General features: G+C 37.7%; 1 protein-coding gene and 1 long non-coding RNA gene across 2 annotated transcripts; both read left to right on the forward strand.

The window, feature by feature from the left end:
* The first annotated feature begins 238 nt into the window (after window positions 1-238).
* Window positions 239-100,170, forward strand: fat2 (FAT atypical cadherin 2). Its single transcript, XM_032555505.1, has 29 exons — window positions 239-457; window positions 11,883-15,146; window positions 17,229-17,540; window positions 28,695-28,753; window positions 29,623-29,934; window positions 31,226-31,436; window positions 41,499-41,638; window positions 42,137-42,199; window positions 43,193-43,405; window positions 43,841-44,051; window positions 44,601-48,268; window positions 48,736-49,132; window positions 51,293-51,492; window positions 52,284-52,437; window positions 52,936-53,169; window positions 56,754-57,143; window positions 66,737-66,948; window positions 68,971-69,108; window positions 69,199-69,342; window positions 72,917-73,114; window positions 75,447-76,047; window positions 76,838-77,038; window positions 80,726-80,883; window positions 86,340-86,793; window positions 93,006-93,159; window positions 95,128-95,227; window positions 95,332-95,480; window positions 96,048-96,325; window positions 97,698-100,170. Exons 2-29 carry the CDS (start codon window positions 11,912-11,914, stop codon window positions 98,192-98,194), a joined length of 13,083 nt encoding a protein of 4,360 aa, XP_032411396.1. The 5' UTR covers window positions 239-457; window positions 11,883-11,911; the 3' UTR covers window positions 98,195-100,170.
* Window positions 86,800-91,556, forward strand: LOC116714767 (uncharacterized). Its single transcript, XR_004338125.1, has 2 exons — window positions 86,800-87,043; window positions 89,825-91,556. It is a non-coding gene; the product is annotated as an uncharacterized LOC116714767 (long non-coding RNA).
* Window positions 100,171-124,658: the final 24,488 nt, after the last annotated feature.

Below are 124,658 nucleotides of genomic sequence, written 5' to 3' on the forward strand. Positions count from 1 at the left end.
AGGTGAGAAATGCTAAAAGACACATAAACACACACATGCACAGGCGCTAGTATGTACACATCCACAGAAGCTTTGGCTTTGGCCCAAAGGCCTGAGCCCACAGGCAAGAAAAGCGGGAGGCCCACAATCTGGGCACATGGAGGGAGCGCGGGTGTGCGTGTGTGTGTGTATGTGAGGGTGTGAGAGGAGGGACAGTCAAAAGTGGGTGGAGTGGATGGAGATCCTGAGGGAGGTTTTGAGATGTCTTAGTGTCTTAGTAGCTCTGCGGCAACTTTGAAGGAGCTAACACCAACTTGAACAACTTCACATGAGTGTATTTCTTTTTCTCAATGGACTGCACAGAATAGCTCTGTGGGAGTATGTTGGTTATCACAATGCCCTCAGAGTTTTCTTTAAGTTCCTGAAGCGTTTGCAAGGGAGAAAGTATTCCTGGAAGAGTCGCCTAACTGGACCTCAGGTAAGTTTACTGCTACACTCCATTTCACACTGTTTATTATGAAGAAAGCCACTGCTATTTAGTTGTAATGTAATACTAAACACCATTCTGGAGGAGGTATAAACAGTGAAGGTGCTTTACAACTGAAGCAAAACTTTTTAAATGTTACTCAACCGAACATGTTGGTTTCTCTTGAAGATGCTTTTTTAAGATCACAGTGAATTATTTGGCATGTTTAGGTGACTCCATGAACAATATGGACTTTAAACCCGACATTTGCATGAGAACAGTAAAGAGCTCTGACATATTTTACGCAAGTCAGCGCACGCAGTTCCACTCATCTAAAACGTCTTCCTCCTTGCTTTTCATTTTTCAACTTTTACTTGGTTCACTTTGTGAGAAACTGAATTGCTCAATCAGATTGGAGCATGTGCACAAATCTTTTGCAGCGACAAGAGAAGATTAACCTTTTTTTCAATTCAGAAGTTGGTTTGGTCTAGAGGTGAAAGTGTATTCTCTGGCTTCTGTCACTTTCCTGCAAGGTCTGCTTGCATTATATACACACATTAACAGAGGTGTGTGTGTGATGAGTGGACAATCAGATGACCTTCGAAATATGGTCATCTCAGTACTTTAATAACGACAAATGATGTACCTGATACCAATTGCTCTTTTTGTTAAAACATCTTTTGTAAGAAATTCCAGATGTTGCTTTGTTTAGCCTTTTGAAGAATAAATCACAGTTTTTATTTAGTTTAGATAAGTTGCTCATGGTTATAGTCTCACTTATGGAATTTTACTTTTTTTTTTTTTTTACAATTGTTGAAATATTACAACTAACTTGCTCAGATCACAGCATGATCTGGGCAAGAGTTTTCTACTAGCCTCACAGGTGATTTTAAGGGAAAACTAAAACTGGTTGATGGCTGATAATGTGGTTGTTAGGATTTTTTGAGAAAAAGTCCAGATGTGGATGAAGAATGAGCAAAGCTGCCAGCAGTAAAAAGAACGATACACCATCAGATGAACCTGCTGGACTTTTGACCTGTGTTTCTGTCTAAACTGGGGATATTTAATCAGCCACGTGAAAACCTCAGTAGTTTAAAACTAGACCTGTCTACCCTCTCCACACCAGCTCAACTCCTGTCGTCAAAATTATCTGAATGAATGACAGGGAAGCTAACTGGGAATCCTGCAGAGGCATTTCTTGACCCTTTCTGTAATTATGGCCTTCGTTGTAAGACTGGGCGTGGGTGCTTATTTGTGTGTGGGGTCCGTTTAACTCAAAGGAACATCCTCGACCTTTCCACTCAACCCCTCACCGTTCACTTGACATGACCTAGCACTGTAGCCAGCAGTCCGTTTCACACAGAGATAAAATTGTATTGTCGTAAAGGATACCCCCTATTTATGCTACTCTAGTCTGGGCATGATAGAAACGTCACAAACCTGCAGCCCAGCCGTTTTGGTGTCCACTCTGACAATCTGAAGCTAATCCATTTCTGACACCACTTTGGGATCAATGTAATTGGTTAAGGACCAGATTCAAATCTTAAGTTGTTTTTGACATGTGGACCAACAACTCTTCACTGTGTGTAGGACAACACAGTGTTAAGAAAACATAATGCAATCATTAGATAGACTTCTACTGACTCATGATTCCATCACTATTTTTATTATTTTCCATCATCATAATGTTCTAACTTATCTAGTGCCCAAAACCAAACAAGGGGGCCCCCAAGAGTCCTCTATTTTTATAAACTTAATTGCCATAATGTTATATAAATTGTGTGATTTATTAATGTTCCACTGCTTGTATGCATTTCAGGGACAATGTAACTGTTTGTTAACTTATTGCTAAAAGAGAGTCATTGCATATCATAATTCTGAGAAATCAGAGTCATCAAAATCGTATGCCTTGGATTTCATAAAACTGTGTGTACCCAAGAGCTTAATATAGCTATTCTAGTCCTCAAAACATTTGATCTTTGGAGTTTGTATTGATAGGATATGCTTAAGGCTTCATATGAAAGAGCCGAGTTAATGCTAAACCCTGTCATATTTGTTTCTGCACAGGTTGTTTGACTCAGATTTGATGTATGACCTGCAAAACTTTATTGAGCCATCCTGATAGCATGATGAAGCACCTGACAGGCTTTTCCTACCTGGACTATTTTCCTGAAATTTTCAATTTCACAGTTCATAAGATATTGTGTCGACAGTAACATTCTGCGGCTCCTTTATGCAGAGTTTATCAGAGCAGAAGAAAATCAAAGGCAATGAAGTCCAAAATAAGAGTCATTCAAACCTAAAAAAAAAAACATTTATATGAAAACCAAATACATTAAATTGAGTTGTAAAGATGCTCAGGAGTTGGTTGGAAGCCTTAAGCTCCTGCTGTTTGTTAACTGCTTTTGGACCAGAAAAGCAGAGACTTATTACAGTACAACCTCAAAGCTTAAGCTAAAGCCTTACTTACTGTGGGTGTGAGAGAGGTAAAGCGAATGACACGCCCCTCTCTAATTCCAGACAGGGGTTAGCATCATAACCTCGCCCTAACTTAATCCAAGAAGTCTGATCTCAGTGAACTTCAACAATGGCATTGACTGTGAAAGTAAAACAAAAAAAAAAAAGTAAAAAATGTGGTACTTTGAGGTTATGCGATATGGTTAAGTTTTTATGGTTTTGGAGACAAAAACATATTTTACTTCTTTAAAACATGACCCAAATTTTTAATTGAAGGAAAACAGAGATGGAAAATTGACCATTAAGATTTTACCTTCAAAGTGGTTGCAATGTCATCTTTTTGATAAAGTCAACAGGAAAATAAGTCTTACTGCCAACTGGAGTAATTTGCTCAGAAGTCAGAGGTCAGAGCCATGAACTAAAAAGAATCATGCAGGAAAAAGTAATTAAGTGAGAACAGAGTGCTTGAAGGCATTTCTCTCAAAAAAACAAGACAGATAAACTTGTCCAGCCCTAACCCCCAAATATCACACAGTCTCATTTGTTGTTTAAAAGAAGGGAGACCTCTTTATGTGCTTATATAATCAGGCATTATTGTATGTTTGTTTTTACAGAATCATCAGTACCTTCAATTATCTTATGCCTGATGGGCAAATTATTGTACAACTAGGAGTAACCACAGTCGTTAGGAACACAAAAATTACAATAATTATAGCAGAGAACAACACACTCAGTTGAACCAATTGAGTCACACTATGATGGCTGTGAACAGTGTTTAATGTGCACTCATTAGCAGTAAGCCAAACAATTGAAAAAGCCAAAATGATTTGCTGAAACATTAACTTCCTGAAGTAAAACATGAATGCTGGACAAAATCTGGATAATCCCAATATTTACTTGAATCAACCAGTTTAGGATCATCATTACTGTTGAATTACTTTTAGCTCATTTACAATAATTTTTAGAAGATTTTTTTATTATCACACCTTGCCAGTTTGAGTAAAAAAACACTATTTTCAATTGAAAATTTCACTTCTTGGCCTTGTGTCAGAAAGTAATTGCCCCCTAAACTTAATAACTGGTTGTGCAACTCTTGGCGCCAACAACTGCTTTCAACTGTTGGCAATAACTAGCCATCAGTCTTTAAATTGTTTGTGGAGGAACTCTGGTCCAGTCTTCTTTGTGAGAATCTTTCTGATTTAGCAATATTGCAAGGTTTTTAACTATGATTGGCTTTTTTAAGGTCATAGACAATGAAGCTCCACATCACTCTCATTTTACAAACCCAAATGTATTCAAAACTGAGGTTGTGATCTGCTGACTGTAACTAATCATTTGTAGTGTAGAGTTCATGGTTCCATCAATGAATCTTCTTGGCCCTGAAGCAGAAAAGAGTCTTCAAACTATCACAGAACTACCATAATTGTGACTGTTGGCAAATGTGAGAAACAAAGGAAGGTGTTAGCAGTGATTTTGTCCCTGATATTATCACATTTTATGTTGTTTCTTGCTTATTGTTTAATCCTGAACAGTGATTTTATGAGAGAAAATTGAAGCCTATGATGCTTTAGATGTTATTCTGCATTCCGGTTGATGCAAGACATTTGGGTGTAATAATCAAAAATTCCAAATCCATATAAGCTTTATTACTAAATCTGCCTTTTGTTAGATAAAAAAAAAGCTAAAAGGTATTTATAAGCATGAATAAAGAATAAATCATGCATTTGTCACAAGTGGGCTAAATTATTGTTATGGCCTCTTCACCTGCGTTTTAAATTCAGCATTACAGTTATTAAACCTTAAACCTTTCAGACACTGAAATTAAGCATAATACATAAAATTTTTGACTTGCAACTTGTAGAAACCAGAATCAATAGCCAAGCAAATTCTGTTCATCTGAGTTCTGGATTGTACAGGTTTACCAGTAGTAAGCCCTGGGCCTGGCTAATGAAGTTGAACATAGCTGTCAAAAGAAAAATGGGGCCATTCAGCCGATTCATGATTTACCAAGGGGAGCGATTATATTTCCAGAGGGTCAGACTTTTTTAGATAGCTCTTTTAGAAACTCATTATTTGGAAGGTTCTTCATAGATTTACTATGGTTATCTTTGTCCAATGTTTAAATTTTTTGGCAACCATTTAAGCAAAAAGGAAAATTTAATTTATAACAGGAAAAATACTTTTTCATGGCACAGTATGTTGCATAATATGGGTATCTGTAGTTAGATTTAAATCTGGCTCTCCCACACAGCTGAGAATGACCCAAGCTACTCCAAAGAAAGCAGTGAGTTTAACCAGCCCCTGATAATTTGCATCTAAACCTACATGTAGGAATTCAGAGAAATTATAACAGGTTCTTTACAGCGGAAGAAAAGTTTCTTTTTTTTACAACACTGGAACATTTTTAGATTTTTGATCCAAATCAGCAACATATTTAATGAACAACAGTTTTAACATTTGGTTAGAAATTCTTCCTTGTATCATTAATGTTTGCTGTAGCTTAACCACTCTTCCCTTGTGTCACATTTGTAGACACAAGGGAACTTGAACATGGCCTGTAATGTTGATGATCTGCATGATTTTTTTTTTTTTTTAACAATTTCTAATTTGATTGGAACCATCTGCCATTAATCCTCACTGTAACACCTAATTGTCTAGAATGACAGTTTGGGGTAATTTTTCTCTGTGATTCCCACCAGAGATGAAAAGCGTTGCCCATCTTTTGTATTCAAAAGAAAATGTTGCTTTATTCTTTCATCTTGATAAAAAAGTGAACAGTTAATAGACTGACACCAAGTGAATGCTCCTCATCCCTCATGGCCTAATATTCCATCACAAACTCATTACTGTCAGGGATTGTACCAGTGTAAAGCCTAAAGGTGTTGTTTTTATAATAGATACATCGGAAATTGAACTTGACAATCATGCAAATACAGAAGAGGACGCATTAATGACTACACTAAAAACAATGAGGGATAACATATAAAAACAAATCTGTCATTTTCTAAAGAGGAAAACAGAAAGTAATTCCTGGCACGTAAAAAAATCCAGTCCAAGCAGTTCATCTTTTTACAAATAAAAATATGAAAATGTGTCATATGCTCACATTGAGCTACTACTAAGTTTGATAGTAGGGATGGAGCGTTCCGGATGATTTTGTAGGCATTCATCTGACCAAAGCACCGTCTTCTTTATGTTTGCTCTGTCCCCTACATGATCTTCAACCAGTAGTGAAAATGTAACTCATCCTGGTTTGATAACTGCCATGCAAATTTGGAAGACACCTGGCATGCAAATCAGGAAAAAGAAACTGCTATGATAAAATCTTATTCAGTCAACCTTGTATCTTAGTGTGTGCATGTATCCTGCACTTTCCTACAAAAGTTTAGCACGAAATCAATAGAGTTTCTAATACCACATTTCTATACAAACTATAGTGTTGTATATATAAAAAAACAAAAAATAGAGTTACTGTACGTATATATTATATTTTTAGTTGAGAAATAATAGTTGAGTTTTACTGAAATAAGATATACAGATGAATCTCAATTTGACTTTATAGAAATATGCACCAGACTTGTTTTATCTTCGCTTTTTTATTTTTTTAAAACACCCTGATCCAAAGCAGCTTTTTGATGTGATTACTGATATATTGTGTTAGAGCCAAGTCGTCGTCTCTTCTTTCTTCTAAATGACAGGGGTGTAATCACTTTGTTCCATTTTTTTTAACAAAAAAAACCAGGAACAAGCTTCATGTGATAAACACCATTGCACAACACAGGCAGCAGCAAAAATCATAATGCTTTATAGTTTTTCAGGGACAAAAGGAAGACCATGACGTTTTTTATTCATCAACTATTTCAACACATATTATAGTTTTCTTTAGAACACAGACAGAGATAATGATAGCTGTAAGGTACAAACTCCTTTACCCCCATCTTATAGTTTTGTCATAAAGTTCTGGGTTTTCAGTGGCAGACTTGCAGGCATGCAGCAGATGCTTGATTCATCTCATTAAAGTGGTTGTGATCGCACAGGAAATGGACAGCTTTTCAATGAATGCACTATAGCTCTGTGATGGAGAGAACAAGCTTGCATTGATAACCTGTTTTCTGAATATATTCTACTCTAAAATGCCATACAAGTTTTTTTATTTAGTACTGAAAATAAATTAAAATTGTTGTCTGAACCATTAAGTCTTAGACCACAGTGCAAAACAAATTGTCCTTTGGAGTTGAAAAAGATCAAGCTTCTCATATGTCTACTATCCAAGAACGATTCATCTTTAGCATAATAAAATGCTTAAATGCTTCAGAACAGTAATCATAGTCACAATAAAAGTAAACCACACAAAAGACAAAAATTCAGTTCAGGTGTATTTCGTTGACATTCAAATGTCAGAAGTTATTTCTACAAAAAATAAGTTTTTACACTGAGGCAGGTGTCTTTTTTGTAACTCATCTAAACATCTGGCAAATGTCATAAGTCTTGATATTCTCAAAAAAGGAAACCAATAAACATACTTTAGCCAAGCACTAAACGTGTATAACAAATGTACAATGTTTACACATTTAATGAAAATGAAATAGAAGTATTCACTTCAGACTGAACAAATATTCTTCTGTAATAGATTACTAGTAGAGTGGCATCAATTATTTATTCTACCAGTCCTCCTCCATGAATTTTTTCTCCACTAGTTATAGCAAGAGTAATGTAGACAGATCAGGGCTTTATCTGCAGCAATGAGTCTATAACTGATGTGTCATCATGGTAAAGAACAAGCTCTATAGCTGGTTCATCTACATCTCAACAATCACTGAAAGAGGTGAGATTTGGATCATGACCAAAGAATTAGACTCCAGTTACAGGTAATGAGCTTTCTCTGTAGGGTGGCAAAACTGTGAATTAGAGATAATGTTAGGAGCTCAGAGAAGAATTGCTGCACTTTCTCATCAATCATCAGTCAGATTTGGTGCTTAATATAGCTCATCAGGTTGTCTTTTGCACTCCTGCATGTCTCACTTTGGAGGATTTCGTTCCAAGCCCCAACTGAAGAACAAGGGGAGACTCAAACTTGCTGGAGGAACTAGATGTTCTTGGAATGTGCTTTTGAGGATAGTTCTTTCCTTAAAAGCACGTATTCATGTCAGTGAAATGGTTAATATCATCAACATGAAAAGTCTGTGTGTTTATGTACTAAATAGTCAAATGGCTTTTAGTTTTAGAGGGAATGACAATTCAGCATTCATAAGTATAGTTCATTTTGACTGACATGACAGGAGCAAACTATAATCTGAATGGCTAACATCTGACTGGCCATACAGTGATGGAATGTTCCAGTGCTCTCTAACAAGGACCTGATAAGATTAAGTCTGCACTTTTATGAACTCTATGCAGGTGATGAGGCTCAGCCATTAAGCATTTCATATGCATCAAGATAAATTTGAATTCTAATATTCACTCAAGGCAAACAAAAGCAAAAATTTGAAATGAAAAAGTGCATTGATTAATTTGACTAAGTAACAGAATTTTCCTCACTTATGCAGATCAAAAAATTGCCCAAGTTAAGACATGGCCTAGCCGAAAACAAATCAATGAATGCTTAAAGCAATGTAATATAGCCCGCGATAATTGTATACCATGTGTCCTGAAGCCTCTGCCCTTCAAATTATTTCATTATTTTCATTATTTTTGTTCATCTAACAAGGACAAATAAATTCAAAATTACCACTTAATAAAGTGAATGCAATGTATACAGGTTTTTAGCAATAGTTCATTTGCAATCTCTGTCCCTGGCTAAACTTCCAGGATTAAGACTTAAAAGTATATAGAAGTTCAAATATTACAACCAGTAAAATAATACATCAAAACTTAAAGAAACAACAAAAGTCAACTAAAGAATAGAAAATAAAAATGTATACCAATGTAGGGCCATTTGCTTCAGTATGCATCTTCTGCGTACTTGTATTATATAAATATCCTTCTTTCCCTCCCAAAACACACACATGAATAACAGATAAAATGGTAACCCCACGATTAATGTCTTAATGTCTAGTTCACATGACTACCTCAGAATTTAGAAGCAGAATATTAATCTGCCTCCAGCATTTTAAGTCATAATACATGCTTCAGTAACTGTTTGAGTGGTTTTATTTCACATCATAGACAAATATCATCTGGAAAGCTGTTGATGCTTCTTATAACATCCAGTACGTTATGAAAGCTGCACTTGCAGTGAATTCATGTTTTCCCTAAAAATTGAGAATTACGTAATATACCTTATTTTCAAAAACTGCACAGAAATAGAGGTCGATTGCAAGATCTACCAGCATACGTGTATCTATAATGAGTATTTTTCTATACATGATATGAAAGATAAAATTAAAAATATTGAACCTACTGGTAGTCATCCACTATGTCAAAAGTTTTTGGCAGAACAAGTGCTTTTAAACTTCAGAGAACTCACCTGCATTGTGTTTAACAGTGTGTGAGTTTGTTGTAGGTTTCAACACAGCAGAAAGTACAAGCTAATCATGCTCTCACTGACAGACAGAGATCGTTGATGGGGTGAAGAAAAGCTGCAAAAACAGTTCCCCATCTATGCTGGAAGGCATGTGGGGTGATGTCGAAATGTGACCCAGCAAGCTGGAGCCAAACATGTGGCTGCAGGTCGCCTGCTGGAGCACACAGAAGGAGGGAGGTGTTAGTTTGTTTGTGAGTTGAACCAACAGTAACATCCTGAAGCCTCTACCCTGCAGGGCTGTATATTTTGATGAAAGGTTTTAGGAATAAACATGAAAAGATGTGAAAGTCGCTGACAAGCTCAAAACTAGGAGAACAGAAAGTCAATAGTTTTGTTTTTGTCAAGCAATGTGGTTTGAAAGATTCTGAACAGTCTAGGCGGCTTCCACACACCTAACCCCTTTGCAGTTTATCAGAGCAAACATCTATTAGCCAGGGATGACAAAGCAAACAGGGCTGATTTGTTGGATTCATTACATGTTTGATATTAGGTACATTATACTTGAACAGAACGGTGTTTGTAGTCAGACAGTAATCCATCTTCATCTCCTTCTTAAATCACCCTCCTCTGGTTGCTCATTAAAGGATTTACCCTTAGCTGAACAAATATTTGTATTTCTGTTGTGTGATATTGTGTTGCTAAAGAGCATTCAATGGCCTGCATTGTCATCAGGCAAGTTAAATTACAAGAAGTATAGAACCATTGATCATTATTTGTACATCAAAAATACAGTTTAAATCTAAAGTTGATTTACAGATATATGAATATATCATCTATCATCACTGTTCTGTGAAGGTCTATCAATACACATTAAATAATGCAAATTTCAAGATGAATATTAAAACTACCTTTAGTGTTTTATAATGTATTCTGCTTTTACAAGACTTGTTTTGAATCAGGTTTAGTTTACTGTCAAATATGGTGCTGTTTATTACCAAATACAGTAATTCTTTCCTTAATTAATATGCTTTGCATCACTATATACATCAAAATATGTTACCTTTAGTACTTTAGTCTCAATACTGTATAATTAATGACATAGAATATTTATGCCGTTAATCCTTATCATTGAAATGGAGCACAATGTCAAGCAAACATTATAAATTACGAGTAAGACACTTAGTGATGGTAACGCAAAGACAAAATATCTGGAAAAAAGTTCTCTGCTCTAGATCTGAAATGTCCTATTTTCCCTAAGCTTTCAAGATTCTCTAGATAGAAGCTAAAACCCAAGTGGCACCCTGACGGTTATAATCTGAATACCTGTCACCAAACGATTCGAGATAAAATCCCACATACCTGGAATCCATTACTGAAACCACCAGCGCCAGTCAAACACCTGCATGCTCAGCATATTGTGTACCAGAGCAGTGTTTTCAGATCCCACATGGATTGTGGGTTTAAAATAAGACACAGGTTTTTGTAAACATTCTTTGCTTGCTTCCGTCACATTTATTCATATAACTGGATGCTCCAGTGATATTAGACTGGTGTCGGGTAGCTTTTTCTTTAACCATGAATACAATGCATGGAGTTGTGTTTCATTCCTCTGATGTCAGCAAATCTTTGATCTTCTCTAAGTATTGTTCTGCATTTTAACTGATTGTGTGCAAATAATAGAAGAAAACCTTGTAAATTCACAAAATTAATGTTTTGACAGCTTAACTTTTTCCTGCTCATGTGGTGTTCTGCTGTTTTGTTATTTTTTGTATTTTTTTGTGAAACTACTAAGTTAGTTTTTCAGTACCTCTCTGGTCCTTCATGCATATCCTTTCTTTTAATTTGTTGACAAAAAAAAGTTATCTTGCCGTGATAATACCTAATCAAAAAAGTAGATTCTGTAACAACCTTAAGATGTCACAGTAGTTAATGGCAATGCAATTTTAAAAATCTAAAAAATCTTTGTCTAACATTTCAGAGTCTTGCGTCGAATATGATATGAATGCAGCAGTTTGGTGACTCATGTCAGCTGTTACTGGTACAGTCATTTAAATTAAGATCCATGCTTAACCCTCTGCTGTCATCTGCAAGGCACCAAGTCATCGAGCAATAAGTCCCTCTGCCAAAGTAGAAGCTTAGAGAGAATCACGTAATTATTTTTTCTAGTTCTCATTCTCCAAAGGAATAATTATGAGGAAGGGATCTAGAAGCCACCTGTCTGAAACAGATTGAAGGCCCTGAAACACTGCTCTGTTTTACTTGTTTTACAGTTTTTCTGTATGGGCAAGTTAGGACGAGTCAAACACGCCACAGGCCTCCTCTCTGCTGTTGTGTGGCTGTGTACCATGTATACATAATAATGTGGGTATTAGTTATGACTACAAGTGTATTATGTGCAGATGAACAAGTCGATACAAACATGAGCAAAGGACTCCATTGTTTTAGCTTCAAAGCCTCTTTTGTTCCTCATTTAAAGTTTAATACATCCTTTAATACTCCTGTTTTTCCTTCTCACAGGTCTGAGGTCAGACAACGAGGTACTGAAGATGGCAATATCAAGAACAAAACTCTTCACTTTAGTGACAATTCTCCTTGTAGCAAAGTGTCATGGAGTAATGGGAAAAGGAAAAGACACCTCTCTGTTAAGTTTCACACACCATCTTTACAATGCCACTATCAATGAAAACTCTGCCCCACGGATATATGTTGACATCCCTGTGAAGATGGGTATTCCGCTGACGGACCTATTATGGGACATCAAATATAATATCGTTGCAGGTAACGATGAAGACTTTTTCCAACCAGAGGCTCTATCAGTGGGGGATTTCTGCTTCCTTAGGATCAAAACTCGCAGCAGTGACTCAGCGCTGTTGAACAGGGAGGTCAGAGACAGCTACACTCTCACAGTGGAAGCAACAGAAAGCACTTTTGAATTACAGGCTAAGACAAAGGTGTTTATTCATGTGCTCGACACCAACGACTTAAAGCCACTTTTCTATCCCGCATCGTACAATGTGAATATAAGGGAAGACACTCCACTCAAGACGAGTGTGGTCAAAGTCAGTGCAACAGATGCTGACATTGGAACCAATGCTGAATTTTTTTACTCCTTCACAAGCAGAACTCATCCATTTTCTGTCGATCCATTCACAGGCGTGGTCACCCTTGTCAAGAAGCTCAATCACACTCAGATGCAGAGATATGACCTCACAGTATTAGCAGAGGACAGAACAAAAAAGATATCAGGCATTAAAAAATTTGGAAACACTGCTCGTGTCACAGTCAACATACAAAAGATGCCAAAGGAGTTTCCAGTCATCACACCTCCCCCAAAACCCAAAGTGTCTGCAGATGGAGATGTAGATATCAGTGTCCGTGTTGAAGCAGGAGTCAAGCCTGTGGAATCTCTTCATATCATAAATGGGGATCCTCACCAATGTTTTGAGATAATCCCTTCAGGTGTGCAAAGCATGGACTTCCAAGTGATTTCAACAAAGAGGATTGTTTGGTCTCAAAGTCCGTTTGGGTTGAATTTGTCCCTTCAAGCTAAAGATAGGAGCTCTCCAAGCTTTCTGTCTCCAATTACAAAAATTCACATTCCAGCAGGTCCTTATTGGCCTTTAACATTTCTAGAGGACACCTATATTGTCACCTTAAGTGAGTTTTCCCCTCCTAAAACTCATGTGATTAAAGTTTCTGTCACTTCATTTTATCAAAATGTTACATTCAGCATCAAAAACAATCCAGACAGCTTGAATTTTAAAATCCATCCCAAAACTGGGATTATCATAACTGCAGAGAAATTGGACTATGAGAGGAAAAATCGCTATGAATTTGATGTGGTGGCCAATCATGGTGAAGCAGAGACTCATATTGTGGTCAAGATTGCTGATGAGAATGATAACAATCCTCAGTTCAGACAAACATCATATCAGGCTACAGTGGATGAAAACATGCCTGTTGGCAGCAGTGTTCTAAAAGTTGCTGCTTCAGATATTGATGAAGGTAAAAATGGCTTTGTTACCTACTCTATTGCAAGTTCTGGACCTTTACCTTTCACTATAGATTCATTTACAGGCATTATCTCAACCTCTGAACACCTAGACTATGAACTTATGAAACGACGGTATCACCTAAGAGTCTGGGCTTCGGACAGTGGCAGCCCCTTCAGTCAGGTCAGCGAATGCCCTGTGACAATAACCCTGAACAACTTGAATGATAACATCCCTCTGTTTGAAAGAGTTGGCTGCAACATCACAATACCGCTTGATTTAACAGTGGGACACATACTTGCTGAGATTTCGGCCATTGATTTAGATGAGTTGCAGCAGCTCCAGTACATAATAGAATCAGGGAACGAGGCCCAAATCTTTGGCATTGATTCCATTTCTGGTTCAATCTTTCTTAAAAAGCAAATTCCCCCACAGGAGGGCTCATTTACCCTGAGAGTTCTTGCTACAGATGGAAAGCATCACTCTGAAGTTTCAGTTGTAAGAGTAACTGTCACAAACAAAGGTGAGAATGCAACAGTGAGCTGCTTGGAAACAGGCATTTTTAAACAGATGACTGATAAACTAATAGAGTCAATAAAGCCAGTTTTAATCAACCAAGAAGAAGAGTCTTTCTCAGATATCCATATCACTAACAGACATTCTCCCAAAATTGCTAAGAGCATTCCCAGTTCTATTGATGTTCCTGAGAACTATACACTTAATTCAACCATTCTCCAGTTCAAGGCCACAGACATGGACTCTGGCTATAACAGTATGCTTGTGTATGCAATATCAACAGGGAATGAAGATGGGTGTTTTGCTATTGACACGTTTTCTGGAGAACTTCGTTTAGCTTGCCCCCTGGATAGAGAGACCAAAGAGTTCTACATTCTGAACATTACAGTTTATGACTTGGGAACACCACAAACATCTGCCTGGAAATTCCTCGCTGTAAACGTAGTAGATGTCAATGACAACCCTCCTGTTTTTGATCAGCCCAGATATGTGATTCGAGTACCTGAAAATGCTGAGAAAGACTCTGTTATCTTCAGAGCCAGAGCAGTGGACGTTGACACAGATTTGAATGGAAATGTCCTATACTCCTTCCTGACTCCGACTGACACGTTCAGAGTTGATGAACTGACCGGAGAGGTGATTGTGATGGGTCCATTGGATCGAGAGAACTCTCCCAGACATGACCTCTGGATCAGAGCCACAGATCAAGCCAGACTTGGTCCTCAGTTGTTCTCTACCACTAACCTGGTGATGATTTTGGAGGATATAAATGACAACACACCTAAATTTGTGCCAAAGGTCTATCATATAAAAGTTGCAGAAGATGTTCCTGTGGGAACTCTGCTTGTCTGGGTGGAGACTGTAGACCTAGACCTAGGTAGTGGAGGTCTTGTGACATACAGACTAATGAGCACAGAGGGTGGGATCTTTCATCTTGACTCCTCTACTGGAACTTTGACCCTGGAACGTGAGCTGGACTTTGAGAGGCGACCAGCTTACAATCTCACAGTTCAAGCCGTGGACCACGGCCTCCCTCGCTCATTGTCATCATCCTGTTTTGTGGAAATTGAAGTTCTGGATGTCAATGAAAACCTCCACAAACCAGAGTTCACAGAGTTTGTGTATGAAGCGGCAGTGATGGAGGATGCAGCAGTGGGGACATCCATGGTAATGGTCTCGGCTTCAGACAAAGATGTGGGTCGAGATGCAGTGGTCAGATACCATATCAGTGATGGCTCTGGGCTTGGAGTTTTCTCTATTGATGAAGAAACAGGTAAATAAATTGAGCTTTCTTCCGCTGTTTTAATAAAATGTTTCAATTTTAAATACATTTTGAGTTTGGGGTTAAATTGTATTATAGAGTAACAAGAAACACTCTACTTTTGTCAAGTTGGTTTTTAAAATGCAATGTCCTGAAGCATTTATACTATGAATGCCTTACAAAGATCACATTGATAAGAAAATCCAATATATTTATGAATAGTTACTTCAACCAGATGTTATCCACATTGTTACCTTCCTAAAACAATGGCCTAAGTCATTTTTTCCCAAAAGGCATTTTTAAATTTTTTTTTAATATTTTTTGCCAAAATCATATGAGACAAAAAATGACTTAGGTCATTATTTTAGGAAGGTGATGATATTTAAAGTTAGTGGGACATTAATAACACTAAATTAGAGAAACGTCCTGCAGTTTGATGCCACATAATGCTACAGTATAATCCATGTCTGTAAGACAGGATAAAAGAAAAAACTACTTAAAAGCAGTGAGAAAATGCAACATAAACATCACAACTGGCATATGCACATAAATTAAAAATAGTTAGAGATTAGCTAGTCAATTAAATTAACCCTTTAGGTCACTGTATGATTAGAATCAAACCCAACTACACAGTCATCCAATGTTTTCATCTTCAATAATTATGTTGCTTTTTTTCTTCAACTATGAGAAGTCTAGCCAGCGTCTATTGTTTTCTTTGGCAGTTGTTCACTTAGCAGCTGTGTTTATGATGTACACAATACAACTGTGTCACCTTAATACAGTGTGATGGAAGAGTATTTTTTAAAGTGCTTTGTTGACCTATCAATTTTTTCCGGTAATTTTATATTAATTTTGTCAGGATTTCTTCTTTGTAGTGAAGGTCAGTGTAATGGTTAAAAACAACCTCTTCATTGTAGACCAAGAAGGGACATCAGAAAATGCTAAATATTGTGTTTATTATTTTGACTTTAAAAAGATGATGAAAACTAATCCTCTCAATCAAGTAAAATCCATGCAGTCAGATCCCTACCAGTTGTATGGTTTCCATACCACTATACAACTTGCGGCAGTTTTTATTGATTCTGTGGCATAAAACTAACTAATACTTACAGATATTTATATTCAAATATTTTGTACTTTATGTGGCAGCTACTGAAGTAATGTTAAAGAGACTCATTTCAATGAAATTTAAAAATTGGTTGAAAATTCTCAGGAATTGCCACACTCAGTGATTCACATTTTGTTAACATCACTTGTCCATTCGTTATCATGTGATATGTAATTTTTACAAATTCAAAAATCAACAGACACAAATCATGTAAAGGTGTGAAATTATAAGACAGTCCACTTGCAAGCTGAGCTCCAGGTTGCTGCTTGTTCTGACAAAGTTCAAGTGATATGATTGAAATCTCTAAAGAGCATCTTAATAGAGCTTGCAGAGAGAATGTTTTAGTGACAGTTGATGTAGCAGAGAAACATAAACACATTTATCAGCATTTGCTACCAGCTAAGTTGAAGGTCAAAGTCAGGTATAATCACAAACACCAAATCCCATTTGCATATTATTGCCAGTGCAATCTAGCAAGTTTATAAACACAGTGGATCTTTACATCAATCCATTTCCTGATGTTGTTTCTGAGTTTTTGATAAACTTGTCGTACAGGGCAGTGCTTCCTCAGGTATTTTTCCATCATTGTGTTCACATGTGGAAGATACCTGGTGAGCCCGCAGCATATCGGCCCTGCATTCCATTAGCCTGCTGCTGCACTTAGGGTTCAGATGAAATCAGGGTAAATGGAGTTCTCTGTCATGATGGAACAGTGCTGAAAAATTACCTGTTTTCTTTCTTTGTTTTTTTTTTTTTTCATTTTTTGTTCTCACCCTGTGTGGAGTCAGTTTAAACCGATGGTTCTTCATATGGCCTTTGATGGACTGATGTTTAAATTAAGTAATTTTATGTAAACAGTTTTGTACAAATTAGTTACCTCAGAATGGTAAATGTTCTCTTCCCCTCCTATTCCCAAAAGAACAACAAATAAAGAATATTTGTTGTAAAACGGATTATAATGTTTTCAATCTTTTTGTGCTCTTCAGGTGTGATTCGTACAGCAGAAGCACTGGACCGAGAGACGGTACAGCATTACTGGCTCTCTGTCTACGCCACAGATCTGGGAACTGAGCCTCTGATCTCCTGGACTCATGTCTATCTAGAGGTTCTGGACGTTAACGACAATGCTCCAGAGCTTTCCCGGCCAGTGTATTTTGCATCTGTCCAGGAAAACTTGGATAAAGTGACCTCAGTTATCCAGGTGTTGGCCACAGATTTGGACACGTCCTCTGAGGGGAAGCTTTCCTATCAGATGCAGGAATCTCACAAGACATATTTTGACGTGGATCCAAAAACAGGTAAAAACAATTCAAAGAAAATATATGCAGCTTCTTGTAGAATCATTGTTTTCTTAGGGGTTGTTTTCTTATTGTCTTATTAGATAGCAGGTCTTTTCCACAGGTATGTTAAGGTCTTGACCAGGCCAATACAACTTTTTTTTTCTTTTTCAAGCAGAAAAACAAGCATTCTTTGCCTGCTGTGTTTGGGTTCATCGCCCAAGTTTGACAATTAAGCCAAGTTTTAATTGTCGGATAGATAGTTTTATGTTTAACTCCACAATTAAGTTTACCTCCACTGTGGTATGAAGGGTGTAAATGCATCATATTTCAATTTGCTATCTATGTATTGCACATGCAGTTTAAGCAAAAATATAGGCCTCCTGTTCTATGAATAATTTGCACCTTTACTAAAATTTGCTTTGTGCTCAAAAGACATCTCTCACAGTTTCAGCACATCCCCAAGGCAAGTTTCACATTTTGATTCAGGGGTTAGTCTTTACAGGGAGCTGTAAAGACTGGCAGGAGTTTTATTATTCACTATAAGGTCTGTTGAAAAGTTTCTGTTTGTACAAGTCTGAGCAGTGCAGGTAGGAGTGTCACAGAGAGCAAAGTTGAAATTAAAACTTGGAAGCAAATAAAGTAGCAGTCTCTTCTAAACTTACTGCTTCATGATTTTGATGGAGAAGTAAATCTTTTAAAAAAAGTAGCAGTAAACCCTTAGTATCTGTACAAACTCTTGACAGTTACAACCCAATTACCTGGTGAGGACTTTGATGTTCAGGCGAAGGAGAGCACCATGAGCTCTGACATTACAAGTTACAACAAGTCCTGTCCTCCTCCTATTATCTGCTGTGCTGTTTGTCCACACCCTAAGGCTAATATACTGAGGGATTACAGAAAGAGAAGGCCAGTTGTGTTGAGAAGGAGACAGGCCGAGCTGTAGGTGTCGAAACAGCCCCGCTGTGTCATACCAGGAAAGGCCTTTTTTTGTCTGAGTGCAGCTGTATTTGATATTCACTTACTTGTAGATACGAGAACAGAATAGAGTGTTTTTGGTTGAAAGCGTTCATTGTGTTTCTGTGTATTTCTGTATCCTGAGGATTTCCTAACGTCATGTCTGGTCTGAGATCATTTAATTGGATCTGACCCAAAATCTCTGCGGAAAAGCTACTAAACTAAAACTTTCACTCTAACTTCTGAGTAGAAGTCTTATAAAATGCTGTCTAAAGTGTAAACACCTTTGTTAAAATGCAAGGTTTTTGTAGAGTAAAAACAAACCTAAGGCATTAATAATACTTTTAATTTTACCTTTGTCAATGTCACAACTAATTTATCTGCAAAATAAAAACTTTATTTTATTAATTTTTTTTCAAATCTAAAACTTATGATATGCATTTCTGTTTCGCTCGTCTTATACTGATCACACTAGCAGTACCTGCCTTCCGATGTCACCTAATTAGCAGACAGTCAACTGTGTGAAATTTAAATTAAGTGGAAATGCAGCTGTTTTGTAAAGGACAGAAAGAAATTTGGTGGAAAACATTGGTGATTAGAGGACATAATGGACACCAAGGAACACAGCAGAGAGGTCATTTCAGAAAGTTAAGAAGACATTTAAAGAACTGTTGGGTTATAGGACAATAAAATGAGCATTAAACATGTCACAGGGAGGGCTCTGTTCAATCTGTTATCTTTAAATTGGAGAGAGTATGACACAACTCCAATCCTACAAATACTGACCATCCCTATGGTAAAACATGCTGGTGGCAGCATCATTTTGTAAAATTACTCCAAACGTTGTCAGGAGAGTGGCTAAATCAAGTGGACCACCTGCTGAAACTTACTTTAAAAGCAACAGATATGATGAAAGCAAAATGTTCCCAGATTGACACTATCGTGTTTGGTTTGGCATCAAAATTTAAAGCTTAGCAATTCACCAACTCATATAGAAACAGGGTCAATGGAAAATTAGGGTAAAAAAACTACTATGTGTCCCTTATGTCATTAAATCATATCCCGAAAATCAAATTAATTTGTTGAAACTCTACATTGAACAGGATATAAATTTTTTCAGTAGAAAAGAAGTTTAGATTTGTTGGTTTCAGAAAAACATAATCAAATTTAATTGTGTGACTACTCTCATCTGCTCAGTTGCCGTGAAAACTGTTTTCTGACATAGAAAAATAACTAAAAATGAAAGTAATTAACACCGTATTACTTCCGCAAATGTGAATAAACCACATAAATTTAGGCAGGTACAGTTATTATGAGTGAAATAAATGTCCTGTTGAAACAGGATCTTTGGAACATGATCCACCTTGTCTTATTTTCACAGATAAACCACCTATTACTAATGCGTGGGGTGAGTTGTGCAGAAACCTCTCATGTTCTGACAGGATAAAAATGACTCACATCTAATGCTTTTGACTAAGAAGCATATTTTATGCAGCAGCATTGTCTGTTGGTTTCAGCCAAGAATTACTTTTAGTGTCAGGCAGGAATGAGTTGTGCTTTAAAAAAAATTAAACAATTATCACACATTAAGTTTTAATAATCAAAGCTTCATAAGAAAACCGCTTTGGTATAGGTATAGGTTTCATTATTTGATAAAGCAGTTGTGCACTGGCAAGGCCAGACAAGTATGGAATGTACCCATTTCATTAACATTTTGAAACGGCATATGACTTTTAAAGAAAGTTTATGATTCATTCACTGATAAGGTGTGAATTCTGATGCGTTTTTGTATCTGACATTTGATACATAAGCCCACATAGAGGTGAATCTCTCATCCTGTGCTTTCTTGTTGTCAGTAACTCCATGAAAAGACCCATAGCACACTACCAACTGTAGCTTCATGGTCCAAAAACCGTTTAGGTGAATTTGCAGGCAACACATTGGTGTACTTTAAATATAGACTGCAACTTAGTGGTATTTCAGCTCATATTCTTATTTCTGTTGCCACATAACTTTGTCAACAGATGTGTAATAAGCTACTGAATACTAAAATAATAAATGTCCTTTTCTGGTGGAGTTTTCTAAGAACAACAATTATTACTTTCTTGGGATGGCTACATAGTCCTTTAGGGTATATAATCAAAACTTCTACTATGCACCTCTGGCTTATTTTTCACCACAAAACAAATATAAATTAACAAGCAAATAAAATAGGTACATATTGAGAATTTTGTTGAGTTTTGACAAACAAAAATATATCTTATAATCCATTACATTTTCATAGGGGCATAATTGGGGAAAGCATACATTGCTTGCTCAAGTTGAGATGAGATTATTTTTAAATATCTTTTGTTAATAACTTTTGCTATTAAATAAAATGTTTAAGTTTTGAGAAACGTAAGTCGCTTTTTAAATGTCTGCTCATTTTAACTACAAAAATGAAAATCAGCTTATATTTTAATTTAATAGTTTGTATTTTAAATGAAACAATTAAATCGCTCCTTTTTTGGTTTTCATCATTGATTTCTGGTGAGATAATGTTATTGCTACAACATCCATGAACTCCAAAGTCAAAATGTGAGAAACTCAAGTCTTCCCTCAAAATGAGTGTTAACAACAAGACATATTAACCAATAACGTGAAACACCATAAACATCTCAGTATAACCTGTGGTCCATGTTTACACCCATTTTTCAAAGGAAAGGCAATCAAAATGCTCATTATTTATTAATACTTGAAAAATTGAATACGTTCAAGCAGATATGCTTCCTGTCCTGGCCACTGTATCATGGTGATTCTGCTACAGCTGGATATGGATGCTTTTTTATAAAAGATTTCCTCATATGGGAGGTTTCTGTGAATTTGTCACTTTCAGGTTTAAGCGGAATGGAAAATGCCAGCAGCATTTTATCAAATTTATCAGTTACAGGAAATTACACAGACAAATGTTGTTTTTTCCATCCCTAAAGAACTACACACCACTCTTTAAGCAAGGCTTAGTGGGTGCAATGTGTAGTGTTGTAGTACTCCACACCGGTCTTGGTCTCGAGACCACTTTGATGGTTTCGGTCTTGTCTCGGTCTCGGGTGTTTTTTTTATTTTTAAACCACAACTGTGGAAATATCACTAAATTGCCAGCATATTGACCACTTTATTTGTTAACATCTTTGTTTTCGCTGGATGCAAAACATAATCCAAGCAATAACGTGACTAATTACGTGTTTCTATTGTCACCAATCGGCCCCCTTTCACTCGCACGCTGCGCGCCGAGACATGCGCAGTGGTTTTCTCTGAGTGGCAAATGTCTGTCTAAGCTTTAGTAATAGTGTCTCGCTGCATTAATTATAAGAAATCTGATTCGCTTTCACAGACGGTGGTCACTACGTCTAGCTTTATCGTCACTTAAAAGAAGCTCAAAGAAAGGTAGGCTCTGTGGACGTGATGTTAGCTAAGCTAGCTGTACAGTGACAAATTGCATTTAATAAGAAAAACCGCTGTCACTCATTGCGCTGAATTATTGTGCGGAGGATGTTGCAGAATATGGGGCAACGCTGTGACCAAAGTCTGCTATACAGTGGCATTCGCGAACGATCCGATTCTTCTGAACGGCTCTTTACTTAAGATATAGCTGGAACCTCACTGAGAGCCGTTCTTTATTCTTGTAATGCTCTGCGTACACTGCAGTAGCTATTATAATTCTATTTAATTAAATATATATTGATATTTATTTAATCAGCTTATAAATAAAACATAAGAACAGAAGAGCACACTTGTTGCTCTTTGATTGTTTTGTCACCTGTCATGGTGGCAGATGTTACAGCGGGAGAGATGGTGAGAACAGTCAGGGTGTGTGCCTTGTGCTTGTTTACTTCTTGCTTCCTTGGTCAGTGTTCAGTTGGTCAGTTGAGTGTTTACTGTTGGTGCAGACAGTGGTGGTTTCTGACATTGGCAATATGGGCAATTGACTAGGGCGTTATCTTTTTAGGGATGGCTGCGGATTGTGGCACTGCAAGCAAAGCAGAACAAAGAGTTTGAATTGATAATGATATTGGTTACATTTATTTCAGCTTTAAGTATTTAATAACTAGGTGTTTTTATGGGAATGTGAATCTTTCAGCTCAATGTAAGAAGCAATTTTGAACGTATTTCACATTTTATTGTGTCATGTAGCGCGATGCGCTGGTCTTGGTCTGACTCGGTCTACACCTCTCTCAGTCTTGATCTCAACTTGGTCTCGGACCTTAAAGTCTTGGTCTTGTCTCTGTCGCGATACATTCTGGTCTTGGTCTTGACTTGGTCTCGGGTTAGGTAGTCTTAACTACAATACTAGCAATGTGGAGTAAACATGCAATTGAAATCCAGAATTTCTTTGAAAACATGGTTTTTGACAGCTTTATAATAACAAAAGTCGGTATAGTGAATTGATAGTCACACTATCAACTAACTGATAGAATGATACAGAAAAAATGGGTAAACAAGAAAAAAAAATCACTCAGATATTTAATACTTAAAAACAGTAAATAATAAAGAAAGAGCCTGTTAAAAAAACATTTTAAATATTAAACTTGAAAGTAAATTGAAAATTGAATTTGAAAAGTTTTAATTTATATATTGAAAGAATAAAGCAGCTTAGATGTGGCTTAATTTTGATTACTGATATTTCTGAATTAGATTTTCTTATTGGAATTAAATTATTACTTCTACTATTATTATTTATTATTATTAATACATTTCACATGCCATCTTGTCAAAAAATTATACCGTTGTCTGCTTAAGATGGCAATAATAACATTTCTAATAAATCCAACATTAAAGTTTATGATAAAATGTACAAAAACTTGTGGGATGAACTCAGCATGTTTTAATGGCCTCTTTACTGTCATGGAGATGAAATAAGTCCCAGGCTTTTCAGTAATAAAAAATATCTGCTCAATTAGTTAGTGTAAAATCAAAAGTCCTTTTGAAATCTGGGAAGACTGTTAAAGTTGTCCTGTATCCTCAGCTTAAGAATATTACAGTAATTCATCTTGTCTGGTGTAGACATGAAATGACACCTGTGTCACGACCAAACCAGCCTGGGTTGATTAGTTCTCGCAGAACAAATGTGCTCCGCCAGTTGCCACGAGCCTTATTCTTGAACCTTTTGAAACTCTCACAGGATATCATGTTTAATGGGGAGCCCACTCTGCCTTTAACATGCACCAAAAGACGTCCTCAAGACTCTCCATAGACCAATAACATTTTGCCATATGTCTAATGTTATGGTGGAGGCCTCAATCCAGTGTGAGGAGTGTCTTTAAAAAAACGTCTTAACATTATTTTCTTAGATATTTTTTATGTGCAGCAATGTCTTGTGAAAATTCTCAGGTAAAATGAAATGGAGAAACAATGTAGTGTCTTTCTGTTCTGGATGACATCTGTAGAGATGTGGCTGAAGAGACAGGCAGCTCAGATGAAGGCCAAGATACAAACAAAGACTCTTATTACAAGTTAGAAACCAGTGTGTCCTTGCTTTTGAAACTCCCACGAATACTTCACAGAACGGCAGTGTGCTTCTCAGATTATGCTATGAGAACATTCTGAACTTTTGTAAGTTGTTATTTGATCTACTAAAGTTGAACTTTTTTACTGTTCTGAGTCTGTCTGAATTAGATCTTACATTCAGGTTGTCCGGATAGTTTTGTACCTTATGGGGAACAGCTCCTCAGTGCTTCTACTGAACTGAAGATTTTATTCACAACTGCTTATGCAACAGCATAAGCAGTTGGTGTCAGATGCTTCTGATCACCTTGTTTGGCAATATTTCCTCATGGTCACTGTTAGGTCTAAATTACCTAAACACAAACACAAAGAAGAGACAAGAGTCAGAATTTAGTTTTACCTGCAGGGAGAGCACAGTTGAAACCCTGTTACAGATTTCTGCCTATGTTCTGAAGCTTCAACTGAGTCTTACCCTGCTTTTATTAGAATTAGGAACACCCTAGTTACATGACGGTGTGCAGCCCTGAAGGGAGGGGGAGCAGAAAACAGCTCCACACTCACATGAACACAACTCATTCATACAATTTTCAAAAGCATATATTTCATAAGATAAGACTATAGGTTTGCAGTTCCTCTGGTCAATCAATGCCGGAATGTCTCGTTCATGGTATCCTCCTTTTTCACTCCTCAGCAGGCCGCTTCCAGAGTTTCTGCAAACACTTCAAAACACTCAAAGCACTTCAAGACACTCAAAGCACATTATTAAAATGTAAATGCAAAGGTAAATTAAATGAATGATATTATAAAATAAAGGTAAAGCAAATAAATGATAATTAACTATAAAATCCTTCCAACAGTCACCAATTGGGCATTTTATCACTGGCCATGTTTGAAAATTGAGAACATTTTTCCAGGTGGTATATTGCATGTATAGTTTAGAGAGTATAGAGATTTAAACATGGCAAAAGCTACGTAAACACATTGTGTTTGTGAATTAACCTTGAAACAGTCTCTGTGTTGAAAATTACTGCAGTGAATGTACAAATTCTGCATTAAATCATGAAAAATAGGGTGTTCTGCTTTAGATCAGATAGCAGTCAAGCTGTGAATGTTTTATTGCTCAGGAATAGCAGCTCAGCATTGTTCTTTTTAAATCGCTCTTTCCTGCAGGCAGCAATGATTTTTGCCTCATCTCTTTTCAGGCACTTGTTTACCCGCATGACTGGATTTGCATACATTTGTTATTGAGGGATTTCTGCATTCTCAGCTTAACATAGAGTTTCCCTTTTCAAACCAAAAGCAGTGGATTTAGACACCTGCTCTGCAGTCTTAAATCACCGAAACGATACAGGTATTAAAAAGAAGAGAAGCGGCAGTTTTGGAGCTGCAGATCAGTTGTGAACTGACAAAGAAAGATGAGGAAACAAACAAACTGGGCGCTGACATGTCAGGCAGCGCTGTTTATCTTCACGTGGTTCTGACAGGCCTTCAGTGCCGCTGAGTGAAAACGGGCAATGTGGGAGAGATGAAGCTTTACCCCCAATTCCCATGTCTTTCCTACCGAGAGAAACACGCTTTCTCATGTGGCCCACCTGTCTTGTTGTTGTCCTCTCAGCTGGGCTTGTTTCACTGTCGTAAAAGGGCCGAACGACTCTCTACAGGGCCTTTCACTCCACTTTTGACCCCTTAAACATTCCTTCACATAGCAACGCCTGCACCTCATTTGGTGCTGTCTGACCAAACACTTTGGGGGACTCTCTAAGGGCAGCTGTTGATCCTGACATTTTGTCTGTTTGCATTTGCAATTCAAACAGCCGAGTGCTGCAAAGATGTCAAGGTTGTTTTCCCTGTGTATACAGTTTGAATACTTCTCTAACATTTTAACAATGTATGTCATTCCAATCATCACATTTTTTTTAGAATTCTTCTGCTCTTAATAGGCAGGTGAGATTTGTTGGAGAATATTAGTGAACAAACAGCAAAATAAAGACCAAGGAACACCTCTGCCAGGTCTTGGAGATGTTTTAGAGAGATGCTCACAGCAAGGTTACAATATATATCAATATTTCAAGGTTTGAATAGCTTTAAAATGAAATTAACACCCAAATAAAAATTTTGTTGGTGATGAACTGTCTAAATAGGTTATTTAGAATTTTATCTTTATGCTTTTGTACAAATTTTGACATTTTTGTGCAATTAGTTTAGTGCAGTGTACAAGAATGTAGGAAAAGAGATTAAATTCCTGGTATGTAAATTATTGTGATGAGAAATAAAGGTAATAAAGAAAACAAAATAAACAGATAACGTATAAAACTAAAATCTGAGATTAAACAGCTTTAATTATCCATAACTTATTGTGCATGTCATACTTGTTTAGAGAGAGAACAGGAGTGGTAAACATTCCAACAGTGATCGCTTTTGTTCTCCTAAAAATTGTTCTGAGAGTGGGAGCAAAGTTCAAACCCTGCCTCTGTCTCCTGTTGGATTATCAGTCAGGGAGTAAGTAGCAGAAATTGTGAGACTGACTCTTCTAACCTCAGAAAATGTAATGGGGGAGACAATTTCTGAAGCAGTTCAGATAAATTTTGTTGATGGATTAAAGTTCCCACTGTGTTTCCTGCCAAAGCCATCTGGGCAGCATCCTTGCAACGATTTCACATTTTCTGTCTGCCTCCCATCTCTTATCAGTTGATTTACTGAACACCTCATATGCAGAGAAATGGTGAAAATGAAACCACTTGTTGGTTCATGTCCTTCTTTAAGAAAGATACTATTTTACTAACATATTCAAGAAATTACATTTTCCAAAGATACTTTTTTGTCAGGCACACTGCAGTCTTGAATCAAAAAATGTTTCATCATAAAGACAACATTTTACATAACTGTGTTTGTTTTAAATGTCTACATATTTTAAAGGCTTGAGAGTTATTAACTTCTTAACTACAAAGCTAAGACCACCTCTTTTTAATGCACTCAAAATTGTAACACTTGACACAATGATGGGTATTGTATTTTCATGTTTCATGTAGATGCAGTTGATGGAGATTCAGTGATTATAGAAATTATACTAGTTTGAGCTAAAATCACTTAATCTAGATGCCGAGCTTACTTGAAATGTTCTATAGTGGTCTGTAGAGATCTGCAGAGTCTACAGACTACCATACACATAGAAACGTAAACTAAGGTGCCAGCAGTTCATTAAGACTACAATATTTAAGATGCACAGTTTGGGAAAAACATCTAACTGATGCCCCATGTAAAAAATGTAGTTACATAACTCTAGCATATCACAAGTCAAGCTCAACAATGCATATGAAGTTGAGAGAGAAACAAGTATTTTATTTCAAAAATGTATATTTTCATCTTAACTTTTCTTTTTAATTGTTTAGATCTTCAAGCTGAAGCTTGTGGTTTTTATGATTTCCACATTTAAAATTGAGAAATATGGAAAAAGAAATGATCAAACCCAAAACACAAGCGCATCAGTGCATTAGCTTGGAGACGTAACAAACTGGCACTCTATAAACTTTGAACCGCTCCGTGAGCCTCGTTGGTCTGTATTTCTCCACAGTGGCAATTTTACAGAAACACAGGGCTGTCTACAATTAGTATTCTCACAACAAGATGTTTGAACAAAGTCACTTTCAGCTAATACACACATGGAGTGAAGGTTGCTTAGAGAGTAGCTACTGATTTATTAACATCTTTGGACATCAGACATTTGACACACAGTAAGAAAAACAATTTAGTAAAAGAATACATTTTCTTTATGCCCTTATGCTCACAATATCTGCTGCTGAATCCTTGCCCAAGTTATTTGTACTGGCTGGCCGTGGTTTGTCTTTTTGCTTCATATTGGGGAAATAAAGTTTCTGATTGTTTCACAATCCCAGTGCACAAGAAGTTTGTTACAGGAGAAACTGGTTTTGGTTGGCAAAAAGAAATACCCGTCTTTCTGTTGTTTGTGCTTAGTTCATCCACATTTCCTGCTTTGAAAGTGCTCTGTCAATTTTTTTTGTCTCCAATAGGGGGCAACAAATAAAGTTCCCCTATTGAAGGGGGACCTTATTTGACATATTAAAATTAAAAAGGCTTTTCTTGTCAAGGAAACCTTCCTTTTGTTGTTTATAATATTCATATAATAGCCACTTGGAACATCTATTGAATTGAATTTGTACCTATAAACTAATACAAAATGCTTTTGGACTCAATCTAAAATGGAAATGTACTGACATGTTTTAGGTCTCTGCATTTTATACAAGGATTATTTGGAAACTGTAAATACATAAATAAAATAAAAAACGCTTTTTGTTTTGCAATATTAAATAGTGAGAAGTTTCCAGACATTGTGGGTACAAATGCTATTTAATCATCTATGTGTGGAAGTGCATGTCTGGTTTTATTAGTGTTACTCAAATGTTTCCTTTTGTGTCCTAAAATGGTGCTTAGCTTTATTTTTCTCTTCTCTAAAATACAAACATGACCTTTAAACCTAAACATATTTTTATTTCACACATAAACTTTAAAGCAAACAAACATGAATGTTTTGCATAAGAAAACACAGTAACCATAAAATAAACTGTGTTTACTCAGGTGTGATCTGCTCTGTTTTTCTTCCCCAGGCGAGACACAAATGTGCACATATAACTTTCACCTGTCTTTGTTTGTTTAGGTGTAATTTCCACTCTCACTCTTCTGGACTTACACTAACCACACCGATTGTGTCTGTATTTGCAGGTGTTATCAGCACACACTCTGCTCTGGACCGCGAAGAAAAACCCGAGCACAGCATCGAGGTCAGACTCCCATGAACATTTTCAGTATCTTCAAACCTACACTAAAATCCTGCTACTCTGTAATGCAGTGAGGTACTACAGTATCAATAAATCCATGACACGCTATGTTCTGCAGACTGTTAAAGGCAAACTGCTGCTTTTCTGTAAAAAAGCAGCAGGTTTGTGTGCAGAAAACATGGCATTAAGTTGGAATGTTTTAATCAGCTGTAGGGAGGTGTGATAGCAGCAGCAGATCATTGTTTGAATTCATCGAGGTGTCCTTTTAAACTCACTTAATATTCAGCAACACACTCTGAAATCTATCAGGGTAGACCATTTCTACTCACAGGAACAGCAGATGTTCAAGCTGACTTTTCTCGTTTGGAAATATCTTTACTTTTAATATTGATCTTGAGCTTCTGAGTTGGAAAACAGCTAAGTGACTGATTAATCCTCTATATCAATGTTTTGGCTCTGAAATAAGACATCCTACTTTTTTGTAACTTGATTACGTTTATGCAGCAGATTAATGAGTTAACCAAAGAATATTCATTGAGGCTTAATGCTACACAAATAAGGAGATGCTTAAATTAATCTATATTGGTACCAGTAATTACCAGGTAACAATTTAATATCCAAATGTGTGGTAAATGTTCTCATCTTCTTGTTTAATTGATGATTTGTACAATCCTTAGGTTTTTTTTTCATCAAATTACACATTAGCATAATTATACTGCACATTGCAAATATGAAAACAAATAAAACAGAGCACATAAAAAATTAAATAACCAAAGAACCAAAAATATGAAAAGCTCTGTCTAATTTAACAATTTAGGTTTAAAATTTGAGCAAATATCAAAACATTAAACCTAGCTTTTCTCCTCTTTCAGGTAATTGTATCAGACAACGGATCTCCACCTTTGCAGTCTACTGCCACGGTTGTCATCCAGGTCCTGGACACCAATGACAACCGGCCGAAGTTCACAGACAAACTTTTCCAAGTCAAAGTGCTGGAACAGCGCAAACGTGATGGCAAACAGGAAGTCTGCAGGATGGTCGCACGAGATGAGGACGAGGGCTCTAATGCTGCCATGACCTACAAGCTTCAGGATGGCGCCGATGAGCGGTTTCACATCAACCCGCTGAGTGGAGTGGTGACATCACAGGGAGATTTCTGGCCAGGGAACTACAGCATCCTCACAGTAGGTGTCCCATGTTGTTTGCATTGTTAGGAATTTCACAGCCTTTAGCTGTATGAGTGTGACTTTCAGAGTACAATGCCTTAAAAAGGAAACTTTTTCAAATTTTGCTATGTTACAACTAAAACATGGATGTATTCTACTGTGACTTTATGTAGCAGGCCAACAGAAAGTAGTGCTTATTTGGGAAGTGGACACACAATGATACATGGCTGTCAAATGCTTTGTAAATAAAAATGTGAAGGTCTCCAACCTGACATTGGAAAGCAATTTAACCCCTTTCACTTTGAAACCACTAAATGCCTTTTATTGCAGAAGTCACATAATTTATAAATCTGATTTTATGCATTTTGGTTAAGCATTATTTCCTTCCACTTCAATATGAGATCCAGGTTGGAAAACCAGGGTCATTTTCAAACTGTTATCTGTTAACACTATCAACAAAGGTCTATGTATTTCTTAACTTTTTATGCATTCAAACACTGTAGCAACTATTTATCCAACAAAGGTCAAAGTCTGTGAGCAAGAGATGTTATGAGATGCAAACTGTCACAAGTAGAAGTAGTTTTTTAACACTGTAGTCAGAAGTTTTAGGAAATTGAGTAAGAAAAGGCATAATTACACGGGCATAAAAGCCTTAAAAGCTTCTTGTCATCAAGTCAGCATCAGTGTTTACATAGATGCTGAGCATAAAACATCAGAAAGTTGTTGTCTTTTCACTTTACATAACTAACAAAAAATCTTCTGACTTTCACATTTTCAGAGTTTTAAGTGTTTTATGTGAAACAGCGGGAAATCTACTGTTATCTTGTAATTCGTCCAATAGATGTTCAGTAGCAGTGAGAATTTTTTTAAAGTTGCTGTAATTTAACATTACAATGACCACATTTTCTTTAACAACATAATTTGTTTATTAACATAAAAAAATATAGGAATATCAGATATCAGCATATGCTGACGACAGGTGTTTAATGGTGGTGAGTGATTTAGGTCAGATTCCAAGCAGAAACATTCTAATGTCATTATCCACCTGCTTTAAACCAACTTTAAAACAGCTACATCATGATGCTACATTTATCATGAAATAGCTATATTGGCATTAAATTAATTATCTCCAGATGTCTCCACAAGGACATGATTGTTTCACAGAACTCCTCAGAGTTCTCAGTTTCAGTTAATTAAAATCCAATCCTATTCATCATCCAAATATTCTTTTTTTAAATCTTTTTCTGGCCCACACAGAATGAGATTAAGTCCATTTTTAGAGTGAAAAACTTTTTCTGTACCTTTCTAGATCAAAGCCACCGATCAGGGCATCCCCCCTCGCTCATCCACAACTCGACTCGATATTGAGTGGGTCCGCCGTCCACCACCATCCAGCAAACCAATCACATTCGAAGAGCCTCACTTCAACTTCGCTGTCATAGAAACAGAACCGGTCACTCACATGGTGGGCATCATCGCAGTAGACCTACATCTCGACGTCCTGTGGTACAACATTGTAGGTGAGTGGACAGACTTAGATTCTCAGCAGAGTATTGATCAAAGCAGCAAGACTGATGAGAAAAGCAGAATGAACTTCGAGTTCTGATGAAGAGTAAGCATCTCAGATACAAGGCTAATGATCGCTAAAAGAAAACAAGGCTTTATAATACTATTAGTATTTATTTCTACAGGCTGCTAAATTTGACAAGAAAGAATAGAAAACAAACTGCATGAAGCTCCAGAAACGAGCATGCACTGATCACCTAGTAATGGCTCCTCATAGATCACGTCGAGTCTCTCCGACTCTGGCTCTGTGTGACATTAAACTCCTGCGACTGGAGGGAATTTATATTTGACATTCAGTGTATTGCAACTTCCACCAGAGTGCTGACTGTTGGATCTGTGGTTTGGGCTGCAGAAAACAAACAGCTCACAATCATCATCCATCTTTATGAACAGCCTTATAATGTGATGTAGGATATTTTCTAAAGGTCAGCAAAGGGCTGCAATGCTAAGTAATGTTGGAACCTAAGATTGAAAGGAAGAAAATCAACTTTTACTTCACTGCTTCCAGGAGTTATTGTGGTACTTGTATTTATTTTTTGTATTTAATTTGAAGTTTAAAACTTGTGGGATTTCTAGAGCTGTGGACAGAAAATATTCTTCATAAGGAGAATATACTATGGAACCATTGCAAAAAAACCCCCAAAACATATATATATATATATATATATATATATATATATATATATATATATGTATCGATGGAAGAAGATAAGAGATTAAAGACCTCTCTCTCTTATTACTTTCCAGCCATGAATGATATTGTTGGAGAAAACTAGGTGCTTTGTGAATGGGAAAGTAGGTTGTAGAAAGTATTAACAGCAGTGGTGGTAATAATTAGCTTTTTCCCACCGAATAAATGTGCTCAAAGTAAGATTGAGGTTTTTATTCTTTGGTGCAAGATTATGCTAGTGCAATAACAGTATTTTTGCATGTCTTTAATAGGTATACAAACTAAAGCTTTTTAAAACTTTTTAATATTTCTGTGATATTAATATAGATTACTATAATGCATGTGTTTTGAGATTATACTAACTAGAATTATGCATTTTATATGTAAAGACAGCCAAGGTCTTTAAACTGCAAGTACACATTTGTAATTTATGTCTTCTCTCCTCTTCCGGCTGTTCTATGCCTCAAAGGAAGTTAATCTTCTGGCTTACTAGCTTTTATAACTTTTCTTCTTGCAAGGTTTAGGCTTGAATAATTTTAGTCCAGTGAAAAGACTCTGATGGCCATCATTAGCCAACAACCAGCCCAGCTCTTCATAATAGTGTCAGTGCATGAGTTTGTTTTTAAAAGCCATATTCCGGTTTACAGTATTGGCCTGCAGGTACATCTATTATCGTAATAGCATTCTTTTGTTTTTTTTTTAATTGTGGTTTTTGCTTGTTGGCTTAACATCCTGCTGCCTCTGTGTGCTGTCTGACAGAATCAGGTCAGAGTGAGTTTAGCTATTTCTCTGCTGTTAAAAACATGGCCCTTTCACTGTAAACAGTATTTAAAAAGCAGATTTATAAAACTTCAGTTGTTTTTTTTCAGCAGTTAAATCACTTCATCCAAACAATGTGTCTAATTGCACTCTGTTGCTGGTATGTTCTGCCTCCAAGCTGAGAACATTCTTTGAAAAGACATTTAGGAACAAACACTGGACCATAAATAGGTGAAAATTACAGAATATTGCCTTTAAAAGGCTTTGACGGGGTTGCCATTTTGTTTATTTTTTTCACAGGAAGGTTCATTCATTGAGCACTTTAATTGAATTTCCTTGAAAATTGGCTCATGATGGTGGAACAGAGCAATGTATAGGTAAAGAGGAGAAACAACGGGTCCTTGTGTCCAGCTGTATCACCAGGTAGTTTATCTCTGTGAGATAAAATCAGCAGTAATCCTTGTCTCATCAACTGCCAAGTCACTATAGGGGAAAGATTTGTGATCTGCCCTCCTTCTTCTCGCCTTCCTTTGCCTCTTACTCCACTCTGCCCTGAACATTACCGTCATACACATCCTCCCAGAAAATGAAAGGTGTGAAAACCTTCCCAGCTAAAGTGGAAATGAGCCCTCCGGATGTCTCCGTGAGAGCCGCTCTCTTTGAGCCTCACAGGAAGACGTTTTCATTTTTCCTGCCAAGCAGGGCAGCGTGTGACTAGAAAAGGCCGAAAGCTCCTCCTGTTTGGTTTTCTGTGCAAAGCTCGATCGGTGCCAGAACTCAGCAGATCACAACAAAGACTCAGTGCATCCCACAGAGGACACTCTGCTGCCTCCGAGCTGCTGACATTTGCAGCTGACATTTATTATGTCACAAAGAGAAGGCATCCTAATCATCCTGAGTGATACTGATAGTCAGTATCACTCAGCAATATTAACATAAGTAAAGCAATTTTAACAAACATAAAAAAATATATATAATTTGGCACATGCTGCTATTAGCATATATACTTAAGTACTTTGGCAGTTTTGTGGAGTTAAGAATTGATCTAAATTTTACTGCTGAATTAACCATAAAATTGCAACAAAAATCCAAGCTTTCTGAATTCCCCTCAATAGATGGAGATTAACTCTCTTTTTCTGCTCTTAATGTCTACATACATTGAAATAAAAATACTCCAAATGGAAGGTGGAATTTATTTGTGTGTGTTAATTTGTTCATTTTATAACATGAGGGTAGTAATGAGATGCTAAAAGATAAAAACTTTTTTGTATTTCACTGGTCAGAGTCTGCAACTGTTTTGACTGTTTGGTTTTAAAAGTCAGAGCTGAAGTGTTTGTTGTGTTGCAGGATATTTGTTCTGTATCTCATTACCTCTGGAATTATCATTTTTGGCCTGTCACCCATCACTTCAATCAGGCCACCTTCTCCGTCCCCCCCCCCTCTTTAATTTACTTTGTGCCACTATCACAACATGATAGGACAGGCTGACATGTTTCTGTTTTATTTCACTGCGTTCTGATTGCTCTGTAGTCATGTATCTCTGACCTTCATCTCTGCGTTGGCATACGAGGGCTGTTGTGTCACAGGATTCCTCTCCCAGGCTGATATGATCCTGGATGTATTGCCCTATTTTGCCTTCCTCCTTTCCAACAGCAGAACACTGATTCCTATCGCTGTTTTTTGGCAGCATGATAACTCATAGGGACAAATGAAGGCTTCCTTAGCTGTCAAAATAAGTCAGACACTACCTGTGAATGTGTAAAAACAATAGGTATGCGACACAAATTGGGATTGCAAGCATGGATGGTGACATGACTGTTTGTGGACGGATGTGGGCCTCTGTCAGGTTCACTGGACTGGGGTACCTGCTGGGTCTGCTGTGGTCAATATGAGGGTCACGACCTGCAAAGACAGAAGGATTAATTTAATGTTGACAGACGCTCTAGGGGTGGAGGTCACAACCATAAAGTAAAAATCATTTTGTTTTTAAGTGTTTTTCGGCCACATTCCTGTGCAGTTATTGGAGAAACATCCAGAGAAATAAATTGGAGATGAAGTCTGGGATCAGGTGTTTAAAGCCAGACTCAAGCTAAAAATAATTTATCATGTTTTCACTCCTGACCCTGACATCTTCTGCAGATGTTGGTTTTATTGGGGTTGTTAGATGTTTAAAATGATAGAAAGGAAAAAAGATATTTCTCTTTAATTTGTTTCTAATTGTGCTGCACACGTCGTTTCACCTTTTGTGGGCTTTAAAGAGAATGAAAAATGAACAAGGACAGGAGGGAAAAAAGTCACTCTTCTTGAAGTGCTCACGGAATAAAGACCAACAACCTTGAAGACTATGTGTGAGATGGGTTTTGATCAGTTTAAAGAGCAGTAAGTCAGAAACTCTGAACAAAAACCTGTTTTTAAATTCAATGTGAATCAGAGCTACAACTGTCACCTGCATATTCTTTTTCTTACTAAACCTAATTTATTAAAATTCGCCTAAGAACTGTGTCTGCTATAAATTTACTTAATCTGTACATCTAGCTATGTTCTGTCAGAAACAGAAAAGAGACGTTGATGACCTCACCTTTGAAGCAGCTTTAGTCCTTTATGACTTTTAGAAGACTTTTAATAAAAAAAAATAAAATAAAAAAACGGATTGATCTTCGCTTCTGACACTCACCAGGACTCCAGGCTTATTCTCTCATCCAATGAGAGAAAAGAATGTTTTATCAGCAGGAGGGCCGATGTGATTACCTGCGTTCGGATCGAGGGGTAACATGAGGATGTTTCCCCTCCTCTTTTGTGCCGAATGGTTCAGGCAGGTCAGAAAACCTAGAGCAGACCCTGAAGCATATGGATGACAGGTCTAGAAATTAAAGTTCCCGACATTCTGTCACGGAGGAATTACTGGAGGAAGATGCAGTTGAAAAGGTTGTTTGTCTTCTGGTTATTTTGGCTCACCCTCCTCAACTTACCCTCCAGGGAACATCTAATGCAAACTCAGCTGTTCTGTGGAGCTGTTTTGACTCCTTTTGGAAGTGCTTAACTAAAGAGCATCTTGTAGCTAATTCATAATCTACAATATTTTTTTTAAAAGTCTATAATAACTAATAGATGGAATTTTAACATTGAGCCTACTCAAGCACAAATCAAGAACTAAACTTTCATAAAAGGATTTAATCATCTTAATGTCAGTTAACTTTAAGGGCATTTTGTACACTATGAGCATAAATTAAACAGTGGATGAAAACAAGCTCAGCACTTTGTTCAGTGATGAGGTTATTCTGCTTCAAAAGTTTTACTGCCAGGTTCCAGAGATCAGCAGAAACAACAGACAATGTTTACGATATATTGGATCTGGATATTTTTATGGAATCGTATATGGGCAAACAGCTTTTCTGCTGTCCTCACTGTCCTATGAATTATTGCATGTAAACCTTTTGCAGTGACTTGGAATGACTTAGCTGGTAGGTTATAGGCTAATACAAATGCGCTCTACACTTCAGATTTTCTTTAAGAATATTTTTTGAAATTATGTATCTTTTTCCATTCCATTTCACACTTATATGTAACTTTGAGTTGCATTAAAACCCAAGAAAGTACAATAAAGTTTTCATGGCTGTGACATTTCAAAATATGAAAGATGTTTGGATGTATAAATCATTTGAAGGGAAGAGTTTGATATAAAAAAAATATTTAAAATCTGATGGGTTTTTAAAATTATTTTCAAGGATTCATCCTCACACAGAAAGTAAGATAGGGTTCTCTAATCCACTTTTTCTGTTAAGAGACATTTTAATAACATCAAAAGAAAGAGCTTTTATCTTCTGGTTAGAGAGCAAGAAACATTTAGAACACACATTTTGTTTTCTATTAATATGTAAATTAACGTTTTGTCCTGGTATAAGACAGGTGTGGTCTTCATTATCTTCTATCTTTATTCCAATCTGCTGGGGTAAAGCCAAGAGTTGTCTAGAAAATGACTGATGGGCTTGAAACTGCTCAGCTTGCCTTGTTGCTCCGGGGGCTTTGACCCAGATAAACATTTAGAGGATGTATGGAAGGGTAGATGGATAAAACCCTGCTCTGCACATTTTCCCTCCCAGTGGATCATCCTTGAAGCCCACAGAATAACAGGAATGAAAGATGCTTTTTGCCTGGCTGATTCCAGGAGCAAAGGATCCCCCAACCGTGGCAGTGACATCATTTTTGGCTAGAGATGATCAGCAAAGTGAAAAATTGTCCCTACAGAACATTTCCTTCTCTGTCTGCTGAGACTACAGGTCATGATGTGCGAAAGTCTGTCCAATCTTGAATGGCTTCCAAATTTAAACCACTACCACATAAATAACAGTCAGTCTGGTTTCTGGTTCTAGACATTTCAGTTTGATCATTTAGTTGTAACTGAGAAATACTCCTCGTTGTGGTCCAATTATTTTTGCGTCTGTTTCAAACACTACTTTGACCAAGTGTGCATAATAAAAGTTGGGAGAATAAAGATAAAAAGAAATCTGAAATAATTGTTGTCTTTATACCCGCTCGATATAAATGACAAAGGTTGATAATAAACACCATCTGGCTGAGCAGCCGTTAGGTTTACCTCTCTCATGTATGTGCCACAACATGCTGAGAGAGAGAAAGACGTGAAGCAAGACAAATCAAGGGGGGTGCAGGATAAAAAGAGATATGGAGCATTAAAAACAAGAGTGGTAGAGAAGTGATGGAGAAAAGTAAGAGAATAAGAGATGAAAGCAGATGGTGGGAGTGAGTCAGAAAAACTGGAGATTAAAATCACAGTGTGTTAGATTATTAAGAGATTTGTGACAAAGAAAACAAGCCCCCTCGCAGATAAATCAGGATACATCCGGGATTAAAAGTAAACTGTGAATACTGTGGTGCAAATTACAAAAATAACACATTTACATACATGATGGGGATTAAAGTGGCGAAAACAAGAGAGAATCAAACTTTTCTAAGCCAGGCGATAAACAAAGAGAAGATTTTTGATTTATACCGCATTGCATAATTTTTGTCAACAACAAAATTTTGAATTAGGTTTCCAAAGCATTGTTTTACCTTGGTCAGTTCAACCAAAACTACCAGACAAGAATTTATTTCATTTCCACAGGGTGCTACAATTTGATCAGCACTTTAATGCTTTAAAAGCACAAATTGACCTATAGAGACTTAATTTTGCCATTGATTTCAAAAGGGACTGTTAGCTGTACACTACCACTAGACTGTGGGTGCTCAGTTAGATGGTAGCAAGTTTAAGAGTATTAATATTTTGAGAAGGCCTCTCTGGATACTCTGGCTTCCTCCCATAGTCCAAAGTCATGACTGTTAGGATAATTGGTCTCTCTAAATTGTCTTTAGTTGTGAGTATGTGCATTATTGTTGGTTCTGTGTCTCTGTGTTGCCCTGTTATATACATATACAACTCGTTCCTCCTTCCTGGTTCCTCCTGTCTAATCCTGTTGCTTCCCTGTGGTTCCCGCTTCCTGTGCTGCTCTGGCCTATTGTGCTTCTTGTGATTTTTCAAAGTTTTTTCCTGTAATTTTTTCATTAAACATTTTTTAATACAATATTGGTACAACCTCAAACTTATATCACGACAGTCCCTGCAACAACACACCTGAATCAAATGAATGGTTCATGACTAGAACTTTGTAAAACTTGCTGAATAAACCTTGAAGGTTGCTTTTTTAACTTTTATCAAATTAATATTTCTTAACCTCAAAATAATACATTATGCAGCAACATTGTTAAGCTGAGACTAAAAACAGCAGCATTCAAATCCCTTTTCACCGAAGTAGAACTGCTTGTTATATGTCTGAACACGTATTTAAGTGTTTATTATGTGATTAGGTTTTCATGGCTTGCAGAAACTGCAAAGACAAGACAAACTGTTTCCGTGTTCAAACAAATCACTCATTTAGCATGCTTTTACTCACACATGCTTCAGCAAAGATAAGATAAAGCATATCAACCGTTTGAGACTGGTTAGGAATCTGATAAGCTTTAATCTGTTCATAAACTAGACTATCTGGATTATTTCTCATGTCTGAGCCAGTTCAGCTATTGCTCTGATTTAATGCAGAGATGTTTCACTATCAATTCCTCTGAACTCTTGATAACATCTGTCCTCAGTTTCAGCCGAAAGTTGAGTAAATCCCGTTTTAGAACTCAGAGAAGATGTCTAAATCATATTAACTTGTGTGATATTAAAACTTTACTAAATTACATAATCTGAAATAACAGCAGAGCATCTTTAACTATCTGACTTTTCTGAATATCGTTCACTGGAATTTCTGAAACTCAATTTTTAAAAGTGAGCAGTAGACCAGTAATAAGTCATGTGAGGTATACTGTATGTTTCATTTTTCAGTTGTTTTTTCACCTCAAGATGCAAGGAATAAGGTAGAAAAGTGTTAATCAGCTCTATGTGTTCAAACATAAGTATTTAAGATAAACCATCTGCTAAGACTTTCTCATTAAGTAGGTTTCTTTTGGGGGGTAGCGGGAGCTGAACCTGGATAAGACTGTCAGTAAAATATGGGCTATAATTATTAACTATCACCGACTGACATGAGTCAGTGTTGCAAGATGAATTAAACCCAGTAGCATCATCCCTAAATGTTTGTACTCACTCAGACTCAGGTTGGAGGAGTTAGAGCGGTTTAAAAATTAAGGACAGAGATATTAATTACGGCTCTTGCAGAGGAGCCTGCAATTTGTCAAATCCCGAAGGACGATAAGATATACTTTATTCCTGCAGTCTGTCAGATATTATGTCTTGAAGTTGCCTTTAATCATGTCTGCTCTTGATTTGGCATCTACACCGTGTTCCAAATTATTGTGCAAGTGATATTTTCTCAGATTTTCTTAAATGGTCAATGAAAATGATGGTCAGTATAATTTTCAAGTCATGAACTATTACAGTATAAATCAAATTTTACTGAACAAAGCTCCCCATGAGAACAGTATTTTGTTCAAAAATAAAAAACTCAAAATGCACTGTTCCAAATTATTATGCACAGCAGATTTTCTAAACATTTTATGGATTATAAAGAACTACAAACCATCATTCTTTGAATGTGCAGCATTAAGTGGTCACATGTACTAAAATCAAAAGCTATTTCAATCAAAAACATCTTAACAGACCGAGTTACATATTAACATCGGACCCTTCTTTGATATCACCTGCTTAATTCTTGCATCCATTGAACTTGTGAGTTTGTGGAAAGTTTCTGCTTGAATTTATTTGTAGGATGTCAGAATACCTTCCCAGAGCTGCTGTTTAGAGATGAACTGCATTCCACCCTCAGATCTTCTGCTTGAGGAAACTCCAAAGGTTCTCAATAGGGTTGAGGTCAGAGGTCAGAGGAGGATGGTGACCACATCATGAGATTCTCCCCTTTTATGCCCATAGCAGCCAATGACACAGTGGTATTCCTTGCAGCATGAGATGGTGCATTGTCATGCATGAAGATGATTTTGCTACTGAAGGTTCGGCTCTTCTTTTTAAACCATGAAAGAAAGTGTTCAGTCAGAAAGCCCATATACTTTGCTGAGGTCATTTTCACTCCTTCGGGGACTCTGAAGGGGCCGACCAATGATTCTCTCCCATGATTTCAGCCCAAAGCATGACTCCACCACCTCCTTGTTGACGTCACAGCCGTGTTGGGATGTGGTGGCCACTACTGCATCCATCTGGACCATCCAGGGTTGCACAGCAGTCATCAGTGAACAAGTCTGTTTGAAAGTGAATCTTCATGATCGGCTGGGCCCACTGCGACCGTTTCTGCTTGTGAGCTCTGGCTAGGGGCCCAATAGTAGGTTCATGCGCCGCAAGCCTCTGGAGGATCCTCCACCTTGAGGTTCCAGAGGCACCAGCAGCTTCAAATAACTGTTTGTTGCTTTGTAAGGGCATTTTAACAGCTGCTCTCTTAATCCGATGAATTTGTCTAACAGAAACCTTCCTCATTATGCCTTTATCTGCACAAACCCATCTTTATTCTGAGTCAGCCACAAATCTCTTCACAGTACGATAATAACGCTTCAGTTTTTGTTAATTATCTAATGTTTTCATACCTTGTCATACGGCACTACACTATCTGATGATTTTCGCCAACAGAGAGATCCTTTCTCTTTCCCGTATTGCTTGAAACCTGTGGCCTGCTCAATAATGTGGCACATCCTTCTTAAGTAGATTTCCTTTAATTGAGCTCACCAGACAAACTAATCAACCCAGCTCTCTGAAATAAATGATAGTGATTCAAAGAGCCCTGACATACAATACCATCTATAAATTTAATAGCACAACAAAAAATGTTATCTTTATGACACTTAAATCCAATTTGCATAATAATTTGGAACATGGTGTAAATCTGCCAAACATCTCATATCTCTTCCAGTGTCATTTTTATGTCTGTTGTTGTGCTTGACAATGTCTAAACCATGGCTGAGACCAAATTAACACCTGCATCAGAACAGCAGTGTTTCACTACGAAAACACGGCCATTCTTATACCAACGGATGGACGGATGGATGGCTCTGCCTTTAAGTTTTGTTGCTTTTCCTTGTTTCTTAGGTGGTGATGAAGACAAAGACTTTGACATCCAAAGGAACATAGGAACAATCTCAATCGCCAGAAAACTCAATGCCGCTCGTCGCTCCAACTACAACCTGACGGTAGAAGTCACAGATGGCCACCGTAGCGCCACCACGCAGGTTAGAAAATATTTTAAAAATTTAACTTAAAAGCAAACCACAAGAAGCACATTTCCAAAACATAAATTAAAAACTCCGAAGGTTCTTATTATTTTCACCCGCAGCCATAAAAAATTTTTAACTTTTACTTTGATGTGCCCGGATCAAAGACATCTGAAGCATGGTATTATATGAAAACTGAAATTTTCTATATTGTCTGCTCTGCCTGTTTTAAGCCATAGCAAACACTTTTCCTTTCTCCTCTTACATCTGTAAACAAAAAAGACAGTTGCACTGATATTTCTGTTTGATCAAATGAGACATTTTTACATGATTTTTACATTATAAGGTTGTTTTACCTCTATTTTTAAGTTATGGAGGTGCAAACTAACAAACAAAGGTTGAATATGTCTTGATACCTTAATTTCATAAATATTTAGCAGCTGATCAAGTGATGCAGGTGATGGGTCTTTCATGTTTTTTCTTCTTTCATTTTTCAAACCTGTGTCCAATCTGCAGGCCAACATCCGTGTGTTGGACATGAATGAACACCGACCCGTCTTCCTGAAACCGCTGTATGAGGTGAGAGTTGATATTTAATCATACAGAAAATGATCCTCCAAAGGTCATGCATGAGTGCTAATAATGGGGATGTTGAGATGCAAGCAGATGTAAAGCACCAGTAGAGACGTGTCAGCAGAAATTGAATAAAATACAAGTTTAGACAACCATTGATGTTGAAATGTCTTCTAAGGGATATAAGTAAAAGCAAACGTCAAAGAAAACCAAAATTGATGATGTGTTATTCTTTCAAAAGCTTGATGTAAATAGTATTATTTTAAGCTGAAATTCCTGTCTACATTTCATCCAGAAAGGCTATGACCTGCTTTGGTGGATTTCATTACAGAAAATCTGAAATGTGTTAGATTCTCAGTTGTGCCCTTAAGCACAGGATCTTTGTGGATAGATCCAGAAAGAGATGAAAAACTGAAAGAGATCACTGTTTAAGACAGGCTTTACTCCAGGTTAAAAAATACTATTTAATACAGAAAATAAAAAAGAGGCAGATTCACTACAGCAGCTTTTCACCGAATATCTGTATAAAAACTGAAGAAGTTTCTGTTAGACTTCCATAAAAAGATGTTTTGTGGATATTTCGTGATTTGCTAAATGTGTATAATTTGCTTCTTTTTGTCATGCAGTATGGTTGATATTTCATCATGTGAAAAAGAAGAAAAGTTCTCTTTTTGTGCTCTTTCCTCAATTGCTTAAGAAAATTTGGAAAACTGAGGCCTTATAAAGCATTTAGTTCTTGAATTTAAGATGAAGAAATATGAATAACCTGGGTATGTCTTTGAGACGGCAAGTAAAGGTTTTAAAAAGCTATTTTCTATGTTTTCTGACAACTTTACAACACTGTTATTTCTCTATCTTCAGATGAGCTGACTCTTTTAGCTTGATATTTCTTTTCAGCTCTACTCCCTTTTTACCTTACTTCTTTATAAGAACCATCAAGAATCAAAACACAGTAAGTTTTTTCACACTGCTCTGTGATTATCTGCTCTTGTCCTTAAGGTGAGGGTTCCTGAAGACACGTCCCTGTGGAAGGACATCCTGCAGATCAGCGCTAAGGACGATGACACCAACAGCAACCTGGTGTTCTCCATCCACAGCAGCCTTCATCCGGACAGCACCAAGTTCTTTCACCTGGATCCAAAGAATGGCATTCTGGTGATGACAGAGAAGCTGGACTTCGAGGAGATCTCTATTCATACACTCATTATTATGGTAACCATTTATTCTGTAATGACAAAAAGCTTTAAAAATTAGACTTTTTGAATTTTGCACTGATGATACACTGGTGGGATTTAGTTGGCAAAATGTATGATTATGTTAATATTTTGTTTTTATAATTTAATTTTCTGTATTTGTTGCAAAACAACAACAGCTATTCATTGTTAAAATAACTTATGTTTGATAAAATATATCAGGTATTAAAAAAACAAAAATATTTAAACACTAAAGATTTTGCTTAAGAAAATGTGGAGCTTAATAAAAATATTTTAAAAAATAGCAAAACAAAGAATTTGTTTCTGCTATAATGAATGACAACCTCTTAATTTTATTTTATTTTTTTCTATAAAACCTTGCTACAGTGTTTGGTTTGGAAACGTAGGGGCCTTTTACCTCTTCACACGATGCAATATTAACTCTCTTCTTCAGGTGCGTGACCAGGAGATTCCAATGAAGAAAAATTTTGCAAAGGTGGTGATTCATGTGGAGGACTGTAATGACCACTCTCCAGCTTTCCTCAGCCCCCGTTATGAAGCTAGCATCTCTAATCTGGCCCCTGCGGGCTCTGAGGTTGTCCGAGTCAAGGCCCTAGACAAGGACATGGGGAGCAATGCAGACATCAGCTACTCGCTGCACTCTGGTGAGTTGCCCAGGCTTATTTTTATATTTTATCTGTGCTTGCTTCTTTTCACCTGAACGCTGCTTCACATTCATTTAGCTATACAAACTCACTCCTGGGAGCTGTCTCTGTTGCATCTGCAGTCTTTAAATCTTTCACACTGGGTTGTTTGGGATTATGGCGGATCACGAGTAATCAAAGATCCTGGGAATGTGTGAGACAGAGAATGATGCTTCAATGCCAGCTGATGCAATCGAACACATTGTTGTTTTAGTGTTTTATACAGCAAACAACATCCATCTTTGTAATTGTCTTATCTCAAATTCTCACATGTGAAGTTAAAAATGACCACTGGTGTGAGATAAATGTCACTGCTCCCAGAAAAGTTTTTAAGGTTTAAAAGACAACAGAAGAATCAATGAGATAATATTGTTATCACTGAACACCTTGAAAAATAAAGTAAATAGTTTTGTTTCTGTACCTATTTTTATATAAAAATGACTTAATCATCAAAATCTAAAATTAGGAAGTATTTTTATGTGTAAAATAATATGTCTTACCTCCCTGCAGGTAATATTGATAACATCTTCTCCATTGATCCTGAGCTGGGCTCCATCAGCGTTTCCAAACCCCTGGACCTTCAGCCTCAGGACCAATTCCACCTAACAGTAAAAGCCAATGATCAGGGTTTCCCTCAACGTTCTGACCTCTGCTCTGTCCACATCCACATCCGCATTTCTGATCAAACACCACCCATCTTCCCTGCGGATGAATATTTAACAGAGGTCAGTGAACTAAGAGCTCCCAGCACTCCAGTGGTCACCATCTCGGCCTCCTGCCCATCTGCAGTGCATTATGGTATAGAAAGTGGAAACTTAAATGACACATTTTATATCAACCCCTACACTGGCTTGATTTCCACCAAAAGATATCTTGATTTTGAAACCTGGGAGTCCTACAAGCTCAAAGTTACAGCTTCCACAACAGCTGGAGCCATCTCCAAAACTCTAGTCCATATCTATGTGATGGATGAGAATGATAACGCTCCTGTATTTCAGCAGAAGGAGTACTTGGGTCAAATCAGTGAATCAGCTCCTATAAACAGCATAGTGATGGGGAAAAGAAGTGCACCGCTGGTCGTTCAGGCATTTGATGCAGATCGAGATTCAAATTCTCTGCTGACATATCTGATCCTTGAACCTGAAGTGCTGAAAGTTTTCAAGATTGACCCAAGTATGGGTACCATCTCTTTAATTTCACCACTTGACTTTGAAGCCAAAGCTGAATATCACTTCACAGTACAGGTGAAGGACTCCGGGGAACCATCACTGTACGCAGCAGAGCCTGCCAAGGTCACTGTACGTGTCCTGGACCTTAATGACTGCGCGCCACAATTCACCGCCTCTGTTTATGAGTCATCTATCATTGTCCCAGCCGTCAGAGATACTGAGGTTGCACGTGTCATGGCCCATGATGGAGATTCAGCAGTCTCATACAGCATCTCTGAGGGAAATCTTCACAATGCCTTCTCAATTGATCCCAATACAGGAGTCATTACTGTGAGCAATGTGTCCGAGTTCAGGTCATTTTACCAGCTGACTGTCAGAGCTTCAGATGGCCTCTTTAAAGATTCAGCCACTGTCAACATAAATGTAACTGAGCTGATGCCAAGCGATCTAGAATTTCAGCATAAAATTTACTCAGCAAGCATTGCAGAAAACCTAAATACAGTGAAAACTTTGGCAGCACTAAAAGTCTCAGGATGCTACCTGAATGAGCCTCTTTTATACTCTGTCATCAACCCCATGGGAAGGTTTACTATTTCCCAAATGTCAGGGGTTCTTGAAACCACCGGCATTCCTTTTGACAGAGAGGAACAAGACATTTATGACATAGTGGTAAAAGTTGAAGACACCAGAACCCCACCCAGAACAGCAACAGCTCAAGTCAAAATTTTTATAGATGATGTTAATGACAATTCTCCACAGTTTCTAAATTTGCCTTTTTCAATGATGATTTCTGAAGACTCTGAGCCAGGAGATGTTTTGTACCAAGCAACTGCCATTGATAAAGATCTGGGTGAAAATGGATCGATCATGTACTCTCTGGAGGAGGATTTTGACCTTTTCAGGATAGATCCAGATGTGGGTGATGTATCCCTTCAAAGACCTCTTGATTTTGAGGCCCTGAATAAGTACATGTTGACTGTTGTGGCTTCAGATGATGGCCTGCCAAGTCATAGCACCACTGCTCAGCTCACTATTCAAGTAAGGAACAGAACCAATCCAGTTTTTCAGACTCTTCTTTATCCACTGAGAGTTCCTGAAAATGTTCCCCCATTCACCACCATTCTGCATGTTCAGGCCAGAAACCCTGAGGGATATCGGCTCATCTACAATCTTGAGGAGGAAAATGCTTCAAAGCATTTTCACATTGATTTTAAGACTGGAGTTCTGACCATAACCAATCCTCTGGACTATGAGAGCCAGACAATGCATTTCTTGACAGTTCGAGCTACTGACTCTGTTACCGGAGCGTTCTCAGAGGCGTCTATTGAAATTGTAGTGGAGGATGTGAATGATAATCCACCACTTTTCCCACAGCTAACTTACAGTGTGAACATTGCCGAAGGGCTTCCAGTCAGCACCTCTGTGATTCAACTCAATGCGACAGACAAAGACTCTGGCAGAAATAAAGATTTGACCTACCGGATTGTCAAAACTGAGGGAAATGAAACTGATTTTTTTGAGATCAATCCTAAAACTGGATTGATTATCACAAAGCAGGTTCTGGATCATGAAGACATTGAACAGTTTAATTTGAAAATCAAAGCCATTGACAATGGGACTGTTCCTCTCAGTAGCGAGGTGATGGTTTTTGTAAATGTCACTGATGTCAATGACAATCCTCCTGATTTTGTCAGTTCTCAGTATGAAGCTACTTTAGATGAAATGGCCAAATGTGGCCACATTGTCATTAAAATTCAAGCTTCAGATCCTGACTCTGAAGACCTCAATAATCTCAAGTACAAAATAATTTCAGGTAACAAAGATCGATACTTCAACATCAATGAATCCTCAGGGATCATCTCCTTTTCCAATGTTTGCAAGAGGAATCTAGATCCTTACTACAACTTGACTGTGGCTGTATCTGATGGAGTGTTTCAGAAAACTGCCCCAGTTAGTATTGACATGATTAACAGCAACAGGCACAGTCCTTACTTCAAAAAGAGCATCTATGAGGCAGAGCTGGCTGAAAATGCAGAAGCGGGAACTCGTGTTATCCGACTGGCAGCTATTGATCCCGATGACGGGCCATACGGAAGTGTGGACTACACCATCATCAACAAACTTGCTGATGAGAAATTTGCCATCCTCGAAGACGGTCAGATTGTTACAACTCAACCGCTTGACAGAGAAAACCCCACCCAGAAAGTGATAGCAATAAAAGTGATGGCAAAGGATGGTGGTGGAAAAGTGGCCTTTTGCACAGTCAAAATTATTCTCACAGATGAGAATGACAATGTGCCTCAATTCAAAGCATCAGAATACCAAGTTTCAATTCAATCGACTGTAAATAAAGGCTCTCCTGTCATTCAGATTATGGCTTATGATGCTGATGATGGTAAAAATGCAGATGTGACCTACACTGTGGATGAAGCTGAGGAAGTTGTAGAAGACATCATCGAAATCAACCCTTTCACAGGAGTTGTCAGTGTTAAAGAGAGTCTGGTTGGAATGGAGAACAAGATCTTTAACTTTAAAGTGAAAGCTCGTGACGGCAGCCTCCCTTTTTATAACTCCACTGTCCCTGTTCAGCTAAAGGTGGTTCCTCCAGAGGTTCCGCTGCCAAAATTCTCAGAACCACTCTACACCTTCTCTGCTGCAGAGGATTTTCCCATCGGGTCGGAGATTGGATCAGTGAGGGCCGACTCTGACATGCCACTCATTTACAGTCTGGTCAATGGGAATACTGTGGAAAGCAATAAAGACAAAGTTTTCAGCTTGGACCAGGAAAGTGGCACTCTGCTACTACAGAAGACCATAGACCATGAAAAGACAAAGTGGTACCAGATAGATGTGATTGCTCAGGGGAACCATAACGGGACAGACGTTGCATCGCTGGTCTCTGTCAGCATCCAGGTTCAGGATGTGAACGATAACCAGCCCATGTTTGATGCAAGCCCATATAGAGCCTTCCTGGCAGAAAATATGCCTGCTGGAACCACTGTTATTCAGGTGAGACAAATTAGGCTTTCTTTTATAGGTTTACTTCTTCCAATGTATTGAATGCTTTTAATAGACCAGGGAAATGCCAAAGTTCTTGCTGAACAGAGAAGCGTAAAATGGTGTCTAGACTCTGTGACATTTGCATGTCTACTGCTTATACGTAAACTGAACATAGATATACCTTTTCTTTATAATATATCTGCACATACTATAAGGAATCTTGAGAAAACTGTGTGAATAAAGGTCTAGGAAACAACTTTATCCTTGAAAAAACTTTTAAAAATACATTCAAATAAATGTTTAGATATCCAGTCAATGTAGCTATCTTTGAAAGTTATTGTTTTTTTCTTTGTTTATTGTGCCAGCATCTGGCACCTAGAGGTCTTAGCATTTACTTTAACCTCCACAGAAGTTTTTACCATCCATGCCACAATAGATTTCTGCACAAAATATGCTAATCGGTCTGTGACCTCTAGGTGACAGCCAATGATCCAGACACAGACACCAATGGCATGGTTACCTACAGCTTGGAGGCGCTGCCTGATGACACCGAGATTGACATCAATGAGGTGTTTGCCATTGAAGGAGAAAGCGGCTGGATCACCACTCTACGGGAAACAGACTGTGAGACTCTCAGAGTCTACAAGTTCAATGTGGTTGCCACAGATCATGGAGGAGATGTCAAACTATCGTCCAGCGTCCTCGTGGAGGTGATGGTGACAGACGAGAATGACAACGCCCCGAAATTCACGGAATATGTATACCACGGTTCAGTGGTGGAGAATGCCACCCCATTTGAGCCAATTGTTTCAATGACGACCACAGATGCTGACGTGTCCCTAGAGAACCGCTTGGTGACATGTTATATCACAGGTTTGTATATCTGACTCACAGTTTGCTTGGCCAATAGGTTTTTGCATGCCACTGCACTGTGGAATGTGGTTATCTGTTCAAGCAAGCATAAATGTTTTCATCAGTGAAATCACTTTTTTGCTTTGAAGATCTGCTGCACTGTGGGATTTATAAAGACATTAATAAGGCAAAATGAAAATCTGTGTTAATCACCCTCAACTGAGTCACATTATTCCACCTCCAATTAATCCCAAAGTGGAGCAGTGTGGCAAAACAGGAATACCAACTGGATGCCCTGCAGCTAACAACACAAACAGAGCCTTGAATTAATGCAAATCCAAGACAGTTAAACTTCTCTGAAGGAGCTCTGGCACAGAGATGAGTGTTTGTGCTGGAATTATTTACAATCGAAGGGTTTGGCTCAGGCAAACTCTCAGTTGTCACAAAAAAAAATTAATAAATAAAACCGCCCACACACTGTGTTAATTTACTTAAGGTTTGTCTTATTCTAAATCAATAAGAATTTATTATTTTCACTGTTGATTTCCAGTTCGCAAGGCAAATGTTTTTTCTTTGTTTTGTCTTAAGACAATAGTACTAATAGTACTAAAATGAGTTTTTTTTCTTTGTTAATGTTTTATCAATAATACTTAATGTCTTACCTCATAACAAAAACAGTGAATTGTATACTCATATTCTCATTCTTTTAACAGATAAGTTAGATTTATGTTTCTTTGCTTCCATCCTTCATGTTACACCTTAGGGTTATCACTTTGTGCCTTTAAAGTTGCCATTTGATATCCCTATTTTATTTTTAGTTTATTTTGTCCAGTATTTTGATGAGTAATGGAGATATTTTACTAAAACAAATCTTTTTTTCCTTCAATGATTTTATGTAACTTGACTTTTTATGTTGTAATCATCGTACATTTCGATCTCGGTTCTACTCCCCAGTTGGGTCAGCTGAAATATAAGACATTATGACCCCTATCCTAAATTAGGCCAACTGACCTCGTGCTGGTGCAAAGTCACATACTAGCAGATTATAAAAATAACTTTAAAGACCTTAAAATATGTGTGAGAGTTATACAACTCCCTTTATCTCTCAGTTCATGTTCATATTGGAAGAACAAACCAACCCATGTGAAATGTCGTAGGAACAATTAGGTTATTTAAATTTAAAGAAAAATCTACCCAGCATCTGTTTATTTTCACAATTCATGAATATTTTTTGTTTTCTTTACATTTGGAAGCAGTTCCTGTCAAAATTATTAATTTCCCAGCCACAAACAACAACGGAATATAAGAAAAATCAAAACAAAAAAAAATGTTTGCAAAATGCTTCTTTACTTCTACTCATTCTTCATTTCAGTAAGTAATATGTAACCTGGCTTGTTTTATGTTGGCAAACATTTTACTTTTGAAGGTGATGATTTGAAAAATCAAGGGGGAAGCTCAGAATATATCACTGCTTATAAATTTACACAAAAAACATGCAAAAGCCACAAAGATGTAAAACTGGATATCTGCTAGTGAGTGTATATACATATTTTCTAAATTCAAGCTTTGATTTGACTTTTTATTATTGTTAAGGCTTCAACGGCAAATACACTTTCTACATTTTGTTGTAAAAACACAACTTTTACCTAAAAATGTAACAAAAAAAAAGAAAATTCCCATAAAAACTGAGAGAATGTCAACTTAATTTGTGGTATTTCCATTCTAATGTCAACATTATAAATTAAAATCAGCATAAATTATAGCTCGGGGGTAATTAATATTGGTGTTTGGGGAACAGAATCCACTTATCGTCTTGTCTCTGCCAAAGAAAACTTGTGGTACAGCTAAACAATTTAATTGCAATACCTGAATGGCATCTCGAGACAGTTTCTTTCTTGAGGTTATACCTTTTGTTTTTGTAAGAAACCCTTAATTCAGCCCTTGCCAGCACACATCAATGTCCGACAAGGTGTGTGTGTCATTATGAGGAAACAGACAAAATCAGTTACAGAATCTAAGATTGCAAGTGTAATGTAGAAAAAAAATCAATCTCAAACAACATTAGCAGGACAGTAGCAGATATGAAACAATTGGAGAATCTCAAAATATTTTCGGCTGCATTGACAATCGATTCATCAGATTCAAAACCATGACGCAGCTTCTTTTTTTTTTCTCTTGCAGACGGAGACCCATTGGGCCAGTTTGCCATCGTCCAGTTGGATGAAGGTCAGTGGGGTCTGATTGTAAAGGAGAACCTGGACCGAGAGACCAAAGGCCGATACACATTGCGGGTGACTGCCACTGATGGGAAGTTTGAGGCTCCGGTTACTGTTGATGTTCATGTTTTGGACAGCAACGACAACAGTCCAGTTTGTGAACAGGTGAGTCATTTCACAGCATCACTGACAGAAAGCTGTTGCTTCTCAGATACTTTGTTGATCCTCTCAGTAAATTTGCTTCACTTCTAGGATCTACTGAACGGTTAGGCAGTCCCAGATTTATTGTTAGGATCTTCTTTCACTGGGATTACAAAGGAGGAGTGCTGTTTCTACAGCAGTACTTGCACTATTGCACTAAATGTTCATAAAAGATGCCAAGGACAATTTAAAAGTTGAATTTTAAACTTTAATCTTTAAAATAGTGTTTTAAAAGTCTTATTTTACATTGAATGTCATCTCATACAAGGGGAGGTACATTTTTCCCTTCTTATACAGGAAAGTAAGAGAAAAAATATTTATATAGCTGCCACAGAGTGCTTTAAAAAGTACTGGAGACCCATATAAGTTTTATTCCAAGCTATTGGTCAAACCCAAACATCAATACAAATTTAGTAAAGTTAATTATTAAAATTAATAATTCATTTTAATTAATTATGATAGATAAGTGGTGATGGAGGCCTTTGAGGCCTCCATCACCACTTGTGTTAAGAACAATATTGTTCTTGAACATATTGTTCTTGTGTTAAGAACAATAAAAGCATGTTCAATACCTGCTTAAAGGTTGTCAGTTTTTAAAGGATACTTTTAATCTGACAAATGAGTCTAATTTATTGAAAATAAACATTTTCAGCTGCCTGCTAATAACTTCTGAAATGATTGAAGCTCGTAAACACTGTGGCAGCATGTCATCATCTCAGCGCCACCTGATTATTTTTCTCATCCTCTGTCTCTAGCTGGTGTACACAGAGGGGGTGATGGAGAACGCGCCACCTAGGATGTTTGTTCTCAAAGTTTCAGCTTCGGATCCAGATGTGGGAGCAAATGGCGCAATTTCGTACACACTGCACGGTCCAGACGCAGATAAGTTCCATCTGGATCCGAGAACAGGTATGATGGCGTCTGTTTGGGGTGAAAATAGGCACTCTCACTGTGCCTGGGATGGTGATAACATCAACAATCTGCAGCTGTAATGAGCTAATAGGAGCCAAAGCAATTGTGTCCAGCAGATCACTGACATCAATTCCTTTCATTCTGCCATAACATTTATCTTCACCTAAAATTTGTACTCCTGATTTTACAGATGAACCAAACGGTTTTCATTTTGTTAAGTCCTTCTGAGAACAATCATCCCTTTCACTGTAAAATAATAAGAAAATGTATTGGAGGTCACAAATTTACATTTTACGATGTGTTCCCAAACTTTTTCCACTGCACTATTACCTAAATTGTGAGAAACTCTTGGAAAGATACTGTAAATGCCAATTGCACTGTAGTACTGTAGATAAACATATTTCAATTTCCATAAGAATAAAATATTTTTTTATACACATATAAAATTGTGATCTTGTTTGGTGATTAACTATTTCTGAATTCACCTGCCCTCAGGTGAGCTGTTCACTCTGGCCGTTTTGGACCGTGAGACGTATTCGGAGTTCAACCTGGTGACGAAGGCGACTGATGGCGGTGGTCGATCCTGTCAGGCCGACATCCTGCTGATGATCCAGGACATGAACGACAACCCGCCCCTCTTCTCCTCCAGCCACTACGAGGTCACTGTGTTCGACAACACTACGGTTCGCACGCCGATCGCTGTCATATACGCCAAGGACCCGGACACAGGTGAGCAACTGCTGACTTTTAGAAATGGGAGGTTTTCAGCTATGTGAGAACAATGTATTGTGTGCCTCAGGTCCCAACATGCTGAGGTAAAACATTTGGCCTGGTATCACAAGCCTGGCTTTGTAAGTCTAGAACATGTATGTGTATAAGCATGTTTTTGCTGATCCCAAACATAATGACATGCTAATCCATTTGCAACAGAGTTAATTCTTCCAAAACTCCCCCTTGATACATTATGTCATTCCAGCTGTCCGCACAGAGATTTAACTCTCTTAACGCTTAACCTCATGAGCTGAAAATCTGAAAATTGTAAGTTTGTTTCAAACGTCCCTCTGCCACATGTCGACGTGCCCCAGGGAGGGCACTTAACCCCAAGTTGCCTGTTGATTTGTGTACCGGTGCATGAATGTGTGCCTATTATTGAGTTTAAATGGATAACTGGAGCTTTAGTATAAAGTGCTTTGAGTTGTATAAATTTAGTTCATTTATCACTTAATCAAATTTTTTACACCCTTGTTTGTTTTTAACAGTGTTCTTCTTTCCTGCTGTCAGCTGGCACTTCATTGTGTTTTCAGTACCAACTCTCAGTCTGTGGAAAATCATAACTTGCTGAGCGTAGCCAACTCTTTAATCCCGGTGTAACAACCAAACATATTGATGCATAACACTGTTTTATGGGTTGTTTGCAGATAAACCCAATGGGGTGTGTGTGCGTGTGTGTGTGTTCTTTTTTTTTTTTGAGGGGTGGAGGAGGTATGTGGATAGTTTATTTTAAGTCAATCACTTAATCTTGTTCCGAGTGCTAAATTCAACATACGAACAAGTTTAAATCATCACTTGAGATTTGCAACTTGAACAGGAAGCTTGAGCTCTTCAGTCAACCAAAAACCAGTGTTTAGTTGCACTTGCAGGTGCTTTCAAGGTAATTGGCATCTGCTACTGCACCGAATGTCACTGTTGATATATCTTCAGTTAGCTGTAGAAAAACCTCTGACTGTTATTTCACTTTGAGCCACATTCAAATGGAAAGCTCCCCACTACTTTATATTTTATAGTAAACAGTAAAAATAGTTATTGTAAAAAAACAGACGATTTGACTATAAAGTGAAATACTCTACACTAAACTCTAAATACTAAATATGGTCATGTAAAGAAAAACTGTCTTCTGAAGAATAAATATCTAGGGTTCGGTCCCTTCACATCAGTGTAAACTGATTGTGTTTGTTACAAAGTGGAAAGTAGGGACATAATCATGCATCTATATGTTGCATCTACAGATTTTTACTGTCTTGTACAATCAGTTAAAACTGCAATCACCACTCTTATCCAGAAGATGATATTCACAGGATATTTTGCTTCTGTAAGGTGCCTTGACAGACAATGAGTAGATAAGGAGATTATCTAAGGTTCATGGAAATAGCTGCTGATGATCACACAAAGGACCTCGAATACCTACTAGCTTGTTTTTAATCAACAGTGAAAGAAAGTTTCAGTTTTTTTATTTCAGTTGAAAGAGTAGTTGAAAAGCCAAGAGTCAAATTTTTCTCTTTTTGAAACACCAAAACATTCTTATATCCTGAAGTTTAATGATTACAACACACATTTTGTCTCACACATTTTAAATTGTAATTTTTATTTTGGGAAAAAAAATATTTTGTTTTCTTTTGCTTTATTTTGAAATTAAGAGACCTCTTTCCATTTTTAGATTTAGTTTCCATATCCAGTTTCAAATGGTCAATATGCAAAAAAAATCCTCTCAGTAGTATGTGGCCAAGAGGCATGTACCAGTCGGTTATTTGTACCAAGGTAAAAAAGTTGATGGCAGCATACAGATGTGGTAAGACCACCCTCAGTGGAAAGTAACTCACAGCGTGTGGGTGAAGTAGCAAATGGTGTTTATTCTAGATTTTTTCCTCTCTCTCTGTCTCTCTCTCTCCAAGATCAAATTACAAGAGAACCTCTCACCCTCAGTGTGTGTTCTCAAGTTTTCTTAAACTGCAATATTGTGGGGGCCACTCAATGTTGTTTTTCCTGTTAATAAAGATGACGATTCATGCATAGTTTATGTTGTTACTAAGAAAATAATTGACACCATTTTGGTACATACAGAGTTAATACCGCAGGGGAACCTAAAGAAAAAGTTTTCTTCTTTAAAAACTTGTAGCAGAGCCCAGTCTGCACAGATGCGTTTGTCTGTTTGCAGTTTGAGTGTTGAAAGGTTTATGGTCAAACTTTGACGCACTGGCAAATGTAAAGAAAGTGATCAAAAAGTCTGCCCATAACCAGCTGGGACAGACTTTTTTTTTGCAAGGCATACTTTGGCAGCTCAGCCACGCCTTTAGATGTGCAGCAGCTTGTCTTCACCTGTTCTCACAACTTTCTCACAGATGAGACATAAAGACCAGCATGTTTGAGGCTTTACTTTGTCTACTTGTGCACCAGTTTGCTTCTTCAGTGATTTGATTTATTTTCTTAATGAGCGAGCATCAGCAAACTTTTCAAATCCAGCTGCTGGCTTTTAAAGATTGAGACGGTTTCGAGAATAAATCTTAGTTTTTGAATGGAATACACTGAAGTGTGTTTTCTGTCATGGCAACAGAAAGACAAACTGCTTAACCATCATCTTTCAAACTTTAGTCCAGTTAATCTTCTGCAGAACACCTAAACTTCCTTGTGTGACTTAAGTTTGCATGCTTAAATGTTTATGTGAAATGCCTTGATGAAAATAAGGACTTGAAAATGAAGTTATTTCACAAGAATGATGCTGTTGTCAGAGTTTTTTCAGAGGCCTTATGAATAGTTGCTGAACAGGTTTTCTATTGCTTTTTTCATGACCTGAAAAGGGGATTTGGTGCCCCCATCTGTTGAGTTATGATCTATTATATGGTTTGCTGCAGATAAGAGAGTGACATGAATGTATGAAATAGAAATGCATTTTATCTTGCATTCTGAATTGGTTGAGGGGTAGGAAATTTGCAACTGACTGATGGTGATATCTGTGAAAACATAAATGGAAAATATGCTCCATTTATAAAGGCTGCAAAATTTTAATCCATTTCAAATCCCAGTTAGAGGCATTTACTGCTTGTTTTACTCTTTCTCTCTCTGCCCCTTTTTCTTTTAAGCAACTCCCGAATAAAGATGAAAGTTGTCTTTAAAATGTGATTCAATAATAATAGTAAACAATTGAGGATTAACAATTGTTCAGAGATATTTTACTCCTTAAAATACAACTTTCAACAGTTTCTGTGCTTATTTTCAATAATACTTTAAATTGTAGTTAATTTCTTTAAGTTTGTCTCCTCCACCATGTTTTTACACAATTTTTAAATTCTCAGACAACAATTTACGTCATTTAGCACTCTCATCAGATCAACCAGAAAATTATTGATATTTTGTTTTATTTCCATTTAAAATACATTTTAAAATATAAACTCCTTATTAAACTTTTAGAAGTTTTTTTTAAAAATATTTAAATAAAAACTTTTTAAACTAATATTTCGGCACACAAAGGTTAAATTTGGTTGAGTTTCTCTTGTATGTTTATTCTTCAGGTTTGAGCTTAAGTAATTTCTGTTTTTCAGGCATCAATTCTGAGGTGAAGTACTCCATGCTGGCAGGAGACCGTGGTTTCTTCTCTTTGGATGAGTTCTCTGGAGTCCTGCGGCTGGAGCGACCTCTTACCTCTGACACCCCACCAGCATTTGAGTTAAAGGTTAAGGCCACCGACCGTGGCCTGCCTCGCCACCTGTACTCTGTTGCCACGGTTACAGTGGATGTGGTTTCCCTCGATGACTATCAACCGGTGTTCCTGAGCTCGGAGTACACCGCCCAGCTTTCAGAGTCGTTGGTGGTCGGGTCTGAGGTGTTGAGCGTGTCAGCGCTCACCAGAGACGGGGGTGGTCCGGATCCCATCGTGTACCGCATCATCTCAGGAAACGAGGATGGCCGCTTCCACCTAGACTCACAAACAGGTCAGAACTGTTTTTTGTCCACAGATTTAAAAACTGAATTTTCTGAGGTGAATTTACAAAATATTTATCTTCACTGGGTTGTGAGGACTATTCTGTTTATGTATTCAACATTTTCATAAACTTTCAAATTAAATATGATTTAAAAAAGGCTAAACTGTAGAAGATATGATAAAGAACAAAAGAAATATGTAGATTTGACATTTCACAAAATAAACTAATTCATTTTAAAATACATTTTAGCTTTTCACATATAAATATCTCTAAAAAGAACAATAGAAAAAAGCTTAAAATATGTGTAATTAAACACAAAAGAATCAGAAAGTTTCCGGTCTGCAAAACTCAGAGAATATTTCATGAGTGGAACAATAGCATATTTGCTACTGTGAGAACTTTCTTCCATGGTGTATAAATATCTGAAATATGCTCTGGTTATGATGAATGGAGTGCCAGCAGTTCATTGTGTGGATAATTCATCTGCATTGTATTAGTACAACAAAGACAAACCAGGGAGCTGAAACTTTTGATCCGGAGAAAAAATATTTTGATTTTATTTCCTTCCAGGTGGCTGGAGGCCCCATCTTTTTTTTTTACTATCCTGTCAACGGTATATAGCAATTAGGATTTTTCTCAAATAAATTACTAAGTATTCCACCTGTATTAATATGCAAAAGCCAACATTCCCCTGTGATGTCAACAGAGTGAAATGCTTTGGGGGAAGTTATGAATAACGTATATAATGTAAAAGTATGATGTATAATTAAAAGTCAGAAACATTCAAAGTTTTACTCAAACACGTCTGTTTTTTTTTTAAAGGCTGTCTGAAAGACATCCTGCATTCAGCCTTCTCATGTTTTAAATAGGAAGGGCAAGCAAACCTGACAGAAAAAAATTAATTTGTTGAGACTCCTGAGAATGTACAACTACCTCTGTGATACCTAAGTTGAAATATAGTTTAAGATTTCAGACTTTGTATATTGAATTTAAAGCATCATGAATAAATTTTGTTCACAGTAAACATTGCAGCAAATGTTTACCCTTTGATGTGATGCTTTATGTAATTATTGGAGTTTGAAACACAGAAAGAGTGAAGCCGTCATCTCTTGGCTTCACTAATTAATCTCTTTCAAAACAATTGACAGAAAAAGAAAACTGATTTTTGCCGAGCCGAATTTAACAACCTAAGGTATATTCAGTATATTATATCTAGCATTTTAATTTAGAAGAACAACAAAAGTTAATATTTTGCAAAAAGTACATTATTGTTTTTGTTGAATAATTATGAATAATATGAATAATTTAAATACCTGCAAATCCCTAATTTTTGCTCTCTTTATCCCATACTCACAATATTCCAAACATAGTGCAATTTCTACAGTCGTGACCATATGTGCTATTATTAAAAAAAGGACATAAATCAAAATTTTAACAAAATTTTTGCCCACCAAGTCACTAGAATGTATCCAATTACAGAGCACACAGATGTTCAAACCCTTTTTTTCTGCAGACATTGTGAAATTGTTTATAGGCCATATTGGCCACCACTGTGGTTTACTCCTTTGTTGCAAAAATTCATTCTAATTAATTCATTAATGATTCATTCAAATTAAAATGTTATATTGTTAAAATGTTATGTTATATACACAATAAACACTAAAATATTTTTCAACGGGACTCATTTGCCAGCTTGCTGTTAATAAAACTGAGAATCCCACGGGGCATTTTTCTCCTGCAACCTCTGCGCTCCTCCCAGATATTATTCCGTGTTACTTCCAGCTGTGAGTGTGAATCTCCTGCTGTGAAAGGCATGCAGGAACAGCAGCAGAAGCTCAGACAGCCTGCATTTCCCCTGAATCTCCCAGGTGTTTTTAGATGTGAAAACAGTTAAAGACCCTCAAAACAACTGTAATATCTGCTGCTGAGCTGATAAAACATCATTCAAAAGCATCATCCACCCACTGTTGGTGAAGAATACACTAGATAATTTATATGGTTTTTGAATGAACTATGGATCCTTTGCATGATAAGCAAGCATCTCCAAGTTGTCTATAAAGGACATAGCTGTGGTCAGTAAATCTCACACTGGCTGTGGATCAGAAGTTGTTTTTCCAATATTAGACAGCAAGCAGTTTGTCTTGTCTGATATAGGAGCCAGATGGATTGGATCTAGCCCTCATGGCAGCTTAATATTTCACTGAATCATCAGGAAAGATAAACTAATCATGTGACAAATAGGTGAGTTTATCTTCAAAGGCAGAGTAGGAGAAAAATAACTCAACAAAGTTCTGTGTGTCTACAGTTTTCAAGAGGTAAATAGTTCATTGTTTCAATTCAGCATGAAGAGCAAATATTTTATGTCTGAAATAGGTTTAAAACAAATTGAAGGACTGTATGACTAAAAAGAGGACAATGTACCACATATTCTTTGCTGTACTGAGAATTAAAAATCTGAATTAATACAAGGAAATATTATGCTCGCTGAATGAACCTAAATTTGTACTTTTCAATGTCTCCACTGTGCAGTTTTTACACCATCTTGCAAAAAGCGTCTTGCCCTTTGAAGTTTTTACATTTTTTAATGCAACTGCCAATATCTTCCATGTGTTATTCTATTGGATGATTTAGTAATAGACCAACACTGAGAACTGTGAAGAACAGTGAAGTGAAAGGAAAATAAAGGCATACATCTACAGGTAAAAATCACGGTGTGTGGTACGCATTAGCATTCAAGCCCTTTCCTCTGGTACTACTGCACATAATTGAGTGCAGCCATTTGCTTTCAGAAGTGAACTAATTAGTAATTTAATCTCAGTATAGACGCAGCTGTTCTGTGAAGACTTCGGAGGTTTGTTAGAGAATATTATAGAACAAAAAGCATCATGAAGACCAAAGAACACACCACAAAGGTTACAGAGGAAATTGTGAATCAGTTTAAAGGCTTAGATTATAAAACAATGTCCCAAGTTTTGAACAAAGCACTGTTCATTCCATCAATAAGTAATGAAAGCATAGCGTAAATCTATTGAGAGGACAGATCCTGCATATCTGGCCTGTATGGAAGAGGGTCAGTGTTGAAACAAAGATAAGAGAATTTTAATTTGCAGTTTGTGAGAACCCAGGAAGGGGAGGTGGCCTAGAAGAAGAGGGGACAAGAAAAAAAAACTTTTGGGCCTACATGCAGCATCCTGTGTGTGGCAGAAAATTAACCCTGTAAATCACCACCTAACACACTATCCTCACAATAAAACACGACAGTGGCAGCATCATGCTCTGAGAATGCTTGTGAGACTTGGGTGGAGCAAAATACGGTGCAATACTGGAAGAAAAGCTGTTAAGTGTTACAAACAGACTTGGGACTGAGGCAAACTTTCTGGCAAAGCAGTTTCAGTCTGTGCATAAAGATCTGGAAATAAAGGAACACACTTGAGCAAAGCACTATATGCAGCTTTAGATCAAATGTTATTTTAAATGAAAAAATATCACTAATCTTTTTCCTTGCGACACCTACACACCATCACCACAGAAATAGGTAACAACTTGACAATCCTCAACAACTAAATCCTCAACTGTTTATGGCAGCACAAGATTTTATTTGCAAATTTAAAAAATGTAAGACAGATTTGTACTAATCTTTTTTTTTAGCTCTGTGTTCTAGTGAAAGCAAAGTAAGCTGACTTGGTTTTTATTGTTTGTAGCTAATAACAAATTAATACCCTGCAGCTTCTTACGGGTTTTAACAGCCTTTGCTGTAGCTTCTCAAAGCGCTACTGTTTGTGTTCACAATAAATGTGTGAGAAGTAAAAGCATAGAAGCTTTCAATGACAAGCAATCCTCACTCAGCTACTCTGTGGGAAGTCACTTCATGCTGTGTGGAATGAGCTTAGACTGCTCGGAGCAAAACTGTGAAACAAGTCCACACTGATAGAAAGCTGGCAGGAGAAAGAAAAAGCTGCTGCTGTATGTTTATATCAAAGGCTTACTACAGTGCAGGGTTATAACAGGCAATCAAAAACATTAGCATAATTACTGTACGTGCACAAACACCTCTGCTGCAGTGAGAGGGATCCATGAAAACTCCAGAGACATGCTGTGAAACTGTGGCTTCCAGTCTGATCCCTAAAGCTCACTTTAGAAAATGTTTAACATAGATGTGTTATCTGGTGGTTTAGCCCAGATATGTAAAAACCTCATCCTTTCACTGAATCATTTATGCTCTCTCTCCACAGGGTACCAGTAAGCTGCCATTTCAAACAATAAACAAAAGTACAAACCTCGTTCTTTTACTTTGTGGGAAGTTTTTAAAATAAAGACTTATTTTAAATTACGTCGTAGTAGGGCAATTACTCCAGCTTCTGGTTGATAGATCACAGCTCAGCATTTAATAAATAAAAAAGTTCAAGGAACTGGAGATTAGTGCCACCTAATGGCCGCTAGACCCTCAGCAGAAGGAAAATATTAAAACTGCATATAAAGTTTTACAATTACCAACATATTTTACAATTACATGTTGGTAATTGTAAAATATGTTGGTTTTACAATTACTAGCATGGGAGCCTCCCAAGGACGTGCTTTAAGTCAACTTCTATTCTTGATACTCTTTTGATTCCAATTCAACCCTAACACCACTGTGGAATTTCCTGATATCAATCAACATCAAAACTCTGGTGTAAAGAAAACATTTAATCTCAATATAAAACCAGACAGTGGACTTCAGAAGAAAGAAGCAGGATAAACTACTTACCACCTGATTTAAATACGATACTGATGGAGAGAGTGGCAAGTTCTCCCTGCCTGGGACTCTATATCTTTTAGGATCTAACCTGGAGTATACAAACCTTCAGCCCAGTAAAGAAGGGTACACAGGAATAGTGTGTCTAGAAGGTATAATATCTCCACAGTTGTACTGTAAACCTTCTTCATTTCTGCTACTCAGTAGTTTCTAACAATATCACCATCTGGTACAGGAATTGTAACTCATAAGACAGAAAAGCTCTAGGTAGGCTGACTTTTGAGACATCTTGATTCAACGATGTGGATCTAGGGCACATAATGAACAACATTTACCATCCTAACTATAAAATTTTTAAGTGGCCATCATCCAGCAGGTGCTTGGATTCCATGCCAACTACAACTGAGCAGTGGCGGGCCGTGCATTTCACACCTAGGCCTTCAGTAGTGCTCCGTCTGAATCAATCCAACCCTCAATAACTATTTTATGGCTATAAAACTTCTACAGCTGCGACACACATAAAAAAAGCATCAAAAATAACCTGATAAAATTACAATATTATTTAGGAATATAGCAACATTTTACTCACCAAAAATCCTGATTATTTGTACACAAAATCCATCCTCCTTTCTTTCCTCAAGAAGATTTCAATTACTCTGTTGTGCAGATTATCCGTGCGTTTCAGTTCCATGAAGAAGTCCTTTTCTATCGCCGTCGAAGCTAATGCTGAAAGTCGAGCCTGCCCTGTCGTATTTCTGGCATAAGTTTTAGTTAGTAGACTGAAAGTGGCGGACAAATCCTTTTCCCGGTTGTGACAGGCTTGCTAGCTTCGGAGTTGCCCGACCTTGCTTAACAACGTCCAGCTTTTCTTGAAAAGTCCGCCTTGAAAATGTCTTTGACAGTAAATCTCCAACCAAATCCATTTCTTCTCCTCCTTCACCCATTGTGGGTTGACAAAACACCTATTAAATCAACACAACAATATCTTTGCTTGTGCAGCTCGCTACAGATGCAGTTTGCTAGTACGCTCTTTGACTAGCCAATCAGAGCGTGTGAATACGCTGACGTTACGTCTGCTACAGGGCCTTGGTGTCGCCAACTCAAAATCTGATTGGTTGAAGCAACAGTTTGATTGACGTTTATTTTATGCTACAGGGCCCGCAGAACTGATTGTGAAGGCCTCCAGGCAGATTTCTTTGACCCTGGCAACAAATAGTGGCTGAAATGTGATTGGCTAAATGCTTAAATATGAAAATACACTTCTGGAAGCAGCGCAACCAGGGGGCTAGCAATGAAAGGAAGCGGACAGACCATTTGGAATTATTTAATACGTATTCATGGACAAAATATAATTAACATCAGTCTGTGATTCAGATATTTTTAGGCCAGCAGAGAAGGCCTTGCAGGCCCTGACGGCCCACCACTGCAACTGAGAGTATGGGAAAAGGCTTCTTACCAGAAGCAGTGCCATTGGTCTGAGGACAGAGATAAAATACTATGCACTCAATTTCTTTACAACAAATCTGATGATTTTACCTAGAGCAATTTTTATTTAATTTATTTTATGTTTTTTTTTTTTTTTTACAGTTTAGCACCAAGTTGTTTTGTTTTTGTAATTTCACTGCTGTTGGTCTCTTACTCAAGATGGTTCTTATTTTAGGCACAATCTTGTGAGTGATATGTGAAAAAGAAAGTCAGTCACAAGTTAATATATTCTCTACTATAAAGTAGAACAGTGTGAAGGAAGAGTATTGATTTATTGTTTAGTTGAGCACTTGGTGTTTGCTCTCTATACAGGATTTGTTCTACAGAAGGTCTTTTGTGCCATGTGTAAATGTTAAGGGACCAGGTTTGATTTTTCTATCTTGGTTTTGAAAGTTGAGATTTGTGTAGTCTTCTATTTGTAATTAAGTCATTTTTGTTTTAATTTAAAGTGATTTAGTTTGTTATTTGTCCAGTATTTCAGCAGGTTTTTCATCTAGTAACCTCTTTCTCATCATTATAGCTTGGAGCTGCACAATGTATTCAGTCGCGATCATCACTGAAATTACAATATGTACACAATTGCTAAGGGCTGTTTGGATGAAGTATTTGGAAGGTTATTGTATTTCGGGTGGCATGCATTCAAACTGCTTGCCAGTAATATATTTGGCTCGATGGACGCACTTTTACCGTCTCACTGAGTAAAGTGATTTCAAACTATGTAGTAGGCGTTAGTTCTATCAAATCAGCTTATATATATTTGATGTCACTGCTGTTGTTCTCTTACACATATGAAAACTGATTTACAGTTCTTCCAATAACATTTAGTTTAAGAATAAGAAGTGGAGCAACCCTGGGATCGTACAAATTATAAACAAGCAGAGACTTGTCAGTGGGAATTCAGCAAAAAAAGAAAGAATGTGTTTTATTGATACAAAAGGGAAAACAGGATCCCAACCTGCATTTCCACAGTTGGATTGTAAATCCAAACAACAACGAATGAATAAATAACACGCCTTGGATAATTTTGACTAAAGCTAGCTGCAGAAAACTCCCTTATCTCAGAAAAATCAATAAATTGAGACCTACATTCTTTGTACGGGGCACAAATAATTTACTCTCTGAAACATGGAGGTGTTCGATTTTAGCAGAGTGGTGGCTGGTTGTTTCGTGTTGTTGGAGCCTATTTTTGTTCTCTCTTAATAAGGTGTCTTTTGGCAGACTGGCTGGCAGCCCAAAACTGGGAGTATGTTTCACCCACACTCTGCTAGATATGACGAGCTGCAGCAGGTAGGTACGCTCCGACTCTGTGTGGGATAATATGCCCACAATGAGACGTTCTGTTGCTTCACACTTGCTCAGTGTAACAAAAACAGAAAAAGGTAAAAACCTCCACAGTTGTGTCCCATCTCCAAACACTGAAACCACTGTGAGTTTGTTTGAGCTCACTAAAAGTTAACTAGAGTTGCGTGTTTTTGTTTACATCTGTGCTTTGGACTGTATTTAATGAGTGGATCAGGATGTTCTGGAGTTAGAGCTGCAGGCTGTAATTCTATTTTTTTCTGTATGGTTTTGGATTAAGGGTCTTTATTGCTACAGCTCCAAGAAAGGCAAACATGTTTTGGTTATTTTCTGATGACGAGAGGTGGATATATTTGCCAAGGATGTTTCATATTCTCTGTCATAGCCATTAACAACATGTTGGTTGAAAGGGAAAAGATGTTTTAATAGGAGATGATGTTATTCGTTGACTCAAAGAAATACTTTTTCTGATAAATTTGAAAACTAATAAGGAGTTTGTTTTGTGCCAATAATGTATTAATAACAATGATCATTAAATCAGTTCAGAAATGTAAAATATTGTTTCAGGTTTGGTCTCTGAAAATACAATTTTATTACTAATTTAGCTGCCAATTTTTAACATTTTTATTGTCTTTTATGTCAAAGTTATTGTATAAAGTATTTTAAATGATGTCTTTTAAAAGTATAATGACCATAGAAACATTTTAATTGAACTTTGCTGTGTCAATTAAGTAGATTTGATCGAAGATGTTGCCATAAAACTATCTATCCTTTCTGTGAGCTATCAATAGTGACCAATGAACCATTAGTTGCTATTAGAAACTAAAAAACTAAGACAGCAGTCAGCACATACAGTAGACATAGATTGCTCATTGACAATGTAAGGATTGTTTGGTTTGTACTTGTTATTTTAGCAACAAAAAACATATTTTCTCCTTTTGTCTCAGACAAATCATTTATATTGAGCAAATATTCAGCAGGTCAGATGCAGAAAGACTTGAAACTGTCTGACTCTTAAACCAAACGCAGTAGTCACATCTTAACTCCTTTAGCTGTTTCCATAAACTGATGTTGGGCTTCACATGAGGATGACAGCATGCACACAGACAGTAGGCATTTGTGGAGAGATTTATTTCTCCTTAAAGGTTAAACTAACAGCTTTACTGAGCTCAGTTATACCACATGATACCACAGGATGTGTTTGACTTATGGAAAATATCATCGTCCAAACCACATTCCGCTCACAACGAGAACACCCATTTAAAGATCATAAAATGCTTGTCACTCCATATAATATTGACTCTGCATTTCCGTCTCATGTGTAGTCAGGCAGAGCATAATTTATATAGGAGGTTGTGATGACAATTCAGATGTGCAACACAAAAGAAATGCTGGGAAACAGATAAAAGGAAGGTCGTTGAGATATGTAAAGATGTAAAATAAATTGATATCTTCATAATTTTATGCAGCAGTTCACACATGACTATTTTGCAATGTATAGCAAGTAAACCTCAAGTTCAATTAGTGTTTATATTGCAATAAAATTAATGATTTATATCCTGATCCTGAATTTATTCCCATCAATTGTAGGAAAGTCATCACAGAGATCTTTAGCTGTTTAAAGTTTTAATATATAAATAGGAGAACTCACTTAACACTCTAAAAAAATACACAAAATAAATGAAAACATTTTTTTGAAAATACAATAGCACCAGAATACACTTTCTTGTACTATTGTGGTAACAATACCATCACAAAACCATCAGAACAAAAGATCCTGAAATTGTCTAAAATAGAGGAAGACTAAAGATTGAAAGTTTTCTACTCATTACTTTTTCTTCCCAGTTGTTCACTTTTTGAACCTGCACTTTAAAAGTTTCATTGAATCACATTAAAGGGAAAGCAGAGCAGATGTGGAAACCCTTAAGCACTTCTTTGTTCTTATGATAGCAGTCAAGTGTGAACTGCGGTCATCAAGGATGCAAGACAGCTCTCTGTCAGTCAATCAAGCAGACATCAGATTTTTGTTCTGCTGTTCAAAGTGACTGCTATCAAACTTAGCCTTTATGTCGTCATCTTACAGGCCTTCTCACCCTCATGGCCGCGCTGGACTTCGAGGTGTCCAGGGAGTACTACCTGTCCGTGGAGGGAAGTCGTGGAAAGTCTTCCCTCAGTGACATCACAACAGTTATCATCAATGTGACGGACATGAACGATAACGCACCAGTGTTCAGACAGGGCGATTACAGCGCTGAGATACTGGAGGATCTGACACCCGGAAGTCTGGTTATGAAAGTAAGGAATAAATCCAATATATTGCAATGTAATGAAACTGGAGAAACATAATTTGTCTTTATACATAAAGACAAATGCAAACATGTAAATACTAAATATTAATATTCTACAAATACTGCAATTCTGCAGTCATTAAATTACAATGCAGCTCTAAGTGAATGTATCATAGTTTAAAGTGCCTTTTTATATAACGGACTCCTTTGATAATGATAAGTTTATTTCAGAAACTCAGTTCACCCTTGGGAATGCTGTATATAGATAGGTACACACTGACTGATGTTTCAGTAAAGTATGATTTTCATTTAAGATTAAAATATTACATTAAACCAAAAGAAAACATAATGCAAAAATGTGGGCTTTAAAGTATATATGATATGTGCTTTAGCACTAATTTTAACAAGCTTTCTTCATACTGTCTTAAATTGAAGGCATTTTAAAACCATTATTATTTAAATTTCTAATGTCTTTTTTATCATTTATAGACAAAATCTTGGACTTACATGAAATATCCTAATGCTTTCTTGAGGTACACAGTGAACTTCATGAAGATTTTTATAAGCACTGGAATCATTGTTTTCAGTCAAAGCTTATTAGATGTACATTTTTATAATTTAGTGATAGATAATGTAATTTAAAAAAATATATTGTAATTCCTTTAACACACAAGAAAACCTTCTTAAAATTAAAAAAGAAGTGGAAGGTGAAAAACAAAATAAATTCATGTACAAAGACCTCATATGAGAAATCTGGAAGAATTTTTGAGTGTAGAAAACCAGGTTGCACAATGAAAAGTTAATGAAGCAAAGATTTGATAATTTATGACATGTACAGACACAAAACAGATAATTGTGAACCAAATAAAACATTTAATCAGGTAATATTTAATTGCAGTGCAAGCAGATGTGATACACACAAATACACAACATGACAGGAGGTGACGAATGAGGCGAGTAGAGAGTACTGACAACAGTTCGAACTTATATATTGATCAGGCATTCAAGTGAGAAAGAAGCAGAAACCAGATTAAGCCACATGACGTCTCATCAGGACAGCAGCAGATATACGGCAATAACACAGCTCAGCGACTCACTGGTTACAACGCTTTCATCTAACAGGTCCACATTTTTCTCTGATGGCCAGCTGTTTCAGTTGTTTAATTAACTACAGAAAGTTGGATTAAATTTTTTAAGTGAGCTAAATTCAGAGAGAAACTGAAAGATGAAACTAAGTCTTCATCTTTTGGGTCTGCTTTATGACCAAACCTTTTTTCAAGATATTTTTTGGGGGATGAATAGGATCTAGAACAGAAATTACATTAAAGGAAAACTTGCATCTAATTTATTCAAAATAAACTCCAACAAAAGCAACTTCCATTAAAGTATGGGTCATTAAAGAACATATAAAGCACTGAAACAAGCCACGTTGGTCAAAAAGTTGGTAGATAATGCTTTGTATTAATGTCTAAGCTTGAAAACAAATCCTAACCAAAACATGTTTAAGTCTTGCATTAAATAGCAAAATATCAAGAATTAAAGTCAGTTGCAATTTAATGGTTTGCAACAAAGCAATCAGAATGTATCAGCTTATAGGATTAAAACTGTATACAAAATCCATCATGTGCATCCTATACTGATTGTTCCTGTAAATGTTGTTAGTTGTGAGAGAAAAAATCTGATTTTCAAAATCTTAAATGTTATGCTTTGGGTGTGACCTGCTGTAGAAAATATGACACAAGTGATGGATTTTAGTGCTCTGGCTTTTATTTCTCTAAGACATCAAGAAAAGCTTGTGCCTGTTATGATAAGAAAATACATTCATACAAATGCTAACAGAGTTATGTCCTTTCTTTGGTCTCAATCTGTTTAGATCACCTTTGGCTCAGAAATATTACACATTAATCATTTATTGGATGACGCTTTTTAAACTCAGTTGTTTTTCTATATTTTTATAATGATATATAAAAAAAGAAAAAATATATATTTGCTTTGACTGTGGTGTTATCTATTCTTTCATTCCTATCAGGTAACAGCTTCAGACCTGGATGGTCCAATCAATAATCTGCTTCGGTACTCAATCGTTAGTGGAGATCTGCAGCAGCAGTTCTCCATCCACCCTCGCAGCGGTGAAATTTCTGTCCGCACAGCACTGGACAGAGAAGAGGTCAGCGTGTGTGAAATACAAAAAAAAGAAAAACATTGAATGACAATAAAACAAAAAGTGTTTTGTTAAACCCTGATTTCTCCTTTGCAGATCCCTCATTACTCTCTGACGGTGCAGGCAGCAGATGAGGGCAGGCCCCCTCTTTCATCGGCGGTCCTCGTCACCATCACTATCATGGACGTCAACGACAACCCACCTGTCTTCTCTCAGGTCAACCACAATCTAGTGCTGCAGGTACGACAACCTGAAAGTTTTGGTTCGCTTATTCACAGAAAGCATGCAGACATTTTTGGTGGAACATGGCTTATTTGATGTTTATCCAGCTAATTGCTGAATCCTGAAAGATATGGCTGTGCAGATATTCCATCATCCATGTCATAGTAATTCTCATGCTTTCAAAAACAGTAAGCAATTTTTTTTGTGTTATTTTCGGCGTGGGCCACCACATGTTGGCTGCCGTACATTTTGTCCAGATGATGCATCCACTTTGCTGCAGGCATGAAAGAACAAGTTCAGCCTACACTTTGCATTCAGCGCTCTCCTACAAAAGGATGTTTTTGAAAAGTACTCAAGTGCTTGAGAGAAGTATAAGGGCTTGAAATAAAAAAGACACAAAAATATTATGCACATTAAGTTGATGCAAATCATCTTAACTCATTAAGTCACCAATGACCTTGATTTCTGTCGTCCTCTTTTAGTGTTTTAGATGTAGCTTTTGCAGGCCTGAAAAGGAAAGAGAAAGAAGTCATTTTTTTAAACAGCTTGTCTTTTATGTACTTTTTATTGATTTGACCCTGGCAGGAACCATATGCACGTTTGAACAGGTTTTCCCACTGTGTTTTGATTTGTTGCAGCCACTGTTTTGTGCCTAGAGATCTTTCATGTCTGTCGCTTAAAAAAACAAAAAATGGCTGCACACCCTGCTGCACACACAAAGCACAGCTTCGACAAACTGTCATGAACCGATACGTCAGGAGACAAAGAATTCCAGCAAGAACACACAGGAATAAGCCGCCGCCTCCTACAAAAAATATATATATACTCCAGTGTCCTGAAGAGCAACAGTTGCATTCATGTGTGATATTTTACGACTCTGTGTAAAAATAGGTGCAATGGGAATATGAGGATGAGCAAAGAATGCATTGCCTCTCGCAAGTGCCTCATTCTGTGTTCACTTTGTTCACATGGAGAAAAAGGGGCAGACGGTATCCCCAACATTCCCTGACATTCTTACATAGAGATACCATAGCCAGTGATAAAGAGAAATTAGAAATGACTTATTTTGTTTATCTCTTTCATTTACTTGATTCAAAACAAGAGTACACAGATTTGTTTCTGAACTTTGAATTCAAACATCAGAGGGATCAGCTATCGTGATTGTCACTGTGTTCAATCTTTTTGCTTTAAACCTTTTATTACACAGCCACGTCTGCTGAGGTGGAAAAAAACTTTTAACGGGCAATTTACCTGCACTTTAGCTCCTGGGAACGCATGTATTTCACAATGTTTCAGTTTTCCACGTGGCTGTGTATGTTTGTTTATAAATCTGCTCCTGGCTAGCTGTGGTTGTTACTCATTGATGGCGTTTTATCTGCCAGCTCTTCATCACTTTGACTGCTGCACGTTTGCCAGCTCTCTTCACACCATCCAGCCACGGGAAAGCTTGGTCGTGAGACCAAACTTTGCCAAATGTCGTCTGTGGATGAATCCAAAGTCTTTGAAATGCTCCCATGTGCTAACGCCAGCTCTGCCTGATGAAGGCGCTCTGATTGCAGTGAGCAGATGGATGCGGCTGCAGACGGTCTGAGGAGTTGTTAATTTTTACAGACAGGTGCTGCAGGTCGACAGCGGCCTGGATTTTCTTTTTGGCAGTTAATTACAGTCTTTGTTTGACTATTTGTCACCTTCAGACGTCTGCTTTTACGAGAGGCACATCTGTTGTGGGGAAGTGAAGCTGCCACTATAGGCTGGAGTTGAGTTTGAAATCTTCACTAAAACCAGCAGTTTGACAAGTGATTCATTTTGGTTCCCAGAACCACCACAGAGGAAGCCACAGGAGATATAAATCAAGATAAATTCTTCATCGCTGAGGAAGATTGTCTCCACTGAGCAGTGAAAACAATCTGAAGACATTTAAATGTACCAGGATTAAATTGTTCTGCTCAGAGCCTATTTGCAGATTCAGCTGAGTTGGGTAAATTCTGGACTAAAAACCCAATGGAATTTTATGTCTTTTTGCATGAACCACTTTCTCTGTATCAGTGTGCATTCCTCATTCTGAATAATTTCCTAGAAAGTAACTCTTGCAGACAAACATTGTGTTCAATTACAGTCTATCTTTAACTTCAGTGAAGCCCCGGGGTTTGGGATGAATATTTATTTTTTTTATTTCAGGTCCTTAATGGAATGTCCTGAAGTGAAAGTAATTAAATGTAGACCAAAATAAAAGCTGTTTGACTTTTTCTCAGTTTGAGTGAAAAAAGAGAGGGGAAGAAGAGCAATTTTAAATACCTCATAAATACCTTAAAGTTTTTTGTTCTTTCATGTTTTACTTCATTACTATTGATTGTGAACTATTATTTTATAGCAGCTTGTACCAGAATGGTAAGCACATGCCTTTTTGTAAAAAAATGTAGATGTGTTATGAAGACTTCAGTCTGATTCACCTCTAACTTTTTCAAACTATTTTAAAATTTGCATCTTCCTATTTGTCAGATCAATAAAGTGTATCTTCACATTTACCTTTAAAATTCTCTTTATTTCAAGATTCACTTTGTCAAATGATAATGGAGTTGTCTGCCAGTTGTAGAGCAGGGGCCCTGGTACTCATCTCTAGGGGAGCCTAGTATTAAGCTACAGAATGGACCAGGTGACATTTTTAATCTGCTCCACCTACAAAGACGTTTAGGATCAAGTACATTAGAGAAGCGATGATGTTTGGATGTCTGTTCCTGGGAATTCAAGATTTGTATGGATGTAGACATGATATAAAAGGCTTAACTGTGGTCTTTGAATGAAATTCACCTGTCTGTGTTTCTCTAATCCTAAATAGGAACACAAAAGCCTTCTGCATTTTATGTGGCTCTGTTTGGTCTATAAGCAAATTGTAGCAGGTGTGGTCATATAGGTAATAAAATGTGTTACTCCGCCGCTTCATAAAACCACAAATATGCAGACAGAGGTTAGGCTCACTGAATCCCAACTGCTCAACACTTTGTTTTATCTTAAGTTAATTAGGCTTTTGTGTCAATATGGCAACTCTTGTGTTCAGCTAAGCCAGAGGTACAAGACCAGCTTTCAACATTTACAACACATTCGACCGTTTTCGTCACAGTCTGCTGCAGCTTTCTTTTAACAGGCCTGACTCATAATGTGATGCATGCTTTAATTTAAATTGCTAACACTGCACATGGGTTGGTGTATGTATTAGCCCAATAATTTCACATTTTGTGTACCTTTCCTGCCATCCATCTTCGGCAGAGTGCTGTTCTGAGACTGATGGCTTTGTTTTGTAAGGGATCACTGGTTTCTAATAGTATTAGGACGCAATGAAAAGAAGCTTCAACTGAATATGTAATTCATCACAGCGAACATGTTTTGATCTCTTTTAGTAAAGCTTGACATCTTTTGTGAAGTACAGAATATTAAATTCAATTGAAAGGCAAACGTGTTATTAAAATGAAACCCATAAACTTTTTTGTTTTGGTCAAGTTTTTCATAAATTCCTATAAATGCGCTGTTGATTTTTAATACATACTATTTAAAGATGAATAAAAATCTGAAATAAAAATAAATACATTTCTTATAGGAGGGAGAGTCCATCGGCAGTAGCATCCTTCAGCTTGTTGTGACGGATAAAGACACTCCAAAGAACGGTCCGCCTTTCTCCTTCCACATCCTCAGTGGCAACAGTGACCGCCGTTTCCATGTCGACCAGGGTGGTCTGTTGTCTCTTTCTGCACCTCTCAGGAAGAAGAACAAACCCTACCATCAGCTGAAGATCCAGGTAAGAGGGGCCACTACACATCTGTTTTTACTCTTCCACTTCTGTCTGTTGTCTCTCTTTCCTCTAAGCTGCTTTCTCCCTCTTCACCTAGTGGACTAGAGACAAATACACTGCAATTTCTGTCAAAGTCTTCATGTCACTTCTGACATTGAAAATTCGGTTCTCACATTGTCAGTAAAACTACAAAAAAAGAAGAAATTGTGATCCTGCTGTTTAAATCTGCTGAGTTTACCTTGTAGCCACAGCTGCTGTCAGGAAATTTAAAGTTTGCTCAGGGAAACCTTAAAGCTATAACATAACTTATCTGAAAAATCTGTTTTTGACTTATGTGTTGAAACTGTCACTTTGCCATGACAGTATTTTTGAGACAGATAATCTGTGAAAAAACTATACTGATCTGCAAAAATGCATCACTCCCGGTAAAATCCAACCAATCAGAGCCAGGAAGACAATCTTAGCGCTGTTAATCAACTTACTGTCATTTTGCTAATGGTGGAGAAGCAACTCATTGTTACAGAAAATCTCTTCCGCCTGTAATCGGTGGTCATGCTAACATGCTCTGTTGTCGGGAACAAGCTGTAGCACAGCAGAGAACAAGGAGGAAAGTGTGAGCGGCGCATACACAAGAATGATTGAGAATGCTAAGTCCCTCCTCCTGTTTCTGATTGGTTGTGTCTGACCAAGCAGTGCATTTCTGAGGAGGTACCCAGTATCCAGTATTGGAAGTACTGGGTAAAGAATTTTTTCATAAATTATCTGTCTTATACAGTCACGACAAAGTGACAGTTTTAACAAATATTTCAAAAACTGACTTTTCCTAAAAGTTACATACCGTTGCTGGAAAACCAGACATCTTCCATCTGTATTCAGTGACCTAATTTGTGTTCGCTAAATCAAATAAACTGACTTGATTAGAAAGATGAAAATGCGGCAAATTTTAAATGTTTGTTTCTGTTAATTCTGGCAATCTTATCTTGCAGTGAATGAAAGGTTTCTATCAACACTTATGCTTCTTTTGCATAAATTACAGCACCAATACAGTGTGTTATTAAGGTGATCATCCTTTAGTTCTGCTGAAGAAGTCCAGGTTGCTTGAACAGCAGTCTGCAGCTTCTCTGCGTTGGGGAGCCACCAATGCGGTGTTGTGTTTGATCAAGAAACAGATGAGAGCCTCGAGTGTCTTTTAGAAACACTCCACAGTTTCTCTGTAGGGTTAAGATAAGACAATTTGGCTAGCATTTCAACTCCAGTATTATCATGGTCTTTAAACAAGGTGGTGGTAATGTTGTGAGTGTGGGCAGGTACCAAATCCTCCTGGAAAATGAAATCAGCATTTCCACCAACGATGTCAGGAAAAGGAGGAATGAAGCGTTCTAGGAAGCTGGGGTGACTTTGGACTGAATATGAAGGCCAATACCAGGAAATGACTTGATTCCCCAAATCATCACTGACTGAAAATTCACACTGAACCCTTAAGCATCTTTGATTCTGTGTCTCTCAGCTCTTCATCCTGACTCTGGGGCCTTGATTTCCAGTTACTCATTTCATCTTAAAAAAGGACTTTGGACCACTAAGCAACAGTCCTGTCCATTTTCCCCTAAGCCTAAAGTAAATGCTTTTAATTCAGGAGCGACATAACAAGGAATGCAACAGATGTAGCCCCTGTCCTGGATATATTTATGTGTGGTGACTCATGTAGCACAGACTCCAGCTGCTGCTCATGCCTTGTGAATTTTCTCGAAACTCTTGAAAGAGCTTTGCTTTACAATCCTCTTAAGGCTGTGGTTATCCCCTTTGCTGTTTCTTCATCTCTTTTCTGACACTTTCACCCCCCCTTCCACATGCAGAAATTTTATTTGCTTAGATAAAACAGCTTGAGAACAGTCAGCTTCTTTAGACATAATCTTTTGTGACTTTCTAGTTTGTGAAAGGTATCAGTGAATGTCTGCTGGACAGCTGTCAAGTCAGGAGATTTCCCTATGATTGAGTAGGCCTTGTTTACGTAGTACTCATATTTGCTAAGAAATTAAATTTTGAACATGTGAAACATATGTGTTTTTAATTGAGCTTAACTCCCTATTTGAATTAATCAAATGAAATTAGTTCCTGTAATATAATTTACTGATTATTTTTAAAACTTTGAGTCACTTTAGACTTAAGTCATTTTCATGCAAGAGTTTAGTTTTTAGTGATTTATTAGTTTGAGGAAAGAAAAATTAATAAACAAAATCAGTTTAGCAGGAAAGGAATATCTGTTAAAAGTGCCATACTTTAAAAAAAATCTGCAATTGTGTGAAGGAAAGGGTGAAACCATTGCATTTTTTTTATTCAGGTAACAGACAGTGGTCACCCTCCGCTGTCTTCTATCTGTGTGATCAACATCAACGTCACTGAGCAGAGCAAGTATCCTCCCACCGTTGTCCCCCTCGAGGTCTTCATTACTACCACCGGAGGACTATTTGCAAATCGGGTCATCGGCAAACTCCACGCATCGGATCAGGACTTCCAGGACATCTTGACCTACGGGATGGTTTCACAAAAGCCAGAGGGCCAAAGGTTCTCCGTGGACCTGACTGATGGTAAAATCTGGGCGGATGAAAACCTGGAGGTGGGCTCGTATGCGCTGAACATCAGCGTGAGCGACGGGAAGTTTACTGTCTGGACAGAGGTCAAGGTTCACATGTGGGCAGCCAGTCAGAGCGTGCTGGACTCTGGCCTGACGCTGCAGCTGGTCGGGATGTCACCCGAGGAGTTCCTGGGAGATCACTGGAGAGGCCTCCAGCGCAAAATGGCACAGTCTCTTAGCCTTCCCAAACAAGAGCTCTATCTGGCCAGCCTGCAGCAGCTGCCTGACACCAAGGCCCTGGAGGTGCTGCTGGTCCGCAGGCCTGAGGGAGGACTCATTCAGTCGCTGTCAGGGAGCAAACTCGAAGGTGAGCTGTCAGCAGAATTACTTCTTTATAAGGCTATGTTCACACAGCAAGTCTTAATTCATGCTACTAATTAAACCCGACTGCAAAGAGCCTTGTGCATGGTTTACATTCTTAAAGTGACCTGCATGCACAGAATGAGCAGAACTTTGACATCACTGTTTACAGAAATAATAATGGATGGTACCGTTTATGGATCAATTTTAAGGTTTATTCATCAACAGGAGTTGATAGTATTGTCACGAGATTGCAACAAGAAAACGTCAGCTAATAAAATGAAAGCACAACTAACAGCAGTGGCTTTGTGTAGTATTGGCTGCAATTTCTGTAGTCTGTCTGGATGTGTAGTCAGAGTCAGGAGTGGTGGGATTATGACACAGACTTCTTTCATAATTTTTTAATCATAAACTTCTGGATGGATGTGTAGTCAGAGTCAGGAGTGGTGGGATTGTGACACAGACTTCTTTCATAATTTTTTAATCATAAACTTCAGCCATTGTTTACATCCTAACTCGGGTGCAGAATTATGATGCATCTCTCACATTGATGACATAAAAGCCAAATAAACTGCAGCGTGACCATTCAGACTGCTGACATTTTGTAAACAATTGGATACACATCTGAATTAGTAACACATATGGAAGTTTTTAGGGTAAAAAGATTGGAATTGGCCCATTAGACTGCTGCGAAAGGGTAAAATAAAGGCAGATTTGGGTTGCATTTCCCTGCTGAGTGAACATAGCCATGTGATCATGGCAGTCCGTACAGTCTGAATGTGAACACTTTGATTTAGGTATTTTAGCAGAGATGGAAGACTCCCTGGGTCTCAGAATTCCCAAGGTGAGCCATGACGGATGTGTGGAAGCCAGCTGTCTGGCGAGAGGCTGCAGGAACGCCGTGCTGCTGTCAGGAGCGAAGCTGAGCCATTTCACCACAGCCAGAGCTGGTTACATCACACCGCAGCACACCTGGGAGAGCGTCTGCTCCTGTAACGGTACGTCACTCTGTCTCAGTGTCAGTGTGTGTCTGAGCTTCAGAGAGACAGCCATCAGAGATGGTGCTGATGTGAGATCGTGTGAACCGCAGAGAAAGTTGTGGTTCTGGAATGGAAACGCTGAAGTTTGCTAACACAAAGCTTGGCGTCTGTCGCTCTGAATATCTGGGTGTGCAGCCCCAAAGTTCACATAAACTTTTATAGTTGCTCCAGTACAAAACAGTGGCAACACACATAACATAATGAGCGCTGCATGAGCTTGAGCAATCTTATAAAGCACAGAGTTTTTAGCTTTGGACTCATCCAAAAGTGATGGAGAAAATGGAACAGAGAAAAAAAAATACATTCATTATTTTGCTTTCATTAAGCAACGTGTTTAAAGGATAAAAAAGCAAGTAATTATATGATCAGTAACTGGAACTGCAGGAAAATAAAACTGAGTTCCTCAGTCTCTGTTATGAAAAAATCTGAGATTTTATCTGCAAGCCGTATCACTCAGTGCTATGTTAACATTAGATTAAAAAATGATGAAAAAAACATAACATTAATAGCCTGTTGATTTTAGGCTTAGTAAACCGAAAAGCACACAGACATTTTGCAGGACTTCTCATCTCCCTGAACATAATTTACAGACAGTTTGATCCATCTCCATCCCTCCAAAAGATGTTTAATTTAAGTGGTCCCTTGTTTGACCTGATTAGGTCTGTATTGGGATTATACTCACTGTACTGCTGTGTCAGATAGATTCCCCGCCAGCCTCTGTAGTGGTGGCTGTCACACAGAGCTGTAACAAGTTTAAAGGTTTGACAGCATCATTTGCTGATAACAGGAGGACAAATGTATTTTATTTGGTGATAAAACAATGGGAAACAAATATTAGACTAAGACAGAGGTAATGGAGAGAATGAGAGATTGTTTCGTTATCAGAAATCTGAGCCAAGATATTGTCCTCACATACACACGCAAACACACCCACACCCACACACAAAAGGCTGCTGTGTCAGTGCTGGTTTATTTTGATGAAATGCTGGCAGAAATCTCTCCTCTGCACCCTGCCAGCACTTTCCTGCCAGAGTAAAGCGCTCTGTTGACACAGAATCTAACAACCTGCGCTGTGCTTCTATTACACACACACTCAGACACCAATAAAGTGTGAGTGTGGCTCACAAGAACCCTTCTCGATGTGAAATTTGGATGCTAACCACTTCTTTCAATTTGATGGCTGCTGCAAAACCTCAGCAACCGCTGCCCTACATGATCCTTTCCCTATATACAGTACAGTTGAAACTTGATATTGATATGCACTGTATAAAAAGACAATATGTACTCACTGCCTGGCATTGAAATAGACTATATGTTTTCTGTTTGAAGTCAGTAGAAAAACTGTTGTTACTGGAGTTATGCTTCCACTGTGCATATCAGGCCATAAGGTATATTTAATATTACAATTGGCGCCTAAAAGAGCTTCCAGAGGGGTCTCAAGTATTTAGATTTCAACAATCTGTTGTGGTTGCTTATAGTCCCTAACCCTAGCAAATACAGGGCTCTAGTGTATGTAAGATTTAGAATTTAACAAAAGTAATTTAAAAATATATCTGACAGTATTGTCATTTATTATATTGATATTTAGCAATAGAGATGCACCAATCCGATATTAATATCTGTATCAGTCTTAATATTGAAAAAAATTAAAGATCAGGTATTAGTGACAATGTGCCACGAGGGCAGAGCTATTCAGTCCAGTCCTATGCTTTGTGGTCTGAGCGACATTATGCTTTATTATTTATTTTACATTATATTTGGAATTCATCATTGCACTTTCCGAAACTTTTCAAAGGTTTGTTGCAGTTTACTTTTTACATATTTGACTACAGTAGCTGTTGTTTTTGTCAGTTTCAGTTTCTTTATAATTTATTTTACATTGGTTGTTATACGCCTTGCACTGACTGAACAAATTCAAGTTGTGTTGTTTTTTTACATGTTTAACCAAGCTTGTGAAACTATTGGTGTATTTAAGTGTGCTGTGCTGGTTTACTGTTATCTAATAATTTTGTAATTCACTACATTTATGTCTGTGTTTAAACAAATAAGTTGATTCAGCACTGTTTCTCTGTATGGGATCGGTATCGACTGATAATGACTGTTCTGTTTTCAGATGAAATAAACTTTCTAAAACACAACATTTGCTGAAGTAGCAAACTAGAACATCATATTAGTTGATAAAAAACATGGGGTTTTTGCAATATGAGACTTGTGCTTTTAGGGGCATATACAGAAAATGCATGTTCCTCATTCTCTACCTTCCTAATTTTATCATTGCATCTAATGGATCACAGATTAGAAAACTAATTAGTCCCCGTTAGACAGAGAAAATTGAATCTGCTAAATTAGTTTACCTTTGATGAGGAAGCAGTAATATCTCTGTACCCGTCATTATTCAGCAGTCTCTCAGCAAAGTGCTCTGTAGCTATCAATGAATCAGGATTAAGAATTAACAAGTCTGATATCACAATGTCACAGTCCAAACAGATTCAAATGAGAAATAAACAGATTATGTTATAAACTCAATACTTTCCTGTCTACATATCTGGTGGGGTTTTTTTTATTGTTTTTGGCTGAAATGCCACTAGCTGTTCAAATAATGAATTATGAGAATGATTAATGCAGCAGTTTGGATGTGAACAAGCAACTGAAAGCAGCAGCAGCCTGTTTGCTCACCATAACTTCTGAGCATGAGTGTCTGTTCAGCAGTCAAAGCTTTCTGTTGCCTCATTTAAATAGCAAGTTTGTGATATTCCCAGTTTAAGCTGCCTCTGGCTGCTCGTAAATCACACATTGAGTCATCCACATCCTCTAATGATATGTTTTCATTAATGAAGCAGGACCAAAAACAGGTGTGGTGGGGATCTCAGCTGACTCAATGCGCAGCACTACAAATAAAACGTGTTGAAAATTTGGTCACAAGCTTGTGGCCTCTATATTTTGTGAGCTTAAAATCAGGAGCTTTAAGAAAAAATATAAGCTGCTAAAGTCCCAGTTTTTCTGTCCAAATCCATCTTTGATTCCTTTGCTTAAAATGAACAAAAATGAATAACTGATCAATTATCTGGTTAATTGTAATTACCAAAATGTCATAAAGCAAAAGCATTTGTATTGAAGGATGACATAATCTTCCACAGATGCAAAACTCAGACGTAATTTTAGTTTGAGAGTCTGTTTAAAATTTTGTGTTGGTGATTGTTCTGTTCTGGCAATTACAGAAGTAAGATATTTCATACATAAATATAAAATTAATTGCAGAAAACCACGCAGACCTGTGCTCTCCGCTCTGTGGAAACAAGGCATAAGCGTTATAAAACTAACTGCTACTTTTTCTCCTGATATTCATGTAAGCAGCAATAAAATATTTCTAATTTTTAATGGAGAAATTCTTTATTATGTTTCCTTTATTATCATATTGTGGGACATGTGGCCATTAGAGGCTCAGATATGAAGATGCTAATTTGAAATTTGTTCAAATCTTTACAAGCCAAAACCACCAGCTATTCCACTAGTTTTACAGTAGAAAAATGAGAAAAATGTGCACAAATGTAAATAAACTTTGTAAAAGTACAGCTAGTGAATCGAAATTAATTTATGATCAACAGTTATGTTTTTTCTCACTGGATTCACCTTTTTCTGTTTCAGAGTCAGCTCTGAAGTTTAGCAGTACATCCTACCTGAAGTATCTCCACAGGATGGATGAGGACAGCCAGGATTTCAGACTCTCACTGAGGTTTAAGACTTTCCAGGAGCAAGGCCTCATCATGTCCTCTAGGGGTGCAAACGACTGGGGGACTTTACAGGTATTTATCCTTATGTGTTTTATAACTGAACGTCAAAAAATAGGACTTACTTTTCATATTTCTGTGAATTTTCTAGTGTTTTATGAAGTAATTGAATCTAAAATCAATTGCTTGATTTTAGTAATTGAAATCAAGTTGCTTGGGTTCCCAACAACCTCTGTTAATTTTTAAGCACCAACATTCATGTTAAACTGTCAAAAAGGTCAATCATGGAATTATAAGTAACATGTCAATGTTTATTATTCCTACAAGAGACTTCCACTTCAGTTTAAAAACGTTGCAAAAGCAGAATAAGACAAAATAAGAAGAAACACTCTAGAAGTAATATAATTACAGTGAAAGGAGGCAGAGGCTCATTATTTGCATTCATTTGAAATGTATTTGTTGTGCTCTCCCCTGAGCTGGGGGGTAATTTATTCTGCTCTTCCAGTTTTGCCACCGCAGAGAGATTAAATCTCTTCCTAATTTTCGGATGCTGTTAGTGTAATGTTGTTGTTTGACACAAATTTACGGGCAGGAAGATAAAATCGAGCAGCTGCTGATTTAATCAAAGGGAGTTTTCCATAGGGAACACAGACAGTAAGGGGGGATTGCTTGATTTCAAAATATTTCGAGCCCAGAATCCCAAATACTTGACTTCAGCTTCTCATATACTGGCCTAATTTCATATTTTCTTATTATATGAGTCCACAGTTGTACGCTACCTTCTAAAATATTTTATATGTAACCTGTTTATCCCTTTGTGAGTTTATTCAAGTATTGCATCACACCCAGCTGTATCAACGTGACTTAAAGAAATATTTTGTTGAACCATTTACGGTTAAGGAAAAAATGCTTTCTTTTAATATAAAAGAAACCAGGTTGAGACATTTCTGTGCCTCAAGACTTTAAAACAAAGATGTTATCAAGAGCTTTTCTTTTCTGCTCCTCTTCCAGTTAAACATGAAGATCATTACACTTACAGTTGTAATTAAATATTTACGTCCAATATCTGAAAAAACAACACACTTTTTTTTTTCTATCCCACTTTCTCACATTAATTCAGACTGAAATTTCTTTTGTTACACCAGTTGGGAATTCCAAAAGTATTTCTAGTTGCTAAAGAAAAAAACATCTTGGACATGCTTTTCAACTTTCTTCACATTTGGAAGACCTGTTTATTTAGTAGAATTACTTTTTAAATTGTATGACTTGGGGCAACCGTTTTGAGTTTTCTTCCAAAGGTTTCTCACAATAGTTTGTTGGAATTTTTGTTAATTCCTCCTGATGTAATCGAGTCAGGTTTGTTCTCAAACCTTTTCAGCTTTTCCCACAATTAATGTCAAGGCTTTGAAAATCCCAACCAACGTGAATATGGAAAGATTTAGTCTGTTTTAATGTCAATCAGTAGGAAACAAAAGATTATGTATCTTTTCATGTATGAGATGTATATTTCATATCTAAAGATTAAGTTTTTCACTTTAAATTTCTATATTTGCTAAACAACTTTTTTAGAGCATCTTTTAAGTACCAAGCTACACTTATGTCCAGCTTAGCATTACTTTATGATATCAGCGATTCTGGTATAGTAGCTCATTGTTCCCATTTGGCCCCTTTTTCCTGTAAATTCCCACTGAGAGAACCGACTGTGTTTTGAGAGTCCTAATAAAATCTTTACTGTCATCAAGATTTATTAATTTGTTTCTGTGGCACTGTCCAGGGAAGGGATGATTCATTTTTGTGCTCTCGTGCAAGGTCTTCTGTACGAAACTAAACGGGCACAGTGAAGGCGAATAATGAGTAGTTGTGGTCTTTGAGAGACATATTTCTTTAAATGGATAAAAGACTTTTTAAAAGTCCTTGAAGTTTTGTAAGATATTTTCTTTTGTAGATTTTTTATTGGCAAGATATCTCTCAGGTTCTTGAGGCTGAATAAGTTTTGTTCTGATTCGTGGAAGTCATTAGAAACCAGAGTTTTTAACCAAGGTAAAGAACTCATGCTCGACTTCTCTAACTACTTTGGACTTGAGCTGCATTGTGTGGGTTTAAGTTGACTTTAAAGCTTAAGTTTCACTGTTGCTGAATTATTTTATTTAATCCCACAGTTTACTCTAGAGTAATTTGGCACCTTTGAAAGGAACACTGGGGTGGCTCCAATCAAAAGCAGCAGCAGTAAACTGTGAAGAACAAGTGAAGGTGACTTGTCACTTTAGACCTGACAGCAGAGCAGTTAGCACATTTGACAGTGAACAAGGCAGTGGATATGTGCTGAAGTGGAATCAGTGGACCAACACTCACTTGCTGCAGTTATACAAGCTGACTTGTTTTATTTCAGGCATTTATGTTGACGAGTGAGCAGGAAGAGTTTCTTGCTCAAGCACTTGTGACTTTTCAAGAAGTGACTTGATTATCAAAACTAGAATCATGGAAAGTACTGCAAGCCTCAGTTGCCTTCGTTAAGGTCAGCATTTGATCATCATTCAAGAAAAAGAAAGACAGTGAAAATAGCTAGAGAGAGAAGTTTCAAGGCTTAAACTACTTACTAACCAAAAAACGTGCACAAGCTCATATTAAATTTACCAATTAAACATCTTAATGTGCTCCTTTTTAATGAGGGGACTGACAAGGATAACTGGAACCTTTGTGTTCTGTTAAATCTGATGTAAAACTAACTGAATTTCCAGGAAAGAACATTATGATTGTAATCAAACATGCTGGTGGTAGTGTGATGTTCTGGGACAACCTGGACAGCTTGCATTATTATAAACAATAATTCTGATCTCTCCCAAAAAATCAGAAAAGAGAAGGTCCAGCCATCAGTTTGTGGTCTTTCTTCTGAGCAAGATATGAAAGACTCTGGATAGTTCAGTGGAACAACATGAAGCTTTTGGACAATCCTGGATTTTAAGTCTGGGTTTTATTCAGACTGAGTTGCTGTTGTATGACTTTAAACAGGTCATGCATGCTCAATGCCCCTGAAATAAAAGAATAAGACAGAATGCTCTAAATTTCCTCCACAGTGACGGAAAAGACTCATTGTGAGATATCACTAATTCTAAAAGACAGTTGTTGCCACTAAGGTGTCATCAATTTAAATTTTTATTTTTTTATAGTTTTATAATCCTTCAAGCTATCTCTGTCCAATAATAAAAGTAGTTTATTGATGAGAAACTTCATTTAGGGATGCAGGTTCATAAAAATGTAGGCCGACACCAGCAGTCGGTGTTAGTCCTGCTGTCATGATGATAAGAGATATTTACGATATTAAATATATTTTTGACATTGTGAAAAGATAACCACAGCACTGACATTGCTTTTCTGCTTACGGTAAACACTCCACAATCCTGAGCTGCATCACTGTCACTGTCACATGAACAAACAAATATGACCAACCCTCTCCCCTCCACCCACAGAAACAAGATGGAAATAAATATTGGTTGTTGATATTGGCCCAGTTTTAGTTATCGGACCAATACTGACCTTAATGCTGATACATTATGCATACCTAATTTAAATATAACAAAAAAGCAAAAACTGGATAAATACGTAAGCGGTAAAATATTTTTTGAGTACTCTGTGGTACCTCTGCTTCTGGGCATAACCATCATTCTGAAAACATAAGCGTTTCTGCTGTGCCGGCCTAGTAAATTTTGCCCTGCAGCATTAAAGCAGCTTGCAGGAGCCTTGCAGCATTTGTGACTGTGATTTATGAAGTCACAAAATAAAAAAATGGAGAGCTGGAAAACTTTAGTCCCAGTAGAGTTTGCCCATCTAACCTGTGTTAGATGGGCTCTTCTGATACAGTAAGATTCCTGATGCATCAAACTGTGCCCTTTCTATTTAATCATTCGTCATGAATAAGTTGTACTAAGCTTGTTGCAACAGATTAAAAGGGAACTCACACATGTTTAAGCTGTTCCTCAGTCAGAGCATCTTCCTTTGGAAGCTAAAGATAGAGCAATCCTCCTCATTCATCCATGGGAGGGATTCTGCAGGTTCAGCTCAGGAAATCTATTACTGTCTTGGATATGAAACAAACTTTATTTTGGTCACTGAAGGCAAAATAGCATCACTCTGCATGAAGGTATGAGAAAGATCTCCAAAAAAACAGATATTGGAATAATTAATGTTTTGAGAGTCAGTTGCATCGGTGTCAATAATGCATCACAGTCTTCACTCGTGTATGATAGCATTTTTCAAATACCTACTTTTGTATATTTAATACAGAAGGTGTGGAAAAGGATTCTGTTGCATAAAGAAAACATGAACAGATAAAAGGAGGTGGAAAATGCTGCTGGCTTGTTATTTCTTGAGCGCGCTGAGCGTGCAGAAACACTAAGAGGCTACGGTTTATGGAGATAAAATGCTGAGCATATTTGTTTGACTCTAGGTGCAATGTGTCAAATAGAGGGGAGTTGAGCAGCGCATCAGCAAAAGATTATTTTTGTAACACAAAAGACTACTCAAAAAAGACAGAAACAGGAGTCACTGCTTAGATGTTTTTAAGAGATTCCCCTAATTGCATCTAAAGACTAGAAAGTGTTCTAAAGTTGGGTAAACATGAAAAAACATTTTGTAAGCGTTTTCTTTTTTTTTTTTTTTTTAATTTCCAAATGTTACATATTTTTAAGTAAGAAGATGTTTTTGACATTGTCTTTAAATCAGAGATGATTGCTCATTCTAGTCTACTTTCATTGCTGCACAGTTAGTAGCATTGTTTCCTGGCAGTAAGAAGGTCCTGGTTGTTTATCCTGTGTCTTTTTGTCTTCTTATATTGGACAGACAATGTGTTGAGGGTGTCATGGAGCTTTTGCCACCAAAGTTGGAATGAACAGTTGTTACATTTAGGACATGATTTTATTTTATTTTTTACAAATAGCCGGGTTGACCTGGATCTTTTTTTCTCTTAATAAATAAAATCACTGTTCAAAAATGTAATTTTATATTTACTCAAGTTATTTTTCTCTACTCTTTACATTTGTTTCAATTATGTGAATCATATACAGTAAGTGAGACAAAGAACCCAAACAATAAACTCTGTATGGGAGCAAATTATTTTATAAGGCATTGCATATGAGAGCAGTCCTGTAGGTTGACACCCTACATAAAGCTGGAAATGTACAAATTACAGAGGGTTTTTTAATTAATTCAGACAATCTGTAATGCATTAAGTAAAGTTAAGTCAAGTGTATTTGTATAATACATTTGAGCAACAAGTCGCTTCAAAGTGCTTTACACCATAAAAAACATAATACATTTGCCAATTATGAAATAGCAATTAACTTCTTTGAGTCATTCTATGATTTAAGACATATTGCATCATTAAATGACATAAAGTTAGCAGTTCTTCATAATCATGCTGTGCCTAAAACTCTGATTTGCATTTTTTTAAATTCTTTATTAAATTTGATGAATTTCTGAAGCCTGAATTTAAATGATCCTATTTGTTTTTTTGTTTGTTTGTTTTACTTCCCTAGCTGACCAAAGGGGAACTCCACTTCAGATACAGATGTGGAAACAAATCCCCCAGCACACTGCTGGTCAGATCCCATCTGGTGTCGGACGGCCGCTGGCACAGCGTCCTGCTGGAGGTCAACTCCAGCTTCCTGAAACTGACTCTAGACCAGCAGCACCCAGCTTCCATCAGCCTGGCAGAGCCGTGCCGAATGATGCACTCCCATGGCGCTTTACTGTTTGCTCCTCTACCTCAGGACTCCGCTCAAGATTTGAGCCTGGACTCACATCATTTCACTGGCTGTCTGGAGGGCCTGGAGCTCAACAAGGAGCTAATTGTAGTGGGTGATGAAGCAGAGTTGACAGGATCAGGAAGCAGGAGGGTGTATGGGGTGTATCAGTGCTGCAGCAACGCAGGAGGCTGTGACAATGAACCATGTCAGAATGGAGGCGTCTGCCAGGAGAATGCTGCTGGAGGTGAGTAAATGAGCCTGGCTTTCCCTAAAATCACTTAAATGGTAAATATCTCACACACAAACTAAAAAGTTGTTTTGCTGTTGCTTTTTGTTTTTTTGTTTTTTTACCAAATATAGCTTTTTACTGATAGCAGCACAGATGAAGAATGCATAACATGCACAATATTTTGATAATTGCAAAAAGTGTGGCATGCTTTTTCAAAAACACTCACATTTTTCCAACTAAAAACATTGACTTAAACTGTCATGAGGTGTGGTGCGGGTTGGTGAGGCAGACGCTGTAGACCCAGGTAAGATGAATGTGATGATGAATTTAATTGTAAATAAGTCCAGCAACAAGAAGCAGGCACAAGGAAACACTGACGGAACATAGACGCTAACATTGACGAGGAACAAGGAACACAGGTGGAGTTAAATACACAGGAGGGTAATCACAGAGACGAGACACACCTGGGAACAATCAAGGGGAGGACAGGACAACGAAGAGACTTAAGGACACAAAAAACTCTAAATGAACACAGAAAACACAGATCCTGACAGTACCCCCCCCTCAAGGGCGGCTACCAGACGCCCAAAAAAAAAAAAAAACACAACAAGGGTGGGCGGAGGGGCGCCGGATGGGGGGCCAGAGTCCAGAAAAAACAAAAACACAACAAGGGTGGGCGGAGGGGCGCTGGACGGGGGGCCAGAGTCCAGAAAAACAAAAAACAACCCACCATCGTGGGCGGAAACACAAGAGGGGCCAAGAGTCCAAAAACAAACAAAAAACTACCCACAGGGTGGGCGGAGGCAAAGGAGGCAGGAACCACGGAGGTGGTCCGGCGGTCGTCCGCGGCGGCGGGAACCACGGAGGCGGTCCGGCGGCCGTCCGCGGCGCTGGAGGCGGGAACCACGGAGGCGGTCCGGCGGCCGTCCGCGGCGCTGGAGGCGGGAACCACGGAGGCGGTCCGGCGGCCGTCCGCGGCGCTGGAGGCGGGAACCACGGAGGCGGTCCGGCGGCCGTCCGCGGTGCTGGAGGTGGCGATGAGTCCCGGGGGCCGCCCACAGACGGCGACGACGAGCCCCCCGAGGCAGGGTCTCTGGTGGAGCACAGGGGGTCTCGGTCGGAACGCTGGGAGTCTCGGTCTCGGGTGGAACGCAGGGAGTCTCGGTCTCGGGTGGAACGCAGGGAGTCTCGGTCTCGGGTGGAACGCAGGGAGTCTCGGTCTCGGGTGGAACGCAGGGAGTCTCGGTCTCGGGTGGAACGCAGGGAGTCTCGGTCTCGGGTGGAACGCAGGGAGTCTCGGTCTCGGGTGGAACGCAGGAGGTCAGGGTCTCAGGAGGAACGCAGGAGGTCAGGGTCTCAGGAGGAACGCAGGAGGTCAGGGTCTCAGGAGGAACGCAGGAGGTCAGGGTCTCAGGAGGAACGCAGGAGGTCAGGGTCTCAGGAGGAACGCAGGAGGTCAGGGTCTCAGGAGGAACGCAGAAGGTCAGGGTCTCAGGAGGAACGCAGAAGGTCAGGGTCTCAGGAGGAACGCAGGGAGTCTGAGTCGGAACGCAGGGAGTCTGAGTCGGAACGCAGGGAGTCTGAGTCGGAACGCAGGGAGTCTGAGTCGGAACGCAGGGAGTCTGAGTCGGAACGCAGGGAGTCTCGGAAGGAACACTGGGAGTCTCTGGAGGAACGCAGGGAGTCTGGGTCTCGGAAGGAACACTGGGAGTCTCGGAAGGAACACTGGGAGTCTCGGAAGGAACACTGGGAGTCTCGGAAGGAACACTGGGAGTCTCGGAAGGTGCGCCGGCTGGAACGCCGGCTGATTCGGCCTCGGGTGCGCCGGCTGGAACGCCGGCTGATTCGGCCTCGGGTGCGCCGGCTGGAGGTGAGCCGGAGCGGAGCCTCGGGGCCGGCTGCGGGGGCGAGCCGGAGCGGAGCCTGGGAACCGGCTGCGGGAGCGAGCCGCAGCGAAGCCTGGGAACCGGCTGCGGGGGCGAGCCGCAGCGAAGCCTTGGCAACGGCTGCGGGGGCGAGCCGCAGCGAAGCCTTGGCAACGGCTGCGGGGGCGAGCCGCAGCGAAGCCTTGGCAACGGCTGCGGAGGCGAGCCGCAGCGAAGCCTTGGAAACGGCTGCGGGGGCGAGCCGGAGCGGAGCCTTGGAACCGGCTGCGGCTCCGGAAGGCGACGAGGGGCCGGGTGCACCGGCGGCTCACGTCGCTGTCTCCGAGCGGGCAGCGGAGGTGGGGGCTCCGGAAAGCGACGAAGGGCCGGGTCTGCCGGCGGCTCACGTCGCCGTCTCCGGGCTGACAGCGGAGGAGACGGATCCGGAAGGCGACGAGGGGCCGGGTCTGCCGACGGCTCACGTCGCTGTCTCCATGCTGATAGCGGAGGTGGCGGCTCCGGAAAGCGACGAGGGGCCGGCTCCACCGGCGGCTCACGTCGCTGTCTCCGGGCAGGCAGCGGAGGTGGTGTTTCCGGAAAACGACGAGGGGCCGGGTCTGCCGGCGGCTCACGTCGCTGACTTCCCGGATGGAGGTATCGACGGGGGCCGAATCCGGGGGGTGCCAACACCAGCCTCGTTCCCCGGAAGAGCTCCCGCTGCAGGTCAGAGAGAGCTTCAGCCAGTGTCCTCTCCTCCCTGCCGGATCTCCGCCTCGATCCGCTCTGCCCTTTTGGAGGGAACCTCCTTAATGCAGCTGGGTCCATCATGAAGCGAGCCTCACCGTTCAGTCTGGTCGGGTCCTACTGTCATGAGGTGTGGTGCGGGTTGGTGAGGCAGACGCTGTAGACCCAGGTAAGATGAATGTGATGATGAATTTAATTGTAAATAAGTCCAGCAACAAGAAGCAGGCACAAGGAAACACTGACGGAACATAGACGCTAACATTGACGAGGACCCGACGAGGAACAAGGAACACAGGTGGAGTTAAACACACAGGAGGGTAATCACAGAGACGAGACACACCTGGGAACAATCAAGGGGAGGACAGGACAACGAAGAGACTTAAGGACACAAAAAACTCTAAATGAACACAGAAAACACAGATCCTGACATAAACAAGTTTCTTAGATGTCTCAGTTTGTTGTCATTATTGTAGTGAGCCATGTTTCATTCCAAGTAGGTTTAAATGCAACTTGCTGAATGATATTTGATCAGCATAATAACTCAATAAAGTAGTTATGTAAATCAGGTCAAATATATATGATTGATATCATGAGCTTTAAGCATCCTCCTTTAAATTCAGTACATTCAGTCCATTAGAGGGCAAGGATGAGCATACGAGTTTTTAATAAGATGAAGTTGACTTTAAAATAGTTGTAGCTTTATGTGTTTTAAAGATCACAGAGAGACAAAGTAGTGGAATACCTAAACAAATGTACAGAATGAGCAGATAATGACAGAGTTTCCCATCTTTAGACCATGATAACCAGCTGGATTATACATCAAAGCAGCAGATGGTAAAGATGATGTTTTACTCTATAATCTATATGGTTCAGGAACACTATGACTCTATCTACTCATTAAAAAATCAATTAGAAATGGACATTTTTCTAAAATATCTTGAAAATGATTTGGATATTTTTGGGAGATCTAGTAGTCTTTATATCCCTTTTGCAAGGAATTGCAAAACCTAATCTTAACTGAGATAAGAGAGGTCTTTTAGAGGTTTTTGTTTGATTTTTTTCTTGATAAATTAAATCATTATTCGAAAAGTGCTTTATGAATTTACTCAGCTTAACTTTGCTTTGCCTTCTATTAACATTGAAAGTAGCAACAGAAGAAGTTTGTCTTGCAACTCTATATGTTGTTCTAGGAGCATCAACAAATGAGCAGGAAACAAAATAACTACGAAACACAGATTTATACAGAAAGCCTTTTATTTTTCCTGCATAGAAGTTTTATGCTTCAAACTTTTTTATCTTTTAATGTTCTTTTTTTATAAAGCCTATAAATGTGTCTCGAAAAAACTATGTAAAAGGGTTATGTGTCACATCAAAAAAAAAGAAATTGTACTACAAAGGAGAATGTAATGCATAGCCCTATAACCTACAAGTCAACAGTGAGCAATTGACTTGGCTGCATTCATGTAAATTGTTAAACCACCATGTCTTCCCTTAGGTCTGTGCTGTCAAAATAAGTTATAGTGTACAAAAAGGTCTGCAGTCAAGCAATTGTGTGAACTTTGTAGTCCATTTGGAAGACATTCTTCATGATAGACGACTGTGTTTAGAGCAGTTAAGTTGTTTCTTTCCAAAAGAGTTCATGTTCATTTTAAGATGAATGTTTAACCCTGGGTTTTCCTGCACATGTGCAGATGTGATTCTGTAGTTTAGCAGCTGTTCAGTGTCAACAGGCTGGAAAGAACATGGATCTTCACACAGTCAGAAATATTGTCCTATCAGTGTAAAAGACTACACCAATGTATTGCAATGTTGTGTGCAATACAACATATCTTTTTGTGACATGTTATTACTAATTAGGTAGATCGTACTAATAAATTCAGTCTCTGAAAGGCTGCATTTCTGACAGCTTGTTTCTATCTGCTTGATTTATTCTTTATCCAAACAGCAGCTGAGAAGCACAAGTGAACTTAACATAAAAAGATCTTTTAAACATTATTCCGATGAGCTTCACTGTGAAATTGTAGCATTATATCTAATTTTTCTTATACAGCTTAGATATGAAACAGAACATACGGTTGCTATAGATGCAGGTTTCTTTACTTTAGAAAAAATCTATGAACATAAACTCTGTACAGGTGTTACCAATAATCTTCTGCCCACAGTGATATTTCTTTGCGTAGGTTATTTTAACTACATTATGTTTTATTGTTTTCTTTTACAAATGGCCTATGTGGACACTGGATGAAAGGTTACTGTTTTCTCAGGATTTGATTCATCATCATGTCAACTCATCTTTTAGTCATGCTTCAGTTACAAAAGCAGAGCTGCAGTAAGAAACAACCACTATCTTAAGCTGTGTTTATTTCCCTAAAGATGCCTCAAGGTAAGGGCAATGCCATTCGACAGATGTCATTGCACAACACAGACTTAAAGGTTTGTTTTGTTTTGCTGCAGCTTACTTTGCGTAAAACAGCTGGGAATAAAATAAAATACAGATTAGATTGTTGTCAATGTTTTCCTACTTCAGGCCTTATTTAGGTCATGGAAAACAACACAAGTTACCAAGTGGCTGCTAAATACTTCAAAATGATGTAATGGCAGGTAATGGGGATCATACGGTAGCCTCACTGTAAGGTCTCCAGATAGTCTGGTGACCTGTCCATGTAGTGCCTCGCTGCTCATGCAAAGATTACTGAGAAAAGTCCAGAATAGATGAGAATAATGTTAGGAAATCATTTCAGCATTGTTAAATATTACATTGATTACATTGAAAATGCAATAAATATGCATTTTCATCCCTTCGCTCCCACATGCTAAAGTAATAGTGGCATGAATAGTCAACAAATATTGAATTCAATGCAGCATGCAGTATTTTGCAATATTGATATTACATAAATTAACGATCCGACATTGATATAACATTGGTGTACACTGATAAGACAAAATAGTTTTAGCATGGTGGATTGTCACACCACCACAAAAAGGTTTTTCTATATCACATTTTAAACAGCTTTTTTCAGGGGAAATGTCTTCCACAAAGAGAGATTTGACTCATTGGTTTGGCTTTTAAGTGATAAAATCCAGCAAAGTTATTTAAGTTTTGCTACCATTTTTACTTCAGTCAGTATTTTGGGTTCCTGAAGTTTCTATTGTGACACTGGTTTTTCATAAAATTTCATGCTGTATTTAGTTCCCCCCTTCAGTTTATAATTCTGTGTTTAATGTTTCTTTTGGTTTACCTAACTTGTACAAGTTTCAAAGCATTAAACATTTTCTTTGCAGTTTTCCTCTATTTTTTGTTGATTCTTCATTTATAAGAAGAATCAACAAATTCTTCTTATACTTATCAAATACTTGATAAGTATTTCATACTTGATAATATTTTTATTACTATTAATATTTGTAATTGGGAACATTTAGAACTCTTCATTTTAGTGGGCAATGACTTACTTTGATGACTGTGTTTTCCCTTGTAAATATCAAACACACTACTGTGTTATCAGGCTGGTTCACGTTGACCTTTGCTGTGATTAATTCCTGCCTGTTGGGGACGCTCGATGCGGCTTTGATCAGTCGCTCTTGTCTCAGTTGTCTAAGTGCATTTTATTTATTCTGCAGAGCCCCACTGCATGTGTGCAGGAACTTTCCACGGCGACCGCTGTGAGCTGGCCGTCAACCCGTGCATTTCGCAGCCATGTACCAACGGCAGGGTATGCATACCAAAGGCTCCGGGTTACATATGTAACTGCTCTCTGGACAACACCGAAGCAAGGTAGACACACTTGCCTCATTTTTTTTTATTTCTCTATTTGAAAACATTGCTCTCTTGTACTGTTTTAGATTTTACATAAGGGCTGGAAGATGTTTTTGAGCAAAAGCCAATCAGACAATCCTTACTAATTATCATTAAGACATGATTATGTTTGCAACCTCTCAGGAGGAGATTAAGATTAAAGCACACCAAGAAGACCTTGCTTTCATCTATCCATTGTAAAACATATTACGAATAGTTGCAACTCAACAAATAACAAGAGGAGCTGAAATAATAAAACTAATTACCACCAATCCCATCACTCCCAGATGAATTGTGGTCAGAGAGCATTCACACACAAAATTGTAATTACATACTAGGAGGTAATCGCATGGGTCCAGCAAGGCCACGAAAATAATGAAATAGAAAAAATTCCACAAACCAAATTATCAAGAACAGCTTCAAAGTTTGTCTTTCGAGAAACGATGCACACAGCCTTGAATTTACATGTGTATTCAATCGGACTTTCAAATTTTGATGAACAAACACACGCCACACAAACAACAAACACTCATCACTAGAAACTTGCATTCCTTTCACATCACCAGCGGATGTCAAACAAAATTACTGAGGCATTTGCATATTCTTTCTTTCATTAAGTCCATCTGTGGAATTGCTTTGCTCCTCACGGTTATTGAGAGCAATCCATGTTGCAGGTAGCGTTTCGACTGAGCGAGTGAAAAATGACTGTGGGTTGTAATTGCAGGAATTGGGAAGGTTTTTTGTGACTGCGAAGATGTTTTTATCACACATGCCATAATAAAAGTCACTCAGTTAAGTGCACAACAGCACATGAAGATAAATTACAGACAACAGATGTCCATTCATGTAAGATCAGAAGGGACAAAAATCCTAGCTTTAAACTGTCAAGAACCCTACTTATAAACCAAATTCTCTGCAGATAAACTGAATAAATGTTTTCTTTTTATTTAATTAAATTAAAGAGTTGCTTTAAAAGATTTTAGTGTATCACATCAAGTAAATTTAGTAGACTATACAGTATCTGGGAAATGTGTGTGTTAAACCAAGCACTGGGCTGTTTTATGCAAAATAAAATGATAGGTTTATGTAGTAAGACGGTAACACTCAGCAGTCAGAGCGCTGACAATCCTTGGGGTGTATTTCTTGCCTGGACCAGGAAGATGAAGGGCTGCAGTAAAGCTTTTAGTGTCATTAGCCAAGTATAACCTTTAGTCCCTGGCCAAGGTGCCAGCCTTTGTGCTGCTCTTTGCTTTAGCATTCTTGTTCAGAGTCACAGTGGCCCCTGGCTGTTGGATTTAATTAAAATATTTGAACAGTTTAAAGAGAAAAGACTTGGTTTTTGGCCAGAAAGCTTGCAAATACAAGAGTGTTACTATCAAGGGATTCTTTAAGTGTTTAATTCAAAATAAATAATTCCTTATTTAAAAACAGCCTTTGGGCTATTTCTTATTAGCAAACTAACAAATTAAAAGGATGTTTGGTCCATCAAACTTGCCTCCTATGTTTTTATCTATACTTCATAATAATATAAAAATAACAGAACAGGGTTAGATATATTATTATGTTCATATTATAAAAGAAAAAAAAATTCTTAATGTTGACATGATTCAAATTTCTGCTATAAATACCATATAAAACAAGAAAGTAAACTTGAGTTTGTCCAAATGTCTCTAACTGAATGTTATGGAGAGTCAAACTGTGAGGAGAATTTAAGGATTTGTGTATTTAGGTGCTGCATAAATCATTATGTCTTTCAGTGTTTATTCAGTCTTCTAATCTGTGGTAAATTGAAATGCTTAAATTGAGTATAACTGACCCTAAAAACGTTCAGAAGCCTTTTTATTCCACTATGTAGAACAACAAGTATAGTAAACATGCCCCAGACTCGAACAAGCTTGTATCCCTCTCTCTGTTTTTTAATGAATCTGTGTTCTCTGCATTTTTTAGATGCCACAGCGAGATTGAGGTCTGCCAGCCTAATTCCTGTCCTGGAGCTTATGACTGTAAAGTCACAGATGGTTTGATCTACTGTGCCCCGCTGCCAGTGGTCAGTTTTATGGAAACTTTACATAATAATTGTACCAATTGTACCAATTATTGTAATCTCTACTCCACTGTAAGTCTGACTCATCCTCTAACATCTTGTGTCAGGTATCTCAAGAAATTGGCTACTTGGAAATCATACAGATCTGTGCCGTTGTGCTGGGAATAGTCCTCCTGGTTGGAGTCTTTGTTTGCGTCAGGAAATATTATGTTCAGAAGAAGAAGAGAAAACCTGTTTGTGTCCAGGACTCAAATGGGTGAGGATTTTTTTTTTCGTTAAAAAGGTGTGGTTTTATTTCCTATTACACATGCTTAAGTAACTTAATATAAATTTCATCAGAAAGCTGTTTCAGTAATTCAAAGTTAAACTGAAAGTTAAACTGATTCATTGCACTGTAATATATATTAATTTGGAACAAAATCTCAAAGCCCATTCAAGTGCTTTGGAGAAGTGGTGCCACAAGCTGATTTCCTGCCAATTCCTGGCAAAGCAACCCCAACAAATTAAGTGCAAATACCATACAGTAATTGTTTGAGAAAATAATTTTTTGATTTTTGTAAGATGTAAGCCATGATTGAACTATCAAACTGAAATGTTGGAAATGTATCACTCACAAAGTAAGAGTTTCACTTTTTGAATCACCTTACTGAACTTTTAGGAGAGGAATATTCCTATTTTTCCAAGCAAAGAGAAACTAAATCATAAAAAGTTCATCAGGTGAATACTTGACCAGCATCAAACAAATACATGTTTAATCATCAACGCAGAACTACTTGCTAACAGTGTCAAACTTCACTAAAACCACCTTTGTTGATCCCAACAGGTACTTCCAGCCCAGTCTGGCTAAGGGCCTGAAGGCAGAATGCCAAGATGTCAACTCCACCGAGATGAGCTCACTGGTCAACGCCACCAACAACCTGGACCACCACACACCTTTCAGATCCCTGAGGCCCCGCAGCCAAATTAGTTCAGCAGGAAGCGGATCCCCAAAGGCTCAGAGGCCGGTTGTGTGCAGCGTGGCCCCCAACCTTCCTGTCAGGCCGCCGTCAAGCTCCGACAATGACTCCATCAGGAAGGGCCACTGGGACATGGACTACGAAGGTGTGTAGTAATTTGTTTTAAACATTTATACAGATCAGCAGGCTTGGATGGTAGGGCAACAAATCACATTTTAACTTTAGTTATCTGGATTTGAACAAATTCAGTCAGGGAATAAAAATCTGTAAATAAAAAGAAATCATGGCACAATAAAATAAAATGGTGGATCTATTCAATGTTGTCAGTATTAGAGTTCATTAACATATAAGATTGCCAACTTTTCTTATGCTAAATGCTTTATGGTAATCATGTAAACAAAAATGGTTTAATTTATTTAATGAAGAAGAGATTAAGTAATTCTCTAAAAACCAAGATACGGCTACATTTGTTACTTTTAGTTCTTACACAAAATAGAATTTAATTATCTTTGAATTCAAAATTCAAGCCTCAAACCTTCAAAAACAAAATTATCATTTGAAAATCAAAATCACATCAGACCTGTAGAGGTCCCATTTCTCAGTCTGGAGCGTTGAGCTGGTCAGTCAGGATTGCTATTTTGCAATGCTTTGAGGTAAAAAAATAAATAAATAAACTGCAGCAATAGTTATTGAAAACATAAGATTTATACATATTAACAATATAACAACAAAACTTGCTTGGAACCCTAAACCCATTTCAATTTGAGGAAAATATCGACATATGTTATAAGAGGTTATTTAATGGAAATAACTAAAGTATGATTCAAGCACAGCTCTCTCTTGTTTTAAAAAAAACAATTTGAAACTTCTGCTGTTGGCAGTATATTCTGAAGGAGCGCGCTGAAACTTTTCTTTATCCCAAAATGTGTTGCTCCTGGTGATGGACTTGGCCTGCAGTGACTTCTGTAAAGCTTGTCCACATCAAAAAAGACACAAATTTATATAAAAAGCTGAAGGTGTCTATGCTGAGGTTTCCAGCTGAATTGTAATAATATTGAAAGAAGATGAGAAGGATTCTCCAGGTGCTTTTCTTAGAAGGTTTTTTTGGTCAGCCTGCCTTTAGGTAAAATGTGGGGATTCATGCTGAGTCTTCTTTAGATACATTCCCTCTCCCCGTTCTGCCTGTCAAACCCAATCATAGGAACTGTGGTCGAACAATTTAACATGCGTATTTTCACAGCCTTGATTTTGTCAAACCTATGTGGACCACACAAGCAATGATACAAGGTGTTTTATAATGCATATCTATTAATGATAGTAAGTGATAATTCAAAGTGTATCAGCTTTTAATTTATGCAGTGCTTCAAACACAGTCAACAGTAATTTGCAATTTAACATAATGATTTTCTACATCTCTTTGTTAATTTTGTTTGTACAGAGAGCAGAGGCAACATTTATTTTGCTTCTATTTGGTTGTTTCAAGACAAATAGTGATGTTCTCCTTCTCTTGTCTCCAGTCTACCCAGCAGACCCGGACTATTACGGACGGCCAACAGTCCGGGAGTTCCCCCAGTTTGATATAGTGGAGGACACCTACTCCACCTCTACTGTGGACTCTCGAAGAAATTCCCGTTTTGGGGGCTTCCCATTCCCTCTGGATCGCTGTGATCGCCGGGCACCGCTGCCTCCGTGTTACAGCAATCAGAACTTGGACGACTTTTTGGGTCCAGACGGTCTTCCTCTTCCCAGCTCTCAGTGCCCGAACGAGTACACTGCCATCAGCTACTATCCCACCCAGCACACGCGGAGCCTCGACAATGTCTCTTCAGGCTATAAAAGACTCAGCATGCGCTTAAGTGTGGCTATGCCATCCTACGCTGAACAGTCCAGCCCGCCACCGGGTCCAAATCCCGCCCAACCTCAAACACGACCCACGGGTCAAAACCACCGCGGCTATGATGGGTTGAGTATGGTGGAGAGTGATTATGGAAGCTGTGAAGAAGTCATGTTTTAGGACAAAATCAATCATTTCACGAAGAGATCCCTATCATTCTTGAAGATTATATTGCTTCAAACATGAACTACTATCACACTTCCACATTAAGGCAGCTTTGTGTACAAGTACACATCTTGGTTGGGGGTCTACTGCAGCTGAGCTCTGATTCCTCAATCCAATCTTCTTTTCTTTCCACCCTGATGGACATCAAAGAAAGATTGCAAATGTCAGTTCAGATGTCTCTGATTCATTTGACTTCGACAAGCAATGCTGTCTTACCATGTCAGACTAGACTGAGGTAGTCCAAAGCTGCTCAATTACCTCTTCGGAAGTAGTTCAGCAGAAGTTCATCTTTGAATTCAAGAAAAACTGCTGAGTGCCATCCCTAGAAAATATGAACAGTGTTACTGACTTGATCCTGTGCTTTTTGGAAATAAAAAGGAGATAAAGTACCACTTTTTTTAACCAGCGGAGAGACTCTGCCTCTCAACAGAAAAGACTGTTTGAAAAAATGTGTAGCTAAATATCAAGCATTTCATCACATTTCTGATAAGACAGCCACTCTGTACAAAATTGATTAGTTAATGCCTGCTCCCTGTCTTGCACTGAACAAGTAGATCATGTGATACTTTAATCATAGGTGAATTTATGCTTTTAGTCATTTCCCATTTGCAAAAATACAAATAAAACAACTTTAAATGTGTTAAACAAGACATTCAGAACTTGAAATGCAGGATAAGCATTTCACTATTAGTTTACTCACATAATGTTCACATTTTTTCTGATGGGGGCTGGATCCTCATTTAAACGAGTGATTTGGTGATGTTATTTGTGATGTCGTATTTCTAAATGTGTTACACTGTCCTCAGTATTGGGACGATTCAGTAGCTTTAGTGTCTATGAACATTTCCTCCTGGATTTTAATGAGTGCAGAATGGATTTTGGTTCAAAGTTTTGGATTAACCACTGCTCAGCAATGTTTCTACCCTTGATGTTACGGAAACGCTTAATGTGGAAGTTTCGCAGCAGCAAAGAAACGCCTGTTCAGCCATTTTTAATGCTGGAAAATACAACGCTCTGATTAATGAAATTCCTGTTTCGGTCAAAAACTACTTTTGCTGCATACAGCACATTTTTTAAGTACATATGTAAAGTTAATGTTACTAGCAGCAAACAGTGTTTTTCTTTTTTTTAATTGCAACATTTAATATTTCATCTCAATTGCAATAACATAAACTGATTGTTCTAAAATAAAAACTCCAATTTCCAAGATACACACTACCGTTAAAAAGGTTTATATATTTTTAAAAAGTGATAGCCATTCCAGAAGATACAAATTTGAAGTTATTTCAGTGACTCTGAACAAATAAAATGTCCTCCTTAGCTAAAAACTACTCTATTGTAAATGACTCACAGTTATTGTCTGCCCACTTCTGCTATTATTTGGAAGAACTCTCTTCATGAAGTGTAATAAAGATGCACAGCTAACTTCTATTGTTTATTCACAAAGGAAAGCTTCTTGCATAACATACAAGTAGGCAGTAAGTTTTAAGAATATACACACATAAAAGAGGAAGATATTCAAGTTAATGAATATTTAATCTTAGAGCTGATTCTATCAAGGCTGTGCACAATAACTTATGATATCCTATAAATTTTTCGGAGCTTTAACTGAAACCTCACTTTGTTTCCAAATTTACGATTCAACAAGGGTAATCATATGGATTCTTGGGTAATTTCTTCTTTGTAAAATGTTAGGCTAATCAAATGCATGTATTTAAATTAACTGACCCTTTCGGCCTACTTTTATTGTATTGAACAGCTAAATAAAATTCTACAGCCTTCTAACTTCTTGTTATAGACGTCACTATGAATGAATTTTAAACACAAGGAAGAAACTGATCTTGTTACAAAGCCAAAACACTCATTTATGCACATTTTGGGTACCAAATTTTGAATCATTATTCTCTTCTTCTCTAATAGTTTTCTACTACGTGAATTTCCAGTCCTGTTAACATTTTAACATGGTCACACTGAATGATCCTATTTTTCACTTGTAGTTTAGTTTAGTCAAGACTGAGAGAAATCTTATAAGCAACTATTGACGTGTACATTTAATACAAATTTTGTGTTGTGCAGGATGCAAATTGCTTGAATGTCTGTTTTTTTGCTTTGATTGTTTTTTTTAAATTCATTTATAAAGTTTATTTTTGTATTAATGTGGGCCTCCCCATGTTTCTGTTATTTCTCTGTGAGAGATTTTATTAAAATGTGCTTTACTTCTTTTTTGTTTCCAAAGGTGAATAAAAAGACACATTCTAGAAACTACGATATCAACTTCAAGTTGTGTTTAATCCCACAAAGTCAGCACCTAACCTATGAAAATAGAAGTTAAGAAGAATTTTATGAAACTATGCTCCAATACTTAAAAAAGAGCAAAACCAAACCAGTCTAAAATTTAAGTCTTTCAAGCAAAATATCAGTACTCACCACAAACTTAGCCAATAAGTTTGTGGTGAGTACTGATATTGGTGATATGATAGTACTGATACTGATATGTTGGCTCTGGAACTAGATTAAAAGTCATTCATGGATTTATTAATGCTGACCAAAAGCAAATAGCTTGGAGTCATAACTGGCTTCGTTAATCTCTGGTTTATATTTTCATCAAAGGCCATTCCAGCAGACATAATTGTGATGTTAATCTTAAGACAACAAAGAACAATTTCTGCTCTTTTTTTTTTTTTGTTAGAAACAAATACACTAATCCGAGTGCCTCCTCTCCACACTTTGGTAAATTTAATCACTTATGAATCTTACAGGAGATGGATGTTAATTTCTAATTTCAACAGAAAATACTCACCTGAAAAATAATAATACATTCTCATTACATTAGTCTCGTATTTCTGTGAAATTGAAGATCATTAAATTGTTATTTCATATTCTTTGAAGTATTCAATGTAAACATTGTATCGGTGTAAGCTAAACTCTTTTTGATTGGGACATAATGGAAGGGAAAGATCAGCAGTAAAACATATTAGAATGCAAACTTTATGCAAATATATTGTCTGAAGCAGCTCTTCATCACTTACTTTCAGCAAATAAAGAGTTCTGGAGGTTTGCAGGGAACAATAACTGTACACACTAAATTATTAAGTATTACTTAAAGATGTTAATAAATGTCACTTGAAGACTTTATTTAGCTTGCTGCAAAAATATTGAGAACAATATTTAACCAACACAACACTGCAAACTAAGTTCATTTAAAAACAGCATCTCACCAAAGTCCTTCACAATTACACAAACAATTATAAATTAAATACAATAAAACTGTAATGAAAATAAATAAAACACAGAGGAGTTAAGATTTCAAAGAACTATATAGCGTCTCATATTCAATCAGTTAAAGGCCAGAGGAGCAAGATGTGTTTTTTAAGACATTTAAATGACTTTTCGCTCTGAGCGATACTGACAAGAGAGGTAAGGTGTTCCACAGTCAGGGCCGTGAGAGCAAATGATCGATGACCTCTACGTTTTAACTTTAATCTCAGTACATCAAGGAGAAACTTCCTGTTTGACCAGAGTGCTCACAGGTGATTGGATGTCGAGGAGATCTTGCACTTTATTATGTATCGGTGAAACAACATGGCATTTTTCCTGCCGTTGTGTTTCTGCTATGACAGGCATCATGCGGTTTACAAACTACTACTGTAATTGAGGATTTCACAATATACCCACGCAGATATAACGTAGGCATGCTATCAAATATAATTTGCTGGGCTGTAAGCTACATCCATTTTAGATAATAAAAAGCAGCATCCAGGGTAATAATTTCAACTGAACAGTTTCAACCTTTGTCAAAATAATATAGACCAACACTGTTCTTGAAGGCGTGTTGTGGAGGATTTCTTGGATGACTTAGACTGGCTTCATAGGTTTATTGAAGAAAGGGATTGAGCAGATAGATGATTTGAATATGAGGATAGCAGGTGACTCACTGATGAAGGCTTGGGAGGTGTGGAGATATCTCACCTCCCAAGATATGGGACATGGGACAGTTGTGCAAAACTGTCCCATGACCACAGAAAGGCTTTTACTTAACCTTGTATTTTCTACACAACTAAAACAAAACCTTTGATGGTCTTGCAACAACAATAGAGATTTCATGGTTTGGGTATATTACTTAGCAGTCAGCCAGCAGTCAGCCTTGCTGGAAGTGATGACAAAGTGGCAAAGAAGTTTTTCTCCTAAAGAAAAGGCTAAATGTTTTCAGAGAGCATAAGGTCAGACTGATCTGAAAGTAATATTCTGTTAATTTCCACAATATAAATAACAAGAAGGCTAATACTGGTTAAATCACTGGAATTTAAGATTGCTAAATTATTTTTTTCACTACACTTTTATCCTTGCACCAAAACAACACTGATTCCTGTGACAATTGTTAGCAGCATTTAGTCCTTTATAATTGTGTTGAACATTGTAGCATTTGTAGAGCTCCACAATAAAGTTATTGCAAGTTTCCCTCATTTTCATCTTCCTTCTCATTATAGAACATAATTCATTTCAGTAGGTTAATAACTTCACCAGGAGTCATAAATTTGGTGTACACTTATATTTGCACACAAACTCTATATAAGAGCAGAGTATGTTATGGAGCCATTTTTGAGCAATTTAGGCCAGATGCACCAAATAAGTCAGACCTATGCTTTAAGTTTCTGCAATGGTAACATAACCCCTTTATAAGGCACTTTATTTGTAATGGTGCAATAAATTGTCTTGCCAGCTATGCTGTTAAACTCTTCTTTAGAGACTTTAGGGTGAGTGAAAAGTGAAAAGAGATTGTTTCAATGTCATTAGAAGCCATAATATTCAGTAGATTCAATGATGTTACTGTCATTGAGTCTTGTGGTTTTGCATCTAACTGTGTCATTCACTCAGGGAGAGCTTTGCTGTTGGCAAACTGCAAATTGATTTTTCCTCGATTCGTGACAATATCATAAAGAAAACATACCAACCATATTTTTAGTGTTAATCTTTTCATTCCAGTTAGTGGCCTAGTCAAGGCTCATTACTGATGTCCAACCAAAGCAGTTACCTGAACATTAACAGAATAATGAGTTAGATTTCCTATATAGTCTAATATACAAGGAGTTTAGGTTCTGTAATGTTCAAGGACACAAGACACAAAGTCACAATTATCTACATCTTTAAAATTTATATTAAACTAAGTCAACAAAGGTGTTTAATGAAGGAATGTAATTTGATGTAGATGTTGTGTTTGGTTATTTGGTAACCTCTTGAATGACCTTACAATGTTATCCAACATGATATTTAGATGTTGGATGACATCATTGTAGTAAGATTGTAGTAAGATAGGATGAATGAGAACTTTATGTAACTTTGAGTAGTTGTCAGTAAAACTACATAAGGGTTTAAATCCTCAGTATTCGAAGGTCACTTTCAGTATTCTGTGAATACATAAAGAGTCACATTCTCTCTTCCCTCTCTGTCTCCATATATGATCAAAGCATGTGCTATGCTGTTAGTCTGAATACATTTAAGCTCCCCCTCTTTCTTCCCTCTCATTCATGTCTGAGTGAAATCGAGTAGCTTACCTCAGGCAAAAAGCCTTTTTCATATCCTCAACCTTTTTGTTACTTTGTGAGAATCAGGTACCATGTTGATAAGAAACAGACTTCTCCACACTGCTGGGGAGTGAAGAAGGGAAGAAAAAATCCTTCATCTCTGTAAAGTTCCCTCAATTCCATGAGGTTACTTGTCTGTTGCAGGTTTCAGTGACTCTCCTTGTGTCCAAGATTAAAGTACTGAAATTCCTCAATGATTATAGCTCTCATTTTTAGTGCAATTCAAACAGAATTGGATCCACTGCAGTTTGCTCACATTGCAGGAAGAGGTGGTGAGGAGGTCACTGGCAGTCTTTAATGTAGTCCTCCTGTAACGAATTTTATGTGATTGCTTTTTAGTAACAACTTCACAGCATGTAAAAGTATCAAGCGTCACATTTTAATATGCCCAACTTCACAATTTTAACCTCAAATTAAAATGTTGTGCTTGCTGATTTTTAAGGTTTATTTCAGTTTGAGTCTCCACAGTATCAAACTTTTTTGATACTGTAAACATTTTCTTTTCTCAGAAAATTAGAGCATTGCATAAAACCAAGCAAAAATGATTTGTGTTCAAAAATCAGCCTTTTGAAAATGAGCCCATGTACTGTCTGACATATGTAATCTATAGTTTCTCTGAGGTCATTTTGCATGGATTACCGAATGGCTAAAAGGTGATTAGCCTAAGGCTCTGCTGAACTGTTAATGAAGTCAAAGTTACTTTAATGGCAGCCTTCCTATGTCTTCATAGTTGATCTTGTCCATTTTAAAAATCAGACATATATTTTTCTAGGGGATAGATTAGATTGATCTGCGGGTCAATGAGTCACATTAAAATAAAGTGTAAAGAGGCACCAAGTCATGCTGGAAAAAGAAATTGATATTTCCATAAAGCTGTTTTGTATAGAAAAGTGTTAAGTGCTGTAAAATGTCTTGGTGAATGGCTTCTCTGACTTTAGACTTTACGAAACATAATCAACAACAAGCATCTTTAGCAATGAACTTTTGAGACAGTAACGCAACATTTCTGTAGAAAAATCCATCAAAAATTAGCATTTTCTGAGAAAATGAGTTTGGGTTTTCATTAGCTGTAAACCAGGATCTTTCAACTACAAAAAAATCTACAAATATTATATTGCATAATGATTCCACATAATGTGAGTTTTGTTTTTGTTTTACTTAATCACTGAATTTACTTTCTCACGAAGTTCTTATTTATTTAAATGTAGTTGTGGATGCAAATAAGTTGTATTGTGAATGTGAATGTAATAATTCATTAATGAGTGTAAGATGTGAAGAAGTAATATTTAGCAACTTAGCAGGTTTCACTGCTTTAGGTTAGAAATAATCAAACTAAAAAACAGTTAAACAGTAAGTCACCAAGACCTTGTTTACAGACTAACAATAAGAGGTCAGTAATTTTATTTACAAAGAGTTTGCATGTTTGCATCCAGAAAACAGAGGCAATAAGTGGTTGTCAGTCATTTGCAGCATTTAAACAGGTCGGCAGACAGATGGCATCGCACTAATGCATCACAGAGCTTTACATAGCATTTGCTGGATTTAAATAAGGTTTACATTTTGGTTTTGGGGTCTTGTGGTTACATTGTCCTAAAATAGTGGCAGAGTGTGGGGATCAATGGGTTCACCTGTAAACATTGTGCCACCCTGCTTCATTTTGTATCTGAGGTAATTACACGATATGCACCTGGTTCCATGCCAGCCCACATTCTTGTCATTTTTCCTAATAACTCAGCTTTTTGCAAATCGAATAATTTACAGCCCCATCACCGGTCTGAATGTTGGCCAAATTTCTTCCAAATTGATCTATTCCTTCCAGGTGCTTAACTTGATGCTTGGCAGCTTTTCTTCAGTGGGTATAGTTGGCATCACTGCTTTGCAATTTGAGCCATCAGCTTGTTACTGTTTGGGAATTTTAATAGAGAAAAAAGATAACTGCATCGATCCTTATCCCGTCTGCTGTTTCTCATTTTTGTAATTATTCTAAATCTTCTTAATGACTGGTTATATTGATATTTAAATCCTTTATAAGTATTTTAAAAAAAACATCAGAAGTTACACTGAGAAGCTAAGCCAGTTTGAATTTGCTGATACATTTTGATGGTAAAACGTCAAAAAAGATGACTTTTCCTAAATGCACACTGTCAGAGCTCAGCTGAAATGCTGTTGGCCATTCTGATTGCTCCCACCTGGTTGCCAAAATATATTAATCTATTAATATTAATGACCAAGAGATCTGAGGATGTTTGTTTTATCCAAATTGCTCCCAGCCCTTTGATTTACATGCTGTAAATTTTCATGTTTCTGTTAATGAATTGTTTGCTGAGTTTTACCTCTTAGACAGAATAGAAATGTCTTTGCTCAGATTCAGATCAATTCCAGAGAAAAACAGTATGGCTTTCATTTCAAATACCTTAAAAAGGCTGAAGTTTAAATGCCAACAGAAGATGAAGTGTGATAATTTAAAGGTTAGTGTGGTCGTACGTGAAAGAGGGGAGGATGATGGTCTTCTACTCATGCAGACATACTGTAGTTACTGACGTGTGTCATTTTCTTTTTATATTTTCAATTTTTGACTGCACTGTCAGAGGAACCTTAGGCATGAACTAGCCGTGACCCCTGGTAGCGTCCGCTCGCTTTCTGTCAGATACGCTGTGCAGCAGATTCACACACACAGGGTATCACAGGGGCTTAAAATAGGCATCATGTATATTCCTGAGTATACGGATATACACATAGTTATTTATTACAGTATGCAGTGCATTTCTATTCAGTTGTGCTTTCTAGAAAGGTCGTAGGATCTGATTGACGTGTGATGGGCACAAATGTATAGTAACATTCCTGGTATTTGTAAAATATTTTGAAAACCATGATGTTTGTTCCCTTTCACAGATATTTACTAATTTGTGTTGGTTTATCACATAAAATCCTAATAACAGATACAAGATTGAGGTATTAAAGAGCATACATAACATGACAAAGTCAAAGGGTTGTGAATACTTTTGCAGGCGACCATATTTCACTGCCTTAAATAATAAAAGAAATAAGAGTATTCTGAGTAAGCAAATCTTTTATGTGTTTCTTTGTTTTAAAACCTAAAAATGGAAATAAAACCACAAATGTTATATAGTAAATATCCAAGTTGTCTTTTTGCAAAGGCCATGTAACATTTAGAGCTCTAAAATAGTTTTATTTTGCTGGATTAAGGGCAAGAATTACTCTTTGGTTTGCAAAGTTTTTTAGGACATTATCAAACTTACAGAATTTTTTCAGTGCAAACAAGTACTTTGTATCTTTCTGAAATTTACCGTTGGGGTATTTATAGCTGTATACAGAAATCTCAAGAAACCTTTCCTTTAATTTTACAGCTGTAATAGTACATCTGTACAATTAAATAACATTTTGAATTCATACAAACCCTTTCAAAAGTCAATTTTAATGCTGTCTAATGCTTTTAGGAGTCAACATCTGCATGAAGGTTAGCAGACAGTGTTATCGGCCTGATAACACTCCATCACTTGTTCCCTATATAACGCAATCAGAAGAGAGTTTGTTTTGAAAAATTGGAAGGAATATTTGGAGAACATTCGGGGGAAAAGAAGGTTGATGAGTGAACAAAACAACAAACACCGTAGAGACAGCAAACAATCCTGGGTATAATTTTAACTGAGAATTGGCTGCATCTATCTTCAATCCAGTTTTCATCATTTTTTAACAATTTACATGAATGTTGGATTCAAATATGCTGTAATTTGTGAGTCATTTGAGTTTTAAATTAGATTCCAGACAGCTACAGCAATTATGTACGCTTGCCTCCCAGCTACTCAGTTCAAAGGTGTAAGTTAAAACAGAGACCTACCACTCTTGTTGTAAAGTCTCTAATTTCATGAAAACAGGCACATATTGTCATGCAGCCCTGCCAAACCTTATTACATCTGTGTCTGCTTGATGTCCCTGGAAAGCACGGCAGATCATTCGTATCCCGCACGGCTGATGTGGTCCTGCTGGTTTGTGTGTGTTTTAATGTTCATTATAATTACAGAGAAAGGTTATCATGAGTGTGTTGCAGTGCATGTCAAACTGTGTGTATGTGTGTGAAGGGTATTTGATGTGACATCAAACAGCTTCAATTATTTCAGCACCTCAGGTATCGTCCTCGTTATCCACTTACAACAAGCACTGTATGTGGGCGTGGGCGTGTGTGTGTGTGTGGGGGTGTGTGGGTGTGTGTGTGTGTGTGTTCAGGGGGTTGAGTTAACAATGTCACTTCTACTACAGAGATAAGAGATAACCATCCCTGAGAGTTATTTTTTTTAAAAAGTGAGCTTATTCATGCAAAAAGTGACCAAAAGCTCTTAAGACTTTTTTTCTTTTGAAAAACTTTATTAAAGTCATTAACAGCATAAAACTTTGTCTTACTTAACTTTTAATCAGTGACAAAGTTTTGACTTTGGAAATATATCTTTTTAAAATATAAATTTATACAGCTCACATATAAAGAACCCTTGTAGCAATTCATTATATCCAATGTATATGATTTTATTTATTTATTTCATATAAAACATTAAAGATACGTTGAAGGAGCACTGCCCATAAATTGACAGGCTAGTTTCAGGAAGGAGTATTTTATGAGGCAACTTGTAACCTTGTACTTTCTGGAATTAACAGTTCAGTTACGGGGATCCAAACAAACAAACTAAACAAACAAACTTATTGAGTGGAAAGCTTCATCCTGTGAAATGTAACCTGTAGGTTATGTTAGCCTGTAAGTTCGAGGACTGGATTTGACTATGGAGGTCGTCGATCTTGTCATGTTAGCTTTGCTGTTGTCCCATTGTTTTTTATTTATTTATGTCAGAAGGATTTAATAGCAGTTTTTAACGTGTTTAAATCTTGAGTCATTGTTTCATAACCTAACTCTGCTTAAATTTTTATTTACTTGTTGACTTCTGATGAAAGTCGTTTGCATTGCATTTCATTTTGGAGTATTAAAATGAAGAGTCCTGACTTACATATGCACACCACACTTGTTTAGATTTCCATATGCATAAACTTTAAAATATCATATATTTTTTTCTTCCCTTAACAATTATGTGCTTATTTACCTTAATATATCATATAAAATCCTAATGAAATACATAGAAGTTTGCTAAAGTAATTTGAAAAGTTCCAGGAATATAAATACTTTTGTACAGCACTTTATCCCATTTCACAGAGGGCATTCCACGGAGAGTTATAGAATATTTTAACTGGTAGTCAGTGTTAGCTTTAATTTTGTGCAGAAGTTAATTGAACTGGGAATCAGTTCAGTGGTATATCCACCTGTGCTGCTGGTCTGCATGTTTGCTGTAGCAGGATTTATGTTTGTGAAAGAAGATGTTGCCAAGTGAAACAGTTTCTAGACAACAATGGAAGCCCACAGCACAGAGGAATTATATCAGGCCTTTCCACTAAACAAGAAAATAATGGCTTCCTCCACTGAGACCCCAGACCTGGAATGCTTCATGCTCCCTGGTGTGCAAGGTAAATATGGCAGCCCATTGTGGACCAGAGCTGGTGGAGATCTGTTAATGGAAATGACTTCAGCTTCCATTTATTTATGTAGAAAATAAGACAGCATAAAATTGAGACACTAATCCTTAAATACAGGAACCACAAGTACAAGTCTAGTCTAGCCATTGACTGTTTATTTTTTTTCTTACATTTTTGGCTGCCATATAATTCTAAAATTGATTTAAACGATCGGACTGCAGCACAGACACTCAGCTTTCAAAGGACATATAAGGAAAATACATTTTTTTGATCACTTACATGTAGGCAGAATTAGTTACAAGTTGGGATTTTGATGGTATGTAATGAACTGTAGTCCAGTCCTAGTCTACTACTGTATAGAAATGCGTTTATGTGACGCAACAGACAATATTTACCAAACATGCGTGTTTTTATTAATGAAGCTACAGAAACAAGAAGAAACGCAGGCTTGAGTGTAAACTGATTTGAGAGGGCTATACATCCACAACCATAATTTATTGATATCATTTTTAATTGAAAGCAATTAGGATATCCTGAACTGACCGGGTAAATCACCTAACCTCAAACTGATCAAATAGGCTTAGCTGAGCATCACAAAGGACAAAACCGTCTCTTTGATGTCAATGCAATCCAGACTTCAAAGGATTTTTAATAAAGAATTAAAAATTAAAATTTGATCTATAGTTGTGTTAATTACATCTATTGTGTTTAAGCCCATAAAATAGAGTGCTTGGCAAGGATATTTATTTATTTGTGTTTTCAGTAAGTCAGAAATTACCCTTGGAGAAGGTGAAAGTACAAGGGAGTTTTAAGCATAAATTGCTTGTAATGTTCGCTGCTCTGTGCAATCTCAAGGAGCATTAAAGCATATTTCAGCTCGATTATCAGCACCACACTCACTGCCTCACCTTAGATTCATTCTCAGGGTGCATCCCATCATTTCCAGCAACAGCAAGGAGTTGTTTTCAAAGAAAACCTCCTAAAGAAAGCCCTCTGTACACTACTTCCTCAGAACCAAACAGCAGGCAGGCGAAGCTAGAGAGGAACAGGTGTGTTTTTCAGCTGACAAGCCAGGTGTTTTCTGTGGGGAACAAAATAAAGCTTAAAAGTGAATAAATATCATAGACTCAACATTTCTTAGATGGACAATATACGACTCTGGAGGAATGGTGATCTGTTATGACTGACGGAAAAGGGGTTGCCCTCCAAAAATATGAGCTTGATTTTTTCAGGCAAAGGAAAATGTGAAATGAATATTATGATAAGTGAGGTTTACAATCTAATTTCTGATTAAAGACAAACCACCATATGGTCCGTATAACTTGAAAAGGGGTTGGGAATTAGATACTGCCACAGATGGAGGAGCTTTAGAATCACTCAGTCTGAATGAAGATCAGGAGGCAGAATGGGGAAGGATCTAGAGAAGGAAATCTACAACCCCTTACCTGTCATAATAAAAAGTGAACAAAGACTGAACGAATGACTGCAATGTTAATGAGCTTAAAGGCCAAATGGGCCCTTGAAGAGCTTAAAGCTTCTTTGTCACTTTAAAAGTCAGTGGGTATAGCTGGCTTTCACTATCTGGTAGGGAGGCCTAATGCATGGATGCCTTCCAAAGGAAATCTTCTAGATGTAGGGGTGCCTCCACCAGGAAGAGAAATCAGTCTTGGGTTTGTTAGGGAGAACACATTTCATAGGTGGCTTGGGTCTTCCTTGGCTTCTGCTCAGGTGAGCTAGAGGAGGTAGTTGTGAAGAGAGATTGCTGCCCCAATCCTCAGCCTTGGAGGCTGAAGATGAGGCTGGGACCCACCATGCTCCATAAAATATTATGAAGAATGGCGAGTTTTGTGGGGATGATGCTGTGCAAGTTTACATAATCTATTTTTGCTTAAGAATTGCTTAAGAGTGAGGCCTTACATAAGAAACACCTAACCTAGGCATAAATTAACAAGACAATAATAAACTAAAACCAAAGCAGTTATTGCAAAGTGCAATGCCACAATTTGAGCTGATAAAATAAAGAGTTGTTTTGGGATTTGACCAGTGAGGAGGAGCAATTCAGCGAAAAACAAACCAGCACTCATTCCATGGGTTTAAAGCACTCTATGGCAACCCCAGCCTGCCTATAATTCGTTTTAATTTTAAATGACCACTTGAAAATCACAGAACAATTGCATCACCAAAACAACCTTTTTCATCTATCGCATAGCAACAATGCAGTGATTAAGTGAGTATTATAGCTATTGAAACGTTGTTGATCAGACTTTGTCTTTTGAATAACAGGGAATTGTTTTCAAAGAAAGGCACAAATTAAACTCTGTAAGGCCGTATATAAGTAGTTTTGCCATAACATGATGTTTGTTCTGAAAAAATCACTTCGGGCTAATGCTACACATGTCATGGTTGGAAGGAACGTGAAAATACTTACATGCAATAAGATGGCATGTACGTTGCTGCTACAACTATTGATCATAATCTTGTTGGCATACCCGTCAAGTTTTGTATTTGAGAATACGGGAAGTGTTTCCGTATTCTCAGATCGGGGAAGAGAAACTGAAATAATACGAGAAAATATTAATATGGGAGCAAGGCGGGAAAGGATGGGGAAAAACGGTAGTTTCCCAGCCAAAACATGAGACTGGACAGGTATGCATATACGTGATGGACTGGTTTAATTTAGTAAGGCCATGTACAGACATCAGCAACACATTTTCTCATCCAATAAACTTTATGTTTAAGTTTGTTTACTCACTGCTAAAACCATCTGCCACCGCCTTGGGATGAGAAGAGCTTTGGGTTGTTTCACAATACTTGATAAAAAAAATAAATGTTTTGAACTGTGGAAAATTCCACCATCTTTAATCAGTTTACTTTCACAACACTCATAATTTTTTTTTCCATGTTGCAGATAATCAGGCACACATCCAGCCATTACAAACATTGCATAATCGTCTATGAACAAAAATGCATTCAGCATGTGGCTAAAACACACCTTTTTGTGTTAGAAAGGTGTCTTGAACTGATAGAAGAAATCAATACTAAAATGGACTTAAATTTACACTGTGATTTTACTGTGGTTTTCTTGGGTAATTTACAACAGGAACTGAAGAAGTCAGATAGATATCTCCTATTAATATTATTAGCAGGTGCAAAGAAAACTATAACTAGCAGGTGGCTTGACTTGGAACCACCATCATGTTTGGACTGGAGGGACATAATTGAGGAAATTCACGCAATGGAGAGACGGACTTTTTCATTAAGACTTGCCACTAATGAATACAATAAATACGGGATGAAATGGAACATTCATCGGAGTTTGACACCAACTGTATAATTAATGTAATTACCTCTTTTTTTCCGTTGATTATTACTCAACAGCTCTTGATGCTAGATGCTCTGTAATTTTTGTTAGAGGGGGTCTAACTGTTCAATGTATATACTGTATATTTCTAAAACTGCTAAAATGGCAAAAAAAAAAAAAAGAAAGGTGTCTTGAAATTACATTTCTGGCCAAAAAATCAGGATATGGAAAATCATAATTTAATTGTGTTTTATAGTTTCAGAAATTTTTTGTTATTTTGGTTAAAAATCAGATGTTTAGGACATTGAATGGTTCACATTGTCCTTTTTTTTGGCACAAAACCTTTTTTAGACAGCAGAAAAGTAAGTAGACTGAACTCATATATCGCTTTTCCAATCATTTTTTACCACTCGAAACACTTTCCACTAGAGTCACATTCACACACCTATATGCAGATTGGTTGGCAACTTAAGTGCCTTGTCCAGGCACATTTGACAAGAGGAAGCTGAAATTGAACCTACAACCTTCCGATCACAAGATGACTGTTGTGCCCACAGAGCTGCAGTAGCAGGTAAATGTGAAGTCTAATTATATGCTTTAAACTATTTACTACTCTGTGTCATTTATACTCATTTATTCAGATTTTTCTTTATATTCAATTAGAGAAGAGTCCATACAAACATGTGTCTGATGTGTACAATGTAAGGTAAAAAAATAATAATACACTTCCATAGGTACATGATACATAATTTATGATATGACTATTCATAAATATGCAGAGTTGAACTCTGCTTGTCTCAGAACAAATGTGTTCTCTCTGTTATTTGTTCTAAAACAATCATACACAGACATACTTGTACTGCACGGATTCCTGAATATCAGAGTATTCCCTGCTGTGAACCAAAGAGCATTGATCTAATTCACACAGCTACACAGAGGCCATGTGGGAATACACTCGTATCTGCATACGCATACCTGTTTCCCAGAGTATATTTGAAACACCAGCTACAATCCGGTGCTTTATTGGGGATTTTAGAAACAATCCAGCTATTCTTGTGCAGCGCAATCATGATTGTGGGCAGTAAAGACCCAAGAGGAAAGAGGGAAGTATCAGGGCAGGGAAAAAGACGAGTTTCACTGCTCTGTACCTGTCACAGTGCAGTGCAGGGATTTGAGAAAATGTGACTTATTGTTCTGTCACTATGGGACTAAAGACAATGGAAACAACAGGGGATTTACTGCATCAATCTGCCCTAACGTAAATAAAATATATATAAGAGTATGCAATGAACCAATTTACAGAAGCTTAATGCAAGAAACTCATAACTTTGCATCCAGTCCTCTAAACTCTAACTTTCTTTTTCGGGTTTTGGGGGTGCAAAGTTAGTGAGAAGGTTTCCATTTCAGCTGCATTTCTTCAAAGGCATTTGTGTTCATGGTGGTCCATGTCTGTGTACCCCTGCGCTCACCTGGCAACATCTTGGATAGTCAGAGGAGACTGGAGCCCATCCAGGGGCCCTGCAACTCCCTGATGGGCTCCAGTGACCCTGAACAAGATGAAGCAGGTTTGAAAAATGAATGACTCATTGGCCCTTGATTACACACTGACTCCTTGTCCCCAAACTGCCATCTGGACGTGAGGAGAACTGGATTAAAAAGTGGCGCCTCATTCATTCAAATGAGAAAATCACAAGAATTTTCCAAGCTTTTTACCATGTGCTTCTGCATAACAGTGTTGCAATTAGTTCTCCATATGCTTCGGTGCCCTTGGAGGAAACCAATGCAAGTTGTTCCTGTAGCAAGCCTGTTCCTTGAACACCAGAACACCGGAATTCAAATCTTGTCTGGATAAATGAGCATGTCAGTGGCTAGACTTATTGAAGTCATGTCAGCTTCTTTTTTCCCAAACACGATATGAGAAAACATTTTTTGCATTTTAACGTTTGTTTTAAACCAGAAGATAAAATATTGCATTTTAACATCCTCTTAATGTTTAACCGGGAAAAGGTTGGTGGGACGAATGCAGAAGGGAATTGCAGACATCCGTTTCCCTAGTGATAGTCTGTTGCTGGAATACAATGTGTGTTCTGGGTCTGCCTTGAGGTTCTTCTTCTTCTCCAAAGTCAGGCCGCCACATCGTATGCCCAAAACCAACTAAACATTTTTCAATACAGAGTTCATTCAATGTTCAACCAACATTTGTTGCTCTACTTAAATCCGCCCCAATAACAATAAATGCATATTTTGTTTTTCTCTACTTTTTTTCATTTGTGGGGTGATGACGCTTAGAATAGTTTTTTTGTTAATTGGCAACAAGTTATACAATGTTTGATGAGGTGAGCTCTAGCACGTTTTCTTCTGCTTGCTGGTGTTTATCGTTATCATGAGAACAACATTCTGTGCATTTGAGCAGCTTGGAAGCAGAGATAAGGTATCATTATTTCACAGAAAAAGGAGGAAAACTGCAGGATCCACGTTGTCTTGATTATCCTGGAACCCTGCATTTCTACAGCATATGCTCTGCCTCAATTTTTATAAGATATCTATTCATATGGATTGAAAAACAGTTCCAGATTATTCCAAAAGTTGCACTTGGGAACCCAGTGGGGCTGATTTGGTTTGTCAGTGCTTGGCAATGTGAAAAGTGCCATAATAACTCTTCAACAAGTGCAACTTGTCCACCTCAGAGCTGTTTGTATCTTTTATAAAAAATATATGAAATTATCTTGCATGCCTTCATTTCTTTGAGGGCTTTGAGGCAGACATGTCTGTCCTAATCATTCTATTCATTTCACATGCCTTCCATCACTCGAGAATAAGACACCAAGATCCACCAAGCTTGAGGCAAAGATGAGACCCTGCTGTGGAGACAGCAGTCCACCTTTTCCATGTTGAGAAGCATGAACTCAGACTCAACAGAGCTAATTTTAAGTGTGAACCACTCCAGTCTGTGCTTTTATTAAACACAAAGTGCATTTCTCATTCCTATTTTCCCATCCACTATTCCAACTAATTCCTGCTTACCATGATGAAAACAAGGGCTTCTTGAATTGCATGAGAAAGTAAATGAAGCATAGTTTATAGAGTGCTTTAAGATGCCGTCCATTAGCAACTGTGTCACCAGAACTATTACAACAACTTACATTGAGAGCTGCCAGTGCAACCTGACCAAGATGGTGGGTCCTGCTTCAAATTCTGGCCAACTAAGTCATGCAAATGCATGAAAAACAATGGATCCAGAACCAAGATATGCTTACCCCGTGATAGTAATCCACAACCTCTCAATGGATGTTTGGTGCATGCTCAAAACACCTGTGCCACTATTCTGCATTATCACATATAATGAGGAGCCAACTGAGACCTTAAAGACCCCAGGAGTCTGCAAAATCCTCCTACATATTCAGGTCAGGAGTCAGGTGATTGGGTAGCATTCATGATAAAAAAGTGTCTGGTATTAAGTGCATGTATTATATAGAAGGTGATATGGAGGTAACGCTCCCCATATTGAAACAATAAAGTGATTTTTGTCCCTAACTGGCATGAAAGTTCATCCAAAAGTGCTGCGTGTGAAGGGAATCTGACAGTCACCTCTAGCTGGCTCCCTTATCTTTAGATTTGAAGGAATTACATGATGTAGGTGGTGCAAGTTGATGGAGAATTTTGTATGAAGTCCAAGCATGTTTTAAAAATTCTAAAGTTTGACACTGATGATATGAAAGTGATTCCTGAGCTTGAGAGAGGGCTCAAGGCTACCTGATGTATCTTGAAGATTCTTTAGAAAAATAAATGAAACATGATTGTTCTCACCCTCAAGTTATACACACATTGCAATGAAATTAAGCATCTGGTTTTATTGACAGTAAATTCCCAACACTAATTAAAACAAACCTCAAAAATAAAAATTGATTTGAATGGCCTGACCTTTTCTGTTGTCTGTTTTTCTAAGCATGTCAAACAGTGCTGGTCATCATGCATCAGTTTCACATCCACAGATTCATCTCTGTGCTGATTTTTTTTGCCTCAGTGCCTCAGGGTCTAAATAAACCTCCAAGCACACGCTGACAGTGAACGTGCGGTGAAATATGCGATGGAGTTATTTATGCACGATGCATGGAGAGATGGAATATGTTAATGCCAAATAACCGGTTTGTTGCTGCTGTTCTTTCTTTCTTTTTTGTATGCGTGTTTGCATCCTGATCTCATGTAGGAATGTGCTTCTTCTTTCAGGATTAAAGTTCACAGTTTGGTACGGATTCTCCATAAAACACTGGTGCATTTAAATTTTTTGAATGTTTAAAAGTGTGATTGTTTGTTGATGTTTACGCACACTGAAACTCGTTATTAAAAGATGAGAGTTGAGTGATTCAACAAAGTGCATGTCAGATGAGAAAGACGAGAGCTCTTGGTCTGCTTGGATAAAAATCCAACGACTTGGTGAATGTTGTGTTTGATGTGGAAATGAATCATTCAGATTCTCTGGGCTCTGACTCATCTCTCCACACCCAGTTTCTACCTTCCTCCTTCTTTTTGAATTGGACCCTTGCCAGTGATCCAGATCCATCTCCTTGTTTAGTCCTTCACATTTATCCCAGATGCGGTGGTGTTATTTATAGGGCTCCCAGACTTCTGTTCTATTTGTGGTTCAGTTGAGAAAAATATGATGTGACTTTTACGATGGTTTCAGTCTTTTATCCAAAACTACAGCTTGGAAGAAAATATTCTGGGCATTAACAAGAAGGCCTTTGACTTGAAGCAACTGCCTCGACTGAAGGGGTCTAAGTATCTCTGGGTCTTTAGAGCATGAGAAGATAGGAGCACTGGAGCTGTCTTCTGTGCAGATCTGTGATGAAGAAGGCAGAGAACCAATTTATAAGTAATTATTGTATCAGGTCATCACCAAACTTCACTTAAGGTCATAAGCTGTTGGTAATGCCAAGAACAATTAGGTCACAAATATAAAAGACTGAATTTCCCCTGCAGAGTGACCAGGCTCACCTTAGGGATAGATTGGTAAATTCGGCTGTTATGGAGGACTTCAGAGCAGAGTCACTGCTTTCCTGGATGAAAAGATGCCAGCTGAGGTGGTTTGGCCTCCTACAGGGAAGTGTTTTCAGTAGATTTTACAGGAAGGATTTCCTTGAAAAGAAAAACAAAGCTTTACTTGCTTGGAAATGCTTTGGTGTGTCCCAGAAACTAGGAGGATGCCCTTTGGTTCTCAGTTAAATGTCTGTTTGTCTGTCCACTGAAGGAGTACAGGGATCCTTCAGCTGGTGGATAATAAAACATTTATGATGTGACAGGAAAGCTGTGGTGTCAAATGGAAGATGGGGCATGGGTTTTACTGGGGACAGGAGAGGATGATGCTGCACTTGCTATAGCCCTGAATCAATTGAAAATGTGTTCAGTTCATTAGCTCTCTCCAGACAAATCTGATTCCTCTTTAACTTACAACCTGTTATCAGCTTCATACTTGATAAACAAATTATTCTGGTGGAGCTTGCTTTTATGCTAAATGTTCCGCTCAATGTTTCTAAGAGAAACTGTACAAGATGTATGGACAGATGGATGGATCTTTTCCACAGCTTCTGAATGAGCTTATGTCGAAATTGTTTTTAATTTATCTTTTAATCTTTATTTTGCCACACTTTGAGAGGAAATGTTAAACAGTGCCAAATGGAAAAAATGCTAATATTGTTAATGGAAAAGCTCTACTTCTGCAATTTTCCACTGTCTTGATAACAGAAGCAGCGTAGCAACATGATTTCAGCCTTTGTGTCAACTCTGCAGCAATTCAACAAAACTAACTTCAGTGTTTTTACTGTCTTAAAAATAACCGGTGCCTTCCGCATTCACTCCATCAAGGTTAAGGAGTGGTATTTAAAAGGTTTTCTAACAGGACTGCCTGATTCTTGTTACTGAAAACCTGCTGTGGAGTATGAAGCGCCGCCACTTTCTCATATATTGATTATTTTGCGATCCAATAAAAACAAAAACAAAATTCTTGGCAAACATAGTACACACGCTATGCATCTTACATGGATTTGTCCAGATATTATATAGTCCTGATTAGAATTTTGAGTTATATTCCTGTATTTATAGGGAGTATAAAATGATATGACAGAAGGGAAGGAGAGACTTCAAAATGTAATTTCACCTTGTAGCGAACATGATTTAACACCCCGTGGCACAAATGAATGTTTCCAACCAAGAGCCACAGTTTGTACAGCAAACAAAATTCATAGCCAACTGTGGAAGCTCCTTTGTGTACAAGAAGATGAATAATTTATACTTTGTGTCCACAAGATAATTATATGTGGGAATAAGCTTCAGTCTTGTGTGATGGGACAAAAAAAACACGTATCATTTGGGAGTGCAAGGTTCCGTCTTAAACATAACAGCAATGCTTCTTCATCAGAATCAGGTGTATGAGGCCAAAAAATGTATTTTCCATCTATCACCCAAAAGCTCTGTCATTTCAACTGAAGTCCAAAAGAAACTCAGTACAATTAATGCTGCCACTAAACTGCCTGTGGCATTCATCACTCTGACAAAATTAGAGTGTGAACGTTTCCAGAGAAGTTTTAGCATCCAAAAATAAAAAAAAACTTCACTACGGCCATTGTGATGCTTATTTTCATCCTGGTTCAGCAGTCTGTGACTCTAGATCAGGGGTCTCAAACTCCAGTCCTCGAGGGCCGCAGTCCTGCAACTTTTAGATATGCCTCTGCTGCACCACACCTGAACAGAATAATTAGGTCATTAAGGCTCTGGAAAACTGATCTACACAAGGAGGAGGTAATTAAGTCATTTCATTCCGGTGTTTTGTACCTGTGGCACATCTAAAAACTGCAGGACTGCGGCCCTCGAGGCCTGGAGTTTGAGACCCCTGCTCTTGATGAATTATGGGCGACTGAAATGGCAGCAGAGGTGGCATATTAATTCTAGGGTCTGGTTCACACCTGTAAAGCTTGGCCATCAAATAATTTGAAGCAAAACTTACCATACCAGCTGAGTAATTAAGCTATAATGTTATGATAGCCACATTAGCCCATGAGCACTCCAGGTAAGACATTACAATGCTACTTGTACAACAACTACTGTTTGCATCCCATACAGCACCCAATCTCGTCACATAGGTGCAAAGAACAATTCATGCTATTCTGCCCACAATCTCAGGTTTTTTGCTCATAGAAACTTGTATGCACTGGATCCCTGCTGCCATGCTGTTCACTGCCGGGTAGAAGTGCACACACCTCCAAATTACACCCACAGGGCTGATGGTTGCTAGGAGACTGAAAGACAAAGTGAATTTGTGTCAAAGATCTAGTATTTTATTTCATGATAAGGTGTTTTGGAAAGGAACGCTGGGAGGACAAAATGTGATTTACAGTCAGTTTATAATATAACTTAGTAAGTTATATTATAAACATTAAACATTAAACTTACAAGCTGCAGTGCATCTTAAGAAAATCATCTTGGGGCTCACGATGGTAAGGAATACACAGATTTTTGATATTGGATCAGTGATTACTTGCTTAAATATGCATACAGAATGATCCTGAAGATTAACATTTTTGCACAGGATGTCACAGTAAGTGGTGCAGAGCCCTCTGTACAAAGACAACCTTCACACATACCCTTTGATGCAGCTTGATATGATAAAAGAAGAATACTGGTGTAATCCTGCACCACAGCAAGACGGAAACTGTTGTTTGAAGCTCAGAAAACTTCATTTCTATTGGTAAACTCTGCTGTGTGCAACAAACACAGTAGATGTACTGAAAATGTCCTTTAAGATCTGATGATAATATGTCACAGTTTCAAGAAATTATCAACAAACATCAACAGATTTATCAGTTGACCAACCTCATTGTACTATCCGATTTGAGGAGAAGTTGTTGCTGCTGACAGCTCAAGTTAAAATCCATCAAACTGTATGTATCTTTATAGATTACTTGCCCTGTGCGGCTCACTTTGCAAATCAACGTGAAGTCACACGAGAGAGCGCCAGCAGCCTAGAGGTGCTAAATTAAGTCAACATATTACAGTGACCATGTAACTTTTCTGAGTCTACAGGCTGATGAGGCGTGTTTCCTGTGACAAGGACAGAATGAGTTTGAAAGTAAAGTAAGGTGCACAATGGAGCTGCCAAGCAGATGGCTCCGAGCCTGATGAGAAAACAAGACAAAGACAAAAGAAGTGGTTACACAAACTGCCTGCTCAGAAGATGGAAAATGGACACACAAACTTAAAACATACAACTCCATGCACATCTATCAGACTTAAATAACTGTTTTAATGATGCACTTTAGAATTTAGATCAAATGGTGAATGAGATAACTAATTAAAGCACATAATAATCTAACAACGCCTTTCCTTTCAGTGTCTTATAATAGATCAAAAATAAAAGCATAATGATGATATCTCTTGGGCTGTAGCTCCTGGTGAGGTGTCTCAAGATAATCTTGTCTGAGGAGACGGGTCAGACTAAGACGAATTTTAAGCTCTTCCAGCAAGACTACAGGCAAAAGGACAACTAATTCAGAGCAGGAAAATCATACCAATCAGGCGTAATGGGGACTTGCTGATCAAGACCTTGACTCCTATAAAAACCATGGGATCCCACCTCCAGAGGTACTAGGTACAATGTTTGCCAAGATGAAGAGGAGAGTCTGAACATAATGATTTCTGCCAATGTGTACCAGATGTCTCTTGCTAACAGGAGACTTCGGGGAAGATCCACAAACTCAATAGATGGACTATCTAGTACACTGCCATTAGAAAATAAAAACTTACATTTCAAGAACTGCTGCTAATCTTTCCAGGAGTGGATGGACCAGCAAATTGAATGCAATGTCAAAACATGCAATGCTTAGTAAACTTTTAAAAATCTCAAAAGCTCTCAGTTGTTTCAGGCCTCAGTCAACAAGTTAAATGTTAAAGTGGATGATAAGTTAATTAGAAAAGGACTGAAGAGTTTTCAGTGGTTGAAGGATGTCTAAAATATATAACTGCATATAGCACATAGGTTTACAAAGTAGAACCTTATGATTTTCAGAACAACAATCTTTGGAGATATGAGATAAAAGTAAGCCATATAATGGGCAGTATCATGTTTGGAGAAAGCCAAACACATCTCCCACCTATGCTTGTTTTGCAGCTGCAGATCTGGTCCCCTTCATGTCATTAAGTCAACCATTAACTCCTCTGCATATCAAAGTATTCTTGAGTCAAATGTGAGCCCAAGCCTGAGAAAGTCACACAGAAAAGAAAATTGTGAGAATTGCTTCTATAAGATGTTGGGTTACAGTTGCACTTTGTTTTCACACATCCTCTGCACAAACTCTTTCAGGTGTGCCAAAACATAATCAGCTATTTCTGAAACCAAGTAGCAATACTTACTTACTTACTTACTTACTAATTATTTTCTTGACTAACTGCAGAAATTTCACTAAAAGTAGACAGACTGTAGAGCTCCATAAACCCCTCTTTTTAAACTTTGGTTATTAATTCATCAGTGGGTTCTTTCAAATAACATATCTGCCAAAATTCCCTAAATGTTTCGAAGCCTTCTGCCAGAAACGCAAAAGACAGAAGTTAGTTTGTGACAGATGTGACAAGAAACCATCCATCATCTGTGCATGATATTTTGGCACACAAAGATAAACATTTGGACTTCTACAGATCCCAAACTCCCAATGTTTACAGCAGTAATAAAGTTTGTTGTCACTGGCTCTACTTCAGGGAGTACAGGCGTATTATTGCATTTTCTTTACACTTTTATTTAAATCCACAATTCCAGCTTGGAACCCTAACTATTCAGCACATAAAAATTTCCCTTTACAAATGCTCATTTTTTTGTACAACACAGGACGGAGATTTTATTCTGTTATTAAACATCATCTTCAGAAACTATCCATCCATTCATCCATTTTCTAACACCATTGTCCCTAGTGGAGTCGGGTGCTGGTGCCTATCTCCAGCTAATGTTCCGGGCAAGAGGCGGGGTCACCCTGGACAGGTCGCCAGTCTGTCGCAGGGCAACACAGAGACAGACAGGACAAACAAACAATGCATGCACACACTCACACCTATGGAGTATTTAGAGAGACCAGTGATGTTTTTGGACTGTGGGAGGAAGCCGGAGTACCCGGAGAACATGCAAACTCCATGCAGAAAGATCCTGGGCCGGGAATCGAACCCAGGACCTTCTTGCTGCAAGGCAACAGTGCTACCAACTGCACCACTGTGCACCCCCTTCAGAAACTAAACAGCATCAAATATAAACAAAAAGTGTTGCCCACATGTTTAGCACAATTACTGAATAGAAAAAGTGATGTGAAGATGGGATAATTGAGCTAAACAGAGACAGCTTTGGGGTTTCTTCAAACACAATTACAGTGAAGAGTTGCTTTAAATAAAAAAACAACGTCAAGTATCTGACTGTTAAGAGACAAATATCTCATCCCAGTGTTCATGAAGCAACTGGCTGTGAGTTAACAGCATTTGTAATGTATGATATTTTTAATCTGAAAAGGCACTCAAAGGCTCTGCTGCTTAAGTCTGGATTTTGATTTTCTCCTGACAAATATGTTAGAGAAATAAAAGTGTAAAAGTGTGTTTACAACTACAGTTGGGAGAAAAAAATCCTGTGAACTTCAGAATATAAAATGAACAAACATGGAAAATGAAGTCCCACTCTGATGACCTATAGAGGTATCAAAACAAACTGAGATCAAATGTGAAGTCTTGTATCAAAAGAAATGCAAATTATTAAAAGATTAATCAGAATTTCTGCCAGAGAAACCGTATGTGCACTGCTTTTTATCCTTACCAAGAAATGAGGGCTTTTTTATTGAATTCATTGTTAATTCAGAGAAACTCATACAAGAAGAGGAAAGCTGGCATCATTGAAACAGAAGAGCTGAATGGTTGCTTTAAAAAGAAGCGGTGCTTAAACTCCTTCTTTCTTGATCAGCCATGGTTCACCCCAGGGAAACATGCGCTGTCGTCATTGCTTTATATTCCTGCTAGTAAGGTTGTGTCCAAATCAACCAGACTGACATCCTGCAGGAAGTACTGGGAATGGACTTCAGATAACTGGAGTAAAACTATGTTCACTGATGAAGAATCCATAAGACCATTACGGATGTCTGGAAAAGGAAAGATGAGACCACAATGAGATGTGTCATGAAAACAATAAAGCATTCTATCTAAAAAAAACTGTCATGAATAAAGAAAGCTAATAACATCCTCCTTAAGCATTCTTTCCTTTGATTCAGGAGCATGATCATAAACTAAATACCAAAATAGTGAAATTCAGAAGACATGAAATGTTTCTATTTTTATTCTGGCTTTCATTCATTTGGTAAATTGATTAATAAACGTTCTAAAAACTTACTAGATGTGTACCAAACTTTATTATAAAAAATGACAACAAATACCAAAAACCAAGAACATGGGACAACACTAAAGGAGGAATATTTCTGATAGGTATTTTTCCTTTCGAACCTAAATAAAAGAAAGAACCACAGACAACGTATTATGAATTTTATAGCCAAGCTTTTGCAAAAGGAGAAAACACAGAGAACTGCTCCTCTGACCAGTTCACCATGTGTTCTGAAACTCTGCAGTAGAGCTTGTCTTTTTATTAACACAAAACAAAAGCAAAGGGGGCTGGTGCTGATAAGATTAGGAGCCCCCGAAACGAACACAATCAAACACAGTTTTACGACTAAGGAATTTCTACCTAGGGGACAGTCAGGAAAAACAACAAAGGTCGTAAAACTTCTGATACAATCAACTAGCAACCCAGTTCCTAGGTGTGATAACTAATCAAAGGTCTGAGAAACACATTGTTAACTGTTTCACATGAAGATAAACAGACAGTAGTGACTTCCAGGTCAGTTCATACACACATAAGGAAGAGAATCACTTTAAAAGAAAATCACAATGTTCTTTAGACTGAATGTAATCTGAAGGAATAATAAATGATAATACCAAA

This window comes from Xiphophorus hellerii, chromosome 23 (assembly GCF_003331165.1).
Source record: "Xiphophorus hellerii strain 12219 chromosome 23, Xiphophorus_hellerii-4.1, whole genome shotgun sequence".
Taxonomy (NCBI): Eukaryota; Metazoa; Chordata; class Actinopteri; order Cyprinodontiformes; family Poeciliidae; genus Xiphophorus; species Xiphophorus hellerii.

Excerpts from the sequence above, each read along its gene's own strand:
- fat2 (XM_032555505.1), top strand. The coding sequence starts at position 11,912 with ATGGCAATATCAAGAACAAAACTCTTCACTTTAGTGACAATTCTCCTT. Across the intron at positions 29,935-31,225 it reads GGAACTACAGCATCCTCACA|ATCAAAGCCACCGATCAGGG; the intron begins GTAGGTGTCCCA and ends GTACCTTTCTAG. Across the intron at positions 95,228-95,331 it reads ACTGTGCCCCGCTGCCAGTG|GTATCTCAAGAAATTGGCTA; the intron begins GTCAGTTTTATG and ends ATCTTGTGTCAG.